Below are 144179 nucleotides of genomic sequence, written 5' to 3'. Positions count from 1 at the left end.
AATTTCGAATCAAGCACTAAAATCTGCATTCTTTGGCCTTTCATTAGATACCAAATATGTTATAGTCCCCTTCTGATATAACCTTAAAATTTTGCATTTAAAATAGGCCGGTTAATATGTTTTCCACCACCTGACATGTTCTTTTCTTATGTGTGTCTAGTCACTGGAGCCCTCTAGCGGAAAGAATTCATAATGTCGCGGACAACCATAATAGTTCGGAGTTTTCTGCTTCCGCGTGACAATTTGACAAATTATTGATTATAGAATGAAATTAAACATACATCTACTTTACTTACAAGTATATACATATCTTTGCTACCATATACATATGTGGTATGGAGTTGTCATCCTCTATTAACTTTATTTGAAACAATTTCTTAGGGTAAGGATTCCCAGTTCCGTCTGTCCCCAGCAGAAAGCCGAAACTCCACCCTCCAATACCAGATAGTACTTGTTTTTTTTTTCTCACGGCTGAAAGAAAGTTTTATGATACGATATACGGAAGAACGGAAAAGGTAAAACAAACAATAAGGGTACGCGTAGCTTTCCAATACATAATTGACTCTTAAACACACTAATTCTTACATATTTTAATTATTATTATTATTTGATATTACAAACTGCTTCATCTGGTAAGCCTGGACCAAATTCACAGCCTGTTTTGATAGATTCACTACGCCAGCTCGAATTCTTGTGAAATCGGCGGTCAACCCAAGATTTTAACACATCATTGTCCTTCTGTTTTTATATCTATGTGTTAAATTTTGACAATAGACAAATATCCGACTTTCTGTCGCCTTTTCGGTAGTGTTACAACTCAGGCTGTTTTATGGTCTTTTAGTTCTATACAGTATTCTTATAGCTGCTTAACAGAAATAAAACAGTAATTTTTAGTTTCAATTCACAATATAGTTGGCTAGGCTGACCAAGCATAGGTGACTGACCTTTTGGAGCTTAGTTGTCTTCTACAAGTTTGCTTAAAAAAAAAAAAATCTAACTCACTAGAGTCTATCTTTCTATATACGAAATCCAATATCTATAGTTACATTCTCGATATAAACTTGAATCTTACCAATACTTAGGAAATAAAATAAATATGATTCTAAGTTAATTAATAATATAAATAATATATGAAAATAAAGAAAACCATTTCCATTTTGATATGCAAATTAATGATATTTAAATATACTACTTTATTAATAAAAATAATGTAAGGCTGCGTCGTACATACTGTAATGGTAGTTTGTTTTGTTTGAGTTCATTTCTATAATACTTGACCCCTGTAACAAAGCTAAAATGTACAGAACAAACTGATGAGACTACAGAAATAGTGCATAATTACTTTTCATGGAATTACATAAACCAGTTTGAATATATAGAAACATTACATTGTTGCAGAGATAAATAGTCTGAGAGTGAGAAGCTCTGCATCTTCCTCTCTTTTCTTCTGTGGGTGAGAAATTACATGTTCAGTAGTGCCGTACCGAACAGAAGATGTCCGTGAACTCGAACCCCCCCCCCTCCTCTTGACTAGGGATAGACACGAGCGAGTTTTCATTGAAACTCGACTCGACTCGAAACAAACATCTTTGAGCTCGATTCGAGAACTTGGCTGAAAATTTTTCTTCAGCTCAACTCGAATTTGATTCTAGTTTCAAGTCGAGTCGAGCCAAAACGAGTCAAATCGAGCTAAATTCTGTGTGTAGTTTCAAGTACGTTCTTCAAGTATCTTACATAAACAATATAAATATTATCAATGATACTACAATACTACAACTTATTATTATTATTATTATTATTATTATTATTATTATTATTATTATTATTATAACAATACCGTGTTAACAATACATGAAAGTTAGGCTGTTTATATCTGAATACTAAAAGCTAGTTGACTGCTGACCTCGGTAGTCGTGAAATCTAGGAGTCTAGGAGTCATTCACGAGGTACTGGGTTTGTGTTCCGGAGGAGCACGTATCCGGCTCGAGCCAAAAATTGTTAAAAGTTAGAGGGTGTCGCCTAAAAATGTTCAAAACTGGTCGGCTCAGCTCATTCAACAGCTCACCCAACTGAGCGGGCTCGAGCCAAAACAACCAAGCTAATGGCGCACCCCAACGGAGCCAGTTCGAGCCAATGACTCACCTGAGCCGAGTCGGCGCCTCATCTCAACCGAGCCGGCTGTAGCTGTTTGCTCAGTTGAACCGAGCTTCTGCTTGGGCTCAAAATTTCGACCATGCAAGTTTCAGCCTGGGTGGTAAAAACTACAGTATATACGGCTATTTATATTGGTGCTCACGACATTTGAGGCTGTCTCGTTATAAAAATCCATTGCCATCTTGTTAATCGAGACGAGACGAGATGCGAGCAGTGTCCCATCTCGTTATCAACACTAAATGTATTCCACATTACTGCTTACATTTCTCATAGCTTTCGCTTTCCAGTCTAATCAGGCAATGATTTCCAAACGAATTAAAACGATCTAAACGAACGAGACATTTATAAAATTCGACTCGACTCGAAACTCGAACTGTAAACAGTGACTCGGCTCGGAACTTGACTTGAGAATATTACCTTTGACTCGACTCGAAATTCGACTTGAATTCGCTTCGAGTTTCGAGTCGAGTCGAGTTTTAGCTTGGCACACTAACGATAAAATTAGTCTCAATTGAGGAGTTTGATGCAATAAGGGCGTAAGTCTGAAACATGCCGTGTCCCCACGTTTTGCCTAATCCTCGTTTCGCCTAACAAATTATCTGACATTTTTATGACAGATAAATGATAAGATTTGTGTCCATCATTTTAGGCGAAAAAAGGATCCTCGTTTGGCCTAATCCTCGTTGCGCCTAAAATGGCGGACAATAAGAAAAAATCGTGAAAATTCAACTAGAGGGAAATTGTATGAGAAAATTCCCTAGTATATAAAGAATTAAGAAATACAAAACATATAGATTAATATTATATTAATTATTTTCGAGGAGTTAGGATTACCAAAGCTCCTTTGTGTATTTACTAGGACCATGGATATATACGAATATATATGAGTAAGTGAATAGCAAAACCCGCTAAATTCACATTTTAAAATTTGTGACAAATCGAGAAAAACTGTTTAAACACGTCATAATTGTAAAATAACATTAGAAACTAGAAAACATTAAAAATTAAAAATAATGGGAGTGTTGGTCTGTCGAAAGCTGTATAATCACACTAGTCTGTGAATTGAGTTATTGAAGAAAATAGTTTGGATTTAACAGGTTTTGCGTATGTAAATGGCAATAACAGCTTTTGCATCTGGACGAGCGGCCATTTTTTTTTAGGTTCAAGATACAAAACCTATCAAAAAGAAAGGGAGTCAGAGTCAGAAATCAGTATTACGCCTACTAAAATATTGGGGGGGGGGGGTAATTATCAACTATACATTGCACAAGATTGGCATAACTGAATATGGATACATAAATGCTACATTAATTTTGTTCTAAATTGAAAACAATGGATCCAAATGTGCAAAAAATTGAATTATGTAACCTCCTCTCCATCATCATCTACTAAATGAAAATCCATATCGTTGTTGTCCTCTGGTGCATCACCATTTTCTCGGTTTTCTATTCCCCAAAAACCTCTTTGTAAAACCTGTGAGCTTTGAGCTGCTTTCAATCGTCAAACCCTTCGTAACTACAAGCGGAGTTAATTATACCTATCCGTATACATTTCTAAACTGAATGACTATATTTTGGAAGAGTTTGTAACTTTTATGGACTAACATAGGGTAAATATTAATTTGCCAATTATCCCAATATATGCATTTCAAATATAGCAAAACAAAATGTGCAAATGTTGAGTTTGAGCAAAACAGTGGCAGAAAGAGAATCAGAAATGGTAAATAAGTGGTAAAATTTTTTAACATGTTGTACCAGAAGCATGTTATAATTTGGAATGATAATTGACACGAGACATTTTAAGAAAGAGGTTCTGCTAAAGCTGAAGAGACCGTTTAGAGAAGAACCTAATCCAACAATGTTCTGTTCAAAGTAAAGAGTTACCCTGAAATACAAAACAAACGACTTTTAACCATAGATAGTCCATTCATCTTGTCTTTTTGGCTACATTTCGTTTCCAGTTTTTCATGTGTCTTGTACGTTTTCTAGACAATTTTGGTGTTGTCTGATAAAATTATGATCATCGCTGCTTAGAGTATCGTTTTCTTTCGATTTTGCGTGCATTTGCCTAGTATTTATTAAAGAAAAGCAAATAAGCAGAGAAAAGTTTAAGACTTATAGTGTCTCCATTTTCAGTCCAGGGTGCGCGCTGGCTCAGTAGTAGAGCGTTCACCTCCGGTGCTTGGGGTCCCTGGTTCGATCCCAGCTCGCGCCATGTGGACTTTGTGGTGGACAAGCACCGTGCTCGTGGGTTTTCTCCGGTTTCCTCCCACTTTCTTCATTCCATCATTTCATTCATTTCTCATCATCACCGTCTCCTTTAGCCTAACTGGCATAAGTGTGGGACGTAAAACTAAAGATTTCATTTTCTTTCTTTTTTTTCAATTTTCAGTCCAAAAATAGAAAAAGTCATGAAACCACACACTTCAAATTCTGCCAAATAAAATTTCGAATGATTTGCGAAGAGTTGCAGTAAATATTCAGATTACTAAACTAATCCTATACAATACGAAACCTCAAATTGTTTGAAATATGGAATTAACTTGGTTTGATTCTGCTTTTCCCGTTAGGTTATTTGCAGGTTTGGGATTTAACAGTTTATGAAACTGGACATGAAACAGGGATTTAACTGGTTTTGCATCTGTATTTCTCAGTTCTTCACATAATAGGGAATATTTTTTTTCGAAAAATTTCCCTCCAGTTTTATCTCCACGATTTTTTTATAGTCCACCATTTTAGGCCAAACGAGGACTAGGCCAAACGAGTATCCTTATTTCGCCTAAAATGGCAGACATAAAGCTTTTCATATAAGTGTCAGATAATTGGTTAGGCGAAACGAGAATTAGGCCAAACGATGCAAGATCGAAACATGCAGTTGGAGAAAAACGATGTTGAAAATTTAAGTAGTTTTTTTTTTCTTACATAAAACAATGTAATATGCAGCATTTTATTCCGATATTGAATTGAAATGTTACCAGGAGGCTAAACAAGCAATGCAAAAGCCACAAATGCGTTTGATGCAAAAAGAGCGTAAACTCGCTTATGCTTTTATTACATCAAACTCCTCAATTTTTAGTGCATTGTTAGTGCTTCTTACTGTACTAACCCATAACGTTAGTGCTTCATTAGCGTATGTGCTACAATTAAGAAGCTTTTTGGGGGAACAAGTTCACACTGGCCTCCCTAACTTCAAGCACTAACGAAAAACTTAGTGTCGTTCGTGAGTGCATCGTTAGTGCTTCTAGGAAACAGTAATAGTGTCGTTAGTGCTTCAGTATTAGTGTAGATATAACCAATTATATGCCACGAAATTCCTATAAGAAGTACATAGGGAATTTTTCATTGCGTCGAATTCCAGCCAAATTATAAAGCACTAATGGTCCCTTCTAGTGCAATCGTTAGTGTATCCTTAGTACTTCTTAGTGCACCAACCACAAACGTTAGCGCTTCATTACTGTACGTGCTAGAAGTTAAAAACCTTTGGGAGGACCAACTTCACCCTGGTCCCCTACTTCAAGTACTAACAAAAAAAATAGTGCCATCCGTTAGCGCATCCAATCATTAGTGCCATTCGTTACTGGAAAAAATAAGCAGATTTCTTTCATTTAACGCTTGCCTATCAATTTTCAAGAATTTGATTCTATGAGCTTTTTACATTATAAACATTTGATTATTGCTTCATCATGAATTAACATTAAACAGGATAATAGTACTTGTTGTTTCTCCTGGAATTATTTATTTCGTTACTGCTACAAGCCAGTTTCTATATAGTTCTTATTCATAGCCGTGTTTATTATTATTATTATTATTATTATTATTATTATTATTATTATTATTATTATTATTATTATTATTATTATTATTATTATAATTATTATTATTAGGCCCTATTTCAGTCTTAAATTGATAGCTGTAGTTTAGGTTCAGCAATACTTCTTATGATGAAGATAATGGGTGTTGAGAATCGACTGCCTATGCAAGACCGTGTATGTTATTCGAAGTCATTTTAAAAGGTGTTTAAATTAGGTTTGTTCATCTCAAAAATTTAAGATAATGTTAGCAATTAAAATGAAACAGAAAATGTCAATAACACAGAAAACTTCTTTAAGTAAGTTGTAAAAACAAAAATATTTCTTCAATTGTAAATTAAATCTTTTAATTTTAGTCCCACGTTAATATACCCTATAAGTTAAAGGAAATGGATGATTAATGAAGTATATGATAATGAAAGATATTTATGGAATGAGAATGTGAACGAAAATGTATAAACTCAGTGTACCATAAGTCAAAAAAATTTTAAATATTAAAGAAATAAAAATCAAATAAATTGTTATCAAGTCAATGACTAAAGGAACAGTGAATTCTTAAATCAAATTAAAAGAGTGCAATTAAACTAGTGGTTGCAATTTCTTATTGTCATGAAAAGACAATATTTTATTAATGAAACAACTGACTTACAATGGTAGTATAGTGGAAATTTTTGTAACAATATAAATGATTTAACAGTGAACATCCAAGAGTACTGAATACAGATTATCAGATTAGTATGTCAGATTAATTGTATAACAGATCATTATAATTTTACTCAATGCTTAACCAAACGGAAATAAGCTAAATATTTAAACATTCAAATCTGCCTGTCACTTTCAGAGACCTCCTAATTTCATGTCACATGCAAAATAGACAGTTAAAGTTCTCTGTAGTCATACATTACCTTATTGCATATTTCGCTTGGTCTTGGCCGGACAATGGTCTTTCTTGCGGCATTTGTAATTTCGTATAGACCATTCCATTGCGATTCTGGATACAGGACCCAGAATGCAGAATGCAGAATGATTTTTTACTTGCAAACTTGGTCATTTTATATGGACTATTGACCTTGTTTACTTTAATTATTTTTCCTTTTAACTTTGCCAAAAGTCACCATAAAAATTTACAAAATCTTAGGAAAGTCCTAATTACAATTTCTGAAAAATATTATTGTTATCTAATGATGTACAAATAAGTATTTTTGAACTTTAATTTACCCTGAGGTTTACTTTCATCTTTTTTGTGATTTTATCCGAATTGTTAATTACTACTGACAAGCAATGTTATTTGACTACAGGTGATTCTTGACTATTTTGCTTCTGCTTCCAACGATTTCTTGATTGCAAGTCCTGTCCTTGTGATTTTTTAAAAATAATGTGATGCATGTATCCAAAAGTTAAAATATTACAGAAAACTTAGTTCCATCTTCACCTACCAAATTGCCATTATAATTTTTATGAAAAAAAGATTTTTTTTTAAATTCTCAGTTCATGGTTTCATTACATTACCCCACCAACTGGAAGAAAAATTCTTGAACAGTACCTTTAGCGTATGTCATTAGTTTTTAAATTCTTAGTTCGAATAAACATTGAATAAATTGACAAATACTAAACACTGTGAAAAACACTGGGGGGTGAAAATAATGTCCACTTGAATGATTGTGGTCTCACTTCAGAACACTGGGAGGTGAAAAACAGGGTCTTCTAATTGTCCTCATCGTGGCCATCGATAAACGAAGAATGTCCCTAGTCACTCCACAGAAATCGAAGTGAAGACTGAATGAAATGGTAGATGATGTGAACTGCAACTGGGCCTCTGTAAATACAGACGCTGAGAGCTGCGACTGACAGTAGGCAACCGATAGTGGTTCCTATAGATGGTCCTCTTCTTGATATGTACTCGGGACCGTAGTGAAGGATGATGAACAGCTACGCATTTGGTGTGGCATTTGGGCATCACCTTTTGCTGGGAGCTGCGAATTAACGATGTCCTGGCCAAACCAAGGACCCTTGATGACAGATGAAAAACAGCTTGGCGTCGCGGTGTCCGTCGTATGGACTGGAGGCGAGTTAAAGCTGCGGTGATTGGTTTTCCGAGTTCTGGAATCGAACCCTGGACCTTTATGATGATGGGACAGCTGTGGCACTGGAACATTTCAACAACAACTGGAGCCAAGGTGCTGCTGAATGATGAAAGTGACGATGTATCCGTGGTAAAACAGGAACGGGAGGAGATGGCTGTTGTGGTGGTGATTCTGGAACAGCTGACGTAGAAGCTCGGCATAACTGCAAGGACTAGTTGACCATTAGGTGTTCTGGCTCTGGAGAAAGATGGCCGGATCTGCATGTGAGAGGTGCTGGAGGAACAGAAGCGGGCAGGCCAATGCTGGTACAGGAACGTCTGGAAGTTGACCCTTGTAGAGGCAGGAAGTAGCATCTGGAACTGGACCATCTCGAAGAAGAATGTTTCCATGCTGGTGGACTACATTTTGCTGGAGAAGGAATTGGCCTCCTGCAGTGACATGTCTTTGCAGTTGCATAATGACAAAAGAAATTGCATTAGTTTTTTTTAATATTTATTATTTTTTTTAAAACTTTTCGTGTTTTAGTCGTATTGCAATGTAAGGTAAAGTCGAACAATATCGAAAATTTTGGTGGAAATATGTGTATAACATTTATATTAGTATTATTATTAAAAATATATTCTTTCTGTAAATATTATATAATAGGAAAAAGGAAATTTTCATAGCAACTGTGTTTGTTTACTTGTGGTTAATGACCCAGAAACTAAAGAATGACACTCCAACCGTTATTAGATGGAATGTTATGATTAGAATTTTAGCGGAAGAAAGTGTGTTCTTCTGAAAAGTGAAAAGTGTCCTGTGATGTTATGTCCTCGTGAGAGTGCGATTGCCTGTGCGTAATTGCGATTGTTAGTGATTTAACTTGTGCTGATGTAGTGATTTATCATATTGTTATTTTGTGCCTATAATGTTATGATTATGATGTCTCAGGTAAGTCCTAAGATAATGAAATTGACGTATACACTGACTTTATCATCTGAGCATAGGAGTTGAATACAAAGAAGACTAATATAGGGCGGTAAAATATTCCTGCACAGCCCAATTCCAGGGATATTTTACCTCGATCTATCATAAAAAGCACGATTCCCACTGACAAAAGAGGAAATTCAAATACAAACCCCCGTGACGCGACCCCCCCAAAACGCCACGTTTCGTCAGTATGTTTCAACTCAATTTTGTCAGTACTGTTTATGGTTTGCAACGGAACGAAATATTCAAGCAAAATATACCTGTTATGAAAATGAATAGGATTGATCTAAGAATGATTAGTTTTTTTTTTTTTTTACTTTAGTACAAGAAACAAAATGTTGAGAGTACTCAAGATGAATTATGTTAGTACAATATGAACGAAAACGAGAAACACAGGCGATAGTTTGAGAGAAATAAACAAGTCTATAATTATGTTAGTATTATACGATCGAAAACGAGAGACGCAGGCGGTAGTTTGAGATAAATAATTAAGTCTACTGTGAGCGATTGTGTATAAGAAAACACGTATACTAGCAAACAAACACTATGCTAAACAGATAACAAACTTATTACAAAAAATTGAAAATAATTCGATATTGTTTCTATGACACAGAGAAAAACAACATATCTATTTGGCATGTCACATGATAGCATATGTTTGCCTAAGGAGCTATGTAACGTAACTCAAAAAATTAAAATATTAAAGAAATAAAAAATCAAAATAAATTGTATCAAATCACTAACTAAAGGAACAGTAAGTTCTTAAATCAAATTAAGAGTGCAATTAAACTAATGGTTGCAATCTCTTATTGTCATAAAAAGACAATATTTTATTAATGAAGCAACTGACTTACAATGGTAGTATAGTGGAAATTTTTGTAACAATATAAATTATTTAACAGTGAACATCCAAGAGTACTGAGTACTAGTATGTCAGATTAATTGTATAACAGATCATTATAATTTTACTCAATGCTTAACCAAACGGAAATAAGCTAAATATTTAAACATTCAAATCTGCCTGTCACTTTCAGAGACCTCCTAATTTCATGTCACATGCAAAATAGACAGTTAAAGTTCTCTGTAGTCATACATTACCTTATTGCATATTTCGCTTGGTCTTGGCCGGACAATGGTCTTTCTTGCGGCATTTGTAATTTCGTATAGACCATTCCATTGCGATTCTGGATACAGGACCCAGAATGCAGAATGCAGAATGATTTTTTACTTGCAAACTTGGTCATTTTATATGGACTATTGACCTTGTTTACTTTAATTATTTTTCCTTTTAACTTTGCCAAAAGTCACCATAAAAATTTACAAAATCTTAGGAAAGTCCTAATTACAATTTCTGAAAAATATTATTGTTATCTAATGATGTACAAATAAGTATTTTTGAACTTTAATTTACCCTGAGGTTTACTTTCATCTTTTTTGTGATTTTATCCGAATTGTTAATTACTACTGACAAGCAATGTTATTTGACTACAGGTGATTCTTGACTATTTTGCTTCTGCTTCCAACGATTTCTTGATTGCAAGTCCTGTCCTTGTGATTTTTTAAAAATAATGTGATGCATGTATCCAAAAGTTAAAATATTACAGAAAACTTAGTTCCATCTTCACCTACCAAATTGCCATTATAATTTTTATGAAAAAAAGATTTTTTTTAAATTCTCAGTTCATGGTTTCATTACATCAGATAAAAACTTCGAACACGATGTTGTTCACCACAAATTCATATGGTTTGGAGTCGCACCGTAGGTATGTGTTTTAAACCTGAGCCACCGTGCAGCGATTCTTCAGTTGTTGATCATATCTTCTCACGTTGTAAGCCAAGACTTGACAACTTATATAATACTTCCAATCAGTAACGAATGCAGAAATATATCATGGAGAGCACTAATAATTTCCGTAACGAAGATATACACTTACGCACACACACGCACACACACACGCCAAGCATTATGTTGTATCACCTGCTGAAATGTGGGCTATATTGTCGGCCAGAGTATTTCATGGGCTTTTCTGATACGAAGTTAGTATTTTATTTTAGTACATGGAACTGAGGCGAATTGTAGGTGAGATATAAGAAATAAATGAAATTCTTTTTCAGTTTTCTTTAGTTACACAGTATTTTGAAATACTGATAAAATTTGTTAGGATTTAATAAATTAAAATTCCTGATGCTACATCCATGAAAGACTATGTTGAACCAGATGGCTCACCTTCAATTGAGAGATGCATTTCAGTGCATCCGTTCCTAGGGGCCATTTTTCTGGTTTTCTGAACCGGAGTTTTATACTCTTAATTCAGCTAGCTCCCCAATTAGAGATGCAAGCGCTCGGGAAAAACCCGGCTTTTTTGAAAAAAAAACTCGGTTTTTTCTGCTTCGCCTTTTTGCTTGGGAAATTTTGGGCTTTTCTGAAAATTTTGCTTTAAACTGATACAGCAGACTTTGTTTCGCTTCTCTACAACAAAAAGACTCATTTAAATAGGGGCTGATGCAGATAATAATATGAAATCTCGAAAATAAACCATGAATTTAAAAAAGAAAATTAAAATTCTTTACATATTTACGTTATGAATTCCAAAGGATTAACCAATATATATAATCATATTTTAACCTCTTATATACAATAAATACTTTAAAAAATGATACACAAATAACTAGCAAAATTGTATATAGTATTTTTACTTCAAAATATCACACATCCTCTTTCTGAAGCAAAATAAAGAAAAACATGAGAGAAATCTGCACATCAAGAGCTTCGCTGTACATTCTTGAAATTTTTCAGTTAAGTTTTAACTTTCATATACATTGTATGAATATTTCGAACAAATTTTTCACTGATTGATCACATACGTAATAATCTGTTACCACCTATCAGGTGCTTCGGATCTGCAAAATCGGTAAAGCTCCAAATTCTGTAATGCACTGACTGCTCCTTAAGCTTATCCAGAATCGGGAAAGTATCGAATTTTCTGTTCATGGATCATATACGTAATAGACGGTTCGTCTAAGCGTATGGTTTCCTAGGCTGTAGAATATATAAGCACCATCACGGTTTACCCAATGCTGAATGTTTCTAAATATTTATCAAAAAATTCAACATATAGTTACGAAACTTTTTCTTTTCTTTTCTTTTCTTTCTTTTTTTTCTTTTCTTTTTTTTACAAAAAAGAAAAACTATGGAATACATTTAAAAAGAGTGGAAGAATCAATCACTGTTCCAATTCACAAGAAAGACAACAAAATTGATTGTAATAATTATCGACGCATTTCTCTTAACATTCTAATAATAAGATTGACCCCATACGCAGATGAAATTTTTGGAGATTATCAGTGTAACTTTAGTCAAAATCGACCAGATATTTACCATTCGACAAATACTCGAAAAGAAATGGGCATATATCACCCAGTACAACAACTGTTTATTGATTTTAGAAAGGCTTACAACTCGGTAAGGAGGGAAACATTGTACAACATTCTTACAGAATTTGGAATATCGAAAAAGCTAGATTTATTAAGTGTTTAAATGAATTCCAGAATAAAGTCCGAGTAGAAAAATGCGAGCTTCCACGTCGAGATTGGCCTGAAACAAGGATATGCGTTATCGCCGTTATTATTCAGCTTTGTTTCTGAGTACGCTATAAGAAAAATCAAAGATAGGAACCAGGGCCTAGAGTTGAGTGGTATTCACCAGGTTATGGTGTATGCTGATGATGTAAATCTGATAGAACGATCGAAAGAAATGCAGAGGCCTTATTAAACACTTGTAGGGACATGAGTAAATGCAGAGAAATATAAATACAAGGAAGTTACGGTAAATTATGAATGCGTTAAAATGTCAATTAATACTTTCGACACAGTGGATACTTTCAAATATCTTGAATCAATATTACCAGACCAAAATCATACCCACAAAGAAATTAAATGTCGACTAAAATCAGGAAATTCTTGTTATTATTCAGTTCAAAATATTTTGTCGTCGCGAATTCTGTCAAGGAATTTAAAGCTTAAAATATATAAAATGATAATCATGCCTATTATGCTGGATATGCAAACCCGCTTAACGTGGAGATTTAATATTGTGAAATTGGTACAACATTCTTACAGAATTTGGAATATCGAAAAAGCTAGATTTATTAAGTGTTTAAATGAATTCCAGAATAAAGTCCGAGTAGAAAAATGCGAGCTTCCACGTCGAGATTGGCCTGAAACAAGGATATGCGTTATCGCCGTTATTATTCAGCTTTGTTCCTAGGGATGGTATCGAGACGAGACGAGACGAGACTTTGTACAGTCTCGGTCTCGTCTCGGTTGATAAATAGCGGTCTCGGTCTCGGTCTCGTCTCGAGTCAAAAATCGCCGTCTCGGTCTCGGTCTCGTCTCGGTCAATAGACGCTTGTCTCGATATCGGTCTCGGTCTCGAGGACCAAATCTCGGTCTCGTCTCGAAAGTCTCGAAAGTCTCGAAATAAATAGTGTGAAATTAAAATTGTGAAAGTATTATTATCGTACAGCATGTCGTTTCCGCTTCTTATTTTTTGCTTTCATTCTTGACTATTATGGTATGCTGTACCTCTTCATAGCTAATTTGCTAGCGCTAATGCTTTCCATGCGTGTGTTCCAGGTTCAATCATCTGTGGGCAGTGGCGGCGGTTGGACGTTAAAAGTGGGGGGGGGGCAAGACATGATCTGAATATTTGATATCAATGTTAGTTTTCCTGGTTACTTGTAACACTTTGTTTGACGAAAGGTTGTATAACTAATAGGATGCTATCTTTTTCAGTTAAAATACCGTATATCGTATTTCATATTTTATTAAGTAAATTGACAAGAGAAACGCAAGTAGACACTAGCCCTTTGTACTCTTAAACAATGAAGGTGTAAGAAGAGATTTGATTCCTTGCTCATGAATATCTGTGTGGAAAATTGTGTGATCAGATTAGAGGCATATTTAATAAATTTGCAAAGCAAATAAACAGAAAGGATAATATTAATCAAATAATCATAGTAATGAATAATGGGGCTTGTTTTGCAAAAGTTATATTGAAACTGGAAATTAATGAACAACTTATTTTTAATTCCACGCATGCTATTATATATGTTATTACTCTTAGAATGACAGTGAATACTACAAGCATATGCTACGACATTTAAAGAAATACTTTTGCACCTTCCCGAAACATGTTCGCTGCCATTACGTACAGTTTTCACTTTCTTGGAATATATCAAAACTCAGCAATACTTAGTGACTCACATTTCAGTTATACAAAATAATCCTAAAATCTAGAATTATGCTAAATTTAATAAATTGAATTGTATATAGTGATGAGCAAATGCAAGACCAAGACCAAGACCGGGGTGGTCTTGGTCTTGGTCTTGGTCTTGCACACCCAGTATTGGTCTTGGTCTTGCACTGGATCCTTCGGTCTTGGTCTTGGTCTTGGTCTTGCACACCCAGTCTTGGTCTTGGTCTTGGTCTTGCACACCCAGTCTTGGTCTTGGTCTTGGTCTTGCACACCCAGTCTTGGTCTTGCTTGCAAGAGTCTTGCAAGTTTTGCTTTTAAGAAATCTTATGTTTTTCATAAGTAAATTTTACTCTGGATATAAGGGATAATAAATTGTACAGCGCTCCAATAGTAACGGAAATACAATATATGTTTTTAAATGTACCATAGTTTATCTTCGTGAAGTATGATAATAGTGTACAACATAAGTGATGACCTTTATTTTTTTATTGGGTGCCCACGCTTCGCTAATCTTTTTATATTTTTTAACAGATCCAACACTCCACTGGTTCCGAAACTGGGGAGGCTACCCCTGAGACGAATGAAAGAAAATCAAAACGGTACAGATAATTGAAATACCATGAAATGCAAAATTATTTTTACATTCTAAAGGCGTCAGATTTTTCTTTTCAACCACATTAGCTAATCTTTGTGTTAAACAAACTTATAATTAAATATTGAGATTTTGTTTTACTGATTCCAATTGGGCAGAAACATGGACATTACGCAAAAGCGATGGAAAAAATTACAGACTTTCGAAACCTGGGTATGGAGAAAAATGGAGAGAATTAGCTGTGTTGAACGGAAAACGAATGAGAAGGTGTTAGAAATATTAGCAGTAGGAGAAAAAAGAAGAATTTTAGATATTGATAAGAGGAGAAAGAGGAACTGGTTGGGATATTGGCTGTGGAGGACGTGCTAGAGGGTATGGTGAAAGGAAAGAGAGAGAGGGAGAAAAGGGAAGTGTAGTTGAAGGAAGATATTAAGAAAATTGCTACATTAAGACGAAGAGACTAGCTGAGGACCACCGTACATCGAGGTTTCTCACAAGTAAACCTTACGTTTGGGTGAATCGAGTTGCTGACTGAGACACATATGAGAAAGTAGTACTAAATGTGGTCAGTATTTCAGTGAATTTGTAGGTGCGAAGCTCCAGGGGTTTAGGAGATACAGCTACCAGAACATCACATGGAAGTACAGAATAATCTTCATACAGTTGGAGGTAAAAGCTCTGTAAGACCTCTTGTAACGACAAAAGATGAATAACAGATATATGGGTACATATTAGGACTAGGGGGAAGTCATATAGTAAGGGTATACCTGACGGCGGCCATCTTGAAATCCGCCATTTTGAATTAAGGTTAAGTTTTTAAAATAGGAATAGGGTCATGTGATACATGATTTAAGGCTCAAATTTAATCAGAAGAACAATGGTGACGTTAATTTTGATTTACGCGCAATTGGTAAAAAGTTACAGAAAAATTAAATATTTTTGCAGTATATGGATTAGTCCTTTACCCCACCTTTAAATTTTGTGTTAATGATAATAATTAAATAAAAAGCAGGTGGATAAATATTAGGTCTATGGTAAGAGTTCCCTTGATGGTGGCCATGTTCAAATCCGCCATTTTGAATCAGTCAAAAGTTTTAAACAAAACGCATAACATTGACACCTTATTAATAGCAAATTTTACCATAACTCCAACGGTATAACCATTTTTGCTTTATCATTAACCAGCATTTGTTATCGCATAAACAAGTTGCTAATTTAAGGAAAAATGACCCTATTCCTAACTGGAATTGAGTCATAATTGAACTTGGGTCTTTCTTCCAGAAAAGTCCTCAATTAGTACAATCAATATGTAGTTCAGAAAAGAGTGCATGACTTGCACAAATGTTCTGCTCACAGTGAGCACACCTGACAAAGGCAATCGAGTTACACATGACGCATTTGTCGTTAACAATTCCGTCAAAGCAGTAGTCGTAAGGAGCGATCCATTTAATTTTGTGCTGGTTAATGATAAAACAAAAATGGTTATACCGTTGGAGTTATGGTAAAATTTGCTATTAATAAGGTGTCAATGTTATGCGTTTTGTTTAAAACTTTTGTCTGATTCAAAATGGCGGATTTGAACATGGCCACCATCAAGGGAACTCTTACCATAGACCTAATATTTATCCACCTGCTTTTTATTTAATTATTATCATTAACACAAATTTAAAGGTGGGGTAAAGGACTAATCCATATACTGCAAAAATATTTAATTTCTCTGTAACTTTTTACCAATTGCGCGTAAATCAAAATTAACGTCACCATTGTTCTTCTGATTAAATTTGAGCCTTAAATCATGTATTACATGACCCTATTCCTATTTTAAAAACTTAACCTTAATTCAAAATGGCGGATTTCAAGATGGCCGCCGTCAGGTGTACCCTTACTATATGACTTCCCCCTAGTCCTAATATGTATCCATATATTTGTTATTCATCTTTTGTCGTTACAAGAGGTCTTATAGAGCTTTTACCTCCAACTGTATGAAGACTATTCTGTACTTCCATGTAATGTTCTGGTAGCTGTATCTCCTAAACCCCTGGAGCTTTGCACCTACAACTTCACTGAAATACTGACCACATTTAGTACTACTTTCTCATATGTGTCTCAGTCAGCAACTCGATTCACCCAAACGTAAGGTTTACTTGTCAGTTGCAGCAAGCAACCAGCCGATAATGGCAGAATAGCTTTTATGATGATTATGATGATGATATGTTTAGCATATCGACAAAAAAGAGAGAAAAAATAAAATAATTATTATAATCAAAACTTAATATTTTAGAATAATTTGAGTGAAAACTAAAAACGACTCATCTGTCTGTCTGTCTGTCTATGTCTTTTCTATAAACTCAATTAGTATAAATACTTTTGACCTATATTAGAAATACAAAATAACGACATCAAACTACAAGTTATTTAAAATAACTGTATAAAATCAGGTGGACAAACACCGTGTGCGTGGGTTTTCTCGGGGTACTCCCGTTTCCTCCCACATCTTCATTCCACCATTTCATTCATTACTCATCATCACCGTCTTCTTTAGCCTAACCGGCATAAGCGTGGGACGTAAAACTAAAAGATTTCATTTCATTTTTCATTTTGTATAAAATCAGTCTCACTTGTGAATATGGATTACTAGCATCAATTACCCACTTCGTTGGGTTAAATTTTAAAATAATAATAATAATAATATGTTTAGTTAATCAGTCACTTTTCATTATTACTAAGCGCTTTTCTGATATCGGTCATTTTCGATTATTTTTATATTTCTCTCCCATTCTCCTCCCCAAGTTGCGGGGCTGAATTTGGGTTTAAACGGCATCAGAAACATCACTGTTCATCTTAGAGACACCGAAAACTATGGATTCGGCACTAATACCGGTCATTTTCAATAAATTTATATATCTCCTCCTCCCCAAGTTGCAAGGCAAGGCATCGGAAGTGTCACTGTTCATCTCAATGACCTCGAAAACCATTAATTTGACATTGATAATAATGGTCATTTTCAATAATTTTTATATATCTCCTTCTTCCCCCTTCCCCAAGTTGCGGTGCTGAATTTGCATTTAAACGGGATCGGAAGTATCACTATTCATTTTCGTGACCCCAAAAACTATGAATTCGACACTAATATTAATTTTCGATCATTTTTAGATATCTCTCCTCATACCGCCAAGCTACGGGGCTAAATTTGGATTTAAACAGCATCAGAAGTGTCATTGTTTATCTCAGCGACCCCGAAAACTATAGACTCCACTCTAATATCGGTCATTTTCGATCATTTTTAAATATCTCTCCTCTTCCCGGCCCCTAAGCTCCGTCAAAGTGATATGACAGAAACCATCTCAGGTGCGAACTTCATCTATGTTGAAAATGTGATCGAGATCGGTTGGGTTGTTCAAGAGTTATTAAGTTTTATTTACTTTTGTACACTTCCTCTCCCCTCCTCTTATCCTTAGTTCTACTATCAAAGTGATATGATACAAAACACCCCAAGTCCGAACCTCATCTATGTTGAAAATTTCATTAAGATCGATTGGCTGGTTCAAGAGTGATGAAGTCACAAAGACAGTCACATATACTTTTATTTTTTTACATATATCTCCCTTCTCCCCATCCCCTATGTTGCACCGTCAAAGTAAAATGATAAAAATCGTGAAAGGCCTGAGCTTCATCTGCCCTATTTGATCGAGATTGGTTGGGTGTTTCAAGAGTTATTAAGTTTTATTTATTTTTATATATACCTCCCCCTCCCCTCCTCCTCCCCTAGGTTCTACCATCAAAATGAAACTATAAAAAACTTTCCAGTTAGGCACCTCATACATGTTAAAAATTGATTAAGGTCGGTCTGGTGGTTCAAAAATTATTAAGTCACAAACTTAGTCACTTTTATTTTTATTTATTTTGATTTTTGTATACCTCCCCCTCCTCCTCAAGCTGGTGGTTCAAGAGTGTTCAAGAGATTGGGAGTCACAAGCATAGTCACTTTCAATTTTATAATATAAATTTACTGTTGTAGTGTAATGTTATATCGCTCAATCTCCGATGTGCCGTATACCTAAGGAGGCTAAAAATTATATGAATAAACAATTATTCAACGTATAAGCATCTGCCCATGAAATCAAACTTGCGGTCACATGCACTAAGTTTTTGTCAATGTCATAAAAATGTTATTTCGATATTAATTTTATGAGCACACATTAAAAATTTACAACGGATGCTTGAGTCTCATAGCCAAGGCCATACTCATGTAGTCAGCACCTATGGTGTACGGAATTACCGATGTTCAATACTACATTTCTCTTCAGTTTTGGAAGAACACCGCCACTAGTATGCTTTGAAATGAAATGAAGTATCTAGTTTAACGTCCCACAGTAATGCACCAACGCTAAGGGAGACGGTGATGATGAAAAAAGACTGAAATGGTGGAATGAAGAAACTAGGAGGAAACGGAAAAAACCTAAGAAAACCCACGCACACGATGTTTGTCCACCAAAATAGCTTACATGGCGCAAGGTGACACCTGTGTGGCTTGAAAACGAGCAATATCTACAGAAAACGCGAACAACCAATTCAGGAAACGATATACTGTAGCTATATGCTACAGGGGCAGATTGACTCACACGGATTGCATAACACTACTAGGAACACATTCACTCTAGTGTCACTTTTACTGAAGTCAAAAAATTCAAGTAAAAGATGTAATGGATTTTCTCCTTTTTTACATTGTATAAAAAAATTCAAGTAGTACCAGTACTTGTGCAAGACTCTTGCGCAAGAGTCTTGGTCTTGGTCTTGGTCTTGCAGGTATGGTCTTGGTCTTGGTCTTGTTCTTGCACACCTTGGTCTTGGTCTTGCACCGCTATTCGTGGTCTTGGTCTTGGTCTTGCATGCAAGACTCTTGCAAAAACTGCAAGACCAAGACTCTTGCGCTCATCACTAATTGTATATACAAAACTGTATATGTACACCCCTAAACTCCTATATTATACTGCAAAATTAATATTCCTTACTGAGCTCCTTCGTGGCTAAGCGGTTAGCGTACACGCCTTTGACGTGGAAGACCCGGGCTCGATTCCCCGGGGGAGCTCACGTGGTTCGGACTCCACGTTGATAATTAAGTCCACGTCTCACATAACTTCGCTGCTGAACAGGATGGTAAACTAGAAAAATCAAATCAAAATATTCCTTATTATTAGAAAGAACAAAATACATTTTAGGAACTGTCGATTTTTGTGCAATTAAAGAATAACTTCCTTATTTCCTTCCTTTGAATCAGAATTGATCAATACCTCCTAATGGATAACACAACACATAGCAGCTCGAAAGTATTAAATCGGACCGAAATTGGTGAAGGACTTCTTTTCTTGCGAAATGTTATCTGAATTAGTTCCAGAGCAGCTGACTAACATATCGAGCCCTTGCAAGAAGAAATTAAAGTACGCTCTAATTGTGGCGCTCCAATAGGTTAATTTTTGGTCCATTTTTAGTAGCAGTTCAAACGCAATTCCTGTAGCTTTCTTAATTCCACGGGAAGACAACCAATACGTACTCATGGAACGACAAATATTTTATGGCACCATTTTTATTCTATGAACCAATAATACATACAAAACTTTATATTTCCAAATGAAACTATATAATTAATGGGTAATTTCAAAAAAGTGGGGGGCAACTGCCCCCCTTTGCCCCCCTAATCACCGCCCATGTCTGTTGGTATATCATATCTGGGATAAAACCCTAATAGGAACCCATATTTCACTTTCTAGCAATAGACTTTGTCTCAAATAGCCTCACTACTGCCTATACAATTAAACTCTATTAAATTAACTCCAGTACTATACAGTAGTTTATTTCCTTCCTTTGAATCAGAATTGATCAATACCTCCTAATGGATAACACAACACATAGCAGCTCGAAAGTATTAAATCGGACCGAAATTGAAATTTTACAATACCTCATTTATTGTCCAATACATTCTGCTTTGACTGTCATTTTAAAAACAGAATATAACATTCATGATCTTAACAAATACGGTAAATTATTACTACAATATATTTAGTTTCTAATTGATCAAATGCTTTATTATCGTTTCATATATACGTATTTAATTTACACTTTATAACACGGACTTCCTGAACCTTGTGGTGGGAGCTAAGACACCCACCTTTGTTATGTGTGGTCTTGGGTTGAAATCAACAAACAAGTTAGATTCAAAGTCCGATATTTCGCATAGTTCGTGTCTCAATTTAAGTACATTCTGTTTCTTATACGAGATCGTAAGGTCGTAATGCATTACTATGCATAGCCGTAACTAGGCAGGAGCAACTGGGACAATGTCCCGGGGTCCTCACCCATAAGAGCGTCGAAAAACCCAGTCAGGCTTACAAAATTTCTACTCTGAGAAATATGGAAAGGATAATACGTAAGAAATTGAAGAATTTAGTGCTATAATTTAAATAAATTGTCATAAATACTGCAGATCTATCTCTTTGTACGCTAGGGAAAATGTCGACCCTCGGTGGCGACGAAATCAGCTTTGGGGGTCCATAGAGTTATTGTTACTCATCTAAGTAGGACAAAGCAATAATTTGTTTCCTTTTTCAAACATCCTGTTTTACTCTTCGTACTACTCTTCGCAGTAGTTTATGTGAAGTATATTTATTTATTTTTATTTAATTTAATTTGTTTTGCTCTCATTAACCATTGAATTTCAATGATGTCACGCAGAGAAGTAAGCAGACTACAGCACGCTTGAGTACAGCAGAGCCGTAAGCAGCACGCTTAACTACAATTCGCGTGGTCCCAAGTTCGATTCCCGGTGTGGGTACAGTTGAACGACCAAAGTGGTTCCACTATAATCAGTAGCTCCACGTCTCCTTTAGCCGCCCTAGCATAACCGTGGGACGTTAAACTAAAACAAGTTAACCCAAAAATCAACACAATGCGTATTACTAACTGTAAGTCTTTAAATAATTGCATATACACTGAAGAAAAAACCCAAGTCCAGATTTTAGGATAAAACGAGGATAATATGCTTTTTGTTGGGAACACTATGACAAGACAGTGGTGTCAGTCTTAATACTGGGTGAAACACCCTCATTTCTATGGCGACATAGTCAGTAAGTGAGAGCGATGCTTCCTGTTCTCACAGGAGTAATTGATGCTCTTACTTACTGACGTACGTAGCCACATGAAATAAGGGTGTTGCACTCAGTATTACAATTGACGCCTGTATATATAATATATATATATATATATATATATATATATATATATATATATATATATATATATATATATATATATATAAAACAACACCGACGATTGGGAGGTGATTCCTGAAAACAAGATAAGACAAAATGCTTCTTTTCGGAGTTACACGCTGCCAAAAACATGAAAAAAAAAGGAATTTTAATGTTCCATAGCTCCAGTGGCGGAGCCAAGGGAAGGTCAGGGAGGCCAGGCCCCCTTGTTCAAAATCTTGCCCCCCTAGTGCCCCCCACACAGTGATATAGCTATAGGTTTACAAACGCTAAGTGAGTCGTAGCCACAAGTGAAACTACTACCAAAACATCTCTCCACAACAGAGTTACTAACTGCAGAATACCGTATGTTGCAATAGTCTGCGTTCCGATATGAAATGAAATCAAGATTTACGTCCCACGGATATGCCAACTAGGCTAATGGTGACGCTGACGACGAGAGATGAATGAAATGGTGGAATGAAGAAAGTGAGAGGAAACGGGAGAACCCCAAGAAAACCCACGCACGCGGTGTTTGTCCACTACAAAGTTCACTTCACGCGAGCTGTGATCCGACCAAAGGTGGACGCTCTACCACTGAACCACTGCTCTGCGTTTCGAGTAAAATAGCTCTACTAGTTTATGTTCGTAGTACAGCAAGATCTAATTTAGCGAAATCTGTGGGATGCATGCATTGATCTCACCACCTGAACTACCTTTTAACCCCTGTATCTTATTGACGTAGTTATCTCTTTTGTTTTCGACAAAGAGCCAGAAAGAAAAGCAAAATCAGTCGGCATTCTCATTCGCTTCAATGCTGAAATTTATACTAAAATATGATACACTTACTTACAAATAGCATACACTTTAGTAAACCATTACATTTGCGCTGGATGAAAGAAGTGTTCGTACATTACCTATTACAATTCGTACAGTAAGTAGTTAATTCTCATTGACTATGGTGACATAGAACAAATGCATAGTAATCATTAAATAATTTGGTACTACTACTACTACTACTACTACTACTACTGCTACTACTACTACTACTACTACTACTACTACTACTAATAATAATAATAATAATAATAAATATTATTATTATTATTATTATTACAGTTTATCTACATAATAATATAAATAACTATTTATATTATTATGCAGTATTAAAACAAATCTGGAACTTGTGATATTTATTCACTTCCATCATTCCATCAGGCAAACTGGTCTGATGTGTGCAAGAAGGAACGTTTTCGAGCTGGTAAAATTTGAGATGATTACTGCCTATAACCTTGAGCTTCGCCGTATGTCCACTTCTATTATAGCAGTCAACCTCCGCCGTCACGTCTAAGTGGAGTAGTCACCTAACCCTTGCTCATGTTCGGCAGCAATCACGAGCACTAGGTTTACTCACAAAGGATGTCGCGGCATGTTCTGCGAACAGCTTGTTGTTTACAGTTTCCATTCAACTTTCAGAAGTAATGTTCCACTGTATAAATATGATAAACAGACTTGTTTCCTAGTTCGCTTTGATTTTCTTAACGACTACTAAAAAATAAGTAGTTATCGTATTTCTGCTTTTTTTTTTAAATAATGCTTTTGGATAGGATAGGCCTAACGGATAGAATAAGATATGCATATTCAATGATTTTTAAATTATACAGTACATTTTAGCTTGTGATTGAACCTTACAAGTTTTGTGAGTATATGAATCAAGTTTTTCCGTTCATTGAAGATGCCCCCCTCAAAATTTTCGTGGTCCCTTCATTGCCCCCTTGAAAAACATTCTAGCTATGCTACTGCATAGCTCCAATACTATGGGATCTACCGTAGTCGGGTCAAGACTTCAACTAAGAACTAGTACGTGCCCTATCCAAATATCCATGTATCAGTATCTTGCGGTACTTCTGCAACAGCTTTTACAGAGGTAGTTGGTGAGTACTTAAAATTATATGCCCTTAGCCAAACTCCTTCTATGAAAATTGTTGCGTGAGTACCGCAGGATTCTGAAACATGTATTTTTGGATAGGTCACATAATAGTTTTTAAGTAAAGTCTTGATCCGACTACCGTAGATCCTATAGTATTGGAGCTAGGGACCATTAAAGTTCATTTTTTCATGTTTCCGGCAGCCTATAATTCCAAAAGTAAGCATTTGTGCACCCAGGTTGGTCTATACTTTTTGTCTTATCTTGGTGTCAGGAATCACCTCCCAAACGTTGTTGATATATATATATATAGATATAGATATAGATAGATAGATAGATAGATAGATAGATAGATAGATAGATAGATAGGTAGATAGATAGATAGAGAAACAGACAGACAGACGGACAGAGAAGGCTACATCAGCAGTGGATTTCGTTTCGGGAGAGGTTTGAGAAACGGGTAAGAAACATTTGTGCTGTACGTGCAGTGCGAAAAAATAGCCACAAATTTATTTCGGGAAAGGCTTGAGCCTGATAGGCACCCCCTAAATACAGGACTGTACATCAGTCAACCGTTCCCATATTATCTAACACTGCGACGAAAGAAATTTTGAGTGAAGACAATTTTAATTTTTATCATTATTCGAGACGAGACCGAGACTTTCGAGACTGACCTAAGTCTCGTCTCGGTCTCGTCTCGATTTATAGAGGCCTGTCTCGGTCTCGGTCTCGTCTCGGTTATATCAAATCCGTCTAGGTCTCGGTCTCGTCTCGGTATATAAAAGCCCGTCTCGGTCTCGGTCTCGGTACCATCCCTATTTGTTCCTGAGTACGCTATAAGAAAAATCAAAGATAGGAACCAGGGCCTAGAGTTGAATGGTATTCACCAGGTTATGCTGTATGCTGATGATGTAAATCTGATAGAACGATCGAAAGAAATGCAGAGGCCTTATTAAACATGGTTGTGAAACATGGTCGCTTACGCTGAGGGAAGAAAGCAGACTGAAATTATTTGAGAAAAAAAATTTGAGACGAATATTTGGACCCAAGAGGAACGGGAATGGGGAATGGCGGAAACTTCATAAGAAGGAACTACATAATTTATACGGTTTACCAAACATCGTTAGAGTCATCAAGTCTAGGAGGTTCAGGTGAACAGGTCATGTAGCAGAATGGAAGAAACTAGGAACGCTTTCAAAGTTTTAACTGGAAATCCAATCGGGAAACGTCCATTAGGAAAATCTAGGCCCAGATGGGAGGACAATATTAAGATGGATCTAGCAGAAATACGAATACAGAGTAGAAACTGGATTGAATTAGATAAGGACAGAAGTCAATGGAGAGCTTTTGTGGCCATAGAGAAAGAAAGAGAGAGAATACATCTAAGTTAAGCTTTCGCGCTTCTATCGTGAAGTCTGGGATTCAACCCCGCATTCGACCATTTTGACAAAAGTTTTTCTTAATTCCATTTGTGAATGTAGAGATAGTGCGTGTACTGTGAGTCCTAGCCGACTTACTTTCTAATCGTTTTTAAATCTTTGTTATTATTAATTACCAGCAGTGATGGATTTGCGAAAAGGGTTACTGTGGGGATGTCTTTCGGATTGAAGCCTCTACCCCGAAATTACGGAATTTAAAAAAAAAAAACTAAATATTTGTTTTGCCTTTACTCATAAACTTCAAGCTGTCCTCAAATAAAAAGTTAAGAATTTTTAGAAAAACTAAGCATTAATAAGAAAAGCCCCTCCCAAAATACTTTTCCAAATCCGCCACTGATTATCAGTATAAAATGGTCTTCAAGGTTGTATCTGGAAGATTATAGCTGAATATACAAACGAAACGAAATATTTGTTATGCCTGTACTCATAAACTTAAGCTCCTCTTAAATAAAAGTTAGAAATTTTTAGAAAAACCAAACATTATTCAGAAAAAAAAAACCCTCCCAAATATTTTTCTAAATCCGATACTGATTATTTCCATCAAATGGTATTCAAGGTTGTGTCCGGAAGATTATTGTTAAATCATTGCACAGCTACAGTATAACGGAAATGTGGAAGTACGCTCGGACAGATATATTGAAAAACGTACGCTCTGATGGATATGTTGAAAAACATAAGTTTAATTATGTGCTAGAAGCTAGAGTACTAAGCTCTAAGAAGTGAAACACAGATGACTAAAAAGAAACGATCTAGAGAAGAAAAAAATGTCGATAATTCAGAAGTTAAAATAAAGTTAAATAGCTTCTAAAATTGCCCTCAAATACTACGTACTTTATGTTTACTTTAATTCATAAACCATGTGCTCCATCCATCATGATGGTGAATTCCAGGGCGAAATATGGCATTCAGGTCATGGAATCTTATTTAACTTTAGAGTATACTATAAGAAAGCTATTTAAACAGAAAAATCATGAAAATGAAAAAAGCCAAAATTTCCAAAATTCTCGATTTTTTTCCCAAAAAAGCCGGCTTTTTATGTGCAAAAAAACATCGATTCAAAAAAGGCGGCTTTTTTGCATCTCTATCCCCAATTCATATAGAGAAAGTGTCATGCTGCTGCCAAGAATAGAACAGAAACCATGCACACTGAGGTCGCGCACACAAACAATTCGCTAAACCGGAGCTAAATAATAATAGTAATAAAATTTAGGCATTTACCTTCATCTTTTAATGCTTTCTATTTGCACTTGCAGATGATAAAGTTTGATGGTTATTGTAACGAAAAAAGGTTGAAAAAGATTAAGAATACAGTATATAACTATAAGAATACAGTATAAAAATTTTAAAATCTTATGTAGGTTTAAGAATAGAATTTAGGGGTTATAGGAAGAAAGTTTTCCTTTAAATATGTCTGTGTAACGGTTATTTTCCGTGACTAATTAGAGTCTAACAAGTCACAAATGGAACATAGCGTACGAAAGCAGAATCTATTTCAGTATCACTGTACTAAAGGGGGAGGACTTGGGCCGAGTCAGAACTGCCTGCGGCATTGATACTGAATAATTATCAACATTTTTACTCTCATGTACCTAACTGAATGTACACTCATGTCCAAAATTATTGTCGCATGTCTATAAATATGTTTTTGTAGGAATATAATTTGATAATGAATTCACCCGGTATTTCTTATAATGTTAGTATGTGTATAATCGGCTAAGACATGTATGTGCCAAATTTCAAAAGAGCAGTAAATAAGAACAATTGAACGAAAATAAAACTTTCTTGTCCATTTAGCAACATTTTATTTTACTCATTCTACTTTTCGTATTTATAATTCTTTTCCTTTGAAATTTACCACAAATATACATTTTCCGATTATACACATAGTATCAGTATTAAAAGTACCCTGCAAAATCATTATCAAATTATATTCTTACAAGGAGATAGTTATAGATTTGCGACAATCATTTTGGACATGAGTGTACATATTGGCTATTTATTAGCCTACTATACTATTGCACAAGTATCTGAGAATGATTTCATCTTTCTTAATTTTTTTTTCTTTCATTTTTACCATTTTACTTTGACGTGACGATAGGAGAGAAGAAAGTATGTGATCGTGAAAAAAAATCGAATTCAAGAATTCAGTTCATTCACACATTTCATGGCCGGAAATGGTTGAATCTTATGCCAGTCATTATGCATGCTTCCAAACATAGCTTGCGAACTAGCTGAGCGATAACAACTTGTGTGTGGTTAGATGTATTTCCTGTTCGGTAGACAGTTTCCGCACCCTTTTACAGCAACATTCTAAACTTGATTTGTAACTTGCATTGTGTAATGTGACAACAAGAGAAAGGTCCTCACCTATAAACTTCCTTCGTGGACGAAGAAAGAAAGAGAGAGAGAGAAAAAAAAAGAAACAGCTGCATTGGGGTTGCTCGTATTTCTTACTCTGGACAAAATTGCTTTTATTTCATATAAGAAAAATAAAAAAACATAACTATGAATTGTGCTAGCTCTATTTAGTTAGTGGAATGTAAAAAGGAGCATGTGCCCTTGGGTGCCGGGCATCTATTCTTTTAGCTATTATTATTATTATTATTATTATTATTATTATTATTATTATTATTATTATTATTATTATTATTATTATTATTATTATTATTATTATTATTTAGAACCACTTCTTTTTTCATTATTTATTAATGACCTGACGGAAAAGGTTAAATTCTCAAATATATTATTATATGCTGATGATTTGAAGTTATTTAGAATAGTGAATAGCGAATACGATAACTACTTACTCCAAAAAGACTTGGATAGTATAAGTATATGGTGTAAAAATAATCTACTGAAAATAAACTGTAATAAAACTAAGTTTATTTCATGTACCAATAAGACTCAATACTATGTTAGCAAATATGTCATAGATGGAATATCTCTGCAGAAAGTTGAAAAGATTAAAGATTTAGGCATAACATTTGAAATGAATATGAAATTCAGTTATCATATTAATGGCATAGTACATAGAACACAAAAGACTATAGGGTTTGTATTTAGACTGTGGCCTGAGTTCAAAAATGCAAATACATATGTCTACCTATTTAAGGTACTTGTAAGACACAGATTAGAATTTGGTGCAATTATATGGAATAATATATCCACAACATTATGTAGCAAAATTGAATCGGTTCAAAAATGTTTCATTAGGCTATTGTGTAGAAATAAGAAAAAAAAAATACTACTCTCATACTGTAGTTATGATTACTGGAACGAATACTGGGGGTTGCAAGAATTACATGTAAGAAGAAAAATGATAGAGAAAAACTTTATTCAGAAAATTTTAGATAATAGATATAGTAGTGAATACTGTCTACATAATATAGGTATAAGGGTACCAACATATAATCTTAGAAAAGCATCAGAAATGGTTACTATGAATAAACATTCTATAATCTTAAGAAAACTGACAAGTTCTTTTAATATATTATCGGGATAATTGTATTTATTGAACAGACGTATAGATTTTAATAGGTATTTATATTTTATATAGTATATCTGTATGTTTGACGGTATCCTTGTTTTAAGGACAATTTTAAGAAAATTGACTAACTATTTTAATGAACAATGAAGTAATTATGTTTATCCAGACAAGATACAAGTCATATAATTATGTATATATTACAAGATAGACAATGACCTCTTATCGTCGAAACAAATGTATTGTTAATATTAAAAGGAATATAAGATGTGTGTTATAACCCTTAGTTCTATGACTAAGTGCTGTATTTTTGCTATCTGGCTGTTCATGGCACTAAAATAAATAAATAAATTTATTATTATTATTATTATTATTATTATTATTATTATTATTATTATTATTATTATTATTATTATTATTATTATTATTATTATTATTACTATGTAACTGTCTACACCGGGATTTTAATTAGGTGGTTTCTGATTGCATTGGTACAAAGGGGTCTGTTGTATATACAACAACAACAAAAACTATTCACACTGAAGCTAGGTTTTACATTTTTAGTCAGACGTCTAAATATATAAGTCACATAGTATTTAACATATTATAACCGTTTATAACAAAAGAATAAATGGAAACTAAATCACCACGACTTATTGAATTAGGATTCTCTTTTGCGTTCCTATCCTATATGCTGTACTGAGACACTTGCTGATACACAACATTCACAAGGTGGATTATTCACCTGGCTATATAACGCTCATACAAGAATTTGCATTGGCAACCACTTGCACAGTTTCACTATGATTGCCATTTGGCTTTGACGGACTTCTTTTCACGCACGGGCATATTGTTCAGGTAACAATTCTCAGTTCTCCATATGAGGTTATTAGCAGAGATGGAGTGGGTCAGCAGGTCGGTGGGTCAATGGGTCAAGTTTTCTGAGTGGGTCAGTGGGTCGTGGATCAACCGCATGTGACCCACTGCGACCCTCCACCGACCGTAACCCACCACCCACCATGACCTACCGATCCACTCTGCTCACTGCATTATAGACAGTATCTTCTGAAGACTAGTGAATTTGTCTGCGTTTTACTTTCAAGACCTCCATTTCCCTTCCTTTTCCATTTCTTTCTGTCTACTTACCACAGGTAATTATATTACCTGATCAGGATATGAGTGAGGTTTTTGGCGGATGGCGCTGCTGTTGTGTTTACATCAATTTCTATGTAAGCACGGTGAAACTAGTGATAGGCAGTGGGAATATTCCCGGTGGGAAGAAAAATAAAAAATGGGAATATTCCCGTTTTTTCCTGGCATATAAATTCCCGGGAAGGAATTTATTTCTATTTCTTTACTTATCTTTTTATCTTTACTTATTTTTATCTTCCAAATTATAAGAACCATGCGTCTAATTACTTTATTTTCATTTATTATTATTTACTTGTAGGTTTTAAATAATTTGGAGATTAAAAAGAAAAAAAAACTTTAACAGTTCTTTATACAACTAATAATACGATGTCTCAAGTTCCATTTCTATTTGCACTAGAAAGTTGCAAAGTACTAATTTACAAATGATGAGGAGGAGCCAGTTTGTAAAGTAATGTAGAAATAATGTAGAAATAGAGATGAAGTACTATCAATGCACCCAGGCCCGTGCTAGCCCATCGGAACACCGGGACATGTCTCGGTGCGACCTCCGAAATATCACATTATAAATAAAGGTACGAGTTTTTTGTATAATAAATTCTTTTACAGTTGTTATTGGTAAAGAACCTGTGATAAGTATACTGCGCCCTTTATATAAGGCGCCCTTGCGAAACCATATCAAAGATAAATGGTTTTATTTATTCTTCTGTATGGTACAGTTGTGTACAATGAATACATACTTTTACTGTTAGTAAAGAACCTGTGATAAGTACACTGCGCCCTTTACATAAGGCGCCCTTGCGATACCACATCAAAGATAAACGGTTTTATTTATTCTTCTGTATGGTACAGTTCTATACAATGAATACATACTTTTACTGTTGGTAAAGAACCCTTAGAAGTGTACACTGCGCCCTTTATGTAAGGCGCCCTTGCGAAACCACATCAAATATAAACTGTTTTATTTATTCTTCTGTATGGCACAGTTCTGTATTATGAATACATACTTTTACTGTTGGTAAAGAACCCGCGAAGAGGCACTGCGCCCTTTTCATAAGGCGCCCTTGCGAAACCACATCAAGCATAAGTGGTTTTATTTATTCATCTGTATGGCACAGTTCTGTACAATGAACACATACTTGCGCCCTTGCGAAACAACGTCAAATATAAACGGTTTTATTTATTCTTCTGTATGGCACAATTCTGTACAATGAATACATACTTTTACTATTGATTAAGACTCATTTGGAGGGTACAGTGCGCCCTGCGAAGTATCACTTTATGTATTAGTGCCTTTAGTTGTTCTGTAGCATACAATTTCAGTATAGTGAATTCATATAGGCCTAGTGACTGTTGGTAAAGAATCTGCGTACGGTATAGTTCGCCCTTATAAAAGACGGTGTACGAAATATCATTTTACAAATATTTTTTAAATTCTTCTGTGTACTAGTTTTGTATTATGCATTCATACAGTTGCTATTAGGGAAGAACAGGCAAAGAGTACAATCACTTTTCAAATTATGTATAAAGCCAGTAAAGCAATTAACATGCAGGTCTATTTGATAAGATAATATAGGTTTTCGTGCTGCCACTCATTTTTTAGCAAAAAAAGTTTCAGAAGTTAAGAGTAATCGATATAGCGCAGTTTAAAGAATTCAAATTTATTTTAAGCTCTTTATTTACAAATTTGATTGTTCCTGTGTGTTTTAGATCATTGTTCAAACACTCAGTGCCTATTGTATTTCTAAAATATAACTATATTCACTTACCTTCATTTTGTTGGACAAAAATTTATTAGAAGAAATAATAATGTTTCTCTAATAAAGACGTTTTCACGGTTTAGCTATTTATGTTACTAAATAAATTGGGTGAATTTAATACATAAAATGGATTCCTATATACACAGGGTGTAGCTTAATTATTATAACAAACCTCGGGCGGTAACTCCTGACACCGAGATAAAACGAAACATATGAACCAAATGAAATGAAATGAAATTTTTGAGTTTTACGTCCCACTGTTATGCCGGTTAGGCTAAAGGAGACGGTGATGATGAGAGATGAATGAAATGGTGGAATGAAGAAAGTGGAGGAAACAGGAGAACCCCGAGAAAACCCACGCACACGGTGTTTGTCCACCACAAAGTTCACTTGGCGGGAGCAGGGTTTGAACCCAGGACCCCAAGCACCAGAGGTGAACGCTCACATATGAACCAAGCTGGGTGTAAAAATGCCTCCTTTCGGTACCTTGATTACCCAAAAATTTGTCGAAAAATGTAAAAACAGTCATAACTCAAGAACAAAACGTCGGATCAAAGTCATATAAAAGAGAATGTCCATTAATTTTAGATTCAGTTAGTAATGGGATATAGTGCAATGGAGGCGCAAGGGTGACTCCCAAAGAAAGTGGAGTATTCCTTCGAGTATTTTATCAAACGTCGAGTGAGGGAAATGAACAAAGAATCAAATTCAAGATTTCGTCAATCAGAAATAATAGGGAGCAACTGGATTGCGCATACTCTAAATCCAAAATTACGCACAAATCTCTGTTGGCCTTTTTGAACACATAGTTTTGTCCAACATTGCCACAATGATAGCTTTAAAATCTGCGCGCAAGCAGGGTTTTCCTTCAGACTAGGATAGAAATAAGAATTAGAAATAAAATGCAAATTATATTGAGGCTTAATTAAATATAATTTGATCAGTAATTACAAGTCAAGGTATCTCCAAAACCAAGTTTTCATATTTATAATCCACATGCTAAAATTTTCCTGGTTGCAATTTTAAGCCTACAATTTTCAGAAATTTAATTCTCCTTGTCTAATACTCTGAATATGTATCACCTTTAAGTATCTGATACCGTTTCAATATTAAGTTATCTCGTCAAATCTTCCTTTCTTTGTGTATTGGTATATTCTTTCGTAAATGATCTTAATTTCAATTTTGTTCCTGATTGTATCTTCACCAAAGATGAAATCACTTAATAAATATTTGGACCTGGTGAATAGACTTGTTCATTGTAATGCTTATGAAATGCTTCGGCTCCATTCGTCGATCGAAGAGCTACTGAGAGTTCTGAACTCCATATTCTAGGTGGAAACCTAAATAAAACGAAGCAAACCATTACATGACATTCTCAAAGTTATTATTATTAATAATAATAATATAGACGGCATACTCCCCACTACTAGCCAAGAACGACAATCTTAGCTTCTTCGTTTACAAATAGAAACTTTTTCTCCATCATGACTTAACTAATATTCTCTTTCAACCGTTTGCTCAACAGCCTCTGTAATATTTCTCGGACGAACTGGTGTTTTTTTTTTTTTTTTTTTCGAATACAGTACATCACTTCTCTGCACTTCTTCATATGCTTATGTGTTAATTCCTCTGTATTTTAAAAATTACACTTGTCAATAAAGTCACACACATATACAAACATGACAAAAGAGAAAATATTGTCGATCTGATAACGTTACTTAATATTCTTATGCGCAATCTTGTACATTATGACAGCTTGTCAACGGCTTATCAGATAAAACTTATAAAACCGGAAAATTGTGAGCAATTTCATTGCAGCCGAAATAATAGTATGTCGTTCAAGTTAGATGAATACTTATAATTCGAAAGGAAGAGAGATAGACATGTGTAATTGATGTGTTTTGTCTCAGGACAAAACAAACTCTCGGAAGAAAAATTTAAATGAAACGAAATCTTTAACATATCACAGTTATGTCTTGTAGGCTAATGCTGACGGATGATAAATGAACAGCTTCCTGTCGAAGTTATGAGTGTGTGAATATATATATATAACTTTCATTAAGATTAGGTTTCAAACGACTGTGCATAGGACAGTCAGGTAGCATGTAAAATAACACAATATGTAGTATCCAAAAATACAAATATCATAAGCGATGAACGAATGTACAATGGGTTCTCCACATAACACAAGGATTCTCAAATATTTCCTGAATATATATTTGTCAAAAGTAAGCTGGATTAAAGGGTTTCCTCCTCGTAATATGTAATTCCATGGTATATATTATTTCTGTGCACAGAAGCTACAAAAATAGACGAAACACGAGATGTTGTACACGTTACATATCGATGCGAACAAATGCACTGAGACACTGTACTTGATTTATCCGTTAGGTGAATATTCTTCCAGGAATACTTTCGAGGAGCTTTTCCCCTCCCTTGCAATTGGCAAACTGCCCCTTAACCATGAGCTACGAAAAACTACAATGCTATTGTGAATATACCAAAATCGCGTTCTAGTGTAGCTCACTTACATTCTGATTTTGTCACTGCTGTAGAAAATTTCTAAAAGAAATCGAGTTGGAATTAGACCCAAAAATGGGGGGAAATCTTTTTCCTCCGTTCTAATGTACCTTCTGGCTCGATGGAATATCTACATGGAAGGAAAAGAATGTGGCACTTTTCCGTACATGTAGCAGTATATACGTAGCTTATAGTACTTTCATTAAGGGCATGATGCTTTGTTCGCACACTACGGAACTATCTTCCCTTGTGTGACAATTGCAAGTGGCTCGCAGAAGACTGTTTTGCAGTTTTGTTGTGGAACAGCGTCAGTTAACGCGGCTGTGTTATAGTAGGCATCTACGCAACTTGAGTGATGTATCCTCGTCGCCATAAGTGCCTTTACATCGCAGTGACGGGTATGTGACCGCGCAGTACTCCAAGGAAGGGATGGTTGTATAAGAATTTTTGATTAATTTTGAAGAGTTTTTATTTTGACTAGGGAATTAACATAGGTATAGGGAGTAAAGACACAGATTTGAAGCATCAGTGCACGAAAAGATTCGTATTCTCAGTTTTTCTATTTATTGTTTTATATGTTAAACACCACAATATGTATCACTGATATCGCAGATCGTATTATTTTGTAAAATCGTGTCTGTAACCTATTGTCAAAACATTCATCTCAAGACACGATGTAGAGAAAAGAGAAAGAGATAAGACATCTGTAATATATGTATAATTATTCAATAAGTAATTATAAGTAAATTAGACTCAATAAGTAATTGTAGAAATTAGTTAAAGAGCACGTAAGAAAGCGAAAAGGAGGTCTAGAAGTCTGAACTTTTTAGAAACGTCCTAGATAAGTGAAAATATAGTTAAAATTGCAAAAAGTATCATGTAATTTATCTTTCTTTTCTTATATCCTAGTATACTTTTTTCTTTCACATCCAAACATCTCTATTCAGAATTACGAGATGTTTGTGAAGAGAGGTGAAGAGAGAAACATTTCCATCTCAAGAATTATATCAGAAAAAAATCTTTTGAATTAGGCTAGATTCGAGCTCGTAGCCCTTGAATCCATAAGTCTGCGCTCTACCGATTGAGCTAACAATTGCTGTTGCAAAAGCCTGATTTCTACAACTACCGGTTGCTGAATGGTGTGTATTAACGAAATTGGCCGAGATAATTGCTTCATATAGCTATTGCAATAATAATAATAATAATAATAATAATAATAATAATAATAATAATAATAATAATAATAATAATAATAATAATAAAGAAGATGATGAACAGAATTTAAAAAGTCGCATTGTTAAAAGTTTGGTGTGCGAAGTTAGTCCTAATATGAGATTTTATTAATTATATATAATAAATGTAAGCGTGGTTTATTCGTGCGTGCTACTCAAACTACGCAACTCATAAGGGTTGTACGCGTATGGTACAATAGCCTTGCGTCCTCCAACCGTGAAGAAAGATTCGGTTTTGAACCTATGCGTGTCCTAAGAGGAAGGAGGAGATTCAAAGAAAGAGAAGTGGTTTAGAAATTATGCAAAAATAGAATATCTCACGAGGTGAGGTGATATAGAGTTCAGCGTGTCTTTCAGTTGTGACTCTATACAAGATATGCATCTACGACTTAACGTGGAACCCGAACCACACGACTCCTGCCGGGAATCGAAACCCATATCACCTCTAGCTCTATCATGGGAGACACAGGGACATGTAAAAATAATCGAAAATAAACTATATTAATGTTAAATCCATAGCTTTCGAGGTATTAATTGAAAGATATCAGTGTCTATTCAATAGTTTTCGGGGTCACTGAAGTGAATAATGACACTCCCGATACCATAAAAGCCCAAGTTTTTATTCTTCGTTAGCGGCAAGTTAATTCATTTGCTTCTGCTGGAAATGGATTCGTACTATTTCATTCCGATTCAAATATGTATTCCACTTGGAAAACTAATCTCAAATATATTTTTGAAATATAAACCTATTCTTCCCGTGCAACGCCGGGTATTTCAATTAGTAAATAAATAATTTAAGAAACAATGAGTATATTTAATGGAAACAGACATATGTATTTTCGAATGTTGTATATGAATTTCTTATTCATACTTTATCTAGTAGAAAATGGTGCATCCATTATATATTCTGAAGCAATATGGAGAACTATTGGAGGTGTATTTTATTTATCTACTGTCGAATTTAGTGTGGAATAATTTCAAATAATTTATTTCGAAACTATCGAGACGAGACTGAGACCGCTATTTGTCGGTTAAAAGGAGACTAATACTGTAAATAGTCTCGTATTGTCTCGTTTTGGTACCAGTCCTACTTCGGGGTTTGTTCTCTAGTAACTGGTTGCGTAGTGCACCTACAGTATATAAGACGTCGTATATTTAAATGTTTGAGAACTTACCCCACCTCCACTTGACGGATCGTTCTAACTAAAACTACCAGACCGTTTATGTAATTTTGCGTTTAAGTACAGGTCCTATCCTTATGTCAATTATTTTCTTGCAACAGAGAATGAAAAATGTAACAGTTATAATGTTGATCGCGCATAGTCCTGTATAGATAAAAGGCACTTTATAGAGTGTCGGACTCTGTGGTGTAAATACAGTAGTTATTGGCTTGGTAAGTTCATCACTGAACGCGTTTCCGTCATATCGTGCAATGACGTCACCTTTGACACATGCTCGGGACAGGACCACAGCAGGAGTAACGCTGTTGTTTGCTTACTCGGTGCTGTTTATTCTCTTTGGAACCTGATGTGAAATTACTGCTTTCTCCTTACTTTCAGCTGTTTTTGCTATTTCTAATTTAGTTATATTAGTGGAATTTTATTCCATCATGGAAATATATTTTATTTCTTTTTAAATGTAAATAAAAAGAAAAGTCTATTTGGACAAGTTTCCCCACAACTCTAGAGGTATTGTCTTGGGGGCGCTTTTCTTTTCTTTTCGTTTAAGGCCGCGGTGGCTCAGTGGCAGAGCTTTCACCTCTAGTGCTTGGGGCCTCGGGTTCGATCCCAGCCCCCGCCAATTGAACTTTGTGGTGGACGAACACCGTGTGCATCGGTTTCCTCGGGGTTCTCCTATTTCCTCCCACTCTCCTCATTTCATTCATTACTCATCATCACCGTCTCCTTTAGCCTAACCGGCACAACCGTGGGACGTAAAACTGAAAGATTTCATTTCATTTCTTCAACACAAATGCAATTAAAACCTGACTCTGAGAGCGCAACAATGTTATCTTGTTCGAAGGGTCAGTGATTTTGTGTCGAAGGTAATGTTACGCGAAGAGACAGGCTGCGCGTGGGCTTACGTTGTCTTTCGTTTGGCAACATTACTCTTGGTCAAGTGGCCTATTGTTTATGCCTTTAGGTATTTGCCCTAAAGCCATACAGCGCGAGCTGTGTGCGTTCTGTTACTCCCTCCCTGCCCCTCGCGGTGTTTGCGAAAATATTATTTGCTTTTCATGCATTGGGATAAGGGGTAAGACATGCCTTGGGACAGGAAGGGAGTAACATATAAATGATCGAAAACGACAACCGATGTTAATGTAGAGTTCATAGTTTCGAGGTCGCTGAGATGATTAGGCGTAAAGCTATCAGCTATTTCCTGTTAGTGGTTTCTTCATATACGTCTACCAAGTTAACGAACCTTGACTTATCCGCGTACAGTAGTTGGTTAGTGTGTCCTCGATGGCTATTTTTACTTTTTCCATGATCATCCCATACCATACAGTATTTTTTATGTTTTGAAAAAGCTTGATTTTATCAATTCGTTAAACAACAATGTTTCTTTTTTTTCTAACCATGTTTCTTAGCATTATCCTCTTCATTCTAAATAATTCAAATATTTTCAATAATTCAGAATTTTGACTAAAAAATGTTACAATGATCAAGATTTGTATAAGAATAGGAGCCTTCATTTCTAATCATTGTCATAAACGGAAGGGAAAACTTATAAAAAATTGAAATAACTTAGTTGACGTAGAAAATCGATAGAAATAATGAACATCAACTATTAGTTGACTGTTAGAAGTATAGTAGATATAGTTCTCAACCCAAGTAGAAGATGCACTCTTTGCTTCATGAAAATAATAAACATTTTTGAAAAATAATTACAGAAAAGTAATTTGAAGACATTTACTGAGCGAACGAAGGTTACTGGTTAGTGCTGACGCTTCGTAATTGAGAGTCTCCCGGTTCAAATTTCGATACGAGGCATCCTGACCAGTGATTTTGCAGTACCACTGGGCGAATACAAGGTTCCTTTAATAAATAAGCTTTGTTAATTTTCTTGAAATCTTTGTTCTTATGTTGTTAATGTTTCAGTGTGAAATGGCATTTTGCTGCATGGAAAATATTTTTAGTAAACAAAATATACTAGATAAATGGTTAGTGCAAGGAACTCCTACTTGTATGGCTTAGGTTCAAATCCCGACTGTTCTTATTGATTTTTTCTTTTAGCTACGCTCATATGTTGCACTCCAGAAGTTCAATTTTGAATTAAATGTAGTCGCAGCTAGTTTAAACTGAAATTATTTTCAAAACTATTTGCTATTACATGTTTTTGTTTTACTTGCGATGTTTCAACTTTGATATTAGATCTTAGAACCCTAATGTAACTCATTTCCCTACGTCATATCATGATGAATGCTTTCACAACAACGATAGTCGGGCGGTAATACAGAATTTCATTGTTACTGCAGGGCCGGATCTTGAAGCCTGCGAACTACGCGTTCGCAGGAGGCGCCAGGTGAACAGGGAGCCAAATTAGAAAAATGAATTTTGTTTTAAATGTAAATATTTATTTTAAAAAATGTTATGATGAAAAATTTTCCTCATATAGCTTCAAATAACTATTGTACAGACTGAGATACAGACAAAATACATCAAAAGGACAATAAAGTCGAATATTTGCGTGGTTGGCTGTAAAACACCCTTTACAAATGAAATGGATTCGTACATCAATTGATGCCAATACCACACGCACAAGTGATGCTAGTTTGAGGAAAATTTCCACGGCACAGGATAGACTTTTTTAAAGAGGGAAAAGGGATATTTTACGAGTATGAGATAAAATGAAGGTAAATTTAGCTTTCCAATAGATGTTGTATTAAGCACTATGACCGTAGAGCTAAAGACAGTGGTACAGTTTCCACAATCCCACCATATGCACAAAATACAAATATAACAGACTCTTCATTCCTTCCTCAACAATCCTTCCGACACCTTGCTAGAGAATATCATTGCCAAATATGTCTTTAAAATCCGAATGGATCAACAAACGAAAGGAATTCAACCGCAAGTATTGTTTATGGATTGGGTGGCATTATCACAGTAGAAAGAAATGTCTTTAAGGGTGCTCCTCCGTCTTGTCTTAAACAGTGTCAACGCATAGTTCTTTGGTTCAATGACCTCAGTTAAGGGTTGAGAAAGATCACCGTAAATGAAATTCACATTATCAAAGTTGAAGCAAAGTAGTAATCGCGGCACTCTGCCGCACTCTTAATAATCCAATTTGGGTCCCCATGCACCATAGTGAATGAATTAGGGATGCTTTGGCCCGGGATTACGTCACCTATTGAAATTTTGCTTATGCTTATTCAGGGGCCATGCACGCTGGTACGAATGAATCAGAGGTACCTTGGCCAGGCTATGACGTCATTGAATTGGGAATATTGGATCAGAGGTCATGATGATTCTTTAAAATTACTAAAAATATGATTTTGATGATTCATTATGTTATGAAATAATACAGGTTTACGAATGCTTTCGTTCCCTTTTATGGCATAAAATTTGGAGATTGTTATATCTTTGATGAGATGGACTAACACGGGTGCAAATGAAATCTTTAGTTTTACGTCCCACGATTATGCCGGTTAGGCTAAAGGCCCATACAGCAGAGGTGAACGCTCTACCACTGAGCCACCGCACCTCTACTGGTATGAATGAATTAGAGGTAGTTGGTTCGAGCTAATATGTTCGTTTGACGTCACTGAACTGTGATTTTTTAGCTTGGAGCTTATGATGGCTTGTTTCGTTCCCTTTTATGGGTATAAAATTACCAAAACAAGGTTTGATCTCTTTCTGGATGACCTATTACATTATGAATTAGTAGACCCCAGTAATAGTATAAATTAGTATTAATATGAAACTCGAAAACTTTGGAGTTCCTGTGTGGCTAACCGGTTAGCGTATGCGCCTTTAACGTGGGAGACCAGGGTTTGATTCCCGGAAGGAGCTCATGCGGTTCGGATTGTTATCCCTTTGATGAGATGGACTAACACTGGTGCAAATGGAAATCTTTATTTTACGTCCCACGAATAGGCTAAAGGAGACGGTGACGATGAGAAAGGAATGAAAATGTGGGAGAAAATTGGAGCATAATGTTGTCCACCACAAAACTATTTTTCGCGGGGTTTGAACCAGGGACCCCATACAGCAGAGGTGAACGCTCTACCACTGAGCCACCACGTCCCTTATTAGTGCGAATGAAGTAGAGGTATTTGGATTGAGGTAATGTGATTGTTTGATGTCGGGGTGACCTTATTTCACTTTTGGGACCCCCCACATGGACCATAGTGAATGAGTTAGAGATGTTTTGGCCCGGGATTGCATTACCTATTGAAATTTTTGCTTATGTTTACTCAGGGGGCAGAGATCACTCAGGACACATAAGATCACATTGATTTACATCAGGAGTTGGGGGGGGAATGGAGGGGAGTATCGCACCTCGTACTCTTTGATGAGTATAAAAATATTAAAATTTGGACGTTTTTAACTTATCCTATTATCTTTCACGAGACATTTTTGTTATATAATAGAGTACAATGGTTTACTTTTTGGGAGTTATCGTTCCCTTTGGAGCTTATTACGTTATATGGAGACGTATTTAAATTATTCCCTTAAATTTGATAAGTACTTTGTGATCCATTTTGTTCCGCTTCAGGGGTGAACCTTGCAATCGTCCCGAGTTCGATTCTTGGAAATGTTGAATTTAATGTCCCCCACCGATGATGAGAAATGATGAAATGAGAAAACATCATAAACTTACTTGCTTGCGGATTGAAGCAGAGATCTCACACATCAGAAATAAGAGCTGAGTCACCATGGCCCATTGAGAAGTTCAGTTTGTTGATTACTATGTCATGGTCCCGAGTTCGATTTTTTTTGTGTTAGTTTAAGAAATGTTGAGTTTAACGTCCCCTTGAAACGATGATGAAAAATGATAGGAGGAAACATGAACTTACTTCGTTGTGGATTGAAGCAGGAACCTCACTCGTTAGAGACAAGCGCTGAGTCACCGTGTCCCATTTGGTGTGAACAATTTTACCTATGAAAAGAAACATGGACATGTTATGTTACATTAAACATTTTTTCTGTTCGTTGTTACGCATACGAATTGTTGTGAACTTGCAGAATCTGCTTTTACGAAGAGTATAATGTCAGTTCGTTTATTGAATATCTCTAAGAGGTGTAAAGGAGGAACGATTTCGGGCCTGGTTAATAACATTAATTTATATCGTTTTTGTTCGCAGATTAAATAAAAATGATGAAAAAAAAGCTTCTTCGTGCATTGGCTTATAATCATATGTTTAGAAGCAAACGTCAGCTATATTGTGTTACATGTGCTTACGTATTCGTTGTCAGTATCATTGCATATTGAACATATACAGTATTTAATTGCCAATGGTTTACTTTGAAAGGATATATTTATTTTGAGATGAATAAAAGGGATGGGATGATGTGATTTTGGACCTAATTAGTATCTTTTCGTTTCCGTTCATGGATTAAATAAAAAGATGACTCTTTGCTTAAATCTGATTAGTTCATTGTTCGAGCGATTTTTAAACGCTCTGCGTTTGTTGATCAGTAAGCGCTTCATTGATGGAAACAATGTTGCCAGATTTTGAAAATCTAAACTGCTCCGATTCTTTTTCGAAACGGTTCCGCTGAGTGCAAGAATTTTCAAAACTAAAAAACTTTTCAAAAAATTTTTCGAACTAAAAAAATTTCAAATAAAAAAATTTAAACAAAAATTTTCAAACTGAAAGATTTCAAATAAAATTTTGAAACAAATTTTGAAAATCTAAAATTTTTAAAACTAAAAATAAAATCAAACTTTTCTGGAACGAATTTTTTTAAACTTAAAATTTTCGAACTCGAACCGAATTTGAAAACTAAAAACTTTTCGAACCAAGTTTTCAAAACAATTTTTTTTCGAACTCAGAAAGTTTCAAACTTAAAACTTGCAAATCAAAATTTCAAACTAAAAAGTTTTCGATCTAAAATTTTGAACTAAAAAATTCGAACTCAAAGTTCTCACTAAAAATTTTCGAACTCAGAAAGTTTTAAAATCAAAATTTGAAACTCAAGTTTCGAATTAAAAATATTTTTGAACTACAATTATCAAACTCAAACTTTTCGAAAATCTTAACAGAGATTGAAAGTGATCACTCGTTTCGCGAGCCGTAAGCCGTAACTTTTAGTAATGTAACATAGTTTACGGCTTAAGATTTATATTGTCTTGAGAACGATTGAGTTCGTTTATGTAATGAACCCGTTGGCCAGCCATAGCCTGATTTCACATCGTAGCTCATGAAAGCAATCTTGTAGTTGTGTAGCCGTGACCATTTTTTCTGGACATATAGCCTGTACGATCACCAGGAATGAAATACTACTTAGTTTAGCGACCATTAAGACGTGAAATAAGATGAAATCTGAACCATCAAATGTTAAGACATCCTGCGATAAAACAAACGAAAATGTGTGTTTCCTTACCTGGAGTCGAACCCCGGATCGATTAGAACTTTAAGAAAATGACATATTTCGTTTAGCACAGCGATTCATATCTTATGAGCTGGGAACTCGGACCTCAAAATCAACGTCTGCTTAGTTGTTAAAAGCAATGAATCAATTTTCCATTTACATTGCCAAACACTTTAAAATATTAAGTCAGCTTCTGTCATATTGAAATTGCATTAAAAAAAATCACATGCGAAGGCGAAGATGACGAAAGAGAGGAGCGGCTTCTTGCACAAGTTTCGTAACGAAATGAATTTCATTACTTCAGTATCATAGTTTCTTTGTCATAGATGAAGAATGCAGAATTTGCAGTTTTTCTTTATAACATCATTCAGCTCTGTCATATTGCATTCTCTCTCTTTAAATTGTGTTACTGTTGCTTAGTTACTAAGATATCAGTCCTGTGTTTGTAACATTGAACTTGTCATTTACTGCAATAGTGATTACCGTGTTACCTAGTGATGCTATAATGTTGCATTGAATCCAATTTTTCTGGTGCAAGAGGTTTTCAGTTCGATTCCTTTAGAGTGCTTCCCGTCGTTCTTATAGGATTATCAGTTACTTATTTCATGAAAGATCGTGCCAGTAGTGAATGATGCTACATTGAATTCAATTTACTATGGTGGAAGAGCTTCCCTCATAAGATTGTAAATGAAGAAAGAAAAAAAAACCTGTTACGGCTTTCCTTGTGTAAAAGAAATGAACGATTTATCGTTTTGATCTCATATTGTTTTGTACCATGGTGCTGTAATACGAGTGATTTGTATTAAATAACATTCACAAGAAGATCGATTCCGGCTGGAAAACAATTTCATAAAAGTGAACAAGTGCATCTAATGTGAAAAGGATTCTAGTTTGATTCTGCTGACGTTCACTATTTTAAGTGAAGTTTTTATACGATAAAAGTATTGCACGAACAGTCTGTGCCTACTGCTAAAACTTAATTACATTTTCATTGAAATCAACATAAGTAATATATTTGTATTTAAAAAATGTAATCAGTATGTACTGTAATAAACAACATTGTTTGTTTGTGTGTGTGTCATGTGTGTGTGTGTGCGTGATGTTAGTCTAAATAACAGTCTTTTTCATGAATGGTTTTTAAATTATTGTTGTGGTATTTGCTCCTCGAGAAAAAGCTGAGGCCTGCAAAATGATCTTCCTCAACTCAGTGACCTTGCTTGTTTCATGTTAAGTGTATCATTATCTGTTTTACGTCGTGATAACTCAATGACAGAGGTGTGTAAGGTCGCTGGTTCGATCTTAGCTAACGCCAAGTTGCTTTGTAGTGAACAAAAAGCCGTGTGCGTGAGTTTTCTCAGGGTTCTCCCCACTATATTTAATCCATCATTACATTTATTTCTCATCATCATCGTCTTCTTTAGCCTAGTTAACATAACTGTAAGACGTAAAACTCAAAGATTTAATTTCATTTCTCTGAATTACCACGAGTGTTTTTTTGTTCTCTTGACAGTACCGAGGACGTAAATCTTGTGTTCCTAGACTGCATAAGACGTGAACGATAAAATCTGAACAACCATAAATGTTTTATGTTGACTTAACAATATCGAGGCTGTATAGGACGTGGACCTACAGTTCAAAGTGAAATTCGAATCATCATAAATGTAGCTATAAACACCAAATATTTGTTTCTATTTTACGTATAAGATGGAAAGCGTTTATGTCCTTAGGCTGTATAAGACTTGAACGTACTTCTGTGGGTTGTGTACTTAAACCCGTAATAATAACGCCAAAAATCGAACCTGGACTTAGCCACTGAAATCTCAAATGGACTTAAGGAAAGATTTTTTTTTATTGTAATGCATTCAACCTGGAAAATGCTGATTAGCACCTTGACCTTCAAGTGAGAGGAGTGAGAGGTAAGGAAATACTTCCGTGCTTGACGTCACATGAATGAAATTCTGTCCATCTTAGCATTTTTTCGTTCTGTGCTTTGATCAGTAAGCTGTTATTCGTTTCATACAAGTTCAAGTGTTAATGTGGCTAATGTTTATTAAATCACATCTTAATGGTCGCTAAACTAAGTAGTATTTCATTCCTGGTGATCGTACAGGCTATATGTCCAGAAAAAATGGTCACGGCTACACAACTACAACAAGATTGCTTTCATGAGCTACGATGTGAAATCAGGCTATGACTGGCCAACGGGTTCATTACATAAACGAACTCAATCGTTCTCAAGACAATATAAATCTTAAACCGTAAACTATGTTACATTACTAAAAGTTACGGCTTACGGCTCGCGAAACGAGTGATCACTTTCAATCTCTGTTAAGATTTTCGAAAAGTTTGAGTTTGATAATTGTAGTTCAAAAATATTTTTAATTCGAAACTTGAGTTTCAAATTTTGATTTTAAAACTTTCTGAGTTCGAAAATTTTTAGTGAGAACTTTGAGTTCGAATTTTTTAGTTAAAATTTTAGATCGAAAACTTTTTAGTTTGAAATTTTGATTTGCAAGTTTTAAGTTTGAAACTTTCTGAGTTCGAAAAAAAAATTGTTTTGAAAACTTGGTTCGAAAAGTTTTTAGTTTTCAAATTCGGTTCGAGTTCGAAAATTTTAAGTTTAAAAAAATTCGTTCCAGAAACGTTTGATTTTATTTTTAGTTTTAAAAATTTTAGATTTTCAAAATTTGTTTCAAAATTTTATTTGAAATCTTTTAGTTTGAAAATTTTTGTTTAAATTTTTTTATTTGAAATTTTTTTAGTTCGAAAAATTTTTTGAAAAGTTTTTTAGTTTTGAAAATTCTTGCACTCAGCGGAACCGTTTCGAAAAAGAATCGGAGCAGTTTAGATTTTCAAAATCTGGCAACATTGTTTCCATCAATGAAGCGCTTACTGATCAACAAACGCAGAGCGTTTAAAAATCGCTCGAACAATGAACTAATCAGATTTAAGCAAAGAGTAATCTTTTTATTTAATCCATGAACGGAAACGAAAAGATACTAATTAGGTCCAAAATCATATCATCCCATCCCTTTTATTCATCTCAAAATAAATATATCCTTTCAAAGTAAACCATTGGCAATTAAATACTGTATATGTTCAATATGCAATGATACTGACAACGAATACGTAAGCACATGTAACACAATATAGCTGACGTTTGCTTCTAAACATATGATTATAAGCCAATGCACGAAGAAGCTTTTTTTTTCATCATTTTTATTTAATCTGCGAACAAAAACGATATAAATTAATGTTATTAACCAGGCCCGAAATCGTTCCTCCTTTACACCTCTTAGAGATATTCAATAAACGAACTGACATTATACTCTTCGTAAAAGCAGATTCTGCAAGTTCACAACAATTCGTATGCGTAACAACGAGCAGAAAAAATGTTTAATGTAACATAACATGTCCATGTTTCTTTTCATAGGTAAAATTGTTCACACCAAATGGGACACGGTGACTCAGCGCTTGTCTCTAACGAGTGAGGTTCCTGCTTCAATCCACAACGAAGTAAGTTCATGTTTCCTCCTATCATTTTTCATCATCGTTTCAAGGGGACGTTAAACTCAACATTTCTTAAACTAACACAAAAAAAATCGAACTCGGGACCATGACATAGTAATCAACAAACTGAACTTCTCAATGGGCCATGGTGACTCAGTTCTTATTTCTGATGTGTGAGATCTCTGCTTCAATCCGCAAGCAAGTAAGTTTATGATGTTTTCTCATTTCATCATTTCTCATCATCGGTGGGGGACATTAAATTCAACATTTCCAAGAATCGAACTCGGGACGATTGCAAGGTTCACCCCTGAAGCGGAACAAAATGGATCACAAAGTACTTATCAAATTTAAGGGAATAATTTAAATACGTCTCCATATAACGTAATAAGCTCCAAAGGGAACGATAACTCCCAAAAAGTAAACCATTGTACTCTATTATATAACAAAAATGTCTCGTGAAAGATAATAGGATAAGTTAAAAACGTCCAAATTTTAATATTTTTATACTCATCAAAGAGTACGAGGTGCGATACTCCCCTCCATTCCCCCCCCAACTCCTGATGTAAATCAATGTGATCTTATGTGTCCTGAGTGATCTCTGCCCCCTGAGTAAACATAAGCAAAAATTTCAATAGGTAATGCAATCCCGGGCCAAAACATCTCTAACTCATTCACTATGGTCCATGTGGGGGGTCCCAAAAGTGAAATAAGGTCACCCGACATCAAACAATCACATTACCTCAATCCAAATACCTCTACTTCATTCGCACTAATAAGGGACGTGGTGGCTCAGTGGTAGAGCGTTCACCTCTGCTGTATGGGGTCCCTGGTTCAAACCCCGCGAAAAATAGTTTTGTGGTGGACAACATTATGCTCCAATTTTCTCCCACATTTTCATTCCTTTCTCATCGTCACCGTCTCCTTTAGCCTATTCGTGGGACGTAAAATAAAGATTTCCATTTGCACCAGTGTTAGTCCATCTCATCAAAGGGATAACAATCCGAACCGCATGAGCTCCTTCCGGGAATCAAACCCTGGTCTCCCACGTTAAAGGCGCATACGCTAACCGGTTAGCCACAAAGGAACTCCAAAGTTTTCGAGTTTCATATTAATACTAATTTATACTATTACTGGGGTCTACTAATTCATAATGTAATAGGTCATCCAGAAAGAGATCAAACCTTGTTTTGGTAATTTTATACCCATAAAAGGGAACGAAACAAGCCATCATAAGCTCCAAGCTAAAAAATCACAGTTCAGTGACGTCAAACGAACATATTAGCTCGAACCAACTACCTCTAATTCATTCATACCAGTAGAGGTGCGGTGGCTCAGTGGTAGAGCGTTCACCTCTGCTGTATGGGCCTTTAGCCTAACCGGCATAATCGTGGGACGTAAAACTAAAGATTTCATTTGCACCCGTGTTAGTCCATCTCATCAAAGATATAACAATCTCCAAATTTTATGCCATAAAAGGGAACGAAAGCATTCGTAAACCTGTATTATTTCATAACATAATGAATCATCAAAATCATATTTTTAGTAATTTTAAAGAATCATCATGACCTCTGATCCAATATTCCCAATTCAATGACGTCATAGCCTGGCCAAGGTACCTCTGATTCATTCGTACCAGCGTGCATGGCCCCTGAATAAGCATAAGCAAAATTTCAATAGGTGACGTAATCCCGGGCCAAAGCATCCCTAATTCATTCACTATGGTGCATGGGGACCCAAATTGGATTATTAAGAGTGCGGCAGAGTGCCGCGATTACTACTAGCAAGCATGGGCGCCCAAAAGGGGACGAGGGGGCCGGGCACCACCTGGCTTACGACAAGTATAATATATATGTATAATTTCTTAAGATTTTCTTAATACAAATAAAAATACCAAACGTAATATACCAACCAGGAAGATGACCCCTCTAAAAAATTCTTCGGGCCCCCATGGAAGCAAGTAGGCTTTTCTTGTCCATTCGCCCAGGGAGTGGAGCGAATACTAAGAAAACACGGGCGGTACAAATGGATTTTTTAAAAATCATTTCTGAGGGAAATTTTAACTTAAGTTCCTAATGGCTCAAATCGCTGTCCACTGCTTAATGCTCACTTTGTTTAATATTTATTAGTTCATTTGTCGTTCGTCAAGATTTTCATTTCTATCCTAAGTCATTTCGTTTTTGTTTTTTTTTAATTTATAATGATGTGTGCTTTCACTTTTTAATAGTACTTTGTTTTTCATATAATAATAATGAGCAACGATATAAAACCAAGTGAGCATTTTATTGGAAAAGAAAGCTACAAAACATGAAAGAAGATAAGAGGCAACCGAAGGCTTCTAAAAGGTTTCTTTCGCGTTCTGGACAAAATCATACAAATGTTGAGGTGGGGAGTTGTCAATACCAGTCACTGTTAACGAAGCATTTGCAGGTCGACATTCTTTTGAAACTGTAAGGTTATTTTACCTGATTGCATTAATTTAATTGTTGAATTAAAATGGGACGATACGGTCATTTCTGTTACGGGTCTGAATTAAATTTCATGTATTTCAAAATATGTTTGAATACAATTAGTTTTCACGCGGCATATAAGTATATAACTTGAAAGGATATAATCGAAAGCGATGAAAGGTCATTTGGATGACAAGTAGTTTTTTTTCAGTACTCTCACTTTCAATCACAGCAGCATATACAGATGCTTGTTTTATTATAATAGTATAACAATAATTATTAATCCATTCTCTGTTATTAAATTTAGATGGAGCGATATTTTAAATTAGTAATAATTCTAATGCAAAGTAGAGTTTTCATTATTAGTTACTTGTGTTCAGGGATGCACCGACATAGGTGCTAGGGATGCGAACGAGACGAATCGAGACAGGATTTTCCAGACAAAATTCGAGTCGAGACACGGTTCTTCCAATAGAGAAATATACATTTTTCGAGTCGAGACATCACTTTTACAACACATTTTCGAGACGAGACAGCTACACATCTTGTCTCGTGGGCATCCCTAATAGGTGCAGTGTTCCTTTCAGAAAAAATCTTCCGGGAGGGTACACTTAGTATTCAGAGGGCCACTGCTGCTACTCTTTTATTTATTATTATATTACAGACGTATTATTTTGATTTCCTCCCGGGGGAAAGTGGCCCCCTAAAAATATGTGTGGACGAAACACTGCACAGGTAGTCTGAGAGTCTGGATCCTTCAATTAGCACAATTTCAGGGGCAGATACACAAAATTATTTGCATTTGTAGGCTATTCCGAAAAATCTTCGAACCCGAAAGAAAAATCTTGGGTGCATCTTTGCTTGTGTTTACATTGTGTTACTGCCTGATTTCGTACGTTTATGTTGGAAAGAAACATGAAAGAATTGAATTGTTCTATAGGCCTAAAGGGCCCTGAAAAGAATTTTTGCGAAGGAACTTGATTTTAAAGTGCTGCCACTGGATCGAGGACAAATTAAATATCAATTAAGACACACACTTTTGTCATTTGTTGTGTATTGAACTAGTTTAACTAAAATTAATGAAGAATTATTTGAAATCAAGTATATCTCAAGAACGATTAAATGGACTAGCTTTGATGACCATTGAAAATTACATTCTGAATGAAAGTGATATTGATGCAATAATAAGAGATTTTGCCAAATTGAAAGCCAGAAAAGTGTCTTTATAACATGAACTTTACAGTAACAAAGAAAACGAGAAATTAAGCTAACTACCATATTTATATCACTGGAAAACACTATTTAAATATGCTTTTAATGAAGTGTAAGAGCATATCTCTTTGTCAAAATCAAACCTGTGATAATGTTAAACTTAAAGCTCATTAGTTTTATTCTATTTCGACTTTTATGTTTCAACTGTATTTGTCAAAATACATCTTAGGTATACATTTTAGTTGTTTCCTGTGCTTATTTAATAAAAAAATATATAAATTATTAAAACTGGAACTTTGGTCATGATTCATCCACAGTTAATTAGGTTTAATTTCGCCATTTTCCTTTAATACTCACAGGAAGACTGAATTATTATATATTGAAGAAATTTGTAATTGTAACAATTATCTGAAGAATTTTTGTCCATTACAGCATTCTATTCTTTTATTGTCATTTAGGCGGGGGCGACTAAATATTGTTTATTTACACTAAATGTCTACAACCGATCCTGTTACTGTTTTATATATATATATATATATATATATATATATATATATATATATATATATATATATATAGAGAGAGAGAGAGAGAGAGAGAGAGAGAGAGAGAGAGAGAGAAAGTTTTGATTCAGAAAAAAGTACAGTTGAACGTACGATGCAACATGGGCTCCTTAAGGGATTTCAAACGAATTTAGTATACGTATACATTACCATCTGAACAATTTAACCCTAAAAATGCTTTCGATCACTGAAATAAATTCCTGCCTACGCTCCTGTAAAGCAGTAAGAATTTTAGGGACTGATCATGGGGTAATGCCTCCCTGGAGCAACGACAGTTCCCCAGAAATCATACCTCTGATAGGTCCGGATGTGACACCAGTATTTGTGTATTACCACTCCTCACTCTAAGTGTATTGAAACTTAAGTCAAAGGAACTGTTCTGAAATCTTCACCGGTTCTCTCCTCTGAAACCGCATGTAAATGGGGCCAACCTTGGTCATATACCACATCTGGAATATTACCGTTTATGTCAGAGATCCCGAAAAATATATATTCGACAAAAATAAAGGATGTTTTCGATTTTATTTTATTTTATTTATTTATTTATTTATTTATTTATTTGCCTGTCACCCTCCCACTCTGACCTCCATGCCAACCAAGGCTTAACTTGAACTTAAGCAACATCGAGAGCGTCACTATTCATCTGCGATCACGAAAACTAATACCATAACGATTTCGGTATTAATATTGTTCATATTGAGTACTTTTACATGCCACTTGCCCCCTTATTACGGATGTCTTCAGTGTCTCGCCGCCACAACTATGGAGCAATTTCAACAAACTTACGTATAGCTATAAACCACCATCTGTAAAATAAATGTGCGGGTGACCTTTTTCGGGGAGGAATTCATTGGCTACTTTTCCAATATCAATGTGGTGGCTTTTTTCTCTTTCCATGCTAAAGATTGTCGAAGAGCTCAACTGCATTTGCACCACTGTCCTATGAATATAGATTTTAATGGCATTTAGTTTACTAAGTGCTTGCTTAGGTGTTACAGGAAAAGTGAGATTCTGTTATAAATGAGTAGGGGTCTAAACAAATACGGAAAACTATTAGCAATGACACTACTCGAAATGAGTTTTCGCAATATAATGGAACAGTATTTTATTCGAATGTGAAGGAAATCATTGCATAAATTGGCCCTTCCCCTCCTTAGAAGTCTAAGCTAAAATACGTATCTAATAATTTTGAATTAGAAATATATGCATCGAGTTTCATATCCTTAACTTTAAGGTCTCCTGAGTTAAGTAAATGAATAACCTTCCTGCTAACGAAAGAGTAAAGCTTTGGGCTTTACTGGTATCTGGAGTGTAATTATTAATTTCAGCAACCCCGAAAACTATTGAATAGATACTCATATCTTTCAATTAAGAATTATTAAATTTTCACCCCTCCCATTAAACCTCCATGCCGATAATGCTAAACTTTGATGTTAACGATATAGAAGGTTTCATAATTCATGTACTCAAAAGCTATGGATTTAATATTAATATCGTTTATTTTCGATTACTTTTGCATGTCCCTGTGTCTCCAGGGGCGCCCATTAAGGGAGTAAGAGGGGGCGATTTCCCCCTCTAGAGGAAATTATACTTTGCAAGATCGAAAACCCAAAAATTGTTTGAATATTTACCCCAAAATTTGGAACTATATTTGAAATGTCGCTTATACTTGCCCCCTTTGAAAACCACAATATGGGCGCCCTTGTGTGTCTCTCATGATAGAGCTAGAGATGATACGGGTTTCGATTCCCGGCAGGAGTCGTGTGGTTCGGGTTCCACGTTAAGTCGTAGATGCATATCTTGTATAGAGTCACAACTGAAAGACACGCTGAACTCTATATCACCTCACCTCGTGAGATATTCTATTTTTGCATAATTTCTAAACCACTTCTCTTTCTTTGAATCTCCTCCTTCCTCTTAGGACACGCATAGGTTCAAAACCGAATCTTTCTTCACGGTTGGAGGACGCAAGGCTACTGTACCATACGCGTACAACCCTTATGAGTTGCGTAGTTTGAGTAGCACGCACGAATAAACCACGCTTACATTTATTATATATAATTAATAAAATCTCATATTAGGACTAACTTCGCACACCAAACTTTTAACAATGCGACTTTTTAAATTCTGTTCATCATCTTCTTTATTATTATTATTATTATTATTGTTATTATTATTATTATTATTATTATTGCAATAGCTATATGAAGCAATTATCTCGGCCAATTTCATTAATACACACCATTCAGCAACCGGTAGTTGTAGAAATCAGGCTTTTGCAACAGCAATTGTTAGCTCAATCGGTAGAGCGCAGACTTATGGATTCAAGGGTTACGAGCTCGAATCTAGCCTAATTCAAAAGATTTTTTTCTGATATAATTCTTGAGATGGAAATGTTTCTCTCTTCACCTCTCTTCACAAACATCTCGTAATTCTGAATAGAGATGTTCGGATGTGAAAGAAAAAAGTATACTAGGATATAAGAAAAGAAAGATAAATTACATGATACTTTTTGCAATTTTTAACTATATTTTCACCTATCTAGGACGTTTCTAAAAAGTTCAGACTTCTAGACCTCCTTTTCGCTTTCTTACATGCTCTTTAACTAATTTCTACAATTACTTATTGAGTCTAATTTACTTATAATTACTTATTGAATAATTATACATATATTACAGATGTCTTATCTCTTTCTCTTTTCTCTACATCGTGTCTTGAGATGAATGTTTTGACAAAGGTTACAGACACGGTTTTACAAAATAATACGATCTGCGATATCAGTGATACATATTGTGGTGTTTAACTTAACATATAAAACAATAAATAGAAAAACTGAGAATACGAATCTTTTCGTGCACTGATGCTTCAAATCTGTGTCTTTCCTGCCTATACCTATGTTAATTCTCTACTCAAAATAAAAACTCTTCAAAATTAATCAAAAATTCTTATACAACCATCCCTTCCTTGGAGTACTGCGCGGTCACATACCCGTCACTGCGATGTAAAGGCACTTATGGCGACGAGGATACATAGTCCGATGGAATTTCTGTATAACAGAATAGGAAGTGATGCATTCAACGTTAGAGGGTTGTGTCTAGGTAGTCACGGTCGAATGAAAGTGTAGACGTAAGTGTTTAAGTAAAATTGATTGTGTTAATCTGTATGTGCCTGCGCAATGGCAGATTACCCTATCCATGAGCTGGCAGATATGCACCTCATTTATGGAGAGGCAAAACAAATAGCCCAGAGACGATTCGTTTATATCGTGACCGTCGCCCTCAAAGGAGACTAATTTCCCTTGTATTTTTTCCACGCGTCCATATTCGCATTCTAGAGATAAGGTCTCTTCAATTTTCCCTACGTGAAATCGGAATCGCATCATGTGGGCAGTTGAATTTGAAGACAGCGAACTTGACATGATCAGAGACCGTCCTGAAACTAGCAGTAGCCAAGTGTAGGGCGTAGAAGTCTACATGCAACTCTAGTGAAGGATCAATAGCAGAGATTTAATTCAAGCGTGCTGTGCAGTATGGTGGATAATTTTGTGGTAGGGCCTTATTTATTACAGACTCGGCTGCTTGTTGGGACGTATTTTTTATTTTCGACTCGGCTGCTTGTTGGGACGTATTTTTTATTTTCACGTAATGTTCTCCCGAAATTGTTAGAACATATGCCCTTAAACATAAGATAGCAGATGTGATCCCAGCATAACAGAGCACCTGCACATTTTAACAAAAAAATACAGACCTACCTAAATGAAACATTCCAGATCTTTGGACTGGGGAGAAGAACCTGTGTTATGACGACCTCGTTCACCCTACCTCACGTACCTTTGATTCCTTTTTAAGGGGGTGATTGAAATGCGTTTTGTATGCAACACCAGCTACGATAGCCGAAGAACTTGTTGCTCGAATTAATATAGCTGCTGCAGTCATCTCCGAAATTTCAGGTGTGTTTCACCGCATGCGGAAAAGATTTCTTCGCCGATATCATCTTTCCAACACGGTCAATGGTCCACAATATCAGACTGTGAACTCTTATTATACACATCTGTCTCGTGTACACATACTGCATTGCACAAATACTGTACAAGGCACCTATGAGTATTTCATAGTTATCCTACTTTGTATGAAACAGAATAAATCGGTAGTTTGAAACTGTATTTCTTTGTATCATTGTGCAACACACGCAACAGCTTGTGTTTCGTCGAGTGTCAATGCTTCTGTGCTCGGAGTTATTATCTTTCACAAATTACGTATTACAAGGAGGAAATCTTTTAATACAGCTTACTTTCGCCCAAATTGTGTTGACATAATTTGTGACAATCACTGTTGTGACATGAAGAATCCCTTGTACTCTCGTTCGTCATGCATGATCTTTGCTGCCTGACTGTCTTATGCACAGCCGTTATAAACCTAATCTTGATCAAAGTTATTTTTTCCATTTTCACACACTCTTACTTTGGACACGAAGCAGTTAATTTGTCATCCGTTACAATTAGTCTAGAAGATATAACTGCGATGAGTTAAAGACTTCTTTTCATTGAAACTTTTCTTCCGAGAGTTCATTTTGTGCTGAGACAAAATAGATCAATCACACATGTGTATTCCTCTTTCGAATTCTAAGTGTTCTAATTTGAATTCTGTACTATTACTTTTGATTGTTGAAATCTTGTACTTGATTGTTGTCCATTTCCTCATTCAACTTTTGCTTCTTCTGCCCATTTTCGATCCGACATTTTGTTCTCAAGTAGGCCTATGGCTATTTTTGCATTTTCCCGAAAATGTTCGGGTGTTCATAGCTCCGATGCATCTCTACACCCAGGTTGGTCTATACTTTCCGTTTTATCTGGGGGACAGGAAACACCTCCGGATGTTTAAGATATTAATTAAGTTATAACACACACACACACACTTTATATATATATATATATATATATATATATATATATATATATATATATATATATCAAGTGTGTGTGTGTGCGTTATAACTTAATTAATATCTTACTTATTATATATATTCGCGTTTGTATGAGCGCCCTTTTGGTAGACTTGTCCACCGCCCTCGTTGTATCCCAGCACGGCCCTGAATGCACCCCGAACCACCGTTAGTAATATACGTCGGTCTGTCTCCTCTCTCTGACTCGAATTTCTGAAAAGGTCCTCGAACTTCTCTTACAAGTGAATTAGCGCATGAAATTTCAAGAAACAGGTAGGAAGAAAGGTCGTGTGTGGCAATGTTACGTGCTAAGTCATAAACCTAGGTCAGTATCTTGCAAATGTTGTCAACATAAATATGTATGCGCAAATGTGTATTCTAAGACATGGTGAAATATGTGTCTTCTGACAGTTACCCAACCTAATTTGTTTATAACGTTTAAAAATTTAATATGTTTATAATGCCAATAGCAGAGCCAAGTTTAGAAACTCTACTTACATTTAAATTAAACTGTTTAGCGGTGAAAAGTATGTGGTCTTACTATACCATTTTTTCACATATTTACTTGCATACAACATATTGTAAGTAAATATACATTTATGCGTACTCTCTAAATGTAATAAAATATTAATAAAACAACATAATACCGTTCAGAATACACATTTTAAAGAATCCTCTGGACATAACAGCAACAATATACGGTGATAAGAAATGAATTTACCTTTGGAATCGTAATATAGAAATAGAATCCACTTTTCTTTGTGTTTTTACATAAATTCACGGAATATTCCTATTTTTGGGAATCTTCCCGGAAATTTTCCCAGGGAATATTTCCGAAAAATATCTTCTCTGGAATTTACCCATCACTAGGTGGAACAGGGGGCGGGGGGCGGAGAGCGTTACGGAGTGTATCCAACGCTTTTTAAAAGTTGCAGTTTACATATTGTAAGTAGCCTAATCTGTTTGCGCTTAATATAGAACGCCATAAATTATATAGTTATTATTGAATGCAGGAATGGTTCACCATTCCTGCAGTAATGCAGATCTATTGTGGATAATGACATATGCATAGAAATAAACAATTTAAGAACAACACAGCACGTAAGTGAGTTTCTACCGTGTATTAAGCAGATTGTATAAAATTGATTACTTTTATTCGATTCTATTATAAAACAGGAGCAACCTGTTAAATGCAGGAATGAGTTGTCAATAGCTAAAAGATTAATTTAGGGTTGATAGCTTAGATACTTCACAATACCTTTTTACTGTAAGTGTAAATCAAGTTAAGGCTCGCGATGCTTGTGTTTGTTTTAAGTGTATGTTTATCGGTTGACAAATAAATTATTTTCTCGAGTTTTAGCCAAGGAACAATTCCGATACGTTTCCACTCGAAAACTGTGGAAGTTCTCTCTGTTGGCCTATTGGCTAGCGCATCTGCCTTCGCTGTACGTGGTTCTGGGTTGAAATCGCAATGAGAGCCCAAAAATTAATTTTACAATCCTTCATTTTAATTAGTCATCTGTCTCCTCTAGCATAAAGAGCATAATCATGGGACGTTAAACTAAAGAATTTCATTTCATTTTCTCGATGAATGTGAATCCATTCGGGGAAAGGAAGGTGAAGAAGAATTTTTCCTCCATTTTCTTTAAATGTCTATGGAATTGCATAGCTTGCCTTTCGGGATTAATTTGTAAAATCTGATTACAGTGCATCTTTCGTTTAAGATTATTATCGAAATCCAGACTTTTGATAAATGTGGAATAAAAGCATTGATAAAACATCAGCGTATAGGTAATGTAAGCGTAAGTATCATTGCGTCAACACATAATAAATTCACAACTTTTATTTATGACTAGAGAAATTCTCCTTGAACTCTCTCTGAATTTCTTTCAGATTCTAGGACTCAGGTGACAATGAAGTAATTCTACTAACTGTTTTCACACACAATATAATTTTGAAACTTGGGAGCCCAGTGTTATCTTTGTGTCTGTAATACATAATCGTTTGTCGATTTACTTCAGAGGACTGAGTTTAGCCCTTACGCACAAATTACTTATGGTTCAAACTTATCATATGTACGGTCTTGTTTAATAAACCGTGCCCCTCCCCCTCCTCTACCTGAAAAGCTCTGTATCCACAGGCAGTCGTCTTTAAGCAGCTGTATTTTTGTTTCAAGTCTAAGTATTAAAATGTTGGCATTCATTTTCTTCTTCCTGAATTGATGTAAGAAGCGGCTGCGTGATTTTCTGCCAATTGTTTCATCACCGGTATCTTTGAACAATGAGATAGCAGTGGGAGACAAACTTCGTTCTTCTCAAACTTCATACTTCGGAAAACTTATGCAAGTGGTTTTGTTATTTAAATACATATCTATCCACTCTAATCAGATTCAGAAGTAGCATTTATTTTATAATAACATAATGCCTGTAACTTAGACTAAAAATGTGTTTTGTATGTTTTCTTTTTCAATACGTAATTCATTTTTTTCTGGATTTCACTGGAGTTATAAGTAACCTTCTATTGTCAGGCACCCCACTATAAACTTAACTCGCTTCCCTACCCCGTCAACGTAACATTGGGTATATTTCTTTTAAATAAAGTTTTCAAAATATGGCAGAAATGCTGGATTTTTAAAATTACAAAACCATGCTAACTAATGACAGGCATCAGAGAAAGTTATCTTTATTTACAATCTCAATCAGGGGCGAATCCAAGTCTCCTTCGGAGGTGGTTAGGAGTGTGGCGGTCAAAGGTTATCAGTTTCTCTCTGACCGAACTTTTGCAGCACATCCGAAAATAATCTCAATGCAAAAGAATTTTTTACTCAAGACACTGCTTAGACAACCGATCGGAGATCACATTGTCCAACTTGGTAGCAATTTCTAATACGTCTTATCTCAAAACTACACAACAGAACTTGTCTTAAACAATGAAAGCACAAAGTATTACTTTGCGCTTGGTAAAGTATTACTTGCCAAAGTATTACTTTGATTCACAAAGATGAACTTCGAGGTTTTGTTAATAGGAGAAGTAGGAATTCCTTACACTCGAATGCTACGAAGTTCTTAGTGTTTCTTTGTAGAACACTGAGTTAGTTTATTTGCAAGTTATTGCCAAATTAATATGGAGGGTGTATGTCCCTTAAAATGTTCTGGAAATAACTTACATAACTTTTGAAACTGTGTTTGTCTTAACTTGAACATATGCTTGAAGTGGTTTATTATGAACAGGACAAAAAGAACGGTGATAGATTAATTACAAGTAATCCGGTTAGAAACACTGTTGCTTGTATTTTAGTTACAAAACCAGCCGCCCGTACTCGTTCGCTGGTTAGGTAATATTTAAGTGAAAAAAGAACTTCAAGCACTTTTGGATATTGATATTTGTAATTGTAATAATAGCAATAGGAATTATACTACTACTTGACTCTTGAGGTCTGTGAGTTTTTAGAGGAGCTAACTACTGGGAAAAATAATTTTTGATCACTGTACTATATAAATTATTATATAAAAAATTGAACGTAACTAGGTGTGCCTGATCATGATGGCCAAATTGCAAAGTCAAATGAAATGACTTTTGGTATATAGTTAGGCCTTAATAAAAACTGGGATGTTATATCGCTTTCATTATAATACATATCCTAAGGAGGTAGTGGAGATCCGAATTGTTGAGAAAAAGTTGAGTATCTCGCAACGCGTTAAACTTACGGAGCTGAAATTGAGTGTGTTAACTCTTCATTGAAAATAAACAGAATGTGTTCTAGCATTTTCTTTACATTCTCCTTTATGGGAAGGGGGCCACTTTCTAAATATGGAAAATTGGTAGCGAGTTGGTTTGTAAAAATGATCGAAAGCGATCGATAGTAGTTGAGACAAAATTCAGAAACAAAAAATACAGTGCTTCGCTTCATATATCCATTGCTTTCCACTATAATAAATGCTGAAGCTTATGTTTATTATATGGAGCGTTTACAGCACAGGGCAATCAACCCATAAAGTTGTAAGGAAAAATAGACATAAAATTTGTACTGTGAGCATAATTACACGGAAATTTTACGTTTGGACTGTACGCATAATTATATAGAAAATCGTACACTTCTTCCCCTTTATGTTGGTCTACTTACTTTGATTTAGGATTTTTAAATTTCATCCTTTTTTCCACTGAAAAGTATCGATAATTCAACAAGGAAATAATTATACTATGATAATTTAATTGAAATTCACTGTAATTTGGTCCATGACAAACAGCAGTGTGGTAATTTAAGAGGTAGAAGAGGGGAAATTAACACCAAGCACCTCTGAACACTTCCTCGGAACCTCGTTCCCTTTTGCTTTCTAAGGGGGAGAGAACTTAGTAATGATATCAAACCTTCATGTGTAATTACAAAAATTAAATTTATAAAAAAAAATAATAAATCATCAAGCTTTAATTGATCATTTATGAGCAAGATTCCCTATCGAAGGTGTGGTAGATGAAGTTTCTGTTCTCCATGAGTCGACATTGCCAACTGACATGGTCGATATGGAAAAGATGGATGGTGATAGAGAGGTGATACTTCTTCCTGAGTGTTGCAAAACTGACCGAGAAAAATCATTATCAGACTTAAGTCTAACAATCAGATTTTCGATGAGGAGCTGCAGGAATTTCTACGTTGGGTAGAAGTATTATCAATTTCCACGACAGAGTGCGAACGGGGATTTCCCCTTATGAATTTACAGATGACTGATATTAGAAATAGACTAAGTGCTCAAACATTGTCTAACTTGTTGATCATCAATATTAATGGTCTCCACTAGACAACCTCAAAGTAAACAAACTAGTTATTTCTTGTCTGAAGGATAAACATCATTACGCTGCGGATGATTTACCACGAAAAAGTTCTGGAGATAAACAGGAAAGAAACCTGATTTCAGATTTGTTTTATGGTGACAAATTACGAGTTACGGAAAATGTATACTTATATTACTAGTAGCTTATTTGTGTTATTCAACTTAGTACCTAATTTTTAATAATTCTCTTTACCTTTTATAAACTAGAAGGTAAACTACTTTGAATAAATATTGATAATAATTGTAATTATGCATATTTGTAACTTAAATTTAACGTTTTGTTTTAGTGATTACACAAATTACAATTATGAGCATACTTTGTAGAGATACTTTCACAGAGGGTACTCAAGCACCTTAATACGCTGTGAAAAACTGATTTTAAAGTCTTTTGTGAGAAAAATACTGTGAACTAAGAAATCATAACCTTTTCCATATTGTACAAGGGTATTTTCCTGTGAATAGAAGTTTCTTTTGGAATGTGTTGAGAAATTAACACTTGCAAGTATATTTTAGTACAAGTATATTTTAGGTACACACTAATCCCCCCCTCGAAGTGAATCAATTTCCACACTGACAAACACTTTACCATTTTATATCGTAAAGGTCAGATCCACCGTTATTGTAACAGAGTGGTGCTTGAGCGATTGACCGTAGAAATTCACACTCCGATTACTAACAATTTCACAGCATTGTTTTATTACAAGTGTAAACTCTTTAATCAGTAGAGAAGAGACCGTGGGTCATGTGTCAGAGTTGATGACGATGGATTTTGGTGAGTCAAAGTAGGTCACAGTGGATGAGAGTGGTTCATGGTGGGTGGTGGGTCACGGTGGGTGGTGGGTCATGGTGGGTCGTGGGTCAGAGTGGGTCACGGTGGGTAGTGGGTCAGTGGGTCATGGGTCATGGGTCAAGTTTTCGTTGACCCAAGCCAACTCTGGTTATTACCTGGGAAGCATTTGTAAGAAAAACATGGCCCCTAGCAGCTTTCGTGAAGATAAGATGAGAGGGTGATTTTTTGATTTAAAGGAGCCTTCTGATGAATAGTTTCGATGGTGTCACTCACTGGTACGTGGCGTGTAGACATTAAAATGGCGGACAACTCGCTTCAAGAAACAAGCATTATCTCCGTTGTTTATGGACCGATTTTCTTTTTTCATAGCTCATTTTAAAGGAAATTAAATTGTCCATAAAAACTGTGATGTAAATATTTTTTCTAAAACTAAAGGTTTAGGAGTTATTTAATAATTTAATGAATTATTGAACAATTATTAGTGATATAAACAAAAATAACTTCGAAGCCGTTAACTTTAGAGAAAATACTTACATAACAGTTTTTATGGAAATTTTTTACCTTTAAAATAAGCTATTAACGAAGAAAATTGGTCAATAAATAACGGAGATATGGCATATAATATGGTAATTATGTCATCAAAATGGCAGTCACGATTAAAATTTTACTTCTTAACATGTCGTCCCGTGGCGGCTTTCGTGAAGATAAGATGAATAGGTGACATTTTTTTCATTTAGAGAAACCTTCTGGTGATTGATTTGGATGGTGTCACTCACAGGTGCATCGTGTGTAGACATGATTACATCATCAAAATGGCGGACATCTCGATTCAAAAAACAAGCATTATCTCCGTTGTTTATGGACTGATTTTCTTTTACCACAGCTCATTTTAAAGGAAATTAAATTCTCAACAATAAGTTATGTAAGTACTTTCTCTAAAACTAATGGTATAGAAGTTATTTAATAATTTGACGAATTACTGAACAATTATTTAGTAAATATGCTATAACAAAAGGAAATCGCAGAAAAATACTTGAGATATGATATGTAATAGGTTTGTATGGTGGAATATCGTTCAACTACAGTGCAGCCAAATAAACATAATTTTCGTTGTTCATCGGCCTACTCTTTTTCTACGACCTGGAGGGTTCCTCATGTATATGGCACTGTTACGTGCTATTGGCACATTTATAGATGGATCTGGCATTCCAGAAATGTTGGAAGCCTGGTATAGTGTGATTACTGTGCAATAGATTATACCGGACAAACATATTAGACGAGCAGAAAAAACACACAGGCGTACTCTTATCGCTTTGTTTACTTTTATATGAAGATGTTTATGAAGAAGTATCCATGCCCAGAAATTATCAAGAGCGTTAAAGAGTTAAGGCAAGTACGGGGATAATAGATTTATTAAATATTGTTCGAAGAAGTAATTTATATGGAAAAAAATAAGAAATTCGATAATATACAAGAATAAAACAACACAACATTTAAATTGGTACAAGCATACATGGCCATAGTCGAACATTTGTTAGGGTTAATATGATTAATAAGAATTGATGACTGGGAAGAACACCTTGGATGTGTAGAATGAATCATTGGTTACTTTTTTTCCTGTTTTTCGACTTACATGAAACGATTGGAACGTACGAGTTATCAGATGGCCCGTGATCTATTTTTAACTATGACAGTACAATGATTCAATATTCCAGGAAAGGAAAAGTGATTGAGATCTTGAAATTTACACACCAAACAGTAGTCTCCGAACAAAATCAACTTCATTTGGAAGCAGGTTCGACTGATAAAAGATCGTTTTCAGTTGTAGTCGTATTTGGTATATGCCAGAACGTCAATCACTTAACATAAGTAAATGCAAAGATATCAAAACTACGAAAATCTGGCAGAAGTATTCATGGAAAATATTGAAACGAAGTACTGGAACTACGATGAGGTTCATCTGTTTTTGACATTTATCAAGAAAACTCCATACAGAATACTACAAGGCAAAAAAAAGTAATACAACTGTACCTACTCAATGCAAAATCACCGACAGTACAAACATAATAAATGTCAAGATGCAGGAAACATTTCGCAAGATGGTACAAAAAATGAACTAACATAATACTTGGACCAGAAAACGCTTTACTGTAGAAAGGCGAAGATTAAACATTTTGTAGTTTCATGGCGTTCAGAAGATTCTATTACCATTGCTCATTGGATCATCTACGTAACACTCAAGAAGAGTCAGATATGAAAAAATTCTCCATTCTGTCGAAAAAAAGACAAGGGTGATAAATTTTTTATTTTTGCACAAAATATAGATATTTTGGTCCTTAGCATACGAAGGTATCCTGTACTCCCAGTGTTGTCATATTTTGTGCCCAATTCACAAGACAATTTCGATTGGAGATGTATTCAATGCTATAGGTGCATTAAAAGCTTCTGCACTCCCAGCATTTTATTCGCTTTCCGGATGTAATAGCACAGATATTTTGTTAGTAAAAGGGAAAATTTCATATTGGAGAGTTTTCTGTTCTGCATAAGACGATATGCTATCAGAACTTTGTTCACTACGCAATCAAGATTTTATTCCTGATAAAGTGATGATAGCCTTAGAAATTTCATCTGCCAAATCTCCCAACCAAAATCAAATATTTGCATTCTTCAATATTTGCGATGGTATATCTTCCCGAATAAACAGACAAGCTGGGAGAAGTTGCCACCAACAAAGAGTTCATTTATACCTGCCATGAAAAGAATTAATTATTAACTAATGATCTGAAATCAAGACTGTAATTCTCAACCTAAAATTTCAGATTAATGTAACTGCATTATGTTAATTATTTTTATCTTTCATTGATGTAAAACCTATAGCTGATCTCGCCCTCTTCTAAAGAAGTACTATCTTTCATTTTCCATTTGTACAACATATATATAAAGGTAACCAAGAAGGTTCTATCGCTTTCTCACCCATCGCGGTAGAACTAGGTGAGCCGTAAAACAGAGAAGGTATCAAGTGCATATTGCACCTCCACTAGAGATTTGAACTGGTGTCCTCTCAGGTGATGTCCAAGGAATGGAACAGGTGATAATCGGACGGTGCAATATCCGGGAGTACGGCGGATGCAATAGTGTTTAATATCAAGGCATAGAATGGTGTCCCGGGTCATCCTAGCCACATGGGGCTTAGTGTTGTCCTGTAACAGAAGGAACTCTTTGCAATTCAGAAGTGCTGGCTCCAGAGTTTTGAGAGTTTCATGGAGACGGCTCAACGGCTGACAGTACACAATTGCATTGGAGTTCTGACCAGCTGGTAGCAGTTCCCGATGCACAGAAGACGCGAGCAGTCCACCAAACACACAGGAGGACCTTCTTTTGATGAAGTGCTGGTTTCGGCTCTTTTGGAACCGGTTCATGGGATGCTAACCAATGATGATGGCGCCGTGGAGCTTCGTACAGGACCCACTTCTTATTACATGTCAACACCTGTCTAGAAATGGCTCCTTCCTCAGACGAGACAGCAAAGAAACACAGACGTGTGCTCGCGTTGCCTTCTGCACCGGAGTCAAATTATATGAGACTTATCGACCTAACTTTTAGTGCTTCTCAAGTTGATGGAGATATTGACATATGGTTTATCCACCCACACTGAATTGTAGTCCTAATTCCTCACATATCTTACCGCTGTTTGCCTCAATTGCACCTGAAGATCTTCATTTTGTACATGTGTTGGACTTCCGCGACGTGGTGCGTCTTCGAATGTTTCGTCATCGTCCTTAAACTAGTTAAACCACCGCTGCACTGTCCGCGTAGTCACGACACCTTCACCAAATGCCCGGCATATCTTTCGACTCGCTGCAGCGTCGATTGACCCCAGTTTGAACTCGTACAGTATACACGCCCATATAAATCACTGTGGAGGTTATATGTTTACAATGTCCTTACGCAAGTTCACGGTGTAACTGAACTGTCGCAACCAGGAAGCGTGTTTTATACACACACACACCAACAATTGGCCCTCGCCTTGTCTCCATTCGCATTCAACAACTCACGGTGAGAGGGCGAAAGGGCGAATTGAACATAGACCTCCACAAAAAACGACATAACTTTCTTGGTTATATATATATATATATATATATATATATATATATATATATATATATATATATATATATATATATATATATACTTTTACTGTTTGTTCGAGTAACTCATTTTACAAATAATATTACAACCTCGTTCCAAAATAACTGCAAGGAAATTTATTTAACTTGCAAATAAGATATTAAGAAAAAAAGAGTAGGCTGATAAACAACGAAGATAATGTTTATTTGGCTATCACTGTCACTACCATTGACCGAGATTCCATCATACAAACATATTAGATATCATATCTCAGGTAGTTTTCTGCAATTTCCTTTTGTTATATCTCATAATATAACACCGAAGATAATTCTTATTTCTTGAATCGAGTTGTCCGCCATTTTGATGACATCATCATGTCTATACACCATGCACCAATGAGTGACATAATTCAAATCATTCACTAGAAGGCTTGTCTAAATAAAAAAAAAGTCACCCACTCATCTATCTTTACGAAAGCCGCCACGGGAGACATGATAAAAAGTAAAATTTTATTCGTGACTGCCATTTCGATGACGTAATAAATATATTATATGTCATATTTCCGTTATTTATTGACCAATTTTCTTCGTTAATAGCTCATTTTAAAGGTAAGTAAAGTTTCCATAAAAACTGCTATGTAAGTATTTTCTCTAAAGTTAACGGTTTCGGATTTGTTTTCGTTTATTTCATTAATAATTGTTCAATAATTCATTAAATTACTAAATAACTCCTAAACCTTTAGTTTTAGAAGAAATACGTACATGACAGATTTTATCGGAAATTTAATTTCCTTTAAAATGAGTTGCGAAAAAAGAAAACTGGTGAAAAAACAATGGAGAAAGTGCTTGTTTCTTGAAGCGAGTTGTCCGCCATTTTGATAGTGTCATCATGTCTATACGCTACGCACCAGTGAGTGATACCATCGAAATTATTCATCAGAAGGCTCCTTTAAATCAAAAAATCACCCTCTCATCTTCACGAAAGCTGCCACAGGATAACATAGGCTCCCCTACTATATTCTTTCCATTGGATCCACTACCAAGTTCATCAGGTTCAAGTTGCGTGCTCTTGGGGTATAGGATTTCGTGCTTATTTCTTAACAACCAGAGGCATGTTCCTTCGGCAGGTGTCAGTTAGGATTCCTTCCTGGCTCTCTTTCTGCAGGATAATTATTTTCCAGATTACTTTTGTGGAAGATAGTTCATAACAATTGATCAGAAAGTTCTTCTGTTAAGCGGAGATTGAATTCATATCTTTCTGTTCCATGACCTCTAAGAAGGACGTGAAATTCACTGAAGGAGTAATTTTATTCTTTTTACAGGTGTGAGCTTTCCATGAAGTGCAAAGGATTTTGCCTGATAATGGATTTGTTGTTAGCTAATTGGCTGAAGAATTGGTCTTTATGAAGGCTAGGGAATCTGATACAGCGTACAGCAAACGTGACTGTTTCTAGATGTTTAAGGTTTGGGCATGATGCTGGTTGCCTTCATTTTGTTGGTGAAAAGTATGGTTCGGACGTCTATTTGTTGGCGGCACCATGAATGTGATTTCGTATCTTCAGGTGCACTGGATGAAAAAGTATTTTCTTTAAATAGCGGCATTGGCTTGGTCTTGATTAGCTGGATTTTTCTTGCACGATTTCTTTCAAATGACTTCCGGCGGATGCATCTCTGGTTTAGGAAATTTTTAATTAAACTCCGGCGCAGATTAGACTTCTTGTTGGTTTAGGTCTCTCTTGAGATCGTCTTTTACAACAGCGACAGGCGGTGTCATCTCTGGACTGGAGCTTTATTAGTAGAACTCCTGCAGGGGCGGATCCAGGGGGGCGATAGGGGCGATCGCCCTCCCAGAAGAGGAAACTTTCTTATTTTATATATTTAAATAAAACCCATCCCAAAGTTTGGAGCCCTTAAAAGTAGCAGTATGACAACCCACCGCCCCCCCAGAAGTCGGTCCTGGATCCGCCTCTGAACTCCGGTGTTGGAGTGGCTTCCTGTAAGCCTTTGGCTAGTGATTGGTTAGGTCGAGGTGCTCAATAGTCCTAAAATATAGAGAAAATTTGTAATTTTGTGGTTAAGACATTTGAGTTTACATGGATGAGATCAGGTTGATAACGTCTTGAACTACCGAAAGATTAATATAAGAGACTCCATTCGTCCAAAGGTTATACGAAGGTTAAGGGGAAAGAAAACAAGAAATGTCCATGTATGATTTTTTCGGGTGTTTTGTCCTATCTATTGGTGACTCTTGGTACTATTTGACTGTACACAGTAAAAAACGGTTGTGTTAATTCAACTCAATTTTAACACAGGGCAGCGGTTCCAGCGTGAGTACCACTATGCGCTGTTAGTTCAACACATACCCCGCGGTGTTGACGTTTAACACAGGGGGTGTGTTACGTCTTTAACACACGACCGTTGTTGAGCCGTGCCGTAAGCGTTAATGAACCACAAAATTACTCCCTCAAAATATGTTAAATCGCCTATATTCGTAATGTGTTTACATTATGCTGAGTCTAAAAGAACACTTTAAACAAAAAACCCTCCTGGCAGGGAGAGGGCACGAACCACTAACCTTTCGATCACTAGCCGCGTGCTCTTCCGACTTTTTTTTTAAAGTTCGTCCAAACCGGAATACTGTTCGCCATTGGCAATTCGCGCAAGTTCTGCGTAATCCAAACACTACAGGGACACAAACACAGAAAGATCCAGGACAGTTAAAATTCCAACCTTGCTCTTCAGGGGGATTCGAACCCCCAGTGGATTGCGCCTCATGATCCGAAGCCGAACGCCCGAGACCAATCGGCTATTGCCACCGGCTAATTTGCAGGTGAAGCACAGTTCCTGGTGTTGACTAGTGAGCTCTAGTGCAGTGTAGAAGTGACACATTAATACGATGTTGTTTCTCGCTGTTGACATATTTCTTCAGACACATTATGTAAAACAATTGAAAACACAACGCGCGGTTTGCATGTTGAAATTTTGCGTATACCTGGATTTGTTTAAGTATTTCTTTCTACTGTGTTTGTCTGTGGCTTCAATTTATGAGCCTTTATAATTAGATACCCAACATATTTGGCAGTCAGGCAGAAAACAACACAGTAGATTCAACACTTGCGTTAATTGTACACACAGGATGTGTGTGATTTCAACTACTGGCATTTGACACACAACCCCAAATGAAGAGTGAGTTGTTCTAACCACCTGTTTGTGTTATATTTTAACACAATCGTGTTAACACATAGGCATGTCGTTGAAATAACACAACGATTTTTTTTACAGTGTATATTACAACGATAACGTTGTATATTGTAAAATTTACCTGTGCCTGTTTGCAGGAAAGGGAATCAGAGGCGAATTTTGTGAGTAATTTTGTGTTTGTGATATTTAAGATGTGTATGTTGTTTTCAATTGTCATTTTTTTCATATATAATTGCTATGGTTACGAGGTAACATATGTGCTGAATAATAAGTCAAGATTATATGTGTTTAAAGCATTAAAAACTAGTATCAGAAATAATAATTTGTCTTTATCTATATATAAATGGAACCAGGTAATGGTTAATTACTATATCGAAAGTGTTATAGCTATTTAAGGTGACTAAACTTACTTTTATATGGTGCAACGTAACCCGGGACCCTGTACAGTCTTGAAGATCAGTAAAGACGGGGTTTTAAGTTTATTTAAAGGGACTTATGAATATACAATATACGTGTTTACGTAGTGGAAGAAAGATAGAACGAAAGGTAATATGGCCAACGTACAGAATACTGATAAATCTATGACTAGCACAGAAGAAACCATGTTGCAATCTGTAACTATCAATCAAGTTATGGATATGTTGAAACAATTAAGCCAACAAATGAAGGAAGGTCAGACTCAGCACACTCACCAAATTAGGGAACTACAGGAAGAACAAAGTCAACAAATTAAGGAGCTTCAGGAAGATCTTGAGAAAAAGATCAACCAACAAACCCAAGATTTCGAGGCGAAATTTGAACAAATAGGAATATCTCACGAAAACAAATGGAAAGCCGTTCAAAGTGAACTTGCTCACATGAATCAATGCATTATCACCAGATTTGAGCGATACGATGGAAAATTAGAAGAAATAGAACAAAAGGTTAATGAATTTCAAGGGTCAGTAAATGATTTAGAATCCTCAGTATGCGTGCATGAGAACCATATTAAGCGGTTACAGGAAGAGGTCAATTTGCTGAAAGAGAAAGGTATCCCTGAGGATATATCACAAGAGGATGGACATGGACATGGGAACGAAGTACGCTCTGCCTTTTCATCTCGACGTAATCGTCCCCATAGCAGAGTAGTGAAAATCAATACGTCATCAAGCGGTGAAGAGGAAAGTATAGATACAGAAAGAAGAGGGAGACAGTCATCCCGACGTAATCGTCCCCATCGCAGAGTAGTGAAAATCAACACGTCATCAAGCGGTGAAGAGGAAAGTATAGATACAGAAAGAAGAGGGAGACAGTCATCCCGACGTAATTTTAACAGACGTATGAAAATTAATACAGGTAAACGCATAAAATTTAGTGAGGTTAAGTCTCTTACTAGATTTAGTGGAGTACCAGAAGATATCACTGCTAGATCGTTTCTAGAAAAGTTTGAAGATGAATGTGGGCTGATAGGTATAGACGAGTCCCAATATCTAAAATTGTTGCCACATGTGCTGCTACCGCCTTGTCTAACTTGGTATAAAGCTATTAGGAGCAGTTTGTACTCATATTCTGACTTCAAAAATGCTTTACTGTCAAATTATGAGAACGATTTCATGATTGCAAACAGAGATGCCATTTTAAGAACTAAATCCTACAGTCCAAAACTCCATGGAAGTATTACCGAGTTTGTGGTATCAACATACAATGAGCTAAGATCTCTAAATCCCACTTATCCTGAATCCCGTATTATTGCATCCATCCGAATTTTGCTGCCATACAGGTTACAACAATTGTTAATGACTGTACAGTGTATTAGCTTCAATCATTTGATCATGGTTGTTCAAAGCTATGAAAGTCAGTCAATAATTCATAATAATAATAATAGAATCCAGGATAAGGGTCAGGTTAATTCTAGGCGTAATCCAATTCAGTACGCTTCTGTTAGTAATATAAATGTGCAACCTGAGAATCATTCTAACGTAACTGGTTCTAATAATAGAGGGAATAATTATGATGGTACCGGTAATCAGACACAATCTAGTTACAGAAATAGAACTAGAAACTTTAGAAATAGCAACAGAAATTTCAACAGAAATAACAATTATTGCAGATTTTCGCAAAATCGATTTGCAGATGGGAGGAGTTTTGTAAATAGAAATCCAAATACTGTAACTGAGCCTAATCGTTATGGAAATACTATAGATTGTGGAATACAATGTTGTTTAAGTGAGCCTTTCGAGCGTATAACTTGAACTATCCAAAAGGGCGTCCGATGGATTTGTATTAAATTGACCTTTGCTTACGTTTATGGTTGATATGTTCTTCTGTCGAAAAACATTATGTAATTATGAAATATTTTGATTATGAGTAAAACTCATTATTTACGGAATATTGACGAAGTTAATTTATGGTAGTTAACTGCAAATATTATTGAATTTATGCCTTATAGTTTTGTTACAATTTCCTTTTATAACTTTGAGGAATTGTTAATTTGTACGATTACATCCTCAAAGCGACGCCGCATTAACGAGGATATACAAGTTCTGTGAGTTGTATGCCGGACTTTATTTATGTACTAAACAATTTAGTCCTAAAGTATTTGAACTTATGGATATAAAGACAGGCAAAACTTTAGGATTACGTAACATCGATGAAATTAAGTTGTGGAAACCTACTGAGAAGACTAGAAAACGGTGGTTGGACTTAGTTCGAACTTTAATTCCTTCTGAGGTCATGACGCATGCAAATATTGAGACCAATTAACAAAGGAATTCTTTCTTTAAAAGGAGAAAAATGAAGTGTTTTGTGGATATATAAATATATAATTTAATTCATTGTATTTTACGTTGTGTCCTTTTGTTATTGTGTTTTCAATTTGATATATCTTAGAATTATGTGTCTTATTTAATGTTAATGTACCATATCTTTTATAAAAATTCTTCCATAATTATTAAAAAAAAAAATTTGCTCATTAGGGGATGAGCATTTGTTTTAACAATGATTTCGTTTGAATTTGTTCTCTGTGGATTTGTTGCAAAGTTTCTTTCCAAATTATTCACTGAAGATTGGTTAATTTGTATTTCATATCAAGAAATCATTTTAAAAATGTATTGCATTCTATTTATATTTAAACTATGTTTATATTAGAACGATGGTACTTATACAGGGGCTGTTCAAAAAGTAAGTGTCTTAAAGTTTTCCAGGGTTCTTTCCTTTGTAGTCAAACTACTACGGAAGTCCGCATTCGGGCCCCATTTACAACGATAACGTTGTATATTGTAAAATTTACCTGTGCCTGTTTGCAGGAAAGGGAATCAGAGGCGAATTTTGTGAGTAATTTTGTGTTTGTGATATTTAAGATGTGTATGTTGTTTTCAATTGTCATTTTTTTTCATATATAATTGCTATGGTTACGAGGTAACATATGTGCTGAATAATAAGTCAAGATTATATGTGTTTAAAGCATTAAAAACTAGTATCAGAAATAATAATTTGTCTTTATCTATATATAAATGGAACCAGGTAATGGTTAATTACTATATCGAAAGTGTTATAGCTATTTAAGGTGACTAAACTTACTTTTAATATGCATTCGAAATACGTATACTCTTTTTGAAACAGAGTGTATATAAACCACTGAAATTAGAGAAAGGGGACTCTTTTAGAAGGATTTGATCTTTCTTTAAGCGTTAGAGTTATTTTAATATAAGGAAACATGAGCAATCTTCTTAACAAATTAATTCCTCTTCTTGAGAATAGTTTAAATTTAGCCTAAAAGAGTTTCTTAAGCTCTAAATTGAAACTAAATCTAACAAACTCTACATTTACTACTCTATATAGGCTGCTAACGAACTATATCAATAAACAGTAAGACTTGATTCCACACATCAAAACAGGACATAAAGATCATATAAACCTTTGAGGTGAAGTTCATGGTTTCACATCTAGGGGGGTCCAAATTTCTAGAGCTAAACTCTTATATACGCTATTTCAGAATAAAATAAAACAGTGAAGTGGCTATCTATACTAGCATATAGGTCATACATACGCAAACCAGAAACGTTTATTACATCAATGTGCAAAGAGAGTGTAATGTATTACTTACAATGTATAATGACAGACATGTTCTTCAAAGAATTTCCATATATGCTCTGATTTTAAGGTGGTTTCAAAGTAAGCAAAATATTACCCTTAGCAACAGTGAATAGGAATGCTTCGGCACGAAATTGCAATTGTTAGAAAGCCTCAGCACCATGGTCACTTTTTTCGGAATATCACGTACTGTAACGTGTTGTTTCACACTTACACGTGAAAAAGTGTAAAATACACGACAGCAAAGTACATCGCAGTATGCGTTATTCTGAACACGAGGAACTCTGGAGCAGTGATCTCGTAAGACTTCGGACTTCCTGTCGAAGTGTCCCATATCCGGTGTTGGCAAGGCTTGCCCTTTGCCTTCTTTGAATTCACCATCAAATCAGACTATATCTGTTGAGAGAAAGTCTGGGGACTATTTGGGAAATCTATTTAACATTAATTGTATATCAATGAAACATACATTTTGTGTTGCGTGTGCAAGACTTCTTTAACACTGATATGGATCACATCTCCACAGCTTTTCGCGAGTTTTGGCAGCCCTAGCTTTGGAGCTATGCACTTTTCCAGACAGATCCACATGAACTTCATATATTATTTTGATGTGAGGAACCACGTTTCAAATTTGTTGATCCGATATATATCACATAATTATGCACCGAGTCTAATAGAAAAAAAATGAAATGTATGATAATAAGAATGAAAAGTGTCAGGAAACTAGAAAACCCCAAGGAAACAAACACGATTTCAACACATAAAGGCTCTTGGTAGTAGCAGGTATCCAACTAAGATCCCTAAGTGGCAGAGGTGAGAGTTATACTACTGAGCCACCGCAATCCCTACTATCCCTTATGTAGGCACATACATTTAAATATTTTTTACGTCGTGTCATTATGCTTAGTTTGAGTACGAAATATAGAATTACTTGCAGCAGAACTTTACTATAAATGAGCTCCTCCTTTGTTTCTTGTAATCTTCATCTCTTATGAAAAAAAAAGAAGACCGTCTTCCCGCTAATATCCAATGAAAAGATGTATTGGAAGAATTGCATTGATTTGAAGAGAGCAAAATATTTTCGAATACTTTTGCTTTAACCCCTTCGGGATCCTATGGTACAATTTGTACCATATGCACTTTTCATGGTACATTGCGTTATTTCTCTTCTATTTGAGCTTTTTCGTCCGTTTTTTTTTGTTTTCCAAGTCCAGAGGCCTTGCAGAAGACATTACGTATGGTTTCAGACCGGCCTGCGTCCAGACATAGGAGGTGATGACGTCATAAGTCAAAAATTTCTTTTCTCATTTTCTAAGCGTATGTTCAATATTTTTTGGCGGGCTTATTTTTCTATGTAGAAGATTGAAATTTTGCAGAAACATTCAGTCCACGGAGTAGTATGTACCAGATTTTTTGTTCTGATGTCAGAACTAAAACAGGGGGAACCAGAGGGGCAAAGGCGTAAAAATAGGGATTTTTACCCCAAAAATCCCGTTTTTGTCATTTTCACGCCTTACATACATGATAGAACCACGTGAGTCATACCGTCTGAAAGGCAGTTCCATTCTGAAGAGAACGGCGGTCGAATTATTATTCTAGGGTAATTAGGGCCGTCTCAGTGGATTTTTATCAAAATATACTTCTGTATAGGGTAAAAGTGGGGCATGGTAGGGAAAGTTTTTCTGGCGGGCCTATTTTTTCACGTAGAAGATTGAAATTTTGCACAAACATTCAGTCCACCGAGTAGTATTTACCAGAAGCTTTTTTCCGATTTCTGCGTAAAAGCAGGGGGGTCCAGAGGGGCAAAAGTTGAAAAAAGGGAAAATTTGCCCCAAAAATCCCTTTTTTCAGGAATTTCCCGCCTTAGACATGTGAATGGTACCGCCTGAAAGACAGTTCTATTCTGAAGAGAATGATTGACGGATTATTGTCCTAGGGTAATTAGGGATGTCTCAGGAATCTTTTCCCTGAGATCATAGTGTTTTATGGTACTTTGGGGCATTGTGGGAATTTTTGATAAAAATTATCCCGCCCTTACTATTCAAGATAGAAACTTGAAATTTGGCACACACATTCAGTATACCAAGTACTATTTATCAGATTTGTTTATGGCTACGATCACACAGGAGGGGTCCAGGGGGGGGGGCAAAGTTCGAGAAAAATTTTTTCCCTCCGAAATGTTCACTTCGACATTTTTTCCCGCTTCTGGTATATGGTATGAGCATGCAAGTGGTACCATTCGAAAGACAGCTCCATTCTGAAGAGAATGAGGTATGAACCATGATCCAAGGATAAACAGTGACGATACAGTAGCTGCTTGACTGAAAGTCTAAAAAATAGCCCAAAAAGCCAGGATCCGGAAAGGGTTAAACTTGCTGCTTACGTTTATTTCTTTAGACCACTTTTTATTTTTGACTTCAAGAAAAGTATTTGGAGAAGATTATGATTTTGTTAATGTTGGATTGTCACTCTACCAGCTTACAATGCGTGCGAATGTAGCCTAATCAGTGAAGTCGTACTTTTGATATTGATCTTATTTCTCTTTTCTGCCGTTCCAGGTCCAAAATGTTTGTCGTCTATCAAATTTGCGACATAAAAATAGCATAGTTTCCTGTACGATAACTGTATTTACTCTATAGAGGCAAAAAACTGCAATATACATAGAGTTCTATTAACTTTCGAATTGCAGCCCAATCTGTGCCTAAAATGCAAGGAAAATGAGTCAGATCTAAAGAAATTCATAACGATTTAGGGTAATTTTCTTTGAATTTGGTCTCGGGAAAGTAAAGTAGGTTTCTGTGATAAAGAAGACAAATGGAGACTAAATCGTACCATAGGTTTAGTCAGTTACAGTCACTGAACAGTTACAGTCAATATATACACTATTGTTGAATTCTCAAGACCACTGTAATTCTTATTCCAAAAACCATTATTATTTAATGTGATGTAGAAACGAGCTAATGAATAAGTCATTTATGACCTCGTGAATTAAATTTTAATATATTTCATAGTGCTTCATTATCGAGTAAAATTATTAGATGATAAACTATTTTTAATGTGACGGCATACCTAAAGTAAATAGCATTGATTATTATTCGAAAAGACCTGATGTAATTTTATTTTGATTACTAAATAAGAAATAAAAGTATCTTCAAACGTTCTATATTCGAAAAATACGAAAAGAGTGACTACCTGTAGCGAAATAAAACAATACTTTCTCTCAAATGGATAAAAAAAATCAAGCCGAGATAGATTCGAACTCGCATAGACGGCGCGAAAAGCCAGAGCTTTGCCCATTTTTTTAACTGACTCACCGAACGTGTTTCAGTAACTTACTTATTGCTAATTTTACTTGCTTCACTTGTTTAATTTGCTTCTTCTAATAACTTATAACGACAGGGACACGAACACAGAAACATCGAGGAAAGTTAAAATCATAGATGCTCTCCCGCCGGGAATCGAACCCGGGACACCAGACACCAAAGGCGCACGTGCTAGCCACTAGACCAGCGGGGAAACACCGCTCACTCCCTGTGTCGTTAGGGATTACGACCACTGTATTGCCAGCTAACACTTCTGTGGGTTGTATATAACATCTAAGAAATCGAAGAAATATAACATACAAGTTTGCAAGCGGAGACAAATAAACCTAAGGTAACCAGACTAAAGACGAATCATTTACCGTGTAGCGATCGCGGTTCAGTGGTCAAGGTGCTTGTGCGAATGCACGTTGCAATTATTTTTTTTACTTTAGGATTTTTGATGGCGATTGATCGGCGATAACATACGTTTTATTATATTTAGATATTTATTATATTTAGACTTGTATGTTTCAATGCTTGAACTATCAAATCTTCAGGAATAATAATAAACTAATAATAATAATTATTATCTCGTAGAAGATTAAAAGCTAGAAGCTAATTATCGCTCAGGTCATATCATTACAAGCAGAAACGTGACATTTGGAAAGAATATTTCGGTTTTGTTTAGCGTTGCTCACGAGAAGAGGAATTTCTCATCTTGTTTCTAAAACAAATAAAATAACATGAGAATTAACATTTTACATTCGAGACAGGTCAAGGCTAGCTCAATTATCTCGTCTCTCTTTGGAGATGAGAATCGAGACGAGACGAAAAGTATCGTAAACATTTCCCGTCTTGTCTCGATTCCCGAAATAGTGTATGTCCATTCTTTAAGTAACAATTGCTCTGTAGACTGAATCTCATAGGCTATTTCGTTACATTGTATTTCAGAGCTCATTGAATTATGGTCTGTGTAGGTATTTTTGTAGCAAAGCTTTTATATTTACCTCTGCATATCCCAAAAATTAGTTTATTATATGCCTTACTATTGCGTGATATTCATTTATATTTATTACAGTTATTTTCCTTAAAACACACAGTAGAATACTTTTTACATGAAACTTCAATGAAACGCTCTAGTTTAAAATGCTGGTAGTTGCAGAGTTGTGTCTTGAAGGTACGGAACCCTTTCCTCGAAATCTCTACTTTTAAGTAAGTTTTGCCAAATTTCAGGGTAAGTTTAAAATTTTGTTATTATTATTATTATTATTATTATTATTATTATTATATAAACACCGTGTATAATCTTTAAAAGATATGCGTTTTGTATCTGAACAGTAATATCTGAATATAACATTATTGATTCGTTCCAGACATGTTCATGTAATGATATTTCCACCAAAGTGCATACCGTAGTTAATTTATTCGTTGATCTGGAGACAATTTAGTGCCCATTAATAAACTAAATAACATACAATGGAATAAAATTACAGAAATGATATCGTATTATACAGTAATTTCGCCGTGCAAATTCTATAGTATAATAATAATAATAATAATAATAATAATAATAATAATAATAATAATAATAATAATAATAATAGTACATTTTTCATTCAATTAAATCAATCACATGTGTAGTCAAGGTAAGGAGAAAAGCCTAAACTGAATAAGACATTGAAGCGGGTCACAAGGTGGGAATAAGAATTAGTCCAGTAAAGATAGGATTGAGAAAGGAACAAATTGGTAACAAGCTGAAAATTGGTATGGAAGTAGGGGGATGTGTCAGGAATAACATACTAAAAGTCCCCTAAAATCCCACTGTAGCTTTTCCCACAATTTTGAAAAATGTCCGCCATCTTTAGATGACGACAAGGAATTTATGGAAATCGTCACCCTTTATGTTTATTCTTCTAGCCACCGTTCTAATTATCACAAAGCCATGAATCATATATGGTTGGAAAGCCTGAAAGACGGAGAATCTAAGTAAATAACATATATGCCCATCGTGCTAAATTTCTAGAAGAGGAAGAAGAAAACAGCTTTTTTATTTTAAAAAAGATATTTTCAGAAATCATGAGAAGTTTGCAACACTGACAGTTATTGCACACCAACGAAACACCATCAACAGATACTCTTGATATTTATCTCAATCATAGCCAACAATGACACAAATCGGTGCAATACAAGACGAGAAAAAATATAACTCATGTTACTTTCTGACCTCTTTATACAAAAGTGCATAAGGTGACATACACTTTCACGGTTCTAGTCAGCTTCTTTTATCACGTAGGACCAAGAGTTATATATCATTGGAAATCTTAAGAAACGTAAATTCGAACGAGGTAACACTTATACTAAGCAACCCCAATTTGTGGAAGAAGCGCAAAACCCAAAATTTCGGGACAGAATGTGATTTTCGCATAAATTCTTCAAACCTTGCAACACTGACAATTATTGTGTGTTAACTTATTAATTAATTATTAATTTACTTTTAAAATGGCCAACGTTTTTCCCAATGGAGTAAGCTTTTATGATATATAGTTTTATATCACTTAAATCATTTATTGACAGCATTAGAAAGTAGCAGAAATTGGTAGTCTTCTATTCATAGGAAAATCGTAATTCACACACTTAAAATCACTCTCAACTTCAGTAGTCATTGGAGTGTATTTTTTTGAATGTCTTGTTTAAATTAGCATGCAATTTTCCTCCTAGTATCCTTCAAATCATTTTAGTATTTACATTACACGTTAGTATGCACTTTAAGAACATTTTTGTAACTAGTCCATTCGGACTTATTTTATTAGAAATCAATGAGGTTATCATTATCTCGTTCATCTCCATGGTTTTCATTATTTGATTTTGTATTCACACATCCAATTCCTCGACAATCACATAAATTAGAGCACACAATTCCTGTTTTCCGACAACCGTACATACTTTCACAGCCCTTTTTACAGTTACAGGATATTACACGGAGCGGGTTCCTTGGTCATTCTTGCTGGTACGAGGATGCATCCTAATGTTGTCCATTCATATTCAGTCGCTCACATATCATTGAGCAATACCTGGGTTCAAAAAACGTATACTGTCAAAGAATGAATGGAATATACCACTTTTAACGTACACGCGCAAAGGTAATGGCCTTTCGGATTTAATCATTGAAGATAAAAGATACCTTCGTGTTCTGAATATCCAAATTGAAATCCACCTTCTGTACGATGTAATATGGATGATTCTCAAGTGGTTGAAGACACTAACTTGCCCGAATTGGAATGGATTTATGCAGCTGGTGACAAACAACAACAATATGTATCAAACATATTTAGTAGTAATTCAACCTCTCATCAATCTTCAACCAATAAGCATGGATGCTATATACTCGGCGCTTATGTTTGCCAGCAAAGAATGTGCAGGAAATAAGCAAAAAAGCGTGCTTAGTCACGTTGGATCAACCTTTGTACTCTAAAGCATGTGACATTGTAGCAGCATGTAGAAATTCTGGTGAATTACCGTCAGTGGTTGTTAGACTTCGGGGTTTTTCACTCCATAATGTCATTTATGGAAACAGTTGCATATATAATGAAAGGTAGTGGCATTGAAGAACTTTGATCTTGTGTGTATGCTAGTAACTTCATGCCACAGATAAAGCCAGGCCATTCTTATTGCTCGTGCTTTGAGAGCTAATTTTTTTTAACACAACACGGTCCTTAGCAATTGCTATATATACTGTTTAATTAATGAATCAGACGGCAATGAGGAGTTTGTGCGTCAATTGCGAGATGTTTGTATTCCTCTGATGACTGAAGAAGATATCGATACTGATGTAGTTGTTCAACATTCATAGTCAATCAAGATTGCAAATGACCTGAAGTTATTCATTGACGCTGCTGCAGAAACAAGCCGTATCTCTAAGTTATTCGCTCTATACTTTCAGCTTGTAGAAATTATGCGCCTTTAAATTCGAAAGAACTGGAGACTTGAATCTTCATCTTCACTGCATGTAAGAAATGTTACCATACTTCTATGTAGGTGAGCATATTTTGTATGCCAAATACGCACATCTATACTTACAAGAAAATGTTGCGGTTGGAGGATGAAATGGATCTTCATTAATTCCAGCTATTTGCAGGAGATGGTTACTTCACTATTCGTAGAAAAGATTGGAGTGGAGTGGTACATGGTCTGATATGACGATTGAGCAGGTTTTAGCGAGAGCAATGAAGAGCAGCGGTGGACTGACCCATGGGAGAGGCATGACTGAAAGGATAATATCTAGGTGTGTGTCAAGTGTGCCAGCAGCGTGCCACTTACGAGAATGTCTTGAAAAATTATTAAACAAAGATAGGCATGAACTTCAGACTGGTCGGCATGTGGACCTGTACCAAAGCAGTCAATCGCGTGATATATTACATCTAAAGAAGTTCTTGCGTTGGTTTTGCCAGCATTCTCCATTCCCTTCATATCCGGAGCTCGCGTCCCTAAGCACTGGCATGGTAGGTAATAAAATGGTCAACTGATAAATCTAAGGAAATCGGATTGGCTGCTATGGAAGGAATGTTTGGACAGACTTTGGGAAATGTGAAACTTAAACGAAAAGATAAGGTCATCCCACTATCCGTAATGCACAATGTAGTGCGTATCCGTGATGAGCTACTGGCTGTAAACACCATACTTCAACTGAATCATATGAGTAGAAGTCCGAAAAAGAACTCCAGCAGTGTTTTGCTTACGAGCTTGCACCCTATTCACTTTCTCTCTTCACAGAAATGTCTATGAGAAAAACGAAAAAGTCCGCTTTATACGACATGTTTGAATATCGGACAAATTTTAAAACTCAAATTAAAAACACTGTGTACGTTATAGATGGAGGCTTGCTTCTACATCATGTTGTTTGGCCACAACATGGAACATATCTTGACGTGCACAACTCGTATGTGTCCCATGTACTCACAAACTCAGGAACGAAAGCAACAATTATTTTTTATGTGTATTGCACTGAAAACTGTACAAAAGCCGCTGAGCGGGAGCAACGTGAATCAAAGGTTCAATCAACACAGGTAATTTCAGAAATAAGTATTGTTTCGCCCGTGAATTGATGGTTCATTTGACACAAGCTGGAATTCAAACCCAGCAAGCAAGAAGTGATGCTGACGCACTTATAGCTAAAACTGCCGTAGCTAAGTCTTTAAATCCTTGTAGGCACGTCGTAGTAATGGCGAGGATGTTGAGATTTTAATCATTTTGCTTGAACAAGGTAATAATCAGTACGACATCACATTTCAAAATAATCAGTACGACATTGGACGTATACAAGACGTGAATAAAGAATTTAGTACTAAGAAGTTGTAAGATACACAGACAAATATACTAACTGTTTTGCTCAGTTACCATGCTTTAACTGGATGCGACACATCATGTGGTTTGTATCGACAGGAAAAAAAGCCATTGCGATTACTTCAAAAACGGGAAGATTTATGCCGATCATTTCAAGTTTTGAACCATGATAATGCTAGTGTACAATCTATGAAACTGGCACATCATTTCTACTAACACTACGATTCTCCAGTAATAGTAACCTTACTGGATGAATTCCAGTATCATCCATACATTTTTGCAGTAAGTCGCTCCCAATTGGCAAAACGAAATACAATTGGCAAAACTGCCACCCACCAGTGATGCTGCGAAACACCATATCATCAGGTTCAATAGTACCGTGGAAATGATTTGCGAGCGACTGAATATGGATGGACAACATTAGGAGGTATTCTCGTACCAGCAAGAATGACCAAGAAACCCGCTCCGTGTAATATCCTGTAACTGTAAAAAGGGCTGTGAAAGTATGTACGGTTGTCGGAAAGCAAGAATTGTGTGCTCTAATTTATGTGATTGTCGAGGAATTGGATATGTGAATGCAGAACCAAATGACGAAGACTATAGAGATGAACGAGATAATGATAACCTCATTGATTTCTAATAAAATAAGTCCGAATGGACTAGTTACAAAAATGTTCTTAAAGTGCATACTAACGTCTAAAGTAAATACTAAGTTGATTTGAAGAATACTAGGAGGAAAATTGCATTCTAGTTTAAAGAAGACATTTTTTAAAAATTACATTTAAATGACTATTGTAGTTGAGAGTGATTTTAAGTGTGTGAATTACGATTTTCCTATGAACAGAAGACTGCCAATTTCTGCTACTTTCTAATGCTGTGAATAAATGATTTAAGTGATGTAAAACTATATACAGTGAAACCTCTACTAACGGACACCTCTATAAAGCGGACACCTCTCATAACGGACATATTTTGTAATCCCCAAACACTGTAATAGGAAAAAAACATATTGGCAAACCTCTCTAAAGCGGACACTCTCTAGTACGGACACGGACAGTCTTTCTTGTCTTTTATAGGTATTATTTACCTCCGTATTACGGACACTCTCTCTCTAGAAACAAGTTGGAAAGTGCAGAAAAAATACACTTTTAGTAATTCATACCTGTCACCAAGGAAGAACATGTGGGTGTGATAAAATTTTGCCTCCTCAATTGTCTATTCAGCAATCCAGAAAGGGGGTTCCAGAGGAGGGGTTTCTGTTTCACAACACCCTTATATCCTTTGCTTGCGTTCCACTCCCATTCAATCTGCTTCAGAAACAAAAGTGATTGACAGTTGCCCACTGTTAGGAATGACACATCATTCTACTGTCCCGCTGGAATCTCTAACCAATCAGAAGACAAGTTTGGTATTTTTGCCCACGGGTACGCATTGTCTTTTTTTTTTAAAAAAAAAAGTCATTGCTGGACTGCAATTAACTCATAAATTAAAGCGACACCGAAAACTTAGTAAGTAGCGATAAGTGTAAAGTGCAGAGTACTATAACATCTTATTCCCATGTTGTGCCTCGAAATGGATGGCGCAAGATAATGCAGGTACACTAACATTTTGGTAATATTCATAAATACGTGATTCATACAAAAGATTTTTTTCTAATTGCATATTACCTTGTTTATTAATTTACGTAAGAAAATATTGAAACCTCTTTAAGATGGACACCTCTCTATAGCGGACAATTTTTGACTCCCCACGGCTGTCCGCTTTAGAGGTTTCACTGTATCATAAAAGCCTACTCCATTGGGAAAAACGTTGGCCATTTTAAAAGTAAATTAATAATTAATTAATAAGTTAACACACAATAATTATCAGTGTTGCAAGGTTTGAAGAATTTATGCGAAAATCACATTCTGTCCCGAAATTTTGGGTTTTGCGCTTCTTCCACAAATTGGGGTTGCTTAGTATAAGTGTTACCTCGTTCGAATTTACGTTTCTTAAGATTTCCAATGATATATAACTCTTGGTCCTACGTGATAAAAGAAGCTGACTAGAACCGTGAAAGTGTATGTCACCTTATGCACTTTTGTATAAAGAGGTCAGAAAGTAACATAAGTTATATTTTTTTCTCGTCTTGTATTGCACCGATTTGTGTCATTGTTGGCTATGATTGAGATAAATATCAAGAGTATCTGTTGATGGTGTTTCGTTGGTGTGCAATAACTGTCAGTGTTGCAAACTTCTCATGATTTCTGAAAATATCTTTTTTAAAATAAAAAAGCTGCTTTCTTCTTCCTCTTCTAGAAATTTAGCACGATGGGCATATATGTTATTTACTTAGATTCTCTGTCTTTCAAGCTTTCCAACCATATATGATTCATGGCTTTGTGATAATTAGAACGGTGGCTAGAAGAATAAACATAAAGGGTGACGATTTCCATAAATTCCTTGTCGTCATCTAAAGATGGCGGACATTTTTCAAACTTGCGGGAAAAGCTACAGTGGGATTTTAGGGGACTTTTAGTATGTTACTCCTGACACATCCCCCTACTTCCATACCAATTTTCAGCTTGTTACTAATTTGTTCCTTTCTTGGCAGAAAAATGGGCTATCTTTACTGGACTAAATAGTGCATGGTGTAAATAAAGGACGACACCGAAAGAGAAATCCAGAAACAGCAGGTAAACGGAGAAAAAAAGAGTAGAAATTGTTGAAGTGGAAACATAAAATACAAGTACGAATAGGGATGAGCACAAGTCGAGCTAAAATTCGACTCAACTCGAGTTCAATTCGAGTCGAGTCAAAGGTAATTTTCTTGAATTGAGTTCCGAGCCAAGTCACTGTTTTCGAGGTCGAGTTTCGAGTTGAGTTGAGTTTGATAATGGCTCGCTAGGTCGTTCAGCTCGTTTTAACTCGTTTTGAAATAATGGCCTGATTAGACTGGAAAGCGAAAGCCATGAGAAATGTAAGCAGTAATGTGGAATACTTTTAATGTTGCTCACGACAAGGGTACGTTTCGTTCCGTAATTTTAGTGCATCTCGTGGGGCAATTTTAGTGTATCTCGTCTCGTATAGATAACGAAAAGACAAGAGTTTTCTTTTTATTATTACAAGACAGCCTCAAATGTCGTAATCACCAATAAAAGTATATACTGTATTTCTTAAAATCAAGGCTGAGACCTGCACGGTCGATTTCTTGAGCCAATGCAGAAGACACATTCGGGTAGTGATATCAACCGGCTCGACTCGTATCAACTGAGTGAACAACTCGAATCGGCTTGGTTGGGATGAGCCGATGACCTGAGCCGGCTCAGTTGGAACGAGCCATCGACTCAGCTCAATTGAGCCGATGGCTCGAGCTTTCTCGGTTGGGATGGTTCACCTACTCGGCTCATGTGAACCGGTTCGAGCGAGCTAAGTTGAAACTAGACCATCGGCACGTTTCGACTCAGCTCAACTAAGCCGATGGCTCAAATCGGCTCGGTTGGGTGAGCTGTTGGTTCGGCTCACTTCTCGGTTCGGTTCGATAATGAATGAGCTGTACGCCGAGCCGCTCGAGCCGCTAAGAAGCCTACACCCGATCCCAGCTGTTTTGAACATGTTTGGCTGAAGCCTATAACTTTTAACAATTTTTGGCTGGAGCCCGAATACTTTCCCCTTCGAAACTCAACCCAGAACGTGACCGATGACCTCTCCTGAAGATATCTCGACGGCCGAGATCGACAGTCAATTAGCCTTTACTATTCAGATACACACCGCATATCTTTTAAAGATTATACACGGTGTTGATATAATAATAATAATAATAATAATATAATATTATTATTATTATTATTATTATTATTAATAATAATAATAATAATAATAATAATAATAATAATAATAATAATAATAATAATTGTTGAAACATCCAAATATTCAAATATCTGAATATAATAAAAATTATGTTATCGCCGATCAATCGCCATCAAAAATCCTAAAGTAAAAAAAAATAATTGCAACGTGCATTCGCACAAGCACCTTGACCACTGAACCGCGATCGCTACACGGTAAACGATTCGTCTTTAGTCTGGTTACCTTAGGTTTCTTTGTCTCCGCTTGCAAACTTGTATGTTATATTTCTTCGATTCAAAATGTCTTTCGTATTCCTTTTATGATGTCGGCAATGTGTACATTAATAACTTGAGTTGTTCTTAAACCATTGGTTCACAAGTTTGTTTTTTCTCCACACGAAACTACAAATATGACAGATTGAATTCTCATACTCCCCATTTCTTTCAAAGCAGTCGCCATTTCCAGGTCAAAGACTTATTTCCGCCACGATTCATATTAACCAAAATAAATTAATTTTTCGGAAGCGGAGCTTTCACTTTCTGGATTTCGGAAAATTATGGAATTGAGTTAAACTCCGGAATTCAGAAGAATTTCGGAACTCGGAAAGAATCCGGAATTTACAAAACTCCGGAATTGAGAAAAACTCCGGATTTAGAAAAAATCCGGATTTTTCCGAATTCTGGAATGTTAACGAAATAAGAAATTTCTAAATTCTGGATTTTTCCGAATTCCGGAATTATTCCAAAGTCGGAATTTTCCGAATTTGTCCGGTTTTACTTTCGGGAGTCCGGAAAGTAATAATTCCGGAATTGGCTATTCCTAGTTTATACACAACCTTTCAGAACTCTAAGCTTGTAGCTGTCTACAAACAAACAAGTAATGCAAAGCATTTCGTATCCTGCAATACGTCATGTATTAAAATCCGACAGCAGTTTCAGTATCTAACCAGAAATTGCATATATCTAGCTACTGGAAGCTGAGGTATGAAGAATTGTATTGTGTCTTATCTTTTCGTATCTTATACAACCCTGCAAACCAATGAATATCTAAACGGCTTTCGTTAAATCCAAGTTGTAGTACTCACAGTTACATACATTTGTGTCTATATGATCGTGTTACTAAAGCTTACAATATGATGGTGTTAGTAAGTCTTTCTCTGCTCTCCCGTAAAGTTGTGATACGATCTACTACAGAATAAAGAACCAATTATCAATTTAACCAAGTTGTTGTATTACTACACATCTGCTTCCGCCTATGTCAACACTGGTCGATCTCGTTGACGCGACATATTTGCTTTTTTATACCGCTTTCTTCGTTTACTGAACTAAACAGTAACTATTCTGAAATATACTACTGCGCATGCCTCGTAGATAAATATTTCTTATGGCGATAGTTTCCGTTTTGTCCAAGGAAAGTTCTTTTTCTTATTCCCAGCATGACCGTTTTATTACATTATATGAAGAGCATGTAGGTCTGAATATCTCATATATTACATAGAATGTAGGTTTAACTCTTCCAGCAAAGAAGAAACATGTGATCATAGTATACAACCCACAGAAGTGATAGCTGGCAATACAGTGGTCGTAATCCCTAACGACACAGGAAGTGAGCGGTGCCCTTCCCGCTGGTCTAGTGGCTAGCACGTGCGCCTTTGGTGTCTGGTGTCCCGGGTTCGATTCCCGGCGGGAGAGCATCTATGATTTTTAACTGTCCTCGATGTTTCTGTGTTCGTGTCCCTGTCGTTATAAGTTATTAGAAGAAGCAAATTAAACAAGTGAAGCAAGTAAAATTAGCAATAAGTAAGTTACTGAAACACGTTCGGTGAGTCAGCTAAAAAATGGGCAAAGCTCTGGCTTTTCGCGCCGTCCATGCGAGTTCGAATCTATCTCGGCTTGATTTTTTTATCCATTTGAGAGAAAGTATTGTTTTATTTCGCTACAGGTAGTCACTCTTTTCGTATTTTTCACTGTCGTTCACAGTTAAAGTAACTGACTATTCTTATTCTTTCTACGAATGATGGATCTTCTCTTTGGTTTCATGTCAAACATGCTCACGTAATGAAAAAACGCTGTCGATAATAACAATAATAATAATAATAATAATAATAATAATATCAAATATTACTAGCTAACTGGTGTGTGTATTTCGACAATATAATTTTATATTATTATGTGGAAATAAGTAAGGCTGGCTGGCGCCCGCCACTAATTTTTTTCGATGCGCCTTATGGGTCCACGGTGTCCAATGTTGGTCCCATCTCACTATCACCTCCTGTTCTCTCGATATAAATTATTGACATTTTGCCTAAAGAGGGTTCTGGCCTGGCCCCATGACTACCCATGACAATAACTCTTCGTTCATTTTGCATTGAAATCGCTTATTTTCGTGAGTACTATGAGTGCATACTGTCCAACGTTGCTCCCATCACTCTACAATTTCCCGTTTCTCGATATAAATTGCTAATATTTTGTTTGTAAGTGAGATATGGCGTTACAGTCATTACGTTTGAAGAAGAATTTTGGAAGATATTACCTTGCCACAAACAACACCTATTATTATTATTATTATTATTATTATTATTATTATTATAGTTTTACTTACCACTAATGTTGCCTACATTTATTTGCATTGCAATGTGTTACTAAGAAGCAAATCAAATAACATTCCCCGCCATTCAGGCTCCCGAACTGTAAATACATGATTTACAGTTCTCTGTGTTAGGGGAAAGCACATTTATTATATTATTCTTTCAAATAACACGTTTTACTTCACTTTCAATGTGTAATTCCATATCATCACTAATAATAATCTTGTTCGAATAGGGAAATAACCTCCCTGCTGCAAAAAAAAAGAAAAAAAAGAAACCTGACCGTAGCGAAAGGGCGTGATCCTTCTTTAGGCGATTAATTGGGTCCAATATTTCAATAAGTCCCTGCACACAAATATCTCAGTAAAACAGGAAAAGTTATTTAAACTTTCTGAATACCTATTTATGGACGAAATTTGGTTCCTTTGGAAGTTTTTAAGAGTTTGAAGGGCCGCCATTTTGAACATTTTCATCTGATTATTGTGGTTACGAACTCATCAAGATATTTCAACAATTAATGTTTGTGCCAAGTTTCGTCTCAATCCGCTGAAAATTAGGGTGGTTATGTCATTCACAAATAGCATTGTATATATACATATAGATAGATAAATAGACACACAGAGGGAGAGAGAAAAGTATTTTGCTCCCTTCTCGCACCTGTGGTGCGTCAGAGCTAAACCGGGCCCCTTTGCAAAACGTATTGACCAGCCTAACCTAAACACAAACCTCTTACTTGCTAACGTAGAAACGTGGTCGGGAGGTGTAAGGCATGTAGAAATTGTTTTTTATAACCATGAGTATGGTTCACTTCCATGTTTTTCTTTTTTACTTTTTGCAGCTACATCGGAACGTTCAATTTTTATTCTTTACTAATTGCAAATGACGTTTACGTTTAAAATATGAGGAATTTTGGTGGCATTTGTTCGGATATTCTTCACTTTCGAAATGAAGACAAGAATAAAAGCAATACGCAAAGACAAAAAGTATTATCAGTACTAAACATTACCAACAATAATTGCTACGAAAGACTAAATACGACCTTTTTGCCATCTCTCATGAGCTGTATGTATTATTAGCAAAAATTTTTAAAAACGTCCCTGACGGGGATTCGAACTGGCGACCTTTGCATGCCAGCACCTTAAGCACTACACCAAGATCATGGCGTGGTGAACGTTTAGTTGTCGGCATATTTGTTGTATTTGTGTTTTATGTTCCTACTTTGACAATTTTTACTCTTTTTTCTAAGTTTAACAGCTGTTTCTGGCTTTATGTTTCGGTGTCGCCTTTTATTTACACTATGCACTACTCGCATTCACAGCTTGTGCCTCTCTGCAATGTCTTATTCAGATTAAACTTTTCTTTTTGCTCCTCAGTAAACATTTGATTGATTTAATTCTCATACTCTCCACGGATGGAGCGTAGGAATGCCAGACTCGAAAAGTAGGTGTACATTTACTTTCCTGAAAGAAATTACATACTTAAAACAAGAACATACGGTTGTATATAATTTAAAGGTACCTAATAAGTTAATGGTCGTAAACCAATTATCACAGATTAATGGTCTATAGATCACTATCTGCAGAACCATGGAGGATTACAACTGGTAGCTTATAAATACGAAAAATAGTGCGTACAAATTCCCACAATTTACCTTTATATAGACAATCCTATAAGGGTCCAGTGAGAGTATCTACATGAGAGGTACTCTTAAAAGTTATATATGTCGTAGGTTCTATATTTTACTGATTATATTAAGACAGAATTTTTAAACAAAAATTGATTTTTCATATGTGTGTAAGGTATTCCTTACACTGTGTAATGACAGACATGCTCTTCGCAGAATTTCTAGATATGCTCTGTTTAAAGGTGGTTTCAAAGTAAGCAAAATATTGCCCTTAACAACAGTGTGCAGGAATGCTTCGACAGGAATTCGGAATTATTAGAAAGGGCGATCACAATGATCACATTTTACGTACTGTAATGTGTTATTTCACCCTTCACGAATTTGGGCACCTGTAACTTTGGACCTATGCACTTTTCCAGACAGATCCATACGAACTTTTTATTTTATTTTGATGTGATTCCTTTCAAATTTGTCAGTCCGATATATATCACATAAGTATGCACCGAGTCTAAGGGGGCAGAAATTAAATGTGAGAAAACTTTGGAATGACAAGCGTGAGTAAACTAGAGAACCCCAAGGAAACAAACACGGTTTCAAATATAAAGGCTACTTGGTAGTAGCAGGGATGGAACTAAGATCCCTTAATGAAGAATGTAAGCGCTCTACTACTGAGTCACCGCAATCTCTACTATCTCTTATGTAGACATGTAAGTTTAAAGATTTTTTACGTCATGTCATTATACTTATTTTGACTACGAAATATAGAATTACTTGCAGCTTAATTTTACTATAAATGAGCTTCTCCTTTGTTTCTTGTAATCTTCATCTCTTATTGAAATAAAGACCGTCTTCCCGCTAACATTCAATGAAAACATGTTTTGAAAGAATCACATTTACTTGAAGAGAGCAAAATATTTTCGAACACTTCTGCTTGAGACTTGCTGATTACGTTCTTTTTTCTTAGATCACTTTTTATTTTTGACTTGAAAAAGGTGTGGAGAAGAGACTGAATTTATATTAACTTTGGAATTGCACCCTTATCTGTGGCGAAAATGAATAGAAAATTGTCAGTTCTATAGACATTCATAAAGATCTAGCATAACTTTCTTTGAATTTGGTTCCGGAAAAGTAAAGTAGTTTTCTATCCAGAAGTTTACATTTAAATGAAGAGTAAATTGTACCATAGGTTTAGCCAGTTAGCGTCGAGATATACAATTTTGTTGAATTCTCATGATGTGATAAGCCACTGTAGTTTTTATTACAAAAACCATTATTATTTTATTTAATACACACAGGAGCTAATGAATACGTCATCTATGACCTTGTATTAAATTTTAAGATATCTGATAGTGCTTCATTATTTTAAGTTTATTTGAAGATAAAGTATTTTGGATGTGGCGGCATGCTTAACGAAAATAGCTTTGATTATTACTCGAAAAGACCTGATGTAATTGTATTCTGATTACTAAATAAGAAATAGAATTATCTACAAATGATCTATATTTAGATTTTCTCATTTAGCCTCAGCTAGTACAGCATACGACAAAACAAACAGTACTGAAATTACATCGTTGACATTCATTAATTTATTTGTTTCGCAACATAAAGAAGCATTTTTTTTTAAAAAAGAATATTTCCGTCTGTACATCATGTATTCAAATACATTGACCTTACTTCGCACACTTTTTCATAGAAGTTGTCTAGATTGAGGAAGATAATAAATACGGGTCTCTGCAACGACAATATATATATATATATATATATATATATATATATATTCTAACTCAGGTATAATGGTGAGTGGTTATCAGTCGGAAATTGTTTTCTTGAGTATGGTCCATATACAGGTGCCGTGAGATAATGGAGGTGGGAAGGGTAGGTAATATCCGTTCAACGGGAAGGCAAACGATGTCCAAATCGTCACTGTCGAAAGGCAACTGACATCAATCCAGTGTGGGCAGTCTCTCCCATTTGCTAAATCCATTGTTGCTGCAAGAGCAAAATTCACACAAATAACGCAAAACTGGGTCATTAATAAAGCTTCTTGGTTTACAGTTTGCGAATTAGCTTAATATTCCTCTACGAAATCGACCAAGTATTCCATATCCGGCACTGCACACCAAAGCAAAGGCGTGAACTGAATAGTAGTTTCTTAGTGATCAGATGGGAACATTAAAATCTGAAAATACCAGTTGATTTTCGGTTTAGATAGGCTTCAAGCTTCAAATAGCTTTAATTACTGAACCATATGTTGCTGCTGAAATTTTTATGTCGCATAGCAAGAACTCTGGGGCAATACAATAGACGTTCGCGCTAATCTACTGCAGTGAGACACTGCCTCATTTGAATACACCAATGGCCATATATTTCCCTAACACATCTGTCGCTTGTTCCAAATTTCACTGCAATGCGACGTAGGCTACGCTATGTAACTGTAACAAATGTTCGAAATTCGATCGTCGTTTGTGGTGGTTGTTCTTTGGCACCCAGTCATCCCTCATGGTTATTATAACAGTGGTTACATATGACAGAACTTTTTATACATACACAGCATAATCGTGTTACTTGTAGTTGCCCTGTTAAATCGTTCCACAAATTTCCACTCAGCCCATACTACCGACTCACACCGTATGGACGGGAATAGACTTCGACAACAAAGATATTTTGCTCTGCCGGTAGATACATTATGGCACCAACTGCACACCACACAAGTCATACAGAACTGAGTTCCCCGGGTATCTCATGACTCAAACTACATTGCATATACGGGAATTTCAGTACTGATTTTTCGCTGTATACTGTAGTTAATTGATTTCCTTAACGAAATACCTTGTAATATTCGTTGCACCACCATAAATTACAATATACATTTATACTGAAAATGAGGACTCAATATTTAATAATATCTCAATCCCCATGCAAAAAGTTTGGTAGTACTAGAATAAAGAGATATAGAACAGAATGTCCTCACTTTTTTTTTAACGTTTATTTGACTATTTTTGAAAAAACGAATAACTACAGAAAACTAGTGGTATTATCTCCCGCAGGACTGTATGTCTGCTGACATGTTATTTTCAACTGTGCTTGGATTTAACATAGCACTATCAAATTATAATGAATATAAAGTATTTTGGGTTTTACATAACATACTCTAGTGAAAACTTAATTACATTAGTATCAAACTTCGATTATATATGGTTAAATGCGTTCCCTTAGCTGCAATTTTCCTTAAGTATTACAAGCTATTCCTTTTGAATATGTCTCACAATACATCATTATTGCAAAACTTTTACTACAAATGCCCACAGATTTTTCTTACAACAAAAAACGTAAGTTATCTTTTCTAATAAAATATGTTCCTGCGGAGCAGTGTTGTAAATTGTCGTAAATCTCTCGATGGAAAAACAAAACTCTGTATTTACCTGTAACACTGATGAAAGTCTTTTCTATGATGCGTGTGTTAAAACGTGTCTCTGAAAATTCCGCTTGAAAGTTTTTCCACAAACCTGACAAAGAGAAGGACTTTTCGTATGCAACATTAGATGGTATCTCAACGAAGACTTATCAGAAAACATATCACCACATTCTTCACAAGACAATCTTTTCTCTCTTGTATGTATTAAAATGTGCTTTTTCAAGTAAGACTCTTTCTTAAAACTTCTACTACAATCATGACAAGAAAATAGTTTCTCTGGCGCATGTATTACCATGTGTGATTGCAACGTATATTTCTGTCTAAAGCTTTTGCCGCACTTTTCGCAAGAGAAAGATTTCCCTTGTGTATGCACTAACATATGATTTCTCAAGTAGGATTTTTGAAAGAAAATTCTTCCACAGACCTGGCAAGAAACAATATTTTTATCAGTATGTGTTATCATGTGTCGTTTTAAAGGATTCTTATGATGAAACAATTGACCACACTTCTGACAAGAGAACGGCTTCTTTCCTGTATGTGTTGACATGTGCTCTTGAAAATTTGAATTTCTCTTGAACATTTTACCACATTCCACGCAAGAAAAAGGTTTCTCGCCTGTATGAATTCTAACGTGATGTTTCAAAGACTTCTTACATTTTAAAGCCTTACCGCAATCGTGACAACTGAAAGGCTTCTCTCCAGTATGTGTCAACATGTGTCGTTCCAACATATACCTTTGACAGAACTTTTTTTGACACTCACGACAAGAAAACTGTTTTATTTCCAAATGCATTAACAAATGTGATCTCAAATTACTTTTATACCGGAACGTTTTCCCACACCGGTGACAAGAGAAAGGTTTCACTCCTAAATGAATTATCGTATGTTGCTTTAAACTATAATTGGAATTGAATTTTTTCCCACATTGATTACAGAAAGACTTTCCTTCTCCCGTATGAATTAAGGTATGCTTATTTAACATATGTTTTGCTCTAAAACTTTCTTTACATTCGTAACAAGAAAACATCTTCCCCTTCGTATGTTGCATTAAGTTATGTTGTCTGAAACTTTTTTTGTAATAAAATACTTTGTCACATTCCTGGCAATGGAAAGGTTCCTCCCTTGTATGCAGTAGCATATGAGCTGTCAAGTTAGACTTGTTTGTGAACGCTTTTCCACAGTCATCGCAAGTGAATCGATCCATTTCTTTATGTAGTAACATATGTGTCTCGAAACTCAGTTTAAGTTTAAACATTTTGCAACATATCCGACAAAACAAATCTTTTTCTTCTGTTAAGGTGAGTGAAGATAAATTTTTCTTATTATTATTAAGGATATCCTCATGGTTGTGACAGGAATGAGCTTGAAATGTTGATTTAGAAGAAAATATTTTGCTGCATGTTTTGCAGTAGTGTTGTTTCACTGGTTCATTTTCTATAGAAGTGGAGGACTGATAGCACATAGTATATTCCCTGAAACACAAAAAGAATCGATATCATATAAGTGTGACACATTTAATTAGATTGTATACTCATGAAGTAGCTCAAGAAATAGAAATTGACTCCGAAAATGTTCGTAATTTGTTGTATCGTTGATGATAATGATGTTCGAAAGATGTGGCTGGTGAGAGCTCTAATTAATAATATTTTGGAACATTAAATTCTGGCCATTGTAAAAATAATATAAAAATATGAGGGTAAGTTATAATTCCCTCATATTGATACAGTTTACTCTAAAGAAATTTATAAAGACAGTGGTTTTTATTTTTTTGTAACGAAGATTAATATGAGTGTCATATATATATATATTGCTTCATCGCCGCCTTGAAAAGTGATTTTGCGAATAGTATTCTACAGTTATTACAGTTATTTAAAAATAATAATAAACTCGTTATTCCAAAATATTCCAAAGATATAAATATAATTGAGTACTCATATGAAATACTTATTTGTAACAATATGCTTAGACATTCACATCAAGCGAATACAGTTTAAACTCAAATTCATTTTTTAAAGTAACGGTAATGCTACTTTGCGAAATAAACTATAGCGAGAATATGTACTTAAATTTTTAGCAGTTGGGAATAAAGTACCATTTCCCTTTTCATATTTTTTTTTATTTGATTCTGTATTTTTATTTATAGGGAATAGAACGTCCATTTAGATTTAAACTTCGAAATCTTCGAGATTCTGGTCGAACAAAAATTTACTTACTGATCCTACAAATATCCAGAATCAAACCTCCACTTTATACCCGAAGTAGCATATATAGTCAACACTCTCGGTAATAAGTTTCCAGATAATTGAACGAAGTAACCTTAGAATTCTGCGTCCTATTGCTAATCTATTAAACATGAATAACAATCGTTAGCTATAGGAGTGCACATTAGGGTGCATCGAATTTCCACTTTTTTAAAATTCAGCTTACCCTTAGTGATATTTTTTTGCGAAATGGGCTCCATATAACGTGTTAAAAATTGCAAGTCGATTGGTCAATATCTTTAGGTGCCACCAACGGCCAAAAATTTTAAAATTTTGTTAAAAAATAAATATTATTTTAAAAATGTAAAATATGTAGTTTTATGAAATATGGTTACCCTATGTGATTTTGTTTCTGTAAAAGGTCAATATTTACGTGAAAAAAAAATCAGCTTGATGAGTCAAGTCATTCAGGTGCCACCAGTGGCTTAAAATATGGACAAATATGTGCCTACTTTTTTCATTTCTTAAAATTGAGTTGTACTGTTTGTGATTCATCTGGATCGTTAATTAGATAAGAAAGAATTTGTTTCACATCTGCAGCTCTTTGCTTCTTTCCAAACATTAATGATGAAAATAACCGAGAAATCACCACGAGGAGGTGGCTGCAATTCGAGTTTCGCCCACCCGTATATACTAATGTTGCATATGGTAGTGCAAGTCATATTGTTACTCTTTTCCCTCAAACTGTTCTCCTTTTTTTTTGTATTAAATTCTGTTATGTTTTTTCTTGATTGTAGTGTTGCTAGGACAAATCTATGTCGTGCTTCTTGCCCACATACCGTTGATGCCGCTTCTGTACGAAACTTCACCATTCTTTCTACAGCGCAAGTGTGACAGGGTAAGGATGTAGTAGATTCATTAGCCATTGGAGCCGTCTTTACATTTTCTCTTAGGTTCTGCAGGCTCAAGTGTTTTGTCAGTGGTGGCTCCGTCAGCGTCATGTTGACCAATCAATAATATCAACATAGTTTGTCACTTCTAAGTTGATTTCAGGGACGACGAATTCTCGTACTGGTACGCGATCACCAGATTGGGTCCTTTGTCTTGCTTTTAGGACTTGCCTCCAGCCGAGCTCTCGTACCTTAGCATCTTGGTCAGTCAACATTGATAGAAGTAGGTTCTCAGAACGACCGTACCACACATTTCTACGAACACTGGATCAATTATTTTCCTGTATTTCGTTTCCATGTGGCGAGAAGTCGTGATGAGTTGCCACAAATGACGAGCTCCTTCTGCACACGATGTATTACGGATCACAGCAAACCAAAGTGGCGCGTAGACCATCATGATGTACTGGACGATGGTTTTAAGTTCATTCGTGGGTTCATTTGTTCCTACGCACAAACGTAAGACTCTATTTGCTGTAGTTAGCCATCTGGCTTGATGAATTTTACCAGGCTTCATGTGAGCTAACCCAATGGGGCATTTTCCTGAAGAAACCTCTTGGCAGATATTCAGCAAATATTTTTGATCCGTGCTTAATGAATCCTCAGTGAAGTTGAGGTCCCAGTCTATTAGAACGAGCTGAAAAATCTGGAGTGACAACTCTTCCCAGATTGGAAGTGCTGATCCTATTGGTCCTCTAAATGTATTTGGTCCAGTAGACTTGCCGTCTATAAATTCAATCAAATATCGAAATGGGAGCTCATTCGTGTGTATGATGATTAATTGGTGATGTATGATTAATTGGTCAACATGACGCTGACGGAGCCACCACTGATAAAACACTTGAACCTGCAGAAGCTAAAAGAAAATGTAAAGACGGCTCCAATGGCTAATGAATCTATTACATCCTTACCCTGTCACACTCGCGCTGTAGAAAGAATGGTGAAGTTGGGGACAAGCGGCATCAACGGTATGTGGGCAAGAAGCACGACATAGATTAGTCCTAGCAACACGACAATCAAGAAAAAACATACCAGAATTTAATACAAAAAAAGAAAAGAAGAACAGTTTGAGGTAAAAAGTAACAATATGACTTGCACTACCATATGCAACATTAGTATATACGGGTGGGCGAAACTCGAACTGCAGCCACCTCCTCGTGGTGATTTCTGGGTTATTTCCATCATTAATGTTTGGAAAGAAGCAAAGAGCTGCAGATGTAAACATATTCTTTCTTATCTAATTAACATTCCAGATGATTTGATTTGATTTTAGTTTAGCGTCCCTTTCAGCAGCGAGGCTATATGAGACGTGGACCTACTGATTAACGTGGAATCCGAACCACATGAGCTCCCGCCGGGAACGATCCAGATGAATCACAAACAGTGCAACTCAATTTTAAGAAATGAAGAAAGTAGGGACATATTTTTCCATATTTTAAGCCACTGGTGGCACCTGAATGACTTGACTTATCAAGCTGACTTTTTTTCACGTAAAATATTGACCTTTTACAGAAACAAAACCACATAGGATAACGATATTTCATAAAACTACATATTTTACATTTTTTAAAATAACATTTATTTTCTTAACAAAATTTTAAAAGTTTTGGCCGTTGGTGGCATCTAAAGATATTGACCAATTGACTTACAATCTTTTACACGTTATATAGAACCCATTTCGCAAAAAAATATCACTAAGGGTAAGCTGAATTTTAAAAAAGTGGAAATTCGATGCACCCTAGTGCACATCCAGGTAGAAAAAAAAAACTTAGTGACAGAACGTTTCAATTTTCATCAAAAAGAAAAAAACAAATGGGCTTATTAACATTAACAATAAAGTAGTTCATTATTCGCACCGCGAAATACTAATAATACGTTTTGAGCATGTATTTGTAAGATTAGGTATCAATGTTCGAAGCTTCCTGGTTGTATTTAATGCTCACTATTGTTTTACATTTGAGGCAATTAGTTTAGATTATGTTTAGTTTTAAGTACAGCATAACGATAACTAATTCTGGTTATTTTCCTGACAATATACTACACCCTAGACAAAAACTGAATCTTATTACAGACAAGGAAATTACCAATACCACTTAATAAATTAAACTGAAATATTGAAACCCTTCATCAATATCTTATACTTCTCTTTAATTATATAACCGCCACCAGGTTATAGAAGTATTTTTATGGACACTCTGTATATTTTGTAAAGACCGTGATTATTTTTCCGATTTATACTTTATTCTGCGACGCAAATAAGTTCTTTCTTTGGTGAGAATTGCTTCTTTCCCACACAACTGGGCAAAGAAGTCTTTCATCGTTTTTTCATATATATATATTTAAAGCATTGCTTTTTGGTGAGAACATTTCAGTGAGCTACGAACCTTTTCAGTGTTTCTCCCTAACTTATTATTATGCACAGTATATATTCTGCAGTTATTTGGAACTGAATTAAGGGCTTTCTAATCATTTATGGAGATACTAGCTGACCAGATTTCCGAGCACCAGAGTGGCAGCATCCGCATCGCTTTTTCAGGTCCTTATCTGCACTTTCACACGCCCGAGTTATCGTAATGTCTCGTGCATCATGGCCACTTGTCTAAAATTAACATAAATTATATTCTGTGTTCTGTTTGCATGTGCATACAGGTACTTTAACTGAGTGGTTTTTGGAACGAACTGTTAACACTCTTCAGTCAACCATTGCAGCTCTCATCTTGAACTTGTGAGTTCGGGGGAGTTTGACTCCAGGTTTAGAAGTCGCAACCACGCACGTTGCATCGGGAATAAAAAAAGATTTTGTGTTAAGGGGCATAAGCTATTAGCCGGTAAAGGACGTTTTCTTACGGCTAGCCCCAACTAGTGAAGTCCCAAGTTCATAATCCTTGTGCGCCAAAAATTTATAAACGCGCCCTCCAACATCAGCATTTCAGTTCGGAAACTATTTCGCTGAAGACTCACGTCAACTCTTCAGGACTGTTTGGAGTAGCAACCAGGATACTACGTGGGATTACCCCGGCAATCCTTTCCGCAAGTGCGTCAATGGTGCGAGAAAAGTATTTATAAGGTAATTTCACACTTAATCTCCTATATATAAAGGGCTACAGTGCATTAAAAAGGCAAAGTGTGATTTTAGTGATGAAGATTATGATACATATTTTGTGTTAAATGTTGTGTTCATTCCTCTATTTTTTATATAATAGAATTCTAATAAATAAGTATAGTGTTACTTAATCCAGTATGTTTTCGTTGTTTCTGAGCGTTATGGTCTAAATGACCGTCTGATCGTCCGTGAGATTTTCGGGACGACACATCCGAACCTCTCAGCGCCTAACGCAGATCATTCAGACCGACGAGCGATTTGGAAACAATTTGTAACCCCTTTTTGGAGAGGTATTTCATCGTCCTATCCAGGTAAGTTCCGGTCCCAGCTAAATATTTATTGGTAGAACAATGAACCACGAAAAGCGACCTCGAATTGAACTGGTTATAATTATTGGATTTCCATCTTTGTGATAAATTAATTTTCAAAAATATATCTAAAATTCTCAATCGACGGCTCTTACAATACCTTACGTATTTGACCCATGCAACTGTAAATATTTATTCTCTACTTATAAACTCAGTAAATGAAATTTGTTTCCAGCATTTGGATGTACACACGTATATATATAATTCAGATGACCCACCTAAAATAGGTCATCTGAGTTAAGCAATTCTCTTAAGAAAATTCTCAGTGTAATTGAATCGGTGAGTGTAGAAAGGAAAATATTCCACAAACTCTTACTTCTGGAATGTGAAAAAAAAATACTTAACCAGAAATACCGTTGCTTATACTAAAGTATTTTTTGCGATATACGTGTCGTATGTTAAAACCTTTCATTTCTCAAAATATCAAGAACGTAATGAGATTAGATATTTGATTACACAGAAAGTTCTATTATTCAAGTGATGCAATTTAAAAAAAGTGACTTGGCCAAGTCTAAAGAGACATTTTGGCATTACCCGGTGCTAACAAAGAGATAAATCAGGCTGTCCATATAGATAACACTTAGTTTGAAGTTTTGCTACTTACCGTTGATTCATAAGATAGTGTGTACACGTTACTCATTGCTGAAGATATTTACAACGAACATTTTCACAAAGAACAATCGTAAATAAACGTTATTGGATATTTGTGTCAACTCGCGATGTAACATATGAACATTAAACTTTACATCAATTGAAATCTCAGAGAAAAACTTCTGTTTCCATCAAATTTTTATGTGAGAATATGTTAACTTTTTGATAAGGAGAACCATCAAATGCTTACCCTGAATCAAGGTTCAACTTCAAATGATTCTTAGTCTTATGTAGGAGTCTCGACAGAAGGAAACAAACAGATGGTTAGAAGGACCATGGTTTACACACGTACTGATTTCAGTTTCAGAGACTGAACTATGTTCTGTAAGATTACTGACTGAAGGTAATTCATTTTACTTTATTATTAGTAGTCAATTCATCAGGAGATAATATAAAGCCGGGCATTAGTTTTAATATTAACATGATTTACGATCATCAACAGCTTTCTTCAAATATATAGGCTATCCATATAGAAAAGACTTAGTTTGAACTTTTGCTACATACCGATGATTCAAAAGATTGTGTATACACGTTACTCATTGGTGAAGATATTTACAACGAACAACATTTTCACAAAGAACAATCGTAAATAAAAGTTAATGGATATTTGTGTCACTCGCGCTATAACATATGAACATCAAACTTTGCATCAGTTGAATTCTCATGGAAAAGCTTCTATTTGCATCAATATTTTATGTTAGAATAGACCAATTTTTCATAGGGATAACCCCAAATGCTTGCAGTTTATCAAGGTTGAAATTCATATATTTTTTTTCTTACGAGGGAATCTTGACATAAGAAAAACAGATGGGTGAAGTGACCATGATTTAAACACATACTGATAAAAACTTCACATACTGATCTATGTTCTGTAAGATTACTGAAAATTCATTTTATTTTATTTTAGTACTCAGTTCTTTAGGAGATGATATAAGACCTGGAATCAGTTTTAATATTAATATGAATTAACGATCATTAACAGCTTTCTTGAAATATCTAATAATGTGTAAAATTAGAATGATTCCTAAATCAAGCTAGTATGCCATACATAATCAGTATAAGCAAGTACGCCATTCCTTTAATTTTTGTTAGAAGAGATTGGAGAGTTTGCATAGTAACAAGACTACTAGATCTATAAGTAAAATGAGCATTTCTTACAGTAAGTAGACGATTCTAGACATACCTATCTATGATTAATATTACAAATATGTATCAACAAAGTACAGTCGATCCCAAAGGACTTCCATAAAGCGTTCATTAAAGTACACAGTGGGTGAACTCAGAAGTGAGGCACAAACTTGAGAACACCCGAGAAAAATACTTGGCAGTAATTAAGCAACAGAAACATTATGATACATATTATAAATTTCCAAGAAGACGCATTAAAACTTTATTTTTATTCAAGGGCATCTGCTTAATAAAAAGCACATTTCAATTCAAATCAGTCCCTTATGTAAAGATACTGAGAACTTATTTAAAGGCGTTATCTTAGAAGCTAGCAAAGCACGAAGTTCAAAGATACCTTCAGCCATGTCTTCATTTGGGAAGCAGACATGTTTGAAACATTATTTTATAGAGTGTTAGCACGAAGACACTAAATCGGAAGTGTAACTTTGTGCTGTCGGGTGACGATTATGGAAAATGAGCTTAAACGCAGGTTTACGTTCTACTAAGACTTTCGATAAAAAGAACAGCATATTACGCAAATTAATTGCGATATTTTTTCTTAAACAACAGTCCTGAATTTTCCTGTGTCAACAAAGCTTATTTAATTTGATCTTTGTCCAGGTTACTAGCCTAAGTACAAGGGTGGGTAAAAATTTGCCTGTCACTTAATATTCCTTTTATTTTATTTGCAGAGATATCGGAACTTTTGTTGAACGTTTCATAATTCATTACCTAACATTACGTATCGAAAATTGTGATGTGGGCACACGGTCAGCTCTTGTGGGCAAGATTACGACTGATATGGTCATGTATTAAAACAGAGATCCGTAATGGAATTGTAACTTTCTCCATATATGTTGGAAGAGGAAGGTGGCTACTAAGTTGATCAGTGAAAATCGACAAATCAAGTAGTGGAGTTCGTAATCAGGGAACTGCTAAATTATTGCAAAATGTGAGCAAGGTTGGCTTCAACGATTCTTACAAATGAAATGATGGCCATAAGAAAACTTATGGCTCAGGAAAATCTGCGAGGATGCGAGACTAGGGACGACGTTTCTCTTCGCACTTCGCCACAGGGGACAAATAAGTGGTCAAACACTATGATCCAACGATACAGAGACCGCTCATGGAGTGTCTTTACAAATCATCTTCCACTGGAAAGAAATTAAATGTCTGTTGATCAGCGGGAGACGTCCTGCTGACTCTGGTTTTAGGATGTGAATGGAGTCATTGACACCGAGTTGCTTCCTTACTGTACCATCGTGAAGTTAGAACCGTACCTGGAAATTCTTAAAAATTGACTTCTACGTACCTGACAATAGTCTCTCTTCATCTCCATGACAATGCCGCACCCTACAACACGAAGCTGATTACCGACGCATTATTGATTATTGGAAGCACTGTTCTACCACACACCCTATACAACCCTGATATCGCACCAAGCGACCTGGGCATCTTCGCTAAACTGAAGGAATATTTTAAAGGTATCCAACACTTATCAGATGAGGATGTCTAGCCTCAAGTACGATCGTCGTGTCACTCTAAGGACGTGGATTTCTATCATTACGACATGCAGGAAGTGGTGCTCCGTTGGAGGAAGTGTGTGGAAGTAGACGGTGACTGTGGGAAAGTGATGTTCCAGAACGGAAGCCTATACGTCAATATAATGTTCTTTATTTTATTAAATAATGTTTAGTATAACACAAGATATTAACAAGCAAAACTTTCAGCTCATCCCCATACTAATGATCGTCCAAGTCGCCCTCACAATGTAGATGGAGTACGACATTACAGTTAAGTATTCCGTCTCTTTTAGCCAAAATGTCACATCGTGGGTCCTAAAACTCAAAGATTTCATTTCATTTTTCCAACGAACTGGTGATAATCGCAGTCTCTGTCAACGAATTAGTGACAAATGGATTTGCAAAAATGTAAGCCACGAAATTGACTGGGTTGTTGCTTGCAACATGTTATGTGATTAACTGAGTTAATAGTGAATATGCCAGAGATTACCATCTCCTATAAGTGCAGAAAGATTACGTCGTGAATGTGCTCAGGATAATTTTCGAATTGAATACTGCTGGGGTAGAATTCAGTCACCGAACGCTGCCCTTATTTGTTTATTCACCAACCTAGACTCCTTATTAATATGATATAATTGTATTTGCAGGCAGATTTTCGAGGTAAAGAGTCTGAATTACGAACAAAATCTTCTCCGTCAACTGATGAGAAACCAGTGTTATGCTTGCTGTTAAGGATCAAATTACCGCTTTAATGGGCAAACATTGATAGCATTACCATTAAAACTTTTAGTTTGCTTTTATGGTTGCAGCTTGTCTTCCTGATCATAGTTTCGTAATTTTTAAAGTATTTTTGTACATTTGTTAGAAAATACATGGTGATTCTTTCAAAGCAACATTGCCATAAGACAGGTCTATTCCACTCGTTGCCTAAACTTAGGCTTAAATACCATCGTGACAGTCACAAATGAGCTTAGCAAACTCAAAAACTATGGTTAGAACACTAATGTCAGTCGTTTCGGACATTCACTTTTTGCCTGCTTACACTAATGATGATACGTTCTAATCTTCGAGCTAAATGGATAGAGAGTGAGAATTTCATCTCATCGAAGCTAAAAACTATGGATTCGAAACTAATAATCGTCATTTTGAACTAGTTTTACATTTCTTCTCGCAAGGGGTGCTATGGGTGCCTTGTTCCCACAGTATGACTTTAGGAGCATCTTTATTCACCTCAGCAACACGTAAACAACAGATTCGACACTAATGTCTGTCTCTATTTTATTATTTTTATACGTCAATCGTTCTCACCTCCTTAAAGGCCCTACGAGCGTCTTTCCCTCAATGAACTTTTTACCAAATTGTACGTCATATGTGTACGAGTTTGAGAAAATTCTCCGGGGTTCCGGTTATGCTTGAATATATGAATAGTATATATATGACGTACCAGTTATTGTGATACGTATTTATAACTCTCAATATATGAAAGCTCAGAAATTGTTGTATTTTGCAAATATCTATTGTGTTATACCACCAGGTTAACAGTGTTGCCAACCCAATACAAAATTATATTATTTTTCAAATTGCACTATGCCAGGTTATTACGATTTCAGATCTACATGTTAAATGAAAGCATCAATACAACATTTAATATTAAGTGGTACAAACTAAGAAAGCTGTACTGGCACAAATTTCCAAATTTTCGTGGCCTCCATGGCAGTAATCCAGTAAGACAAATGTGGCGATGCATATTCGAAGTGGTCTACCATTTAATACAATAATCATGACAGGACGAATTTCGAATTCAGAGGAACAAAGATACAAAGGATTGACTGTTTATGACTTTTTTGAAAGATTTCATTTTAAAAAACTACTTAGACAGATACTTTAGAGATGATTTTGAATTGATGTGAACATCACAGTAGTTTCATATACCAAATTGTTCTGGAGCTATGGTCAAAATGTCAAAGTGTACTACACTACTTAAATGTACGAGTTCCGAGAACGTATCATAATCCTACCTACCAAAGGTATTGTTGTAATGTTATACGAGTAAACTGAATAAAAAAAAAAAACTACTTTCAAAAGTTTTCACAAATGCGCCAGTTTACGAAATATATAAGGTTTAACTTTCCTTTCCATATCTCCGAAAAGACTTGAAAGACGAAGTTGCTACCAGAAACTTTATTTATTTCATGTCTACTGAAGATCATCTTCGTAATTGGATGTCATATTTATCTAGACACTTTTCGGAAACAAAGTAGTTTGAAAAAGTGAAATATATGTTTACACAGTCCACAGTTGTTTACTTGTTCGAAATACATCATTTGGAGACAGTATTATTTTGAACTAAATATGTTGTATGCAAAAAACTAGTCGACTCACTTGGGTAATTACTGCTTTAGAACTCTCCAAAATTTAGTTGTTTCCTCGTTGGTTGTGACAATATAGCGTTCTTAGTTTGCAACACTTAATAATGAATGTAGTGTTTCAAGGCTTTAACATGTAAATCTGAAATGCATAACATCATGCCTGTCATCTGAAAAAGAGAGCTTTATGTTGTGTTGGCAATACTGCTATTTGGATTATATTGTAGAATATGTCAAACTTCACTTTTAGTTGTCTGCATGATATGACATTTAAGACCCTAGTATATCGACCATTTTAAAATTTACTTAAAGGAATCTAGAAAACTGGTCAAAAGATTTAAGGTCTCAATGCCTACACCAATTGGATATTTTAAACCATATTGAAAATATGTTAAACTTTCGCAACGATGATTAAAATTATGGAACTTTGAAAACTTACCTAAAATACTTCTTGTCTATGAAGATATTTTGTGAATAAAACCAATGAGACAAATCGTAACGTTGAATTTTAGTAATTGTTTAAATGACCAGAAGTGTACCTCACAAAATTTGTAAAATGATCATAATCAATAGCGAGAACAAAAATCACGTTAATTCTTAATGTAAATGTTCAGTGCGCATTAAGATTTATCGATGGGACTTAAATTGCCAGTTGTTTTGCAGTATTAACAATTGTAAAGGCTATTTTTTACATATTGAGAAAATATGCATTTTTCTCTTAGAAAAATAGTGCATTTTGGCAACAATGTGTCAGCAAAAGACTACAATAGGAGTAGATCATCCTCGCAAATATTAGGCAATGTGATTTATCAATAAAATAATAAATTGATTATTTCTGAAAAAAATAAAATAAAAATATATACTCATTTGCATCTGGCAACTCGTACTGGCGTAAAGAAAGGAATAAGGAGTTTTACAATAAGTGTTCAAACAGGCTTCCTCGTTCTTGCGAATACAATTCTATGAGCCTTATGTGTCCCTGGTAATTGCTTCCACTTCGGTTTCGAAGTTTCATTCAATTGTTTTATCGTTCTACAGATGTTTCGGTACGCCTCTCCCTTCAAGAAACTAGAGGGAAAAAAGTCAGGCGATGTGAAGTTTGGAAGGGGCCAGGACACAAGTTTTCGGACACTATTCGATCACTAAAGGACTCTTGTAACATACATAAAGTTTCATTAGAGACATGACACGTCAACCTGTGTTGCTGAAGCCAGCAGTCTCGCTCATCCTCTTTTAATAAGGAAATAAATTCATAATTCAAATCTCCAAAGACAATGCTATCCACAGTTGTATTAAACTATCTGGGGATGAAACGGAACTTCATGTAACGCATATGGATTCTCGGTGGACCAATAACGAGAGTTTTGACTGATTAACTGATTGTGAGTTTAACGTCCCATTCAGCAGCAAAGCTATATGAGACGTGGACCTACTGATTAACGTGGAATTCGAACTACATGAGCTCTCGCCCGGAATCCAACCTGGGTCTCTCACGCCATACGAGAGCTTTTGATATTTATGTGACTATTCTATTAAACCACGTCTCATGGGTTTAAAAGACGTTATCCAATACACCTATCAACACCATTAACTTTAATTAAGGAACTGAACGAATGACAGCAACTCACTCGTGCTCTCTTATAAATTTCCTTAAATCTTATACACCACGAATTCTGTTTGGGTTCATTTTCGTCTTGTGTATGGATCTGTGTGCAGTATTTTCGATAAGCCGAATTAGGCTGCAAGTTTTCAAACAGACTTTGGAGAACTTGTCATTCGTACTTACACATTGTGAAAGATCTCTGCATTTAGTACTGTATGTTTTGCTGGGTAAGGCTTGTCACAAACAGAACTAGTCTCACAAATCGTTGCAGAGGTCGCCATGATTTGCTTTCGTTTGCAACTATTGAGTTGGGAAAGATAACTTGAAATCGCACTATAACCGCTTCATTTAACATGTCTGAGAATAAAACTTAACAATGTGTGTTCTCTCTTGAATGGAACACGGCATTGTAACAGAAACAATGTCAATAATCAACGCAACACAACACTCAATGGAATTCAATAAGCACATGACTCGAAGCCAAATTTCGCTGCGAATAGTGTGATGTACTTTTCTCCCTGGCAGTATGGGTTGCCAGCCTCAGGAGAGTGGTTATTGCATTTTCTTTTTGCAAAATATCAATTTATTATTTTATTGATAAATCAAATTGACCAACATGTCCGAGGACGAGTTACATCTGGGTTAGTATCTTTGCTGGGACATTGTCGCTAGAATGCGCTACTATATTTTTAAAAAATATTTTTATTAAACACGTAAAAAATAGCCTTTACAACTATCAACGCTGCAAAATAACATGCAATTTTTTCCTATCCGACAAATATTGATATGTGTTAAACTTTTATGTAAAGTATTACTGGAATTAATTCTTTCTTCTCTGTTCCTTGCAATTGATTATAAGCAATATGCAAAGTTTTCGAAATTAACTTCTGATCATTTAAAAAATTACTAAAATTCAACGATACAATTTGTCTCATTGGTTTTATTCTCAAAATATATCCATAGACAACGCTAATATTTGTCAAAAAGTCATATCTCTACTATCGTTACTATTGCTAATAAAAAATATATCCGTTCAAAATTTGGGTTGCATTTCTTTTGAGACAACCTGTGTTAACATGCTTTTCTTTATTTATTTACAAAAGAAAAACTTAAAAAAAATGCTTTTATACAAGGCAGAGAAAATACATATATTGAACATTGAGTTGTAGAGGTTATTCTGAAATAATACTGAAAAAATATTATTAAAAAAAACATTCTATGGAATACTCTAATTCATTAATGATTAATATTTCTCATTGATTAACGATCAACAGCAACTTTGTATATATAACTTCTTACACAATACTCATATTGTCACAAATATAAACATACAAATTCAACTGCTTACCTTTGAAATTGGCTTTTATTTGCTCCTTTCAATGTGCAATTTGACGACTTTATTGTTAATTTTGCAAGTGTATCAGTTTCGCGGATTTTCAGTCTTTTAAGACATACTACTGCATCTTTAATTGTCACATCGTTTTCAACTTTAATCTTAGATTTAACTGAATAGATGCCATTTGAAGGTGTAGTATAATTGGAACTTTCATCGTTGATTATATTCTTATCTGTAATTACTGGCAATGCAAGTTTCTTGATTTCCGTGAATTTCATAGAATTTCTTTCCACCGGATTATCTTTAATAGGACAATCATTAATTTTAATTTCGGAGACAATTTTAGACTTCATATCATTTTTCTCAAAGTTTGTTTCATAATTATCTTTCTGATCTCTAACTACTGACAATGCAAGATTCTTCATTTCATGGAATTTCATAGATTTTCTTTCCGCTGCATCATCTTTACCAGGGCAAACATTAATTTTAATTTCGGAGGAAATTCTAGATTTCACATCACTTCGCTCAAAGTTCTTTTTATAATAATCTTCCATGTTGGTGCACTGTAATATTTAATATGGACAGTCTCCTTTAGTACAGTCAATATGATAATAAAAATCAACTATCAATATATATATACTTCAACTATTAACTTTTATTTTCCTAGTCCGTATTCATTTCAAGGAGGTCTACTCAGCAACACCTGTAAGATACATCAAAAGTATATATTTTTCACACATCATCTAAAAGAGAACATTGAACACAATATATATATATCTTACTCACAATGAACATACAATAGTAGGAAAGTAATTGACCAAAATTCTCGTTATAATATAAACTTCTATTAATGAGTTACGTTTTATAGACCTTTACATTTAAAAGTCTGAAAATGTATTCCAATACGTAAATAAAAACACTAAAGCTGAGTTCTTGTACTTTGTAAAAAAATAAATTTACAATTTGTTAAAAACTAATGTTTTCAAATATTATCTCGTAGGAGCTTTTAGTCTTGTTCTGCAGAGCAACCAAAGCAAAATTAATAAAAATTTTTGAGCTGGAAATAATAATAATAATAAAAATAATACTAGCAATCATACAAGAGAGATTCCATTTTAAATTTACAAAAAGCGGGCTGGTGTTACTTTAAAAATTCTAAAAACCCTACAAAGGAAGGAGCATTGAAGATTAAGAACGGAAATTGTTATTAGTTATGGAGAGGGATTTCTAACAGCGTTCAGAAAACAGCAGAAAATTCCATGATTGAATGTGCATTTAAAACTGGAAACTGATCCGTTTCCACCTTTCGGTGTTTACGAAAATGGCTGTTCAAGCAACCAAGGGGACAACGACACATTTCAACTCTGGTAGAGGACCATTTAATAAAGATGAGAGGATAGTATCAAGCTTTAGAGAGTTACATAATAGAATTGTGAACGTGAAAGCGATTCAACCTGCGCAAGTTATGTACAGGGAATGTAGCCAAAAACTGGAAGAGTTTATTCGAACTGATTTTAATTTATTAATTAAGGTATCACTAACTACTCTTTAAACTTAAAATTAGAAATGTATGTTGTTATTAACTAACATGTCTATCTGATTGTGTAAGAAGAGCCTGGACAAAAGTGCGAAGACAGAAAAGCCCAAGTCAAAAGGACTCTGCAACAAAAGACCCCGAGTCAATAATGCTCTGCAACAAAAGGGCTAAGGTATAAACAACCCTATGGTCAAAAAGCCTCAAACGAAAGGAGTGAAATAAAGGATGCACGAGGGGCTAGTGTCCCCTTAGTAGTAATTTGAAGTATTTGTTCAACTTAGTAACAAATAAGAAACCCTAATGGTGATTTTGGTTTTGTTTGGTTGTTTACTCTGCAACAATCGCTAGGACTTAAGTCGGTTCCCATGAAAATTTGCTTCCAACCCTGTCTCTCTGGGCTTGTATTCCGTGACATAGTCCAATCAGACTATATCTATTAATAATTGTCCCCTGAATCTGAACTTATTTTTCACTCGCTGTCATTCGTTTACGAGATAGTGTCTGCTACGTTTGACATTTCTTCTAGCGTAAGAAAGTATCGAGACAAGCACGTAATAAACGTTCGTTTTGTTCTTCACGTTTGTGTTCGTTTGCGAAATATTGTTTAGTGGGTTATAGTAGTAGTAGTAACTCCTATAATAGTACGTATAATATATATGTTAATACTATGTACCTATAATATAATTTAATACATTTAAATAATAAGTACATTTGTTATTAATCGTTACTTTACGATTATAAAACAATAGAATGCTCTTAATGTGCAGTTTTGAATATCCAGTACAGCACAGCGACTTCGTACAAATAGTAGTGGGTGATGACCATGTGTTGTTTGGTCAGAGTATTGTGCTGTGTGGTGTAAATAAAGAAATCGATAGCAACTACATATTATCCAAATTAAGAAATATACGAGATTTAACTTTGCTAGAGCTTTCGTAGGTAAGCCCCAAAATAGAAGGGAATAAGTGTTGTTTACCGACGAATCTAAATTAAACCTGAAGGGATATGATGGTAGAATAGTAGTTTTTTCGACAAGCAAATACAGGGATATGTGTCAAGATTTTCAAGCTTATTGCAGCTTGATTGAAGCAACACAGAGAAGTAACAGTAATGATTTTGGTTATATATCTTTACCAGGTGTTGAAGAGTTACTATGGGTTGATGAGAGTATGGCAAAATAAATATATCTTAACGTTCTTAGAACAAATATTCACTAAAGTGTTAAAAATTGGGAACCAGTTGGACTTCTAACAAGGAGACTTACGGAAGTGTCACTCACCGTTTTGAAAGAAACTTGGCATACTTGTAGAACATCGAAAAATAATCGACACGTATTTTTTTGCTTCGCCAATAATGATTTAAGAGTGGAAACCACCCTTTAAACCTTAGGGGTGAGCTCTAAGCATAGACCTAAAACAACCATTCAATTTAGAAGAAAACATACTGCCTGGGGGTTTTTAGGACACCTTTTTCAGAATCTGACGTCAAAATTACAAAATTCAAAATGCCGGATACAATATAATGATTACAATTACAAAATGTCTCCTGGTTTGAAATTCTTTGCAGTTAGTCAATAACAAGTATAATTGACAGAGATTACTGTGAGGTTACAGAATAATTTGACGCCTCTTTCTGTACTTTGTGAGTATGTGCATCTCCTACTACAGCGTTTACAGAGACACAAACAGTAGAAAGTGCGGTACAGTCAATAAATCTATGACTCACAGCTACACCATACAGCCTTTAATTTCTAAAAATGGTGCTCTGTTATCACCGTTGTTAATTATTTTGCAGGAAAAGAATTGAATATTTGGCCCAATAGTACAAAACAATCTCTTTTAATCTGAATATGTCCTTGTGAAAGCATCAGATTCGGAAAATTAACATCAGAACTTATGAGATCATGATTTCGAGAGGTTTTCCTCCCAGCATCCAATACAAAGTCCATTTTGTTATTAGATCCGTGGAATGGTCACAATTAATCAACTTTTCAACCTATTTTACAAACAAAAGAGTACCTCAAAATAGAAACCTTTTGGTACTGACAACTGGTAGGATTCAGCCTGTGTTGGTCTTTAGGATGTGGAAAAACTTTTCCAGACATTTTACAGATATTCTCATTTACATCTCCGTAATAAAATAATTTAGATCCAAATCACTAATTCATAATCAGTTCTCCCAGATCTGCAAATCTTACTAAATATGCAATAGAAAAACAGCTATTTGGAAGAAGACTGTGCTGCATTTTGCGATGTCAGAGTTATTGGTGTCATAAAGTGAGCATGGTGTAAATAATGTTTATGCATCGTTATGCCATTTTTTTACGTAGTATCATGACTGTGAAGCGTTTTCCAATGTTTATGCCAACTTTTTATTTTTTTACGAAATATCATTACTGTGAAGCGTTTTCTCAAAAAATTCATAATTATAACAATTACAATATGTGAAGTTTTGACTAGTGAGAGGCAAGGGGCTCATTATACATAGCACCACGAATAGGGAAAGGTGCAGAAACACACTTTAGTAGAGCATTCCAAAAATAAAGGTGTTTCAAGTTAATAGAAAGGGACTTCAAATCGGTCTGCAACTTTCTCGTAGTAACTCTGCCAACTATAATTGTTCTTGACTAACTGCAAAGAATTTCAAATCAGAAGATATTTTGTAATTGTAATCAGTATATTGGATCAGCCGTTTCGAATTTTGTAACTTTGACGTCGATTCTGCATTAACTCTCCTAAACCCTCCCTGGCAATATGCTTTCTTCTAAATTGAATTGTTTTCAGTTTATGCTTAGAGCCCACCCCTAACGTTCAAAGGATGGTTCCCACTCTTCAATCATCTTCATTGCCGAAGCAAAAAATACGTGCCGACTAGTTTTCGATGTTCTACAAATGTGCAAAGTTTGATTCAAATCGGTGAGTGACTATTCTGTAAGTCTCCTTGTAAGTTCATCAAGATATTGATTCCAAACGAAATACATGTTGTACGGAAATAGTTATTTTACAACAGCCCAAAAGTGAGCGAAACCACACCCTAGAGTACTGATTTTAACCCCGTTGGAAATCTTCGCAATGCATGGCAACGTAAATTCGGTATGTACAAGTTACGGCGAAAGCTATGAGAAAAGCACTACAACACAAACACAAACAAACAAGAACGCGCAAACATACACATACTAAATTTATATGTTTGGTCTATGTGAATGATAAGAATACAAACCATATTGCACCGATGAATGAAAATAACAACGATTCCACCACAATATTCAAAGCAATGTACTGAGATGATAGCACAAAAAATCAAAACAACCTGACAACAGAAAAAAACTTTCACAATAATGAGTAGGTATAAATACAACAACATTGTCGTGTTACCATGGAGATACCGTAGTGTTTCCAAATGTATTTTTGTGTGTCTAAACCTATTCCCCTTCACACATTGATTAAAAACTCTTCTACGGAAAGACAAACACAGCTGGACCACGTTTGTTACTTTCCAACTACTCAATTTCTAAATCAGTCATTATGAAAAGCGCATTATTACGGTCTCTGTAATATATAGATTATGTATATTTCTTCCGATGTCAACAAATTTCCTACAAAGACCATTAGAAACTCTACAAATTTCAGCTTGAAATTCCAAATCACGGGTCATTGCCCTTGAACTACAGAAGAGCCGTATACAGACTCACTCGCTACCGTCTTCGCTTTCAATTCCACGAAAACCTAGTCCCTGCGGCGACAGGGAGGTGGACCGGTTGTTGTTACATGTAACCTTACTTCTATTTCCGTAGCAATCTTGTCAAAAGGACAGAGCTGTATCAATAGGTGGAAAAAGAAAAAAGAATATTCATTACTGTGGCAATGACGTTAGGCCTAGTGGAACAATGTTGTGCTAGAATGTTGAGAAACAAGGAGAAGTGCGATTATTTTTAAAATAACTAGTTTGTAAACATTTGAACATACAATCTGATTCAATCAGTGATAAAATAATTCGATTCCTTCATCGTTCTGTCAAGTGGTCGCTTTGATTCTTCTTGCTATGGCAGTTTGCAACAATGTCGTCAACTTACACGATGTTAGATCTGTCAGAGCTCAAGTTATGATGTCCTTAGAAAAGTAATGGATTGTCCTGATACTTCTGTCTACTACATACAAATGTCAAACATAGCACACCTACCCTGAAAAAGAATGGTGATAGGTAAAAAGTAAATCCAGATTCTCGTTTCTGGGAAGATTCAAGCCTCAATAGATGTGCCATACTAATATCCATTTAAACATATTGATAGCAAATGTGGCAAACCCAAGATGGCCAGCATGATGTTCATGACTCATTCAGTACAGTTTTTGCATCAATAGCCAACAATTATTTTTTTTCTGTCCCCGCGTTAGTCTGTAGTAATATTTTTGGCTAACTCTATATAGAGACTCACATGTATGTTTTTTTTCAGACAAATAAATCCCGTACTGTCTACAGAATATCTTTCATCTAATGAGCATTTTCACACTTCGCAGGCTTTTGACGTGGGGCTCTTTGTACCCGGGTTGTTCTGTTTTTGTCCTTTTTCTACGGGCCCTTCCGATGTGACACTGACGTCCACACTCTTACTTAATGTAGTTTAAGCACCAATATCAGTTACATCGTTTTCCTTTTCTCAGTCGACATGTTTCGTTATTAATTATCTTTCCAGATACTTTTGCTAAATGCAAATGTCAAATGTAACGCACAATTTCTCGTAAATAAATGAAGATAAATTAAAAAGACAAGTTCACATTCTCATTTGTGGGAAAATTCTAGCCTAAGTTGATGATTCAAAACTACCCTTATCCATTCAAAAAAAATTGTATGATATCCAATACTTCAAAATCAAAGGTACCTGCCATAAGGTTCATGATCCATTTAATGTACTTATTACGTCAATACCCACTTGAAATATTTACTTTTTCTGCATTCACGCGTATCGTTATTACTGGTGTATCTTGGTATTTTTGACCAATCCTGTATACAAATACGCATTAATGTTATTTCAAGAGAAACGAAACAGGTACTGTATAAAAATACTTTTCATCCGATAAGCATGTTTATACTTCTCAGCTTATCAGGATATACCTTAAGCTTTTTCTCTGATGCGGGGCTCTTTAGAACCGAGCTCTTTAGACGCGGGGACGTTTTGCCTCGGGCCTATTCTCTCCTCGTTTCTTTATCGAGGCTCTTTTGACCTGATACCTATTCCTTTATTCAATGCAATATGCACCAATATACACTTTCAACCTTTTCCGTTTAAGTGTATCGTTATAAACTGCGTTTCTAAATATGTTTATCTACTGGCTAAAAATGTGAAACGTAGCACACTCAATCTAGTAAACGGGTGACGATAAATAAAAGATAGTGATTCACATTCTCATTTGTGGGAAGATTCTACCTAAAATTAATCTGAAAAACATACCCCTTTCTATTAAAAAAATATATTGTGATACGAAATACGTCGGAATTGAACGTAGCTGTCACAGTCACGAGATTGATGTCAATTCAATGTAGTTCGTACATCAATAACCACCTGCAATATTAACTTTTTCTCTGTCCAAGCGTATCGTTAACTGGTCTATAGTAATACTTTTGACTGACCCTATATAGATTCACATATGTTACTTCAACACAATTAAGAATATTTTTTTATTTAATAAACATTTCTATATTTCTCAGGATTTTGAGACTACACCTCAAATTGTGACTTGCAGACCTCATCATGTGGGACTTTTCTGACTATCTCTTATTACGTGACCCTTTAGACTCAGGCATTTTGTTCTCACCTTTTGTCCGGGCTTTTCTCAGGTGACACCAAGCTGTATACTGAAATATTTCTTTTAAAAAATATCACATATTAATATATATCAAACAGTTTCAGAACTCAACAAATGTATGCAAAAGATCATGGGCACCAGACTGATGCGTCGTTCGGTTTACAATCCCCAGGTAGGGAGAACAAATGTGTTCGCTAGGGAAAATTAAATCGTAGACAGTTCAACAATGAAAAAAGCACAAAAGGTGATTAGAGGAATTAATTAATTGGAAGTCTAAGTTTCAGGTAATCCTTCGTTTTTTGTATCAGAAATACATAATCAAAAATTATGTATATTGTTCCGTAATAGAATTACTATTTATAAAGAGTAAGAAAACGTCACTATATGTAAGACGAACATCGGCAGGAGCTTTGAAACTTACAAAAGTAAAAATCTGGTGTGCTATTTTGGCACGTGGACCAGTGAAATTTCATGTTGTAAAAGAAATATGAACAGACAAATCATAAAATCATTTTAGGCAATTTGTTGCAAAAATCAAATGTGTGGCTTCAATCAAATGATGAAATATTTTTGCAACACGTACACTTAGTCTTCTACAGAAAATTGCGATTAAGTAGCTTGATTTCAAGGCCATTTCTTAAGTCGTTATTAGGGTAACATGCAAAGCATGGACATTAATGCCGAAATAGAACACATTCTTACTACCTAGAGAGAAAGGACTGAATTTTCAAATTTATGTAAAACTATGATCGGAGATAAGCGAAATATATCAGAAACTTTAAGTATAGACAGCAGAAGATTAAAAGCACGTACTGATGTACAATAGACTATTAATAATTAGTTCTGCGCGGTTCAGATATACAGGGTGAGTCAAAAGTCCTTGGACACCTGCATAAGTTTGAAAATCGACGGGAAAAGTAAAAAGTGATGATGGGAACAGAGGTTTGATGAGGGACCACGACTTTTGGAGTGTATGACATTCATGGCCGCCATCTTGAAATCCACCATTTTGGATTCAAATCATTTTTTTTTAAATGGGAAGGGGGTGTATGAAACATCAAATAACACTAGCTGGAGCACAAGAATTTAGTGGTATATTTTTTTTATCTTGTACAGTTTAGAAGTTATTAATGTTTAAAGGTGGGAAATTATCTTGATACTGAATGCTACAACACATGTTCTACGTGTTGTCCATCCCGTGCAATGCACAACAGTAGTCGCCGCAACCATTCTGACTGCACACGGAGGAGAATGTCTCCTGAAATTGGGTCACTGGCTTGTTGGATGCGTTTCTCCAGGTGTCTCAAATCACGGATTGTCTCAGCATACACTATCTGCTTAAGATGTCCCCATAGATAAAAATCAAGGGGCGTTAAGTCAGAGGATCTGGTCGGCCAATCCACTTCCCTGGCATTTGTTCATCCGACCATTCAAGGACACCAAGTCCATAGTGTAGAGGGGCTGCATCGTGTTGAAAATAAGATGGGAAAATGCCGTTAGCGTTCAGTGTGGCAGGGAACACACGGTCCTGCAGCAGCATTCGATACTGTGGTACAGTTAAGGTGTAAATGAAAAATGGTCCAAAGATGAGGGGGGGGGGTCCCATATGGTACACCACACCATCACCTTCGCTGGACTATGTTCTCGACTCGGGTCAACCCAGTTCGGATTTGCGTCACAGCAGTATCGAGAATTATGTCGATTAACCTCCCCGTTCAAAGTGAAATACGTCTCGTCGCTGAACAGGATGCCCTTGGTAAACGCAGGATCCAGTTCGCGTTGTTCAGTAGCCCACATGCAGAACTCCAACCGGCGATCAGGGTCATCCTCGTTCAGTTTATGCTGCATGTGCAGCTTGTAAGGATGCCACTGATTGGCGTGCAATATCCGGACAACGGCGGATTGGCTTACTGCACATGCTACGCACACACGACGGGTACTTCGTTTAGGACTTTTCACAAACGACGCAACAACCGCCATTGCAGTTTCCTCATTGGTGGCAGTCTTTGGTCGCCCACTACGTGCCCTATCTTGAACAGAGCCCGTCTTCCAGAATTTGGTGATCACTTGAGCCACCGTGTTGTGCGATACCGCTTCTCTGTCTGGGTGCTGTCTCTTGTAGTAAGCTGCTATTGTTCGATAGCTGCGCTCCCCTGATATAAGGATTATTTCGATCTTCTGTGCACATGTCAGACCCATTTTAGATCACCTGGAACAAAGAGAGAACTGGGTCAGTATCAAGGTAAATTTTCCACTTTGAACATTAATAACTTGTAAACTGTACAAGATAGAAAACAACAAATAACACCACTAAATTCCTGAGCTCAAGCTAGTGTTATTTGATGTTTCATACACCCCCTTCCCATTTAAAAAAAATGACTTGAATCCAAAATGGCAGATTTCAAGATGGCGGCCATGAATGACAAAAGTTGCGGCCCCTTATCAAACCTCTGTTCCCGTCATCACTTTTTACTTTTCCCGTCGATTTTCAAACTTATGCAGGTGTCCAAGGACTTTTTGACTCACCTTGTTTATATATAAAACAATTTTCTTCTAAAACGATTCAAGAGCAATTTGGTAATAATTGGTCCCTCTTTATATAGTACAATTGTACGTTACGAATTATCACAAGAACAATCTTTAAGAAATGTTATAACAACGAACCTCCGAACAGAAAACGGATATAAAACGGTCCTGATTTACCTACCGTGAAGGAAACTTATTTTATGGGTTCAATTATTATGAGAAAACTTCTTTTAATTCTGTTTTGATCTTATGATTATTATTCTTTCGCAATAAGTTATACATTTCAGCAATGAAAGATACTACCACGAAACAGATATCTGAAAAGAAAAGTAACTTTTTAGTACGTTCCTCTGACAGCTCATGCATCATGTACTGTACGCAGTGATTGTACTATTTGAGCTGAAACGCCATTTCGTAATATGTACAATCATATCATGGAGATGAAAGAATAATAAAGTATATAATGTATGCAGTTTTGTTTGTGATTTATATAGTATTACAAGAAATGTATACTTTACTTTTCTTTCGAACTCAGTTTCCTCCCTAGTATTAATATTTATGGGTTAAATACCTTTTTATGGTTCAATTATTATGAGGAAATTCTTCTACAAATTCCAATTCAATTTTGCTCGTATGGCCGGTTGTATTTCATGGTAGGTGCGGGCGTGCCAAAAATGTTTACAAAGTGCTAACCTTTACAACATTTCCTGATGATCAAATAAAAAGAAAGAAAAACTAAACAAAGTTGCGGATAGTGGCAGATGGAGAGGTTTCACCCTCTTTGTATTAATTTCCAAAAAGTGAACCTATCGAAATTTCACCATAAGACTCAATTTTATTATTGCACTATATTGCAACAGCTCACCTACGAGTAAAAAAAAAAAAAAAAAAATCTTGTTTGTGCTCATAACATATAGTAGAAGATGCGAAAACAAATACCCTCAAAGCATTAAATAAACTGTTTTTTTAGAACGTTGTGATAATAACTATTATTAGACAAGGTAATATAACTAGCCTATATTCGATTAGTACTTCGAGAATTTTTGAATTGGTTTGTTTATTAAAGTTAAAAGTTTGTTCTATGCGGCAGTGTTTTACGAGGTTTGAATGTAAAGTGTAATGTGGAATTCCGAACCACCTAAATTCGTTTATTGTTCTCACAACAAATTGAACACAAGACCAGATGTACAAACAGCACTGGCTACCCAGTAGATGAGTGGGCTAGCTTTCTAGTGAATGAATTTTGAATATTTTTGATTAAAGAAACACGATGAGTAATGGAAGTATTATAGAAATAATTTCCAATTCAGTACTTCATCATGGTGTCCACAGAAAATTCCATCTCAATTTCCCTGACTTTCCCTGATTTTCCCTGACTGCATTTCCAATTTTTCCCTGACTTTTTCTGGCCTCCACCATCCCCATAGCCAGCCAACTCTCACCTTATTTACTGTCGTATTATTACATTTTATTACACATTATGCACACAAGATTACAAAGATACAGAAAGATTGTTTAACGTACATTTACAAGTTTACAAAATGTATTATATTAGCACATGTTGACATAAAACTGAAAAATATCATGGTTTAAAATAAAAAATAATAATGATAATAATAATAATAAAGCGTCTTCTGTACAATATGAAGAATGTGTTCACATGAAAATTTCTCACTTATGATTGCACAACTATCCATAAAAGTGGGGAATAAAAGAGTATATATTTTTAATAAGTGTTCCATATTACAAACTGTCTTTCTTCTTTTCCAGCTCATCGATTCTTGCTTGAAGAGCACTTTCTTCTGATTTCAAGTTATTCTGCAACTTTTGTCTTTTGTCATTTAAATCTTTTAGCTCTTGATTAATCCTTCTCTTTTCTACAACTTTCTTTTCTTCTTCGCGCTGTACACTTTTCTGTTTGTCCAGATAATCTTGGTACCTTCGTCTGGAACATTTTACAGACTGTAGTAAGCTCCTGGTGATGGATATATTACCTACACCCCCAGCACTGCTGATAGCATCATGCACAAGTCTTTGAGACACCAGAGAGTGTTCTACAAGATTTTCTACAAGTAGTGATTTGTTGATGGAGAAACCACTTTCAACCGGTGAATTGCCATGTGACATTATCAAGCAAATTTTCACTACATTCAAAAGGCTAGCAAACTTGACATCATCCTTTAGCATCTTGTAGTAAAACTCATCTAATCCTACAGAATCGTCGTGTCTTGCAGTAAACTCGCAAAAGTATGATTTCAAGGAACCTTGTGCTTCAACACACAATACACTGAACTGTTTCTTTGCCTGTTCAGCCACATCTGACGAAATCCTGTTTGCACTGTGAAGGTCTTCAAGAACAATCTGCGCTCTCTTTCTTGCTAGAGATGGCTGCTCCAAAATAATACTTGGGGCAAAACAAGTGACACCACGCACAAACCTGTACTTCAGCGGGCTTCTTTCACGCAACTTCTGAACTAAACTTATGATTAATTTGCGAAACTCAAGTTTGAATTCTGCTTTTTCCTTGTCTGTACATACGGTTTCTCTTAATACTTTCCTCGTAGCAAAACCAATGTCAATCATTGCTGAAGGAAGAAGGTTCTCATTTGAAAGTTCCAAAGACATCAGTTTTTGAGCAGAGTCAGCTTGCTGCAATATTTCTGGTTTCACACATCGAGCCAATAAACTATGCATTAAGTCCAAAAGTGCTGTGTGCAAGAAAGGCATTAGTGGTTTTGGAGACTGAAATCTTCGAAGAAAAGTTTCACATTCTGCTGAAACAACTCTATAACCAGCCAACTTACTCTTCAACAGAGGGTCTTTCATCTGTTCCTTTAAAGAAGATTGTTGCCGACAACTAGGTAGTGTAGAATCTTGTATGAATTTCTTCACATTGTGATAAATTTTCACAGCCCTTTCCAAGCAATCCACATTCTCAAGCCATCTGATAGAACAGAACTTTTTTGGGAAATCGGTGGATCCTGTAATGGTAGTATATTCCGCCCGGCGAGCTGGGCTGTTATTAAAAAGGTAATACATATCCCTAAGAGTCTCGTCTAAATGCCACTGTGATGCCTTTAGCCCATTTTTCATGCTACCATGCAAAACATGTAGTCCATAAACACCAGTGTCTATCAAACTTTTTCCATCGGGATTTCGTTGGCACATTTCACTCTTTAGTTTTTCCCTGAAGAGGAGATTTACGTTTGGTCCATCCATGGAAACCTGCAGTAAATTGTCTAATGAAAGACCTATTCCCTCTCTGAATCTCTCCAAAAGATCATCGGCTCTTGCCCGTCCCAAAAATACACTATTTAGATATGATGTAGAAACTTTTTGTTGATTTACATCCCAGAATCTTACGACTAGGTCCATCTGGCCTCTCTGAACTACTTTATTCAGAGATTCGTCGAAATATATGACATAATCTGAAGCCTGTTTAACTCTATCCATAACACAATCTTTAAAATATGGAGCCAAGCCATGATTTACTAGATAAGAGGCTTTTGTCTTCCCAAGGGTAAATTTGGAAGCAATAGAGCTGTCAGGAAACATCAACTGGAAAGTCTGGCTAATGTTCTGGCAAGCATTCAAGGATATTTTCTTTGCAACCAACTCCAAAGTCCATATTATTTCTGCCTTCATAACTTCTTCGGTCTGTATGTATGAATGTAAACCACGCTCTTTATTTTTGCTATTGATTTCACCACTTCCTTCACTTGATTCTGGCTGATCATCTTTATGCTTACACACAGTTTGATCAGATTCCTGGCTACAGTCACTTGTACCTGATGACTGACCTGTTGAACTGGAAGGCACAAACACACTGACAGCAGGTTGCATGAGTTTAGCTTTCAAGTTCTTAAGATGTTGAGGTCCTTTAGCATGAGAGGACACTGCTCTTCGTCCCATGTTACTAAGCTTGAATGATTTTGAACAAACTTTGCAAAACGCACATCCACTATTTCCATGTACACGTCCAATCCAACATGGAAATTCCGGTACAACTTTTCATCAAGCCATTGATCATTAAAAGAAGTTGACTTATTAGCCATTATGATGACTCATAAGGTCAGATTATTGAGTTGACATCCCACTTAAACCTGCAAAAAGAGAAAGTGATATTAATTTCTGAAGCAATGCAAAGAAAGGCATCTAAAATATTTTTGGAAGTGAAATTAGAAATTACGTACAATGATATACTTACCAGACAAAAGGTACTGATAGTAAACTGTTACCACAATTTGATTACCATCACTAATATATGTACGAGCTTTCAAGAACTAACTCACTGTTCACATCATCGTCCGTGCTGCCCTCACCCATCCTATTCTCCCATCTAAGCCTGATGATGAGAACAGTGAGTTAGTTCTCGAAAGCTCGTACATATATTAGTGATGGTAATCAAATTGGGGTAACAGTTTACTATCAGCACCTGTTATCTCGTAAGTATATCAATGTTAGTAACTACAAAGCGGTCCAACTTTTGCGGTTTAGAAATTATGTAGATAGGTAGATACAATAGAATATTATGCTCTGAAGCACAGAAAAAAATATAAATGTATTGTAAGAAAAGGTCACCCTTCACCTCCAAGGGCAACCGGAAACAAGATTTAGATTAATACAAAATAAGAGTATCTTTTTACTTTTTAAACTTAGTAGACCTGCTGTATCCTTAAAAAAAAAATAATAAAATAAATATGGACTGATCACTTAGCCACTGATCGCAAAATCGAGTTTTTCTTGGCATTGTAAACTAATGATCTATACAAGAAAAATTTAAATACAATTAAATTAGCAAATATGTATAGCTCATAAAGGCATATGCATATTCTAGTCCCTCAGAAAAAATCCTAAGACACAATTAGCATATTGCTAATATGTAGCAATTTAAATCATCATTGGGACTGCACTTGAAAAATAAAGGAAATAAAGGACATATATATTTGTCCTATAATAATTGTCACAAATTTCCAAAATATAGGAAAACAGGACAAGTGGGAGCCCTGTTTATATAAAAAACACTGTGTTCAAAGGAATAGTTAACTGATAAGGACTTTGGACTGACAGCTAGGCCAAGTTTGTTTACGGGAAGCAAGCGCTCACGGAATAAGCAAGCCCATTATGCCTGCATCATTGACTCACAATCACATGTTCACGGATGTAGTTTATGGTGCAAGTCTTTTGAATCATCCTGTTGCTTTTCATCATTGGGTACAGGCCATGCGAAACAATCTATTAAGTATCTAGACAAGCCCTCAGTTTTGGTATGTTTCATTATTGGGCTCAGGTCGTGCGAAACATTTCAACTGATATTAACAACTGAATTTTTTTCGCTTAGCCTACCAAAGAGCCTGAAATATTGACTTGGTATTCCTATAGTACAGGTGTTAGAAAAAGATGAAAATAAAGTATGTATGAAACCAAGAAGAGATTCAAAATACTCTACTGTCAAGTAAAAAGCAAACAAACAAAACAAAACAAACAAAAAAAACGGAAGAAAAAAATGAGCCGCTAGGAAGGCGGGAAAGTACCTTCTGATAAGCATCAGAAGGTGAATACAAAAATACTTGTACATTTCCATCAACATATGGTGTTTGTCCCTCCAGGAATCAACTGCAAAACATACAAGAAATCTTTCTAATTGTAATGTTTGTAATTGATCGTACAATTTCTTGTGCATTTTCCCTGACTTTCCCTGACTTGGCAAGCTTTTCTTGTGATTTCCCTGACTTTCCCTGACTAAAATCCATTTCCCTGACTATCCCTGATTTCCCCTGACTTTCCAGAATGTGGACACCATGTTCATTCAGTGGACAGCACTAAGTTTGAAGAGGATGTCTATTGGTTTATAGTTACACAAGGCGTGGTCAGGCTACGCTGTAAAATAATCACAAAGTAAATGGCTTTTCAAATTACCTTTTTCAATGTTTCAGATTATCTACTCTGTCTCTAAAGCATACCGTTCACGCTGTTTGTTGAATGTAAAATTCCGTGACCGAACAATTGTTTATTTATTATTAATAGAATTTTTAGTATTGTCTCTAATCTTTGTATCGTTTTGCAGTTTTAGTAATCATAGTTTTTTTAATTACTAAAATCTGAGACGTGTAGCCCATACAATTTTAGATATTTTTTCCCTTTCTCGTAGATGTACGGCCAATAGAATTTATAAAATTTTAGGCACTACTAGCTGAACCTGCGCTCTCTACACAGCACATCATTCGCATATGAGCTTAAATCCCCTTCTCATTCCTCACAACATATATACATGTCCCTTTACAGACACAAGTGAAAGACGTCTTGAGAAAAAAAAAATCGGCAAGGGGTATCATAAAGGGGAATTTTTTCGGTAATTTTTCCTCAATATCTCGCAAGGTTTGCAAGATTTGAGCCTACTTCCGGTTGGAGTTTCTAATTCATGTATGACCACTATTTTCTTTCTTCTTGCATGCATTATGTAATAAGCAAATACATTACATATACAATTAATTATGTCAGTTATATATGGTGTTCATTGAGCAAAACACTCAAAAAATAAAGATTTATCTTAGACTTGAGAAATGGTTATCCTTCCTTTTTCATTATTATTTGGCCATTAAACAAACGCTGAGGCATATACAACAATGTGGTGTTGGAATGTATAACGCATAGGATATGATGCTTTATCTTTTTTATTATTATTTTCAACGCTTCTAGTGTATCCTAAAAAATGTTATAAAGAAATAATGGCCATGTTTTTTAAAATATTGAATTAGAACTGGAAATCTACGCAAAATCTCCAATCGATTAGTTAAAACGTCATCTTTCTGTAGTTTCCGAGATCTCATTGTCGAAACGATTGACAACAAACATATAAACGTCCTTAATATATAGTTTAAAAGAACTCGAAAGATGGAAGCACAATTGACATGCATTGATTTTAGAAAAGGTTTATTAACACATTGACTGCCGTGAAGCCCGCAGATGGGCTTCACATAGTTCTTCACAGGGGCCATGAAATTCACATGCGGGCTTCACATTTCTTCAAGTCGTGTTTTCCACGCGTGGCCTTTAGTCTTGGCTTTGTTAAAGGAGTTTATGTGGCCATGCTGCCCTGAAGTAAAATACCTCTGAATGGCCTGCGGCGCAGATGAAAAGTATTTTTTCTAAACTTACTGAGGGGCCATGAGGTCTGTATGTGGGCCTCGCCTCCCCTGAGCAACAGGTTCATTTCTGATTCAAAAAAAGTACACCTAAAGCATAAGTGATGTTAAAAGATTGAATTTCAGGATAAAACATTTGATGCCTCTGGGGGATCGGAATCGAATTTCGGCCTTGGCAGTCAACGTGTTAAAATACAAACGCTTTGAAAAATAATTTTATATCATAAACTTCATGAAAAAGATATAGTTAACCAATCTGTTTAAAGTACTTGTACTTAAAATGTTTGTCTCTGTTAAACGTGAAATCACACAAAACCGTAAATGAAAGATTTGAAAGCCAAAGTTATAGGTTGAGCTCGGGCGATTTTAATTGCTATTGTAGCATTTTGATAGATAGATTCATAGTGCAGGATTTTACCATTATTCCTCATACTCATTATGATGAGACTTAAAACAGATGAAGAACCGACAATTTGAGGTTCGACAAGAAGTAGGGGAGAAGCACGATTGTTGAAACATCGTCTTTCCGAACGATTTACTATTTATTAGTGGAGCCAAACAGCATAAGAGTTACTTGTGAAGTTTCGATCGAAGTACTTAGGCTGATACCCTTACTGAAAATAAGGGTAATTTTATCTACTGTAAATGGTTCTCTTCACAAGTTTAAAACCTCGCATTTCATTATTGCTACTTCTATTATCATAAGTATTTATTTCGTGTAAATTGTTTTTACCTGTTGGGAATTACCTGCTCACTGTTGTAAACTGTAATTCGTATCCATTTACGGGGATATTTGGTACCTGATCGTATGCACTCTCTAAACATGTTTTACTTTCATTTTCTTTTCTTGTATCCTCGAGACTCATAGAGACATATAAATCTTTTGGTACAGAACACCACACTCTAAAACGTGACATTCCGTATTGCAATTAATGTTAATTTTTTAATAAGAGAGAATTTTGTTTAACGCCTTTAATTCTTATACCCAAGTTAATAATTCTTTGTGTTTTGAGACCCATATTTTCTCGAATTATTGAAATTTAAAACGCAGAGTCAAATATAGCTCCAGTTATATTATTTTGTAGAAGTACTGCCAATAGAATAAAATATTGATAATTAATTACAATGAAGGCCTTTATTATTATTTTATTCAGTATATTCTAGAGGCCTATAAAAGTAGATTCTACATTCCCAGATAGTAAATTTAAGTGAAATTGTTTAATAACACATGTGCTCGAAGTGAAAAAACTGGTCACAGAAAAACAGTAGTAAAAAATGCCCACAAAAGTTTGCTAACTAGAAAACAAGCCTAATAGACAAAATATTTAACGAGAAAACATTAAATACGAATTTCATATAGTAATATTCTATATTTCACCAGCAAAGTAGGGACACAGGCACTTCTAAAAAAACTTGCAATGCCTGAAATCTGTAGACAAAAAGGAAAATACTAAAAGCATTGCTGATAATATGTAAGAAGAATTAAGCAATGCAGGAAATAAAGTGCTCCGTAGAAGTGGTATAATACTCCAATTTTAATAATCATTACCCTTTCATATTAAATTGTAGTTCCATCTTACTAATACTGACAACAGGGGCGTTTATTCTCAAGCAGGGCATGACTTGTTGAGGACGGGAATAACTTTAGTGAGTTGATCTATATATATTTTAATCAAGGGTACGCAATATGCTAACATATGAATGAAAAACGTTACTTATCGGTTAACCATGTTCTTCTCTCCCCCCAAGCAAAATGTAAAATGAAGATGCTGAGCACAACAATAACGAACTGCTAACAAGTAGCAGTGCTGTCTGGTATACGGATTAATTTCTTGGAGTAGCGCAACATGCAATATATTTGATTTAATTGCAGAACGGTGATTTTGTGAGGTGTTAACAATAAATACGCTGTTGTTACAGTTTGTTTATTTGTCTGCCCGTTTTCTAGAAACGAAGCTACTATAGTTATTCTACGTCGCTCACAGTATATATTTTTCAACGTATTTCCATGTGATAATACCCATGAAAGTAAAACATCTATTTATTTTATACATTATTCTGAATTTATGAAGCATACGACGTTTTACTTTCTTAAAATAGATTGTTGTTTCCTACAAATAAACTACAATGACCAACAGCAACGTTTTTTCTTTATTTAGTTATATATGCATAGTAAACGTTGGACAATTGAAAAATGAAATGAAATCTTTGAGTTTTACGTCCCACGATTATGCCGGTTAGGCTAAAGGAGACGGTGATGATGAGTAATGAATGAAATGGTGGAATGAAGAAAGTGGGAGGAAACGGGAGAACACCGAGAAAACCCACGCACACGGTGTTTGTCCACCACAAAGTTCATTTGGCGGTGGCTGGGAGTTGGACAATAGAAGTAGCGAAATTAACCAATGTCTTTTCTAGACACTTTGCGTGAAGATTTGTTCGGTATTGTAAAAAATTGCTATGGACTGTGTACACTGCTTAGGGAAAGTAGGCAAAACATTAAATCATTGCAATTATTTCCCTCTTTACCTAGGAACATCAGGGATTGTGTATAATGCCTAGGCATTATCAATGATATCCGGATTTCCTACTTTGGCGGTAACATATACATTGAAAGAGCATTAAATTAAAAATTCAAAGACGCATTATCAATAATACTTGGATTTCCTACTTCAATGGTAACAGATGCACTGAAAATGCACTAAAATAAAAATTCAAGAAACATTTGTTTCCATTGTAATTACTAGATTGCATCGAATACTGTTATGGAGTTTAAATGCATAGGCGAAAAGAAAACAATTCTTCAAATAGCGCTGGACAGGAATATACAAAAATACATATGCAGAAGCCAGTATATAGTCATAACTGTACCACCAATTCACAATTATAACATATATTGTCAACAAATAGTCCTAATATATACCAACAATACATAGTCATTACATATAGTATAACAATAAAATTCGATAGAAAAACAAGAGCTCCTTCGCGGCTAAGAGGTAAACGTCCGCGCCTTTGGCGTGGGAGACCCGGGTTCGATTCCCGGCGGGAGGTCATGTGGTTCTGACTCAACGTTAATCAGTAGATCCACGTCTCGTATAGTCTCGCTGCTGAACGGCACGTTAAACTCAAAATCAATCGATAGAATAACAAGTTCTACTTATGCATAAAAGGTAAACAAAAACATTGAAATTGGAAAGAAACTTTACGAAAAATAACAAAAAAAAAAAAAAAAAAAACCAGAAGAAAAGAACTTCTGCATCCGAGGAACAACGAACGACGAACAAAGGTTAAAAACCAAAAGTTGTATGCATTCATACTTCAGATGAACTATATTTTTCTGTCTTCCACACTCCCTTAAGTACCAAACATTTGGAAATAATTGCACATCAATAATTACTTTTGAAAAATATTCATTTTTTGAGAGAAATGAACAAATACTCCTTAAAATTCAAAGGGAACGACGCAACAACACAAAAAGTAATGCAACCACACAATTCAAAGAAACAGTTCAAGAAAATTTGGTTCTAAGATAGAAATTATGAAGTTGATAATCTTTTCTTCGGTCAAATTGTCATCAAAACCATTGAACAATAGAAGCATAGATAATTTCAGACTATTTAAAAATCAAGGATATAAACATCAAATCTAACCGTTACACTAAATTTATATTAACAACAGAAAATTGACGAAATAGAGACCACTTACACATATGAGAAGTATATAATATGAAATAGAATTTACATATTACTAGTCTAGAAAATTAACGAGTCAAAACTATATAAACTACATAAAATGATTAACTTCGCATGCTACATAGGTAGAACTACTACTGCAACGCATGTTAGCTACAGAAGGGTGGAACCAATATTCAGAAAAAGTATAGCCATTGCAATTAGATTTTGTGTGTGCTTAACTATTTACTGAAGGTACATGAGCACACTAACTTAGCTGCACTTATTGGCGTGATGTGTGAAAATATGTTTTGAAACATCTTTCAGATTTAATTACCCACATTAGTACGGTTCGAAGTATGATTGAAGTACATTAAAGGTTTTCGAACTAGGAACTCGCAGTGGTTAAACCATCAAAACTTAGGTGCAGATTTACTGTAGTGATTCACAGATGGGTAAAATTTACAGAAAAAATTTACAGTAATATTTTAATAGACCAGTGTATAAATAATTAAATACACTCATCTCTTAACAGTAAGATATATATCTACAAAACAATATATTAATAAATGTCAGACTTCTTATTCACGGGTTCGCCCATAAGATAACCACAATATGCAAGTAAAGTGAAGTGAAATGTCAGAAATCGATGTGCTAAATCATGATGATGCCCAGCTATATAAATGTCTAGGAATCAAAGAACCCACATAATTGTGAAATTTGTTACTAATGTGTTCCTACTTGGGAACGCAAGTACACGAAATGGATACGTATCGGGATATTACTCGTAAGTCTTTAGTAACGTACAAATGCATAATTGAAAACGTAAGGTAAGTTATTTTACGCCATGTATAGTATTTTGTGCTATGCTCGTTTTCAGTATACTCAACTTCGTTGACGCGGCAGCTCCTCACGGACATCTTGATACGGCTCGGGCTTTCGACTGAATTCCTGTCCTTACTTGATTAGATAATATTCGTTCTTTTTATGTCCACCTAGCACAAATTGGATAGTGTACTTTTGCTCTATAGTTATTATCATGTATATACACACATGCCCATAAAAGCGAATCAGTTCAGAGGAATTCAAGTACACCAAATATGACTAAGATATAAAAAGTCGATGCACTGAAAAAGAGATATGTACTTAATGCATTGTTATACCGATCCGTATAAGAAATCTGCCCAAGAATGTAATTATTTACAATATTATTTTAAACAGATTTTACTCATATGAAATGTTGGGCTTTATATAAATATATATATAAAAATTTACAGAAATAGCAAAATTTTGAAAATTCACAAGGAAGAAATGAATAATTTGCGCTTGATAATGTATAAAGAGAGCGAAACTTGTGTTTATTTTCTTATATAAACGGTCCTACATGTGGAACTATTTGCCAAGCTAAGGGAAATACTTGGCGCAAGGTTACTTCATGGTAAGATTATGGGAATAAAATGAGCATTTCTTTTGTACACATGACTGGTGATAAGAAAAATCTATTAAAACTAAGTAAAAGTCATGGCTAAATAAACTTTAAAACGAATTGTAGAAAATGCGGTAAGTAAATAGCTGTGAAGAAACATGGTGAAAGTCATAGGTACTTGTGAATTTAGCGGTAACATAACCAACATCGTGGCAAAATTCGGAAACACAGGTTCCCCTTTCAATTTAGTTGCAATTAAGTCAGAAAACAACGTACCCTCTGGGGCTCTAACCCGCCTTCGCTCGCTCGGCAGTACAGTTTGAATTAAATATTAACTTTGGTACACAAAAGGGGTTAACTTTAGAACGTACGCTCCAACAGGTATACTCACTCAGAAACGAGAAATTAGACGATAATAATTTTTAAAATGAATTAAAATTTACCTAACCTTAAGCTAACCCGTTTCTAATCCCTACCCTACTTATTCCTATCTTACTCTACTCTACCCTACCCTACTCTACTCTAGCCTTTAAAAGGACCCTAGATATAGATGCACAGCTGGAGTATCTCTTGTAAAGTTTACCTCACAAAACTACCAATTATTACGCTTTTAGGCAAAAACTACGCGGATGACTAACTTCGGAATAAATGCCGAAAATTATATATTACGTAGGTGTAAGAAGAAAAGTCTCTATTCATCATTAATCTAACATATCTAAACATCTTGCTCTCTGACGAAATCCGAAGCATAAGTTTAGAGTTGCCCCTCCAGTTTCATATCAACAAAAAAACGTTAAAACGTGCAGTTTTACTATACAGATCTATAGTATAAGTAGTAGTAGTAGTAGGAGGAGGAGTAGTGAAGGGTAAATTCCCGGGAAGATTCCCAAAATGGGAATTTATCCGGAAATTTATGTACAATCAGAAAGAAAATTGCATTCTATTACTATATTATGATTTCAAAGTTGAATTAATTTTTACATCACAGCATATTATTACTGTTGTCCTCAGAAAATTCTTTAAAATGTATATTCTGAATGATACTTTGTTACTTTATTGACATTATATTTAGAGAGTACGCATAAATGTATATTTATTTACAATATATTCTATCAATTTAATGTGTGAAAAAATTATATAGTAAGACCTAATACTTTTAAACGACTAAACAGTTTATATGTAAGTGGATTTGCTCAACTTGACTCTATTACTGGGTTAAGTTTAGAGTTACCCCTCCGCTTTTTATAAAAATCAGGAAAATTTACAGGAGAAATAAGGTAAGAAATGATAATTTGAAGTTTTTATTTGATGTTTAGCAATGTAAGTTCGGCAGGAGAGTTATGTTTAATACGAGAAAAGATATGTGGAAGTTAGTACTATTTGCCGGATGCGGAAGGTTTCAGCAGCATGATAGTTGTAAAATATGGCGAATATGGCGAACAGGTGTAACGGATGCGCAAATATAATGAAGAAAACCTTTTAAATTTTTGTGAAACACACGGAGTACTGAAATTAAGTGAAATGTAACAATGTTTAATACTTTAAGCACTGTTTTTTGTATGTTGCGAAGTCCAAGGGCAACTTCAGACTGGAGGGGCAACTCTAAACTTAAGCCCTATTACTGATATTATAAACACATTAAATTTATAAATGTTATAAACAAATTAGATGGGGTAAATGCTAGAAGATACATGTCTCATCAATTTATCAACATTTGTGCATGTTCACAAAATTTTCAAGATCTTCACTTATCTTTATATTTTAGCACGTAACATTGACATACACGACCTTTCATTCTACCTATTACTCGAAATTCCACACGTTAATTCACATGTAAAAGAACTCCGAGTACTTCTTCAGAAATTCGAGTCAGAGAGATGAGACAGACCAACGTCTATTACTAATGATGGTTTAGGGTTCATTAATAGTACTTCATCTCTATTTCTACATAATTCTAAATTACTTTAGAACATGGTTCTTTTTCATCATTTGTAAATTAGTACTTTGCTAATTTTGGCTGTTCTTTAGCATTGGGAACAAATTTTTGCAGCTACTTTTTTGCAATATTCTATTCCGATGCGGTTGTTTTATAATTTCATACGTCAAATGACGTTAGCAACATTAAAATCAGAGAGCACTGCAGAGCAAGCGTTAGCGAATGAAGGCGGGTTAGAGCCCCGCATGGCACATTGTTTTCTATCTTCATTACCAACAATGCACTTTCTTTTCTCACATAAATCACTTCCACTTACCTTTCCGTTTTGTATAAACCCCCTACTGCCCTAAAAAAAAAAAAAAAAACTTGTGTTCGATAATTTCTTGACTACTTGAACATCACTATCAACTCATTTCTTCCGTAAATCATCCTACTTTTTGAAGGTTTTGGCCTCCCAATACTAAACAATTACCTTACTTTTTAGTGCAAATGGAAATGGAACTTAAAAACTCATATTATTAGTTATATAAAGTATCGTCAAATAATGTTAAATTTTTTAACCTTCAAATTCTTTAAGGGTTAAATTCCAAAGTTGGGCGTCCGTTTCCAGCAAAATTTTTAAAATTTACAGGAAAGATATGGATAATTTGATCGTTTGTGTGCTTGATAATATATATGAGTCTCGAAAAATCTGTTTATTTGTTATATATAAGCGGTTATATACACGGAACTATACGGCGAGCGGAGGGAACTACTTGGCGCAAGGTAACCGAACACTTGCATTGTGGGAAAGAAACGAGCATTTATGTTATCAACATGGCGAATGTACAAGGGCAATGAACTAACAGTTTTAACATTTGTGAAGCAATACGTTGATAACGAGCAAAATCTTTTAAAAGTTTGTGAAGAGCACGGATTAATGAACCTAATAACAAATTGCAGAAAGTGTGGAAAGGAGATAACAGCGAAAAAACATGGCGAAAGCGGACGCCCAACTTCGGAATAAATGCCTTCTTTAAAACCTACAATTAAATCATAATATATTAAAATAAAGTAATTAGTTATATGTTTCTTATAATTTGGAAGATAAAGTTGAGAAATGGAAATAAATTAAACCTTCCCGGGAATTTATAGGCCAGGGAAGAAACCCGGGAATATTCCCACTGCCGTCACTAATGGAGGAGTCGTAATGTGTAAGAAGCCCAGCAGGGGTTCGTTGGGTTCTGTTCTCGACATAAAATGGGCATACTGCGGAATCATCGAATCTTCCGCGTCTTGCAAATAGTACCCATTTCCACATAATCTTTTCTCGTATTAAACATAAGTTTACTGCCAAACTTAAACACCTAAACATCACAGAAGAACTTCAAATCATCATTTCTTACCTCATTTCTCCTATGCATTTTCCTATTTTTTTTTTAAAAAAAACGGAGGGTTAACTCTAAACTTAACCCAAATTCGAACCTACTATTATCTTCTATTAATTTAATAAAATGTGTTTCTAACCTATGTGGTTACTATCAGAACTTTTATCGGGATGCATGCAAAGAAAAATATAACGTATATATATAAATGTATTATTAATGTTAATCAATTGTGGGCTGTGCTAATTTATGGAGGCTTTGTTTTGAACATTTACTGGAGGAATATGAAGTTGAGACAGGTAGATATAAGAAATCGGAATATATGTGAATCTTACCTACAGCATGTACAAAAGATGGCCATTTGTCTTGATTTGTCTTGTCTTACGACTATTATCAGTCAAATAGGTACTTGCACCAGCCCACTAGTTTTGTGCGCTACGATTGCAAGCTTGTGTTATGTGTATCTCACGCGGAGGATTTAGGTTTCAGGAACAAAATTGAATAAAATACCGGAAACAATTGGGAATAAAGGACACAATCGGAAAAAGGTCAAAGTCATGGAAAGGTCGAAATTGAGATAGAAGTTCTGACAGTAAAAGAGGGCTGTATGCCAAGTTGAACAGGGTAAAAAGTTAGAGGAAGGTGTGAGTGTAAAATGAAAAAGAACAAAGAGTAGAAAAAGGAAGTGGATGTATGACGTGCAAATGTAAAAAAATGTGTAACAGTAGTCTAGGTGTATAGGAAGTCCTTCTCAACACTCTGCCTAACACAGCACCACCTCACACGAGGCACTCGCAGTAACTTCCACTGTCGAACATTTTTTTTTTTTTTAATGTACCCGGCAACAACGCCTGTGAACAAGGTTTGTAATAAATGTATTCAGGTAAAGAAATAAATTAGTACAAAGGTAAAAGGTAGAAAGAATAACAGGTAACAGTAATGACAAAGTAAAAAATGGATTATAGTAAAACGGAAATAAGTAAGTGTCACAATCGGGAAGAGAAACTTAAAATCGGGAAAGTAAAAGGCCAAAGTCGGGGAAGGAGTTCAGATAGTGTAGGAGGGCTGAAAGCCAAGTTGAATAGGGCAAAAGTTAGAGGAAAGTGTAAAATGAGAAAAGAACAAAGAGTATAAAAAAGGGGATGTATGTACGTGTAAATGTAAAAGAAAGTGTACGTGTAGTGTAGGTGTATATGATATCCCACTCCACTCTCTTCCTCACAGAGCACCGCAACACACGATGCACTCGCCGTTTCGGCTACTGTCGAACTTGTTTTTGACCATATGTAACACAAGGATTCACTAGTTCTGTTACCAACTCACAGTGGCAAATTATAGCTAAATTCAGCTACGAAACGTCGCTGAAACATGTTTTTGGCGAATTTGGGCCTTAAACGATGTTCCCCGTTTTGTTTCTTTTCTTTGCGAAAAAACGTCAAGAACTTGTATTCGTAACCGTAGTTAATTAAAACTCAAACAACGTAAAATAATACAAATTACGTATATTACCTGAAATTTACTTGCAATTTTATTTGCAAAGATACACCTAAAGGATATAGGCCTCATTTAAGCTCTGTTTTCACTTGGTCGACTTGGTCGCACAGCTAAATCGTCTCCCTGCATTTATGACTAAATCTAAGCGATTAGGAAGAATCAGATCGGTGGATGTGTTCAATTATTTCAACGGAATTTGTTACAACTTGTCGACTCGCTCTCCACCGGTCGATGCAAATTCGACTGGCAATTCTTAAGATGTCCAAGGATAAAGTAATTGGTGCTATTTGCGGTGTTACAGCAGAAGTATTATATGACTAAGTTAAAATTGCAGTGACAAGAGAAAAGAAAAGAAAATGGTGTTGGATAAGGGAATTTTTATTAAGAAAACAGTATTTAGAAGCATGGTATACGTGTACTTTGATGAGAGAATTTTCAGTAGATTCTTTGTGTAGGTTTAAGTGTTTGTCATGGTTCCACAGTAATAACACTAAACTTGTAAACATAAAATATACTTTCCTACATTATAGAGAAAGACTCCGCTGGTGAAGTTAATATATTACACAGTTATCTTTCATATGGAGTCACTCGGGAGCAGAAAAATTCGGTGTAGGAAAACTTTGTGTAAGAAAATTCGGTGCACGGAAAATTTGGTGTATGGATAATTCGTTGTGGGGTATGCTAGGTGTAAAGAAAGATTTATTGTAGTAGACCGTAGAATCCATTAGAAACTTAGGATTAAAAATAAAGGAGCATATTAGTTTTAATTTCAAACTTTGTGTAGAACATACTTTTACTATTATAAGGAATTTAAAAAAAATTGTTCCTGAAATAATTTGAATTCTAGATTTCGACAGATTTTAACATTTCATGGCCGTTACATGACGAAAAATGTGTTTTTCGATGTCCGTTCGTATGATTTAGCGAAGCGACCATTGCTACCAATCAACATTTAATTTAAAACTTAAGTTTTAATGCAGTTTCAGAGGGAGTCTTCTAGAATTTTCTACTTCAAAAAATAAATGTAGGTTAAAGGAAAGGTAAAGTTGAATATTGCAGATTTTTTAAAAATCTTCTAATGATTTTATATTTATTTTATAAATAAATATTTAAATCTAAAGTCTTCAAAAACGACATAGTTTGTTTATGTTACTCAAAGGTGTAATAATAAATGCCTCAACTAAAGTATCTACGCCTGATTGGAGGATAAGTCAATAAGGAATCAACAGGATTGCAGTACTTGTGTACCTTAATTAACTTAAGGCAAACAAACTGAAGTGTCTGATTGGAGGAGAAGTCAACTATTTGTACAAATATTATCTGATAAAACCATCCTGCTTTATATTGCCCGTTCCACTAAGGCTTTTTGATTAATATATTTTTGCATCTTACATATGCGTATACAGTGTGATTTTTTAAAAAATTACGGATTCCATTTGGCTCTAGAATTTCTAGCTGAAGTCCAATTTTCATGCGTTTTGTAGCAAATGATCAAGGAAGAATGGAAGATTTATGGGACTATGTTTGCAGGTTTAAATTCATCTGCGGGTAATATCGAGCAGGCCGAAAAAAAAAAACCAGCAAATATTCGCCAGTGTACCTTACAGTTCTAATGAAATATTGAATATTTGAAGCGAAATTGAAGAATACAAATTAAGTGTTAGTGGTGACACAAATAAATCACATGTTGAATATCTATAGCCAGTTTCTGGCTACAAACGACGGAGAGATTTATTGGGCGACTTAAAGAGTCGGTAACTGACATCTTCCACAACATCTGCCACAGGATTCCGATGCTTCCCTATCTCACTCAGAAGCTATCCTGCTTGTTGCAATTATTCACTAACGACCATATTATGTTTCTGTCTGGAGCAGAACGTGAGGCAAAGTTGCGTGTAAATGCCCTTTGCGTAGCAACAAAAGATTCCGTTATCCAAAATCTTTTAAGCGATAAAATCACGTTGCTCCAAAGAGTATACATTATTGTAACGGTGTCCTGATCATATTGATACAGCAGCACAGCATAATTGTCAATACAACTGCCCAGTTTCCTGTTTCTTATTGACCTTCGCGAGGTTGGCACCTAACAAAGTAACTCAAATCTCCACACCGCACCTTACCTGATTCCAATTGTAAGATACACTGGCGAATATTGGCTGTTTCTTTAGAGACGTGGCCGATATTACCCCAAATGCATTTAAAGCAGTAAACATGGTTCCATAAATCTCCCATCCTTTTTGATCATTTGCCACAAACGGCATGAAAAAAAAACCTGTAGGGTCTATATGTTATATGACGTACTATATGAAAGATATTTTTAGTTGTTTCTATAACTATTCTCTGAGCTTGTCGGTGTGATTGTTTTATTTGGGACAAAAATTGTAAGCTTCATTGTGTGATGAAAAGAAATTTATAGTAAAACCCCGCAAAAGACATGCAAGACGTATTAAAGTCAAGGCAAAAATAATAATAATAAAATAAATGCTTTTCTTGAAATAGCTAATAACATTGTATTCGCTACATTTTATGGTTTTCATTTTCACAATACGAAGTGTCGTAAGTTATCGTAAGTGGTAATATTTAAAATGTATTTCACCGAATCTACCTTACACCTAAATTTCCCCACCTGGTTTTCCGTACAACAAATTTGTCTACACCGAATTTTCCTACCCCCGATTCACTCATCGTAACCACAGTATAATACTTGTAGGGATGGGCACGAGCGAGTTTTCTTTTAAAACTCGACTCGACTGGAAACATACATCTTTCAGCTCGTCTCGAAAAATTTCCTCCAACTCGACTCGAATTTGTTTCGAGTCGAGTCGAGCCAAAACGAGTCAAACCTTGTGTGTAGTTCTAAATACTCTCTTCAAGTATCCTACATAGAACACACAATTATTATCAATGATACTGCTTCTACAACAACTTATTATTATTATTATTATTATTATTATTATTATTATTATTATTATTATTATTATTATTATTATTATATTATTATTATTATTATTATTATTATTATTATTATTATTATTATAACGACACCCTGTTATAAATATGATAGATGGGCGGTTTGTATCTGAATACTAAAAACTAGTTGACTGCCTTGGTAGTCGTAAAGTCTAAGAGGCAAGGACATCGTTCACAAGGTTACCGGTTTATATACCGGAGGATGGTGATGACGTTTATAGGACCCACCAAATTAATTGATCTAAGACATTAAGTACATTCCCAGGGAAAGTGCATTCCTTGGCATCTCTTCACCCAGAAGCTGGTAGACCTCGAATCAGCTTAATTTCCTGCGTAATGATTGAAAACAGTATAGTATTATACAATAAAAATTCTGTCCTGTGCAAGCGGTCCCAGGTTTGATTCTCGGTGAGGGCACTCGAGAGATGTGTAAAAATGTGTAAAAAGCTTTTTTTAGGCCACCCATCCTGAATGAGATTTTCCTCATTCACACCAGGCCAATGCCGTGGTGGTACCTAACTTAAGGTCCCAGGCCGCTTTCTTCCTTCCCTTTCCCCGGACACTGTACTCTTCGAGAAAATTCTAGCACCTTTTTTGTTCATAACTATTCGCTTAGCTTAGATCGCAGAATAACTTAAAAGAAAAGAACTTTTTATTGTTTAAAGAGACCTAATGTCACGTGGATTGTTGTTCTGCATTCCCCTCCCCCTTTCCACAATACCCACTGATTGAAATTTCACCGAGAAGCATTCAAACGACTGATAGGTCTAGATCATGAGAAATCTATTACACGAGATTTCTTTGATAAGAAAATTGGAAGTTATATTTTAATTTCAGAACTATAACTTGTGATGCTTTTGATCTTCACTTAATTTATAATTTCAATGGTATCTTCCTCGAAAAACTGGGGGTGCGGAGAGTCACTCAGGGCAACCACTATTTCGGAGAAAAATCTTGGTAAATGAAAGACACTTCTAGTGTCCTTCTGTGTTATAAACATTTTTTTATGTTATTCAAGATATTGTTACACCTTTAGTCCTGAAAAAGACTATAAAGCCCCCTTATTCCACTGAATCTATTGAATTATTCAGTATTTTAATGTTCGTAGCCAACGCTACGTATTATTATCAGAAAAATATTATAGGCTTGTCCTTTCGACAGATCATTTAGGTGGGCCGCGGTGGCTCAGTGGCAGAGCGTTCACCTCTTGTGCATGGGGTCCTTGGATCAATCTCAGCTTGCACCAAGTGAACTTTGTGGTGGACAAACACTGTGTGCGTTGGTTTTCTCGTGGTTCTCCCATTTCCTCCCACTTTCTTCATTCCAAAATTTCCTTCATTTCTCATCATCACTGTCTCCTTTAGCCTAGTTGACATAATCGTGGAACGTAAGACTTAAATATTTAATTTGATTTCCTTTCAAATCAGCTAGGCCGCTACTTAGAGAAGCTTACAAATATTTTCTTTCCGCATCTTTCTGTTGATTGTTTATGGTCCAATCCTCTCACTATCTAGAAGTTTGGAGGTTTTACCGCTTCAAAGAAACGCACAGGACACAAAAAAGGAAGAGCATTTTGTCCAATTTGCCTAAGGCAAATTCACAAAATACGAAACACATGTCCAAAAGCATTGTTCCAAACAGCATGTTGTAAATCATAACCAGTCGGTCTCCAGAGAAAGAATCCCCCCTTCCCACCCGCATAGTGCTCGTCAAAAGACTCAGGAACACAGATAAAGTATATAACTACTGTTTGCAGAAGCAGATATAACAGGTTACCAGATCTACATATTTTTCTTTAGATCTAGAGATTTTTTGGTGGCAATAAGGAAAACCAGATTTTTTTTATTTTAAATATGGTCTACAGATTTTCTGTAGTGTAGGAGAATATATGGCCTACTCAAAAATACTGTATAGCACATAGTTTTTATTCTTTTTTGTAATGTCAATGAACGATATAGGGCCTATATTTAACTCCTTGAAGGTATAGAAAGCGCGCCCAGTCGATAGCCAGTCGGGATACTTTGAATTTAGCACAAAGAAGCCGTCATAAAGTATTTGGTCCCTTTGGAAGAAGAAAAAGCTAAACGTTGCCATACGTAGTACCTCCCTTTCCCTTGCTCCCTTTTCTCTCTCCCTCTCTTTCACTCCAGTGTGTGTGTTTGTGTGTCTGCCTTACTCTATTCTATTTTAACTGTATATAAAACTACATTCTGACATAAATTAAAGGGGTAAATTAAAGGCGTAGGAATTAACGAACCTTCAAAAAAAATAGAATATAAACAATCTGCACTTACACTAATAATTGCACACGGCCTATGTTCTTCGGGGTTATTTTGTCTTGCAAATATTTCGTGGAAAGTTGAAATTTCGCATAATTGTAGATTTCTGGGACTAACCGAAAGAAAAATTGCCAAAAGTTAATATTTTTAAGTTTTAGGTGCCCTAAAGCGGGGATGAAGAATTTCCCCATGTTATTGAAATGTTTTTTTTTTTTTTTAATCTATAATGTCACATTTTAGGTACTTGGAATTAGAACAGAAACTTGAAATTCGGTATGCTCGTACGTTTTCGTTAGTGTGTAAGTGAATCACCAATAATAACAATTTCAAACTTCAGAATGGTTTTCTGGGCAATTGGAAAAATCTTTCCCATGTTATTTATATAGGACATCTTCTACATTTCAAAATGTTTAGGCACTTCTTGCAAGATTAGAATGATGAAATTTGGCATGATTGTAGTTTTCCGGGACTAACTCACAGGAAAATTGGTAAAAGTGAATAGTTTTAATTTTTAATTGATCTAAAGGAGGATGAAGAAATCCCCATGTTATTTAAATAGGAGTTTTCTTGGGATACAAAATCTTATCTTGTATGTAGTCGAAATAGGAAAAGAAATTTGAAATTCGGTAGAATTGTGGGTTTCAGAGGTGCGAGGCCGTAGGCCGAGCAAAGGAGGGCCGTTGGGGGCGAAGTCCCCAGCTAGTCAAGTTCAGGAAATATGGAGAGCAAATGCACGAAATTTGCTGTTCATGCAAAGGCTGATACATAAGAGAAACGAGACCGTAGGCCGAGCAAATGCGGGGTCTGGAGGCGGAGCCCGCAGCTAGCCACAGGCTAGTTATAATATAAAACAACAAAAATAATAATGAAATAATTTGTTTAATCAGAATAAAATTTGAGTAATAACTTACCATTATTGGATTCCGTTATTGAGTTCATAATTGTCACCATCATCATCGTCATCATCATCATCGTCGTCGTTGTCGTCGTCGTCCGCTACATGAATGACAAATCTCTCCATATTATCTGTTAAAGCTGCATAATACGTCGCCTCTACTTCCATTGTTATCCGCACACACTTGCTCCAAAATTCTTTATTAATATCCTCTGAACACTTCCGCAAAGCGTCACAAGCACTAGCACTAAGGGAAAGGGTAACATTACTTTTCCTCATTTTGTGTTTTAATTGAGCCCACACCATTTCCATGGGGTTTAATACGCAATAATAAGGGAAAGCCTTAATACTTCATGCCCAGCAGCTTTAGCCAATTTATCGATTGCAAACTGTTTATTAATTTTGGCTGCTTTAATAAATTCCAGTAAGACAATTTTGATTAGAACTGGACCTGGAATGGAGATATTGAAATCATTCATAAATTCTATGATTTTGGGCTTGGGTGTTGCTCGTGTAGGAATTTTGATAACTTTCCTGGAATGGTACGTAGCATTATCGAGAACTATAGCGTATTTTCTATCACTTCTAAGATTATTCAGAAGGGAATGTTGGAAACATTTCTCAAAAATAATAGAATTCATTTCATCATGAGAGTCTGCTTTCGCATCCGCAATGTTCTTTGGTGAAAGATAAAGACAATTTGGCACCCAGCCCTCCTCTCCGCCTGCGTGAAGAACCATTATTCTTTTCCCACGTGATACTGGTGTATTAAGCCCACAACCGCAATTTCCATCGTCCCATCCCTTCTTCACTGTATCATGCGTGTCAAACCATGTTTCATCCAAATATACCACACCATAGCCAGCAGCTCGCAGTTGGTTAAGTCTGTGAATATACTTCTATCTCCAGGCGACGATCCTCGAAGATTCTATTATCACTCACCTTTTATTTAGTGTACGGAAACGAAATCCAAAAGACTTTACGATATGTATCAGCGTAGTTTCTCGATATGGAAAGTCTGCATTCGTTTGTAAGCGTGAAAGCAACTCGCGAATAGTTGGAGGTTGACTTTTTTCATATAAACCATATATTTCTCTCCTCATTAACTCGCATTGAAACTGGTCAAATTTTTCGAAACGAACTTTCTTGTTTCCCTTTTTCTTTAGTGTGAGAGGGCCTCTTTGGACAATTTTACGTACAGTTTGTCTATTTAGTTTTAGAACTCGCGCCGTCTCGGTAATTGATCCCTTACCTAATTTATTTTTAACGACATAGTCATGAGCATTGCATACTAATGTTTGACACTGGTTGCAAAGTACTCTTGTAAAACTAACAGAAGCCATTGCCACTGGTGCTAGGTGTCGCACAACTATCACCGCCAGTTTCGTTATTAATATTAGGATTCGCTTGCCTGTACGGTTCGTTATTCGTTTGAAGAGATAGTTCCTCACGGGGTTCATTGTTTCTTTCTGCACTCGATTCCTCGTCTTGCCAAGGTCTCCACATGTTTATAAACCACACTCAAAAGGTCACAAATAAACTCAGTAACATCCAAAATAACTAACACTAATTATTACGACTGCCAGTAAGACTACACACTAACGATTTATTCTCACTTCCTAAACTTAGTAATTGAAGATATGTCGATTACACAAATCTATTGCTATTCCCTTTCAAAATGAAAGCATTCAACTCGACTTGGCAACAGTTTGCGTTCAGTTTATTGCCCGTCAGTCAGTTTTCAAGGGAGAGGAAAACCAAACAGGACAGATGAAAAGAAACCGCACACGGGGGCGACTTCCTTTTGTGAGCAAGTGGCTACCTATAGAGTAAGGCTACTTGTATCTATCATTGAGTATCTATCTGTAAGTGAAAATTAATAGTTACGTTAAGAAACTTTTAACTAGGAATTTTTTTCCCGCTACCTCTTCCCTACTAAGTGGCGAATATACTTGCCTTTTATGTGTGCGGTACCGGCTCTATTCTCGACAAGTTTGCTTGCCTCAGTTTCAACAAGTGGTAGAAGCAAATTTATTATTCTTTTTCAGTTGATTTTCTGTATGAGCAAAAAGCCCTGAAATTTAAGGAGACGATTTAGAGTACCAGAGTCATACCCAAAGGAGTGGAAAGGGACTCATGGCCCCACCCACCTGAACCAATGAAAACTACTAATCACTGCATCTATCCATTAATTCTTCAAGATAGCTTACAAGAAATTTATCGAGTGGGAATTTACCCTTGACTATACAAGAACTTAGTTACGTAATAGTCTTCTTCACAGCCGAATCAAGAATTTCTGTAAACGAGGGCCCAAATACAAGACCCATTGATCCATTTATACAGTCACTACAATAAAAGACACATCTGACTTCTAGCGAACAAACAAACTCAATCCTTTTCATCATGTTGAATCATCTGTGCCGACTCTAATAGTGCAATTGTTTTAAATTGATCGGCTGTAGGGGCGGATCCAGGACGGACTTCTGGGGGGGCGGTCGGTAGTAATACTGCTACTTAGAGCTACTTTTAAGAGCTCCAAACTTTTTATGGATGGATTTATTTATATTTCCTTTCTGGAGGGGCGATCGCCCCCCTGGCTCACGGCCTGTTCACCACAGAGCTCAGCTCTTATAACGTTAACATATCATGTCTACTGAGCCGATGACTCACTTCAAGCAATCTGGCTCGAGCTGATAGCTCACCCGAGCCAAACCAAACTGAGCGGATGGCTCATCCCAACCGAACCGGCTCGAGCCATGGGCTCACTTGAGCCAAGTTGGTGACCCATCCATACCGACGGCTCGAGCTATTGCTGAATTGAGCTGAGTCGATGGCTCATTCGCACCAAACCAACTTAAGCTATAGGCTCAATTGAGCCGAGCTGATGGATCATCCCAACCGAGCCGGATCGAGCTGTTCTCTCAGT

At 35.5% G+C, this 144179-nt stretch overlaps 1 protein-coding gene across 2 annotated transcripts; it reads right to left on the bottom strand.

Moving 5' to 3' along the window:
* Positions 1 to 92490: 92490 nt before the first annotated feature.
* LOC145662024 (uncharacterized) lies at positions 92491 to 134087 on the bottom strand. 2 transcript variants are annotated; one of them, XM_081727363.1, is made up of 3 exons: positions 133951 to 134087; positions 108219 to 108909; positions 92491 to 94413 (listed from the first exon to the last, which is right to left on the bottom strand). In XM_081727363.1, the coding sequence occupies exons 2-3, from the start codon at positions 108758 to 108760 to the stop codon at positions 92973 to 92975; spliced, it is 1983 nt and encodes a 660-aa protein (XP_081583489.1). In that variant the 5' UTR covers positions 108761 to 108909; positions 133951 to 134087; the 3' UTR covers positions 92491 to 92972. The 2 variants fall into 2 exon arrangements, with proteins under 2 accessions (XP_081583489.1, XP_081583493.1); XM_081727367.1 differs by having other exon boundaries at positions 133955 to 134008.
* Positions 134088 to 144179: the final 10092 nt, after the last annotated feature.

This window comes from Thermobia domestica, chromosome 1, assembly GCF_964235325.1.
Source record: "Thermobia domestica chromosome 1, izTheDome1.hap1.1, whole genome shotgun sequence".
Classification (NCBI taxonomy): Eukaryota; Metazoa; Arthropoda; class Insecta; order Zygentoma; family Lepismatidae; genus Thermobia; species Thermobia domestica.
Note: the sequence above shows the minus strand (reverse complement) of the source record. Positions and strands in the feature narration are given on the sequence as shown.

Coding starts and splice junctions, on each gene's coding strand:
- LOC145662024 (XM_081727363.1), bottom strand. CDS start 108,760: ATGGAAGATTATTATAAAAAGAACTTTGAGCGAAGTGATGTGAAATCT. Junction 94,414..108,218: donor AATAAAAGCCAATTTCAAAG/GTAAGCAGTTGA, acceptor TTTGTGTTTCAG/GGAATATACTATGTGCTATC.